The following is a 144,179-nucleotide window of genomic DNA, read 5'->3' as shown; positions in this document are numbered from 1 at the left end:
TCCTTCAAAGGTGTTCCCTGCTCCTTGCGCCGTTGGTCTTCTAAAGAAAGTTCCTACAAGAAGCAAAGGGTATGGCTTACCCTTCATCATATCCCGTTGCATGCTTGGTTTCTAGAAACCTTTAAGAGACTGGCGGCATCCTATGGTAACCTAGTTTCCATCCATTGGATCTTGCTGGAGTCCTTGCCTTTGGGCTCCATTCGCCTCTTGATCAAGGTCCTGAACACCACAAAGATTCCGAGCACGCGTTGGCTGGATGTCAACGAACTCTTCTACCCTATTTCGATCTCATGGTCCTCTGCTTCGCCTCCCTCCCCCGATTTCCGTCACCAACCTATCGGGGATTCTCTTCTGGCTACCTCTTCTCAGCAGTGGGTGGTGGTGACAAAGAAGAAACACAAACGTTTGAGACCTCGTCGGAGACCCCCAGAAATGCTGCATCAACAAACTTGGCGCCCTCGCCGGTCGAATCCTACTCAGAAAACGGCTAGGAAATCCTCTTCGATCCTGGTAAGGGATTCACAGGAAGGCCAAACTCAGTTTGACTCGCTTACCTCTCAGGAATCGGTGATGGACTAGATGGTGTCTCCGAGTCCTTTGGAAGACACGAGTGTTGTCGCCGACTTGAATCGATGCTTGGGGAAAGAGGTAATCGTGGACAACATGCCTCAAAACTGTTCGGGGTTAGGCGATCGACCCGGCCCATCGTCCCCCCTTCCCCCTCTTTTGCTTCGCAAGTCTCTGGGTTGTCCCTTCTACCCGACCCATCCTACCCCATTCCCCTCATCTCCCCTTCTCACTTTGCCTCTCTCTCCTCTCTTGAGGCTACCACGTGCCCCACTCCCGCACCTACCCCCTCACATATGTTGCATGCCTTGGAACCCATGCGGCCGCCTCAGCTGACTGCCTCCTCTCGTGTGGCATCAGATAACTCTTCGCAGCAGAGGGAGCAACCCGAGGCCATCCCCTGTCCCTGCTTCAGGCTGCCTCCTCACCCTCTCTCCCCCAGGTGTCACCTTCCGACAACTCTGACCCCTCACCTACCCCATGTCCTTTCCCCCTTGGTGGCGAGCCTCAGCCCGACCCGCCATCCCTTGTTGTACCCCTCTCTCATTCCCCAAAGAAGGGCCCGCTACCCGATGTTATTGCAATGGTCCTCTGTCGCTTGATCCCAGCCAGCTGGCCATCATCCAGCCTTTGTTCGAGAAGGCCCCGTCGAATAGTATTGACGTACCTCCTACGGAGCGTTCATCAAGAGGCTCTGTTACTCCACCAATCTCTTCCCTTATATGTCCCTCCTCTCAACCACCTCACCCTGAATCTGGGTCTGTCTCCCTTCATACCTCCATCTCATCCATTGATTCTGGGGTGGTGCAGCACGTCGAATCTAGCCTTGTTTCGCCTCAATCTGCTACTTGGTGGGTTGGTCCTCATCTTCACTCTACCTTCCTCTCTCTTTCTTTCTATCTGCTAAACCTTGACTCCCTCTCTCCCGTGCGCTCCAGACCTTCCCCCGCACAGAAGATGGACAACGATCTCTTCCCAGTTGGCATCGTCACCGCCCAATCGCTGGACCCTTCCCCTCTTGATCCTGCTTCAGTCGCAGACATCCTGGCCCCCCACGTTTCCTTTACCCCTCACCTTGTTCATATCCAAAGAACCCAGATCATCCACTATGTGTGGCCCCCAAACTCCCCTTACCCTCTGTCCTCCTACACCTCCATCCAGACTTACCAATTCCTGACTTATATTCCTGCCTTCTCCTTCCTACTGATAATGCCTTCCCCTATCTCGGCTAACCTTACTACTCCTAATGTTCAGGACCTGGAAAACACTCCGGTTGATAACTCTCCACTATACCCCATTCCGAATAGTTCCTCTGGTCAACCTCTCCATCCTTTCGCTCACGACATTGACCCTGTGCTGACCTTCTCTCCTCCCGCTCATACTAGCTCTAGCTCCCCTCCTCTTCCAACCCTACCCTCTGACCTTTACCCGTCGGCCCAGCCCTTCAACTCTTCCTCTAAAAATTTTGTTGAACCTTGGTCCCAGGGTGCCGAGGATGTAGAAGAAAATTTAGAAGACAGGTCTGACCGAGAGGAAGATAGGATGAGAACAATGTACATGATAATGGGTTTTGAGTACAATGGACCTGAAGGACCAGCACAGGTTCATCACGGCTGACGCAGAAAGCAGAATGTAGGTGAGAATCAAAGGACAAAGTGAGTTAAGCAACTTCTTTTCTTCCTTTTCCTTCCCAAGGAAAGTAACTGATTTCAGCCCTTCCCCATCCATTCTTGGTCGCCCGAGGAGGTCCCCCAAACTGTCATCCTCCCTTGCTATCACCTATCACAAATGAAACGACTAATTTGGAATATCAGAGGCCTTGGTCAGGACTCTAAGAAAGACGCCGTCAAAGCCTTAACCCTGAAACTCTCCCCAACTATTCTTGCCCTTCTAGACCCTGACCTAAAGCTTGTTCGTCTGGTCTGGGGCAGGAGACCTTGCCAATGGGTCTCTCTGCCGTCTATTGGAGCCTCAGGAGGAATATGGGTGATTTGGCATCCATCAGACCTTTCTCTCATCTAACATTTCGTTGGGAATTTTCTATGACTCTCCTCCTTTCTAATAATTCAGATGGAATCCCCTGGAAATTTTCGCCTGTCTATGGCTTAAACTCAAACACCATCAGACAAAGATTGTGGGCTGAGTTGGATCACATTGCCTCCCTTCCACATCCCATTTGGTGTGTTGGGGGAGATTTTAATGTGGTCCGCTGGTCCCACGAGAGGAACTCCTCGTCTTCAATCACCCAAGAAATGAGGGATTTCTTAGATTTTATTAACCGTAATCAGTTGATAGATATCCCTCTTCAAGGCTGCAAATACACATGGTCCAACCACAACTTAATAGGTTCTTGATTTCAGCAAATTGGGAGGAACATTTCCCTAGATCGCTATCTTTGGCCCTACCTAAACCTACTTCGAACCACTGTCCCATCCTTCTCGACACGAATCCCGTAAATAGGGGCACCCGACCTTTCAGATTCGAACTGCATTGGCTCCTAGAGAAGGACCTCCCAGCCCTTGTTAAATCTTGTTGGATTTCCTTCGATTCTCAGGTCTAGGGGAGAGCGGGATTTATCCTCCAAAGGAAAATTCAGCTTCTCAAAGGAGCTCTCAAATCTTGGAGCAAAACCATTCCTGAGAACTTCGCGCAAATATAGTCCTCTTTACTGGAAACCATCAACAACCTTGATGATATTGAAGAGATCAGACCCTTAGACGTCTCAGAACAGGATCTTAGGTCTAAGACTAAGATGGAGTATCTCGCCACCCTAAAAAAAGAAGAAATCTTTTGGTTCCAGAGATCCAAAGTTTCGTGGTTGAAAGCAAGGGATCATAACACTGACTTTTTTCATCAGATAGCCAACTGTCATCGCAGATACAACGCTATCATGACAATAAAAGTCAACCATACTTACCTTTCCCAAGCTGGTGATATTCAACAAGCCATCCTACAGTTATTTCAGAACTTATACTCAGCTCCCCCTGAACCCAGACTCAGATTCTCGACCTTAGACTTCCTTTCAGTCAATGAAGGCCAAGCAGCTTGGCTAGAGCGACCTTGTTCTGAACCTGAGATTCTTAAAGCGGTCAAAGCTCTAGCAAGTGACAAGGCCCTTGGGCCTGATGGCTTCTCGATTGCCCCCTTCAAGGAGTATTGGGACGTAGTCAGCCATGACTTCGTCAAATTTTTTGAGGATTTCTTCCATAGGGGCATTTTAAATACAGCCATGAATGCCACTTTCCTAGCCTTGGTGCCCAAAAAAGAAGGAGTTTAGGAAATTAAAGACTTTCGGCGTATCAGTCCCCTCAACTCTTCCTACAAGATCCTGGCAATGGTTTTAGCGTTTAGACGGCAACATGTTTTGCCTTCCATCATCTCTAACTCACAATCTGCCTTTATCAAAGGTAGACAAATTCTGGATGGGGCCCTTGTGGCCCACGAATGTGTCCATTCGAGACACATTTCCAAACAACTAGGTCTCATCTTCAAAATTGACTAGGAGAAGGCATATGATCATGTGGATTGGTCAGTCTTTGATGCGACTATGGCCAGAATGGGTTTTAGGGAGAGATGGAGGAAATGGATGAGGGGTTGCTATTCGAACCCTCACTTCTCCGTCTTCATCAATGGAACCCCTCTAGGCTACTTCCCCTCTTCTAGGGATCTCAGACAAGGAGACCTCCTTTCCCCCTTCCTTTTTGACATAGCTGCTGAAGTCTTTAGCCATTCCATTGCTCGAGTCTACCAAGCAGGCCTTATTATAGGTTTCAAAACTAGTAGACAAGGGCCCACTATCACTCACCTACAGTACGCGGACGACACTTTAGTCTTCCTGGAAGCTACTGCTGCTGAGGCAAAAAATCTAAAAACTTTTTTCAGCTGTTTCCAATTAGCTATTGGGTTCAAGATTAATGTGGAAAATCTTGTATGCTGGGGGTGGCTTTGTCACTTGGTGAGATTAGGGATCTCATTTCAGATTGGGAATGTAAAGTCCAAAACCTGGGAGGCTGCAGAGTTTGGAAACCTTCCTTTAGAAGGAGCCTAAACGAAGTCGAGACGGCAGATTTCCAGCGACTATTGAACTCCCTGCACTCTCTCTTCTTCATTTCTCAAGGAAGAGATGATATCATTTGGACCTTAACTCCCTCGGGCAAATTCTCTGTGGCTTCACTCTACAAAAACTTTTCCTCCTTCCCCTCCCCATCCGAACACTTCTCTAGAATTTGGTCCACTATTGCACCACCCAAAGTACAGGCCTTCAACTGGCTCGCCTTCTCACAAAAAGCTCTCTCAGTTGATCAAGTACAAAGAAGAGGGGTGCCCATTCTGAATAAGTGTGTTTTGTGTGAATGTGAGGAGGAAACAAACTCCCATTTGTTCCTGCTTTGTGCCTTCTCTTCAGACTTATGGGGCTGGGTACAACTTTTTGGCTTACAATGGGTTACCCCACCCTCGGTAAAAGGCCTCCTTACCATCAATTTTGAATCAAGCTGGCCAAAGGCAGGTAGAATCCTGTGGAAAGCGACCTTAGCTGCTACCATTTGGCTAGTATGGATGGAAAGAAACTCCAGATTTTTTCGAGGGACTAAGCTTTCAATTCCTGCCATTTTTCAAAAGGTAACCTCCCTGGTGACCTTTTGGGCATCCAACATGAAGTTCTTAGCTGGAATTCCAAGATCCTTCTTCCTTTCCCAATGGGGAAATATCCTTCATCACCAACCAGCAGGGGCAGCTAGACCAAGTCTCTGGTTACCACCGAAGGATGGGTGCTCCTTGAGGAACCCTGGCCCAGCAGGGTCAGGAGGGGTTTTAAGAGACTTTGAAGGCAATATTCTCATCACCTTCTCCGATTACCTCGGCATCAAGGACTCTCACGATGCGGAAGCCTTAGCCCTCCTCCTTGCTCTAAAAAAATTCAACTCCTCCTAAGGCTCTAGCTTGATAGTGGAAGGTGATGCCAAGAATGTCATCTCATGGGCTAGTAGGACATGTGATCCTCCATGGTACTTGATCCAAGTTTTTAACGAGGTTCAATAAATTTGCAGGGCTATGTACTTCTCATGGCAGCATACCTAGCGGATGTCCAACGACTTCGCGGATTGGTTGGCGAAGGAGGGTGCTAGAAGACAGGGTGAGGCAGTTTAAACTGGGTCCACCTTCTTTCTTGCTTTGGACCAGTAAAGCCCCTTTTTAATTTTTTGGGCCCTTTTATTTTTCCTTGTCATTGTACATCCGAAGGTGGGGTGGGGGGGGGGGGGGGGGGGGAGCAATTTTATAAAGCCCTATCCTAGCCTCTTTTTGTAAACCGCACTTATGGGGGAAATCCTATTACTGTACATGGGTTTTCGATCTTCGTTTTATCGGGTCGTCTAGAGGATTTTCCTGGAGAGAGAATATACTGTAATTCCCTTTCTCAGCAATACAAAATGTTAACATTATCAAAAAAAATAAATTTGTGGTGTGTAGGTGGTGACGTCAATGTCATAAGTTGGTATTTTGAATATAATAATGGTGGCTTACATCTAGCTGATAGGCTTCTCTTCCCATGTGTCTAAGCATAACCTCATACACCTCTAACTCAATAGTGCCTCTTCCACTTGGTCAAATTACCTCGTCAAGCACACCTTAATGAAGCTCGATCCACTTATGTTCAGCCTGGATTGGGAGGCCGCTTTCCAAAGCGTTCACACTAGAACCTTGCGCAAAACTTTATCAGACAATGCCGCAGTCATCCTAGACTCTGAACCGGTCTTCAATGGACCTTGATCTTTTCGGTTTAGAAACGATGTGGCTGGAGGACAAATGTTTTCATCAATTGATCCCCCAATGGTGGTTGTCTTTTGCGGTTGAAGATGTGCTGATTTTTGGCTTTCTAGAAAACTACAGTGGCTGAAAGAAAGACCATGAATACTTTGGTGAAGTCGATATAAAGAATGAAGCTTTGATGCTTAACATTGAGGATATAGATCTGTTGGTTTCATCATGAAACCAAAGTTCAAGAGTCGTTAGAGAGGACCAAGAGAACCATTGCCAAGCCAATATACAAAATACTAAGCAAGAAATACTTTATTGGCAACGAAGATTGAGATGCAAATTGTAGAAGCAGATACAACTCCTCTCAATCAAAGACGGGCAGAATTTATGATGACCTTTAGTAGTTATTTCTGAAAGATTTTCTCGGTAGAAGAGGTGGAGCCAATCTCCAGTTTCCGAAGAATCACTAGCAGTGATGAAGCATGGCTAGAGTGGCCATTTTTGGAGTTTGAAGTACTTAAAGCTATCACAAAGCTTGGCCAAGACAAAGCCCTGGCTTAAGGTATTCCCAATTGCCACTTTTGGGAGTCTTTGGGGCCTGATGTGATGGGGATCTTTACCCCTCTTCATCCTGATGTGATGGAGATGTTTGCCAAATTACACCAAAGAGTTATCATTTACAACGGCCCTAAACGCCAAGCTTGAAGTTGCTTGAGAAATTTAAACTTCAGACTATAAGCTTATTGAATGATTCCTACAAAAGTCTTAGCCAAGGTTGTTGCATCCGGGCTTCGCCTTCTTAACGAGGTTGTTTCTCCACCCCAAGGTACTTTTGGACAAGGTATGCAAATCTTGGATGCAGCCATCATTGCTAACAAGTGAACTGATAAAAGGCATAAGTCTGGAAGCCACCTACATTGATCTATTAATTGGGCCTTGAAAAGGCAGACGACCATGTTAACTGGGATATGTGGGACCTAGTTATGACAAATATGTTGTTTGATTATGACTGGGGAACATGGATGACTAGTTCCATATCAAGTGTTCATTTCTCATTCCTCATAAATGGATGTCCCCATGAATGTATCCCATCTGTTAGGGGCTTGAGTCAAGGTGACCAAGTGTCATTTTTCCTTCTCAATCATAACCAATGTGTTCAAGAGAGGTGAAGAAGTACAAAAATGTCTCTTAAAAGGAGAGCAATATTGGGCCAAATGTCTAATAGCCTTCGAGTTATATGTTCTCAGTGGGAGTTGTACCCTAGTCCCTATCTCTCCAACGGCTTTAGGGAAGTGGGTTGGTTTCCTCTATTTAATGGCCTAAGGGTGGTTTTGGTATTTTGATGTTTTCTATCTAAGGTTAGGGTTTGTTGGGAATTGTGGTTAATGGGTTTGGGTTAAGGTTCTGTCTCTGTGGAGGTTTCTTTCTCAAACCCCATGGAGATAGTGTCGAGGCTTCAAATATGTTCTACACGTCGAGCGCTTTCCAATGCAGTGTATTTTGTGGGCATTTTCTTGCTGAAATGTGGTTTATTTTTAGAAAGAATATGAGATTTTTTAGCATCATGCAATCTTCAAGTTTCATGATCTATGATCGGTTTTTCGGTGATTTCTCACCATTTGGGAGGAGATTTTCGATGAAATGAATCGGGATTCCACAACTGTTCTTTTCATAAATATCAAGCCACGATCAACCCAGAGATGGGAGGTGATTTTGGGGCCTATCTATGTCTAGCTTTTGGCTTGGACACCTTCAATGACCAATAACTCATCGGGTTTGGGGAGTTTTGGGGTGACTCTTGCTGCAAATCATTGCAGGATCGAGCTCTACAATTCTAGGGCAGCAGAATAAAGAAGAAGACATGTATGGAAAGTGGCACGTTGCTGATATTTTGATGTTCATCCATAAAAGACTCAAAATCCCTTCAAAGCTTGAAGTCTTTTATTCAAATTTGTTGCAAAACAATTGTTACGTGACCCTCTACAATTTGGTGGTGTCCAATCATTTGTTTGATAGTAAGTGCCTGTATGGGTATGGGTTAAACCAAGTTTTCCAAGGACAAATATAGATATTTTGGGCATTTTTATGTCAAGAAAATTGCCCTTTTTGCATCATAACGGGACAAAAAGGTGATAATTCAGCCATGTAAGGCCCATACTTTAAATAATCCATCCATGGTTCAAGGCATCTATATAAAATCCTGGTGGGGACAATGGTTGGAAGCTATTTGCATTGTTTGGACTGTTTACAACAGTTAGAAAACCATTGAAATGGGCCATTTTGCTGTATTTCCTATCTAAAAACAATAGTTGCATGAAATTAACTTTTCAATAGTTTGCTATGACACATTACCTTTAGTAAATGTGGTCAAATGGCGTCAGATTAATGTTAAATTTTAAAGTTATGGGTTTTTAGCCTCGTGCTACTATTTTCAAAAGTCTCGGGCCCGTCAGGTTCCAATTTCTGGTTGTTCTTTTGTAACTTTGCTATCTTTTGTGTGCTTCATAGGCGATGTACTATAGTCTGAGAATAGTTCTCCCTATTTCTCATCATCGAGCATCCTTTTGAGCTGATTTTTAGGGGATATCTTAGGGGTATCTTGGATTAGATTTGAGTCATGCTTTTGTCATGCTCTATTACTGACGATCTGATAATAGATCTGGGTCATAACTGACTTCATAACTCATGGCTTTTATTTGTTGGGCCTTCCATCATCCAAAATGATCCCTTGAATTTAGGCCCAATACGTTTCTGTTTGGGGCCCCCTCTACCATCTTTGGTATGTCCGGCTTTTTCTGATGCATACTATCATATTGCTATCAGACTGGACTACCATTAGTTTGTTTGCAATCTGTGGGTTGCCTTAGACTGGGAAACATCATCTACCATACTTCTCAAGGATTTTGGGTACAATGTGGCCTGGATACCCGTCCTCTGGTTTCAAACTCGCATTTTGCTACAGGTTTGCCATGTGTGGCCTACCAGGTGCTATATGGTGTAACAATAGGCTCGAACAAATGTGTGCAAGATTCATTTGATAGGAATAAGTTTCAAAGTGGAGGCTTGGAGAGTGGGCGAAACGAATGAAATAAAGGATATAGGACAATTTTTTGGAACAAATGTATTGGTCTTCACTAATGTGTAGGTAAACCCAATAAAGCTGAATGGCATTGGTTATAGGAAGGTTCCAAAGAAGGTCGGCATCATGGAAAAGCTTATTCTTATTCCTGGAAGGTTGTCTTACGCACATTAAAGCCACCCTTTAAAGCATTCCCATTTTCTACATGTCCTTGATTCATAAGCCTATGAGCATAATAAGAAAAACATGAATGACTAAAAAAACATGAATGACTGATGTGTTAGTTCCTCTGGAGCACGCCTAGAGACCTACATGAATTCCATTTGCTGAACTGGTAAAGGCTTGCTAACTCAAGGAGCCATTTGGTCAGGGGATCAGGAGGTAAAGAGTGTATCAAGCTAGGGAAATGGTGGTGGTTCACAGTGCACCTTGACCACATTTGGCTTATCCATCATCCAACCATAGTTATGCAACGGAACCTTCATGAAGGTTTCCTAGAAGACCATCTACGTCTCAGACATCAGGCTCATGGAAGGGTATCAATTTTCTTCGCCATTCCTCTACTCATACCATGTTCATTTCATTGCCAAGTCAGGTGAAGAAACCAGATTTTTGAGAGCTCGTAGCTTAACCAACGGACTTGGAGGTCCACTTTCTATGTAACCCGTGTTGCACATGGTGTGGAACAGTTTTTGTAGGGTGCTGGGGGGCGCTCTGCGGGCATGGGAGGGGGCATAACAAGTTTGAGCTCCTCTCTTTTGTCATAATTGGGATGATGAAGAGGTGAATTTGGAGGCTCTAAGAAGCCACTTCATCCCCTTTAGAGGCGGCTGAGATTATTTGGTGCCCCACCTCAGCAGGTGCCTTCTCTGTATCCTCCTCCTAAAGAGTCCTCACTTCACAGCACTGGCTCGTGAACCATTAATTGTCCGAAGAGTCTGGTCCATCCCTGCCTTGTCAAAGTTGCACGCATTAAATTGGCTTGCTGAATCCAACAATCCTTTGACCGTCTGACGCAATAAAAATAGAGGCATCCTGCTTTCAAACTGCTATATCATGTGCATACATGGAGAAACGGTCAACCACCTCTACTACGTTTCCAGTTTGCCTTACAGGTATGGTCCTTTCTTGGTATTTCCGAGTGGCAATAGGTCACCGCTGTGCCTTTAGAGGGCCTTTTCCAAAGTCGGCTATTGCCACAAGAAAAACAAACCCCTCTCCCCTAAACACAAACACACATAAAAAAAAACAAAGTAAAAAAAGCAAAGAAAAGGAGAAAATTCCTTTCTGGCCTGGGTGTTGCTAGCATGGCATTTCACTTTCCTAGGCATAATTTGCTCTTTACTGGTAGTGCATTCTGTCTTCTATTTGGTGGTCTTATTCAGGATGGAGAGGGGGAAAATCTGTAAGTTTTTCCCAAGGCCTTTGTGCATTTGTGATTGGGTTTGCAGAAGCAAAGTGCTGCTCAGAGGTTTAATGTTTAAACATTTCAGTTAGGCTTCCATTATTGAAAAGGATTGTCTTAATGTCACTAGCCAATCGTGGAGACAAAAAGAAATTCCTAGTGGTTCAAGATGGGCGGTGACCCTTTTACCTTTATGAACAACGCTTGCATTTGTTTTCCATTTTGGAATTTTGTTATAGATAAAAAAATCCAATTGAATCATTTTGTCATTTTCATAGTTTGGTCTCATTGATGCTGATGGGGGTGCTTCCATATAGCAGCAGTTTTAGGTCATGTAAATTATTTAGCATATGATAGATGTAATCCTAAAATTCCTGAGTCTATTCAGCTCTTGAGAGTGGCTAATTTGGAATTTGAGATGCGTTAGCCATGTCATACTAGATATTCGTTTTGATTGGTGCATGTATGGCTAGGTTTCTATAGTCAGAATATTGACAAAATGAAGTTTTGTCACGATGATATGTCTCGGTATTCCAGTGCTTCTCTAACACAATCTATGCTTCTCAGTGTTTGATGCATCAGATTTCTCATGTTATTTTTTTTTCGTTATGCTTAGGTCAGAAATTTCAAAGTCTTGAGTACAACACAGACATAAAACTTCTCTTGCTTTGCACTTTCCTTGCCCTTTCTAGGATGTTTATTATTCCTGCAATTTGCATTTATTTCTCTTTTGAATGAATGCCCATTATTCTCTAAAACTTTGTGTTTCTTGTAGTTACTATAGAATAAGTTTCTTTTACTTCTATAAGTGTTTTTCATTTTTCTTTTGAGGGATCAGTATGGACTGAGGCTAAAACTGGATAAGTTATTAATAACATCTTAATATGTAGTCTCTACATTATTCATTGCAGGGTTACATACTGGAAGCAGGAGACCTAGAAGTCTAGTTGCCTTATGTCTTGGAGTTCTTGGCAAACATTTGGAGGATATCATTGTTGATCTATGTGAGGTTTCTTCGATCTTTCCACCAGACATCAAGGTGAGTACTTGACTATCGAAGCCATTTGAATATCCAAGCTTAGATTTTCAAGTTGCACGTCCTTAGCTTTCATTCTTCCCATTTTAAGAGGATTCTATTGTGTGAGGTCATCATTCCTTGATAAGTGATATGTCCAATCATTTTCTTTTGTAAATAATTTATGCCTGTGCATTCTTTTTACTTTTCTTTGGTGCATGAAAATAGGAGAGAAATGATACAAATGATGATAATTCTATGTATTTCCCTAGAATCTATATTTAATAATTTAAAAATCCTTCTTGTCTCTATAAATCTTTCATTGTGTAAAATAATAGATCATATTTTTGTTGTTCAGGGTCTATTATATGTGTGATGGAAAGAGTTTAAGCTGGAAAAAATTGCATTTGTTTTTTTTGATTGACCAGATCAAGTCCTGTCACCCCATTGGCTGTTGACAGCATGGGGTCTGCATCCTGCATTTTAAAACACTGCACAAGAGTTGAGAGGAATTGCTGCTCCCATAGAAGATACTTGACCTGTCCACTTGATGTGCTTTGTGCATCATCATTCTTCTTTGGGTTGAGGAGAACTCACCCTCGACTTGGAACCTTCATCTTCATCTATCCCTAGCCCAAGATACTCAGACAAATCAGTAATGTTGAAGATATCCGAAGTCTCCATATTGAAGGCAAAACGACCTTGTATGCGTTGCTGCCCATCTTCAAACCGTAAACAACCCTATCGTGTGGTAATTCAACTTGTTGTATTTGCCTGTGGGATACCTTTCATCTGCTCAACCAACTCGTCAACAGTAGCATGACCCTTCATTATAAAAAAGAAGAAGCAGTAGCATGTCCCTTCCATTAGTCTAGATAGGAACAAAGTCAAGCTAATGGATTCAGTTCTTCCTATATACCACCTCGAGCGAAATCTTACCAGTTGACTTGCTATGAGCACTGTTATAGGCAAACTTGGCTTGAGGCAATGCTAGATCCCACTGTTTCTTCTTTTTCCTCACAATACTTCGGAGAAGATTTCCAAGATTTGCCAGTTCAGTCTGCCCATTTGTCTGTGCATGATAGGCACTACTGAACGACAATCGAGTATCCAATTTCTTCTACAAAATTCCCCCAAAATGGCTGGGAAACTTAGTATCCTCATATGAAGTTATCATTTTCAGAACATTATGCAAACTCACTATCTTTCTGAAGTATAAATTTGCAACATGTGTGGCATCCAAGGTCTTCTTGCAAGCCATAAAATGAGTCACAAATATAGAATCCATACCTTGTTGAGAACCGTGGAAGTCCTAGCATGAAATCCATGCCAACATTTTCCTAAGATGCATTGGGAATCGGAAGTGGAGAATAAAGCCCTAGCCCGCTGCCCTTTGTGTGAGAGTGATATATTTTATTGTTGCTCCTAAATGAGCTGATACGTACGACATTTTCTTGACAAACTGCATAATATCCCTCTTCAATTTTGGCAACTAATACTTGACTCCAATGCTATGGCTTCATCTTAACTAAAATGTCCGCCAATACCTCCTTCATGAAGTTCTATTGCAAGGGTCTCTCTAGGGGAACTTGCAACTATAATCCTTTAAAGAGAGATTTGTCTTAGAATAAGAAAATCCCACTAACTCTATCATGGCACCAAACGAATATCTCCTTGAAGTTAACACAGTAATAGCATCCGGCATGGTAGCCGACTAGGCCGATTTTCTACTCAAGGTGTCTGCCACTCTGTTTTGATTCCCTGCCTTATGCTGGATGACGAAAGTAAACTCCTGCATATAGGCTACCCACGGAGCATGTTATTGATTTAGTTTATGTTGCCCACTAATATATTTCAGCGCTTCATGATCTAAGAACAAACGAAGCTCCCTTTGGATCACATATTGGTACCAATGTCTTGAGGCTTGAATAATAGCATAAAACTCCACATCATATGTGGAATATCGGTGCTGGGTGTCATTGAAGAAGGCAATAGGACTCCCCTTTGAACTTAACATTGCACCAACTGAAAACTCTTCTTGGCCTTATCATTTGATGCAAACACCCCCTTCTTAAGCATTCTGTGATAATTTCTATGATTGAACTGAAGCCCCTGACGAACCTCTTGTATAAAGTAGCCAATCCATGAAAACTGCGAACATCAAGCACTGTAGTAGGCTAATCCTTGATGGCTGCTACCTTTTTCTGTTCAACTTTAATGCCCTTAACCGAGACAACATAACCAAGAAATATTAAGTTGTTTGTCATTAACTCGCACTTTTTAAGATTCGCCTACATCTGCTTTTCCCGTAACAAGTCAAATGCCAATCGCAAGTGCTCCGTATGCACTTGCTCACTTATGCTGTATACTAGAATATCATCAAAGTAGACCACCGCAAATTTACCGATTAGAGGTTTGAAGACCTTTAATCACCGTCATAAAAATACTAGAAGCGTTGGAGAGGCCAAGTGGCATCACCAACCACTTGTAAAGGCTCTCTCATGTTTTGAACACTGTCTTCCATGCATCTCCTGGACAAGTACGGTTCTGATGGTATCCACTTCTCAAATCTTCATTCGAAAGCATAGTAACACCAGCTAGCATATCCGAGATATTTTTGAGATGCGGAATTGAGGCGGTACTTGAGTGTTATCTTGTTAATAGACTTACTGTCCACATGCATGTGCCAAGTCCCATCCTCTTGAGGTGTCAATGAGGCTGGGATGGTGCATGGACTCATGCTTTCTCGAATGAACCCCTTCTATTGAAGCTTTTTGACTTGTCTACAATTTTTCATGCTCCTTTAATCTCATTCTGTATGCAGCCTTGTTCAGTAGGCTAGACCTTGTTCAAGGTCTATGTGATATTGGATGTCCCTCATAGGTTGTAATCCCTAAGGAAGCTCATTGGGGATGACATCACAAAAATCTCTCATAAATGGCTGCAACCCTTCTACTTAGACCACTGCATAAAACATCTTGGACTCCTCCAATCCATCCACATCCTCAACCAAGCCATCTTGTACGGCTTTGGGTGGTTTTCCATCTTCAATTTCAACTTTCACCATCTCCTAAGACATATTTTTTTCACAATGCCCCCTGCCAATCATGATTACAAACCTTCCCATAGGTGGTGCATCATGTGTGAAAGATAGTAGTGCGCAACCAATTTGCCTCCTCTACTTCTTGGGGTAGAATCATACTACCCTGGATCACCAAAGCTTCCCCATGATCTCTAAATGTCACTTCGAGCTCTTCTTTCTCTAGTGGCTCATCATAAACTAGGTCTCTCACAATTAATTGCTTGGTGTCCTCTTCAAGAAATTCCTCAGCATGGTTTACAAATGTTCTGTTTGGGCCTTGAGAGGAGACGTGGCTGATTCCCCAATACTTAAAAGCACTTAAATAATGTTGGTTTTTGGGCTATTTAGGCTACTAGAACTGCCCCCAACACTTGCAATATCCTAATGTTTGGATGAACTAACAGGCTGTGAGGTTTGTCGAGCTACCAAATTCCCACTCTTTTCTCTACATTCGCTTATGCTGGCAGTTGTACTGCCTAGGCCGCAGCCCACTTTAGCTGCATGGTTGTAAGCTTCATCTAAAGTCCAGTAACATTATATGACCACCACATCTTGTATAGGTGTTCTTTGCCCCTCCTACTTAATGAGCTAGGGACTGTTCCTCTTTTTCAACAATGTCACATCGAGCCATCAACTGATGAAATTCATTGTTGTACTCTTCTATACTCTTTTCTCCTTGACGAAGGTTATTCATCTTATGATAAAGGGATTGTAGATGATTTTCATGTAGGTATTTTTCCTTTAATTTCTTTTTCATCATCTCCTTGGCATTAATTTTTGGCTTTGCCATTCTTTCCCTTCTAGACCTAAGTTTTTTCCTACCATGCCAAGGCACCCTTCTTCAATTTTATAGTAACAATTTGTACTTTTTTATTTTTGAGAACTTCCTTGTAATCAAGAACCCTTCTTACAGTATTTAACCAATCTATAAACCCCTTGGGTTGAGGATTACTGTCAAAATCAGGAATATCAACCTTCATGTCGAAAACCGTAGATTGGTGCCTCCCTGTTGTCTAGGCCTTCCATTGCTGTCTGTATCACTTGACTTCACGCCAGGAGCGGGATGGTGAAAGAGATTAAATTTGGCTTCTTCGTGGGCAAATAAATCCCATCTTGCCCATGAGTGATGTCCGCACACTTCTGTGTAAGCTGCTGGACTTGCCTTTTGAGGTCTTCAATCGCCTCTTCTCTGGGGTCATGGGCAATATCTAGGAGAGCTCCCTTTCCTTAGTGCCTTCTCGCGGCTATGGGTTCACCGAAATCACAAGCCTAGATAATCAATATTATATAGCAGAAATCAACAAGTTATAGGCAAAATTTGGCAAACCTTGGGTTGAGATCAGTAAACTTTTGGATGAAATTAGCAAAACATGGCCCAAAATCAACAAAACACCCTAGACTTGGTTATAGTTCTCTGGTCTTGTTGTTGAAGAAACTTGGGCTCCCACACGAAATTGATGTGGGAAACTTTTTAGAGAACACCAATATCAGCAAATTTCAGGCCAAGCACAAGCATCAAAATAGGAGCCTAGGGTTTCTTATTAAAGCACAATTAGAGCTCCCAAAAGCCCAAGCTTTCTGTCTTTTTCATTCTGAAAAGTCACGTGAATGGCTGTCCATAGCCCCACACACCTCTTAAATATTATTACTTAATGATCAGACATTAAATGTCCATAGAATAAATGAAATAACCCAAAAGTCCTAAACTTAAGTGACTTTTAAAATAAATGACCCTGCAAATAAAATGAAAATCCCCAACTGGTCCAGAAAATAAAAGCCATTAAAATAATTTGAAAATCATCCTAAGCAATTCTTGCCCTTATTGTTCTTCGTAGTAGCCCTCCTAGGGTTTACATCCCTCAAATTATACACAAGAGTTAGGAGGAATCTGCTGCTCCCATGGAAGATACATGCCACCCTGTCCACTTGATGCACTTTGTGCATCATCACATATAATGATATGTCACCTTCTTATCATGCTTTCTATCATCTTTTGCCTACCGTTAGCATTCCATCCCATGTAACAAAGGCTCTATCACAACCTCAATTGAAGGCTGTAATGTGGGAGGTACGGCAAGTTCTTGAAAAGAGCAATACTTGGGAGATCCGTAAGCTTCATAAAGGAAAGGTGTTAGGATGCAAATGGGTGTTTACAGTGAAAAACGAGGCGGATGACATGATTGACGGATACAATGCTAGGTTGGTTGCAAAAGGTTTTACTCATGGTATAGATTACAAAGAGCTTTTTGCCCCTGTGGCAAAGTTAAATACTGTTTAGAATCATGCACTTATTGGCTGCAAAAAAATCTTGGTCCTTGCATCAGCTAGATGTGAAAAATGCCTTTTTATGTAGGGATCTTCATGAGGAAGAGTGTATGCCCATGCCTTTAGGTTTTCAACTTCAATTGGAGATAGGAAGGGTGTGCAGATTGAAAAAGGCAATATGTGGACTTAAACTATCATTGAGAGCTTGGTTTTGACAAATACAATTAAGCCTTAGTAAAAATTGTATTTAGAAGGAGTCAAGTTGATCATACACTATTTGTGAGGAGAATAATGTTGGGATTATAACACTCATATTGTAAATAATATTTTAGTGACGGGATAGCTTGGCACTCATCAAAAAACTTAAATGTTACCTAAGTGTTTGAAATAAAAGATTCGGGTCCACTGAGATATTTTCTGGATATTGAAATGTTAAGATCAACGAAGGGAATAACTATTTCCCGGAGGAAGTATGTGCTAAATCTGTTACAACAAACTGGAATGTTGGGTGCCAAATTAATGGATACACCTATGCGAACCAATCATAGACTTCATGAACAGATGGGAGAGTTACTGAAGGATTCTTGTCAATAGCAAAGGTTACTGGGCGTTACATGTCTCACAATTATGCAGCCAGATATATCTTATGCGGTTTATGTAGTTAGTATTCATGCATGCCCCTCAAAAACCTTATTTAGATGTCAACTATATCCTAAAGTATCTAAAGTCATCTACTAGTAGAGGGTTGTTGTTTATTACTCATGGTCATATGGGTGTTGCAATCTACACTGAGGCTGATTGGGCTGGTTCACAGATTGATAAAAGGCCAATTACAGGCTATTGTACCTTGTTGATAGGAATTTTGGTTTCATGGAAGAGTAAAAAAACTAAATGTGGCCAAACCAAGTGTTGAAGTTGAATATAGAGCTATAGCACATGGAACATGTGAAGTCATGCGGGTGGAAACTATCTTGGCTGATTCGGGAGTTAAAGTTCAGTTACCTGTGACCCTTTATTTTGACAATGAAGCAGTTATTCACATTGTTAAGAACCTTGTTTTTCATGATAGAACAAAGCATATTGAGGTATATTATTTTTTCACAAGGGAAAAACTTGCAGCCAGAATTATTTGTACTCATGTGAAAAATCAAGAGATCATTTGGAAGATATCTTCAACAAAATAGTTGTCTGTGACGGACTGCAAAATAGTGTTCTCAAGCTGGGCATAATTGATGTCTGTGCTCCATATTGAGGGGAAGTGTCGAAAGTACAGCAGTAAGGTAGGGACTTAAATAGAATAATTGATTCTATATGTCATGTATTCAATGTACAATTGTAAGTTAGGGACATAAATGGAATAATTGATTCAATAGGGTTATGTGTGATTTATAAAGTCACACCAAGATACTGTGTGTAATCTTTAATAATATAAACATATGGTGGATTCCAAAAAAATGGGTCATGTCATTCTCCTCTCTCTCTCTCTCACACACACCTCTGTTTCTTTCTTCCCTTCATTCCCCTTCCACCATCAAATACTTGTTGATAAGTGTAGATTTAATATTTTATATTTTTCAACTAGAGCTTTATAGCCTCATAGGGGTTTTGTTCACGAGCCAATTTGCAGGTTGGGAAGCACCCAGCTGTATAAATTTGCTAGTGTGAATGAAAGCACCATATTTGTGACTCGTTGGGCCTAGTCACTTTTTTATGTGGTAGAAATACAAAAGCCAGGTATGGTGTATGTTGCCAATTATTCTCTTATTTTTTCTGTGTAGATCTGGGCAATATGAAAGCAAAATGAAGCATGATGGCAAAGCCAATATGTAGTACTTTTTCAGGGAGATCAACAAGGTAATACCTTTAATGCTGATGAAAGAGTGTAAGTTTCTGTTGAGAAGCCAGAAAAGAAGCCAACATGTGCCTTGATTACTTGCCAGTCATTTTATGAAAACTTAAAGCTGGCCACACTGCTCCACCAGGAAGTTAAAGATGCCTATGGCATACAGACAGTTGAGCAGTAGCCCTAATTTCATCTCACTTGTGGGTAGTGGACTATCACTACGAGGCATTTATCTTTAGGTCATGACTAATTTGGACTTTTTGTGAAAAAGAAGTCGCGCTTTCTTTAATAAATATATTACATGTAGAGGCCCTCAAACTTTTATAGTAAGGTTGGCACATGAGTGGGAATTTAGTTTGAGCAGAAACACCATGTTTTTGTGTGTCAGATTGCCCTTAAACCAACATATGAGGAACAAGTAACGTGACAACGTACTCAAGATTCTGTGAAAGAAATGGAGAGATGACGTTACTCTCCAAAAAAATAGAAATGGACAGTTGAAGTTTATCCCTCATACATACAAGTTTACACCCACCCAACAGAAATAAGAAAAAGAAAGAAAAGAGGGAAAAATAGAATATTCTTCCCAATGATTTTCTGTATCTGTTGAAGATCTAGGCTATGTATGCTTCATGAGGTTCTTGCTTTGTGGGGTTTTGTTTGTCCCTGCCGTGCAATCATTGCGTATATTTGTGGGGTTTTGTTTGTCCCTGCAGTGCAATCATTGCGTATATATGGTTCCTTTATTTTCGAGAAACACTTCTGATTGTCTTGCAACTGTGGTTTATTCCTTCGATGAGTACCTTGCAGTAGGAGTTATGGCCTTGTATTTGCTCCTTTAATGAGACTTGTAACTGTGTTTTAACTGTTTGAATAGTTACTTTATGGGAGTTTTGTTGGTCACTGCAGTGCAATTATGACATATATGATTACTTTATTTTCGAGAAGCACTTTTGATTGTCTTGTACCTGTGTTTTGTTCCGTTGATGAGTATGGGCTTGTGTTTGGAGTCATAGCCTTGCGTTTTGTTCGTTTGATGAGTCATGTAACTGTGTTTTTATTGTTTGCTGGAGTCTCTTTCTATCTTGCTACTCGCTATGATTCTGGTTTATAAAATGATATATTTTTGTTTCTTGTAAACAAGTAAACATCTGGAATGTGCTTCTGGTCTTGTAAATTTATTTGTGGCTTAAAAATCACAACCTCATCTTGTTTGATGTCTCATGAACTGCAGATGGCAATATTGAGCATCTCAAGGAGAAGGAAGTTACTAGATGATTACAGCATCATTGCCCTAGCAGACACCTCATGGGAGCTATTGGATATTTCGGGGTCTGCTGTCAGCAATGTTGGCTTGGAAAGGGTCCCAGGCATCTGTCCCAATCTGAAAGCTCTTGATATAAGGTTTGGAACAGGAAACCAGATCTCAGAATAATGAGACCTTTATTTATTTTTATTTTGATAAATAAAATAATTTTTATAGATAACAGATAAAAACATGAAGAAAGAATAATGTTTACTGACAAAAAAATAAATGCAAAAATGAATTGCAAAGAGAAAATAAGCTTAGTGCTTAATCATGTAAGGAAATATTTTTTGGCCCAAATGGACTCATCAGAGTACAACACAGTCTGACTCTAAAATGGGATCAAACCTGTTGGCTGGGATTTTGTCTCCATTACTAAGTTCCTCAGATCCACAACTGAGGAGGATGCTCTAAAGACCAACCCTTCTGTTGTTTTAGCCACCCAAAGTCTTGGATCACATGATCAATGTGCTTTCTGGGTGCCCGGAAAAGGGGGAAACTGTAGGTATTCAATGTAACACTTCTAGACTAACCACCAGGAGGAGGATAGACCTACACACATGATCTATGAAAATAATTACTTGCCTCTTCCATCAAAGCACCCTAACTACTTGGCTAACCAGTGTAAGGGAACATGTTATCCCAAGTAATATAGAGTTACTGCTAGAAATCAGCAAACTGAGCAAAAGAGAAGGGGCTAAAATCAGTTATAAAAACCCAAAATCAAATTAGAAATAAAACCCTAAACCAACAGCAAACCAGCTAAACCAACCCCACCCCTGGCCCCGGCTCCCGCCCCCCCTCCCAAAAAAAATCCTAAACTAGAAAAATCAACAATAAAAGAGAAATGCCCTAAATTAAAAACACAAAATATTAATAGAGGTGAGAGAGAGAGAGAGCTTGGCAAGCGGCTCTTTTGGGGATTCATATTCCACCTTTTTTTGAGGAGGTGTGCTCTCATTTTTGGCCCCAAAATAAGGAGACGCTTCTCTCAGCAAGATGTATCTCTGCTGCATTTTTGTGAGCCAAACGTCTGAGATCGCTAATCATCTTGGAGAGGCATCTCCTGGTGCCCAAACAGACCCTTAGTTTCTTTAGTAAGGAGGTTTCTAAAGCACTCCAGAGCGATGAGAAATAAGTAGGGAAAGAGCGTGTTGTCTTGTCCTGTTCCATTCTTGCCTTTGGAAGCTCCAAATGAGTCATTGATGATAACAGAAAATCCAGGGGAGGTGAAACACATTCGTATGCAATTGTTAAAGGTTTCTCCAAAGAAAGACATCAGTTTAGTTAATTGAAGGATTTTCAATTAACTTAGTCCTTTTGAAGATCTATCTTAAAACAAAACGCATTCTCTAGTTGTTCATTGCACAGGCTGTGAACAATTTCATGGCCAACAATAGCTTGCTTGAATATGCCTCTGTTTTGGCAAAGGCTTCTTGTATTGATTGATGATCAATCTAGCTTTTGCGCTGATATTACTAATTAGCAATGATTTTGAAAATCTTCTAATGCAGATTACAAAGGTCTATCGGTTTAGAAGCAATCACAGAAATTGCACCTATTTTCTTTAGAATGAAGGTGATAAATGTTGATCTAAGAGATGTCATGATGGAGTTAAGATGGAGAGAGCTATGATGGATTGATGGTTAGCCATATTTCATCACTCCTTATATGCCACGGTTTGTGGAAAAATTGGGTTGGGAACTATTTGAGTGGGGAGATTTATTTGTGCTGAGGTTCATGAGGGTAGAGGCAATCTCCTCATTGCTGACTTACCTCCCTAATTACAATTTTCTATTTAATTATTTTGGTGTCACTAGGTGTGGGAGGTGTGAAGGAAATTGGCTGAATGGTGCCGGGCAATTCCTCGAAAAACAAAAAAAGTTAATTTCATTGATGATCTCTTGTTTTTGTGAAGTGATGGATCCATCTGAATCGTTTAAGTTTGGATATGGTTGTACTAGACTTGGGGGCCATGGTTCTGTAAAGGAAAGAACTTGGTGCAAGAATCGCCTTGCCAGTTTGGCTCTGAGGCTAGAATCCCAAAATGAAAGAGGAAATGAAGGTTGAGGATGCAAAGGGCTAGAATTCCATGAGATGGTGAGGCAAGTGTCGTGCTCCAAGGGATATGTCGGCTTCGACTTGCTTCAATGTTGGAAGACCGGCCACATATGAAAAGAAAACCGAGTTCAAACCCACAATTTAATGATGACTAGGATGTCATAAAAATGGACAAAAGATGAAAAGAAAATTAGTAGGATTTATATTTCAATCATTATCATCAATTTCTTCATAATCATTGGCTTCATTCCTGTCTCCTCCATCCGATTCCAAATCATCATTAGAATCGTCATCTTCTTCAACATAATGGTCCTCCTCAGTTTCTTGTGAATCGGCCTCCTCTTCGTCACCTCTCTTTCCTCCTCCTTTGTGTACTAGTAGTGGTGGTCATTAGCCCTCCTATGGGTGGAAGCTGGTCCTAAACTTCCTCGACCATATCCCAGGTCAACCCTCACGAAGGATCTTCAACCAACCACTCTTTTGGCATAATCCAAGTCTTTGGATGAAATGGGATCTCTCTTTGGGATCTTAAAAATGCTCATCTATAGCATCATATTATGCTTGACAAATACTAAATTATTGAGCCTCTTTTTCTCAAGCTGGTTCTTGCTTTTGTGTGGAACTGTAGTAAAATATATGAGCCACAATTCAGACTTATAAAACTAAGATAATACCCTAATAATATGAATCACTAAATCTATGATAGTCTTAAATTTTTACCATATCAAAGGAACTCCAAATTTAATATCTAAATTCATATGAAACTATGCAAAATTAATAAATACTAAGGAAATTACCTACATTTGATTTAGTCCTTGGTCTCACCACCATTTCCTTCACAAATGATTTCAAAGTACACTTATACAAAAGTAACTCGTTAGCATATATCTTATCTTGGATATCATTGTGTAGATCTAGCCTCTCAAGACATTCATTAACGGCAAAGCCTTCCATAATTGCATCCTTTTTCTCAATTCCTAAGTTTGTGCAGAAGAACTTCACGTTCAAAACCTCAAATAGTACAATTTCAGGTAATGACTGATGAAGCTGCCTAAGAAAAAGGGTCGATTGGCTAAATATGCCACTCCTGCCCTTCGAAGTTGGGTGCTGTATGGCTATCAAGACATATGGCCGACACAATTTCTGGGCTGATGAAGCTGCCTATCCCATTTTGTAATCTATTATCTCCCATATTGAGCAATACGTACTCTCATCATTGACCAAAGCCTTTGCTACCTCCATCTAGTGCATCATATTTAGAGCCCATAATGGGCTTCACGTCACCATTAACCTATTTTTAAAATTCACTGAGGGTAGAAAGACTTTAACCTAGTAGACTACCCACTTGACAAACTCTTAAACACACTGTCACATGCCCTTTCCCCTTTAGCACATCTAGGCCACTTACATCTAGATAACTCTTCTAAAGTTAACATCAAACTCAATAGCTTTCTCTTCTGCAATATTCTTTGTAAACTTAGAAAAGAAGTGGCAAATCCGGTTACCTCAGCCCTTGCTATATCGCTCTTCTAAGCGATCTTGTGCATCATGCTGAAGGCAATGGTGTGACTATATATGAACATTGTCACGACTGTAGCCTTAGGAAGTGTACTTGATACCCTAGGCAGTTCACTAATAGCCTTAAGCATGGGTCTATGCACTTTGCTAAACATGGAGTTCAAAAGTTACAAGGCCGCTTTTAGTCCAATAAATTAGGAATAACCATATTTTCTGTAGCATTATCAATTACCACTTGAATACCATTCTCTTCCCCAACCTCATTGAACTTGTCAATTAAAGTAAAAAGGAATGGTGCATCCTGTACATTATCAAATGCATCAATAAACTTTAGAATTCGTGTCCTTAAAGGACAATTCACCTTTATGTTCATTACACTTCTGTTCACATCACTCCATGTACCTGTCATAATCATGATCCTGTGATCCTGTATTGGATGCTCGCATCCTTGTGGGTTTGGGGCACTCCTTTGTGAATTGTACCTCCTTATGTTATCGTTTGAAAAAACAGCTTGCTCAGTGCCTAGGAGGCTGTCTCGCCTAGGCTTGGGCAGGCCTTCCCGAGCGGAAGTTCTTAGGCGTTCGCCCTAGCAAGCTAGGTGGGTGCTTAGGAACATTCATAAAAACGACATTTTTTTTTTGCATGTTTGGGGCCATTTTGCGCCTAGAATCTGGGCAGCCCAGTTGAATCCAAAAAGGATTCTACAGTTATATATTGTATAAAATATAAGAATTAGGTATTTGGGGCACATCAGAATTCAAAGTATAGTACAAATTAGCACACACTCCATAAGTAACCATAAGTCGGTCCATAATCCATATCCAATTAAAACTTAAAATTTACCATTCATAGTTCAATCAAAGTTCAAAGTTTAATAATTATTCAACATTCATCATTCATCATCAGAAAAATTAGGGTCAGCTGCATTGGTATCATATTCATCGGAATTGTCATCCTCGTCGACATATTGGTCGTCCTCATCTGTCTCTTCTGAATCTGCCTTTTCTTCCTCCACGCTCGTTCTCTGTGCAGAAGATCTAGTGGCCCTAGGAAGGTCAGCTGATGTCCCTGAAGCATCTATAACCATGTCCCATGTCAATCCTTCATATCCCTCGACTCATCATCATCAACTAACCGCTCCATAGCGTTGTCCATATTTTTTGATCTAATGGGGTCTCTCTTATCAAACATGTCCTTCAAGAATCGATTACACTTGACATAGACTACGTCATTAAACCTCTTTGATTCAAGCTTGTTCCTTCTCTTTGTATGAATCTAACAAAATCAAATGAAACTAATTAAAGTCTATGGTTCATGTATTATTAATACAATTATACAAATTACCTTTACGACCTTACCCCTTCAAAAGCACTCCAATTGCGCTGACAACCGGAAGAGGAAGTGGTTAGGTTTAAGATCTGAATGATCAACTTTTGTAAATTTGGAGAACTACACCCATGTTGGCTCCACCAATTGGCTGCAAAGATATAGAATAAAATCATAAATAAATAATAGAATTATAAAAGAAACTTGATTACGTGAACTTGATGAGCTTAAAAATATTATTACTTCTTGGATCAATTTTGGCCCTTAACCTCATTGCCATTGGACTCCCAAAAGACTTTAATGAGCACTTGTAATTTATCATCTCATCAGCGCATATAATATCTTGGATATTAGGATCAAGGACTAACACATCTACAGACTTATTAAATCCAATCATAATTGTATCATTTGTGTGTATATCTTTGTCAGCATAAAACAAAGCTGGGTTCAAATAATAACCAGCTGCATGCAATGGCCGATGTAGCTGCGTATCTCACTTCTCATCAATAATCTCCCAAACAAGGTTATAACAGTTCTCATCATCATCAAAATTTTGAGCTCTCTTTCTTGCATTTCTCCATGGCCTCATATATATAGCCCATATAAGGCTTGTCACTATCAACCATGCGAAGGACTTTGACAAGAGGAAAAAATACCTTAAGAGCGGTTCTTCACCTCTCGCCAAAAAGCCTTAGAAAGGATAATATTTGTCACCTTTTTCCCAACTTGATCCTTGGACCACTTGCATGCTTTCCAGTCATCCGAGGTAAACATTTTCCTTAACTGCACTCTCCTCGAATGTATGTTATCTAGGCATAAGTACCGGGTCGCAAATCTTGTGACCCCAGGCTTCACAATCTCTTTCTTCCTTGTAAATCTACGCATCATGCTGAGGGTGGGATGGTGGCCATAAATAAAATTTGTAATTGACTTTGCCTTCTTCACTGCACCTGATATCTCGGTTAAACCGCCAAGAGCCTCAAGCTTGAGGTCTATATAATGTGCTGCACATATTGTCTAAAAGATTTTAGGATAAGCTATGCGCAACAAATTAGCTGCAACAACATTAGGAGCAACATTGTCTTGACAACCTGTACAACATGATGCTCCCCAACCTCCTTCATTCCCTTCTCTAAAACTTGGAATATGTAATGAGCATCATGGTTATGATCAGTGGCATCAATAGACCTCAAAAAAACAGTCCCTAAAGGACAATTCATAAGCAAATTCTTCTCTTCTTATCACTCCAAGCATCAGTCATATTAGATACCTCATATTGAGCCCATGCATCTTTCTTAACTTCTACAGCTTCCTTCGTGACACTCACCGCCTTTTTCAAAAGCGGCTCTGAAAGCTAGGGTTGGGGGTTTCATCCCAGGCCCAAATTGGCCAATTGTCTCTACCGAGGCATAGAAGTTGCTTAAGCGAGCGGTATTGAAAGCAATGCTCGCCTCATAAAATCATGTAGCAAGATAATAAGTAGCTCTCTCTCACTCTTCCTTCGTCATTCTATTTTCAATGGTGGTTTACTTCTTTGTTTTCTCTCCTGCAACCTCAAGGTCAGACCAAGGCTAAAAACTATCCATAGGGCCCATAACCCGAGGCTTCTTACTCCCAGAACCAGAACCATAAAAAATTACGACTCCCTTTCCCTTTCCACTAAATGATTGTTCGACTTCTACCTCTTGACATTCCTCCCCAATCCCATCCTCATCACTATAATCATCATCATCATAATTGACCCAAGCCCCAGACCTAATCTCTGCTATGGAGGCAAATCTCTCATCTTTTTTTATTTTTACCATATTAAAAAAATTGGTTATTTCTTCTTTAACAACATCAGCAGTCTTTTTACATGGGGCAACATCCCCCCTGATACTAGCAAGATGTTTCTTGAACCAGTTTATGCCCCGTTTGTATCCTTCTCAAAAAAATTGCATCTTATACAATTTTTATCATTAGGATTTAGGTTGTAGCCATATTCCCAACCCGGATCGCCACTCCTATGAGATCTCGAAGAAGACATCTCAAAATAATGCAATTTATACAAGCAATAAAAAACAAATCACCTACTTTGAGTTTGATTGCTCAATCTTCAAACTTCCACCTCAAAGATGCTTCTAAGGACTCAAAATCTTCTAAAAAACCCCCCAATAGATTTATAAAACATCAAAAATTAAGTTTAATATCAATGGGTGATGTTTTGATCAATTTCTCATAACTTTGAGGAACCCTTCGATCTCAAAGAAATCACGAAAAACTAGTTTTTTGGGGGCTTTCTCTCTCTTAAATGGGCTCCAATAAGTTTTAGGTTTCAAATGGACCTAAAACCCATAAAAAAAAATGGACAAAAAATACCCCCACCGAAAGCAATTTCCGCCTCTGGGTGGGGCGCTGGACCTGAGCTCCGCCCACGTCTGGGGCCTAGGCGGCCGCCTTGGCGGTTTCCTGGGCTTGTAGGCGGGCGCCCAAGGACCATCGCTTTTTTTGGGCACCTAGGCTTGGGTGATGTGCCCAGGCTCCCAGATCCGCCTAGGCGCTGGGTGGTTCGCTTTTTGGAAAACTGAGCCGTACCATATCTTAATATGACTTTTTTGGAGATGCGATTTTTTTTGGATTTTGTTGGATATTTCTATGTTTTGGGAATGCGAAATTTTGAAATATATTATTGCAATAAATTTTAAGGTCCAAATGAAGTTCTTACAAAGATCTTTGGGGTAATTCTGAGCTTGTTAGACAATCGAAAAATTGAGCATAAGACATCGAAAATATTGAATAATTAGAGATCTCTTTCTTTTCATTTGCATGCCATTTTTTTTACAGCATCATTTTGTATTGGTATTTGGTCTCATTGGACACTTGGAGTCCATAAGCATGATTGTTTGAAATATGGACTACTGAGTATGCTGCATGGACACTAAAGGACTAGTGCATCATGTACTTGTTTTGTTTCTTCTTCTTTTTTCCACTTTTTTAATTATTTAAGCAAAAGTTTTAGTGATTTGAAAGTGTCAACATTCACACACAAATTTGCATAAAAAAGGTGGTTAGAATAGAGATAAATGTATAAATACGCATAGGCATATATGTGCATTTAGAAAGCACATATATGCATATATGTGCATGTTTCAAACCTCTGGGCACCTGAGGTTCTGGGTAGCTCGCTTGGGTGCTGGGCACTCGAGACAACCCCGCCCCCCCCCCTGCGGGGCGCCTAGGGACCGCCCAATGTTTTTCTAAACCTTGCTTATGAAGCAATGGCTTCTTAAGCTTATAAGGATTGGGCCCTTCAACCCTGGTCCAAAATTGCTTCCAATATTGTATAAAAGCTACTTAAGTGAGATGCATTAAGGGCAATACTTGCCTGATAAACAACCGATGAATGTAGTGAACTTCTGTCTTGAACCTATTTTTGATCGTAACTTGCTTTTTCTATTTCTCAACTGCATCGTTGGGATTGGGGGCCAAAGGCATCCATTGGCTCCTTCATACAAGGCTTCTTCATCTACAGGCCTCTCATTGAACTTTGAGAGGAACCCACTTTTATTTCCCCTCCGTCATCATCATCATCACTCCCATTGTCACCATAGATATTCACCCCTTCCCTCAACTCTACGATACTCTCCTCTTTTTCTTCCTTCTTCCCTTTTTCAGCATCCATATTCTCAAGAATCTCCTTCCTAACTTCTCTTAGGACCTCCTTACATGGGGCAACATCCCCCTTAGTACTAATGAAGTGTTATTTAAATTAATTACAACAAAAATTGCAATGGATTTTGTTGTCATTTTGTCCCAAGCAAAAACCATATTTCCATCTTGAATCTCCACTCCAATTAGAACCTGTTGTAGACTTTTGGAGAAATTAAGAAATATCAAATGCAGAGATAAAAACGAACCTTGTGCGATCTTCGATCTGCAATGTTTTGGATGAGTATGAACCTTTAAATCACCTTAAAATAACCCTTATTACTTTTTTGTGTTCCACAATGCTTCATATAAAAGAGACAAAGTTTGAGATGATTCAAACTTGGAAAAATTCTTTGATAAAAAAAAATCCAAAATTTATGGTTGTTTTTCTAAATTTTTTGGGTTTCAATGCCGCTAAAATTATTTTAAGGTAATATTCAAAAGAAAAAAATTACTTAAGGGAGGTTGGAAACACACCTAAGCCTCTTTTCTTCCCTTATTAAGGAGGAATTTTTGTGGAAATGCTTGACATTTTCTACCGTTGGGCAAGGGCAAAACCTAGGCGGACGCCCTGGTCTAAGCATTGGGAGCCCGCTTAGGCGACGTCCAATCTGCTTGGGGCGGCGCCAAGGCCTCCCAGGGGCACCCCACCTTGATAGATTGGCTGTTTTCTCTTTCCTTGGTTGATTGCTTCAAGAGATTTACGTTGGGGGTTTGAGATTCAGTTAAGGAAAATAAGTAAAGTTCTTAGAAGTGATGGGGGATACAAGTACACCCTTAACTGTTTGGTAAGTCCAATGCGGATCAAGGGATAGGTTCCGCAAGAAACGATATCCTATGCTCAGCATCAAAATGGTATCGCAAAAGGAAGGAATTTTTCCCTAATTTACAAGGGAGTTCCATGATGGCAGAAACACATCGTATTGACCTTTTGTTTGGGAGATGCTTTGTTGATTGTTATGTACATTTTTACTAGAATTCCTTCAAAACCTGTGCCTAAAACCTCTTATGAGTTGTGGACCAGTAGAAAACTTGGTCTATCACATCCCATATGACTAGTAATCTAGATTAAAGGTCCATGGAATGTCCTTTCATATGATATGTTACTTCAAAGGTATATCCTAATCTATGATTTTGAAATGGGTGGAATCTCATGATGTCAACTTCATTTTGTCGAAGTACTTAAGCACTGAGAGGTCGGTGGGATCTTAAATAGGGAATGGTGAAGCGATTCCTCTACTAAAGGGCTATAGTGTGAGTATTCCAATAGTCGTCAAGAATAGCGGGAATGAACCACCATTCATTCTCAAGCATCAAAGGAGTGCAAGTGACAGAGTTCCCCATAGACATTTTGAGATTGAAGGGGAATGCCTGACATGTATCTCCATTAATGAGGATGAATCAGGTCTTTATCAGGAAAGCACTGCAATTCTTTGTTGTAGCCAATTGGATTGCCACAATGTCCCAAGAGATTAGTTCCATGGCTATGGTCGCTCTAGGATATTTTTTTACGCTTGGAGTGGGAGCGCTTTTCCGGTATAATAAGAAGCAGACGTGTTTGCTATTGACTTCCTTAGGGGCGAAGGACGTTGCTTATTGTGCAGCATTTGCAGGAGGGCTGATGGCCTAGGAGGTTCTTGCAATGTTAGGGGTCGGATCAAGTGCTAGAGAGCCTGTTGCCGTGTGTTGTAACAACTCGACAACACTAGCTTCTATAAAGAATCCAAAGTATCACAATAAGTGAAAGCACTTGGAGATAAAAAATTATCTTGTGTGAAATGTTATTGAGAAGAAAGAGGTTTTCTTGACATAAATTCCCCTGCGTAGGGTGGTAATAGACTCTCTGTTGTGCGTCAACACGCTCCAATTAGCATCCCACTTGATGCATTGCTTGCGACAAGACACACGAATGTGACTTAATTGAGACATGTTTGGTGAAATCTGATATAGTATCTTGTATTATATATCGTTTACATCATGTAGTTCGACTCATAGTGTGACATGAGTCACACGTGCCGTTATTACTCATATTGAGGTGCATACGATATTCCCTGCCTCTTGTTATACCGTCGATAATTGCCCGTCACCAAGTGACCTTGAGTGCCTTCATAGATCTGGTGACTAGGTTAAGAATTGGAGACTTGATTGTGCTACTTTAGCATGTCTTCCCTATTTGTTATTTGGGGTTCTCACCCCATAGGTAGGACCTCACCACGGTGACCATTCACCACCTAGTGGCTATTCACCATGGTGGAACAAAACTCCCATATAATTGGGCCCTACAGTGGTCAATTGACCTCGATATTTAGTAAGGAGTCGCTGAGATCAAAATTAGGGGATTTGGAGGCATGAGTGAACTTGTTTTCTTTGGAGTGTTAAATGCCCCGTCTCGGTAAAATTTCGAAGCGCAACGGTTCCGACTAGTACAACTCCAGGATACAATTGAACAAATATAATATTTTTGAGTCTCTGAGTTGCACACTCAAGTCCCGTACAATATATATATATATATATATATATATATATATATATATAAATAAGGTTAGCCCACTAGCTAACAACTATAGTGTTAGCTCAACGACCCTTATTGAATCTGGGCCGATCTGACGATCACAACCTCATTCTATAATATAATTTTAATATTTTTCTACAAATCCAAATCACATAAAATTTGAGGTGTCCATTCTTTTCTGCAAGGTGCACATAATAAAAATATTAAAAAATAATTAGCAAAATATAAATTGATCAAAATACCCTTGAAAGTTTTTGGGGATATTGGTCAATTTATTTTTTGCGAATTGTTTTTTTGATGTTTTTATTTGATTCTTCTATTTTTAAAGAATAGACACTCATAATTTCAAGTGATTTGGATTCGTAGAAAAAAAATTAAAATTCAAGTAAAAAATGTAATTGGATTGTCCTAGATTCAATATGGGCCGTCGGGCTTACGCTGTAGTTTTATAATGACCCTTTTCTTTGTAATTCCAACATATTCTTAGGTCTTTCTCTTTGTTTTTGGATTTTTTATATTTAAAATTTTTATTTTTCTTACGGAATTATTTGACTTTATGTTTATGATCTTTTTTATGATCTCTAATCAGTAATTTCACCCGTAAGACATCGATTGGGCATGAAATGCCGGAATAAATTTACTTTGATCGGATCAATGGATGATACAAGAAATGATCCAATTAAATGTGTATTGATCAATGGATGATATAAGAAAGGTCTTGAACATTCCCGCACAAAATAGAGTACCAAATATGTGTATTTTTTCCTTATCTCTCTTGATTTTCTCTAATCGCCATTCTCTCTTTAAATATCAAAAGTTACATACTCAATGGAGATGGAACATTAGAGAGAGAGAAATTCCGTCAAGCCCAATGCCATAGTCTGTCTCTCCTATCCGTTCTTCTCTGCATCTTGTGCTTGTTGTATATTTCCAACAAGAGAGGTAAACGAGACAATGTCCAGAAACAAAAGAGAGTTTTTCTCATATTGTTGAGAGAGAGGGAGAGAGTAAAATAGCCCCTTTCTTAATGCCCCCATAATTAAAGAATTATAAAAAGCTTTCACCCCACTTGGGTAAGGGAGAGAAAAAGATGAGTAATAAAATAACAAATATTAAAGAGGAAATGCCACATCAAAAGAAGGTAGTGAGCATGCTCTTCTTTAATAGATGGAAGACCATTAAAGCTATTAAACCACATGAGAATAAAGACAAAGAAGTAATGTATTACATAAAGTAGAGGGGAAAACATGGCCCACATGATAAGAGGTTAAAAGGGGGGAGCTCCATTTAACAAAGGTACGAAATCACAGTGAAAGAAAAGCATGAGTGCACCAAGTGAGAGAGAAAAAGATTTATGGTCCATAAATTATCATCAGAACCTTTTCCCGACTATTTGGGGTTGGCTATACGAATCTTGGTTTGCCATTATGTTCTATCAAGGATCATACCCTTAATGAGGCCATAAGTCCCCATATCTTTTCTCACTACTTCCAACCATGCCCTTTTAGACCTATCCCTTGTCGTGTTTTAGCCTTCCACTTGAACCGACTTGCACCTCCTAACAGGTGTTGTGCTGGGTCTATGCTGTACATGGCTAGCCCACAAAGTCTACTCTCTCTTTCATCTTATCGCCTGTTGGAGTCACACGTAAGTTCTCCCTAATCGTCATCATCATAGCCTTTTCCTAATTAATTGGGGTCAGCTGCACGAATCATGTCCGCGAGTCTGCTCTATTAAAGGCCATACACTCAGTGAGGCCATAAATCCCAATATCTTTTTGGATTACTTCCAACCACGTTATTTTCGGACTACCTCTTGCCCTTTTTAGTCCTTCCACATGAGCTAGCTCACACCTCCTAACAGGTATTGTACTTGGTTAGTGCCACACTAGCCAGCCCATTTAGGTTCTCTCTAATGTATTTATCTTGAATTCTATCTCTTCTTGTCTTGCCAATTATCCATCTCAACATCCTCATCTCAGCTACATTCATCCTATGGATATGTTGTTTCTTGACCGCCAAACATTTTGTCCCATAAAGCAAAGCTGGTATCACAACTGTTCTATAGAACTATGCGGTGATCACATAAAACTCCGGTTACATATCTCCACTTTGCCCACCTAATTCTAATTTTATGTGCGGCATCTTCCTCTGAAAAAGGAATTCTATAAGATTAGGATAGTTATTTTCTGGATAGCATATTTTGAGAGAATCTTGTTTGAATTGAAAATATGAATCTAGATCTTGGATTTGGATGGATTTCTAGGTTGAAAAGATAACTATCCAGTGTAGGGAATCTTGAAAGGGGGCTTCTCTATATTAGAGAATTTAGAAAGAGAGGAGATTCTTTTTTATAGAGATCACTTACCAGCCAAAGTGGTACACCCGTCTCTAGGTCCCTCTTTCTACCGCCCCATCAAACCATCTTTTTCCCACTTTTCTCTATAGGGAAAAAGAAATTTAACCATACAATTTTGCAAGAACTCTCGGGCCATCTCCATTGAGGGCCGTGACTTGCTTTGTGAGGTAACCCTGTTGGTTATTGTAATCAAGGAGGTTGACCGGAGGTTGCGAGCATCAAACTCTCGACCCTTAAAAAGGAGTAGCCACAAGAGCAAAAAGTAAGAGGAGGTCCACAAAAGGGCGATTGGACTTCCAAAGGTATGTAATTTTATCTGATTCTCATTTTTTTTTAAATCTTTTTGTGTTTCTGCTGCGTTGGGACTTGCCCACAGTTTCCAACCAACATGGGGTAATAATACAAGTGGTAAGGCCTTAAAAGGCCGCAAGACCCAAAAGACAAGCCAACCAGCTCATTCCTCCTACAAACTCAAAAAGTATTTTATGCTAGGTTGCAGATTTTGTTTGCCTGCGAAAGATTAATGGCGGCAAAATCACATCCCATGTTCCAAGGGGGAATCTGTCTCCTTCTGGTAAACCAATCTAACATCTTCTCTGTGATTCCTAGATTTCTTGGTGCATATATTGTTGAAGGAAGCCACAATAGTCCAATTTCCCATAGATGGGTGCCAAAAACCTTCTCTTTGGCACCCATCCTAAATCTTGATGACCTTTAGTTATGCATTTGCCATCTCAATATAACATGTTAATCATTTCCAGTCCCTCCTAGAAGTGAGGCTGGAGTTGTAAACAAAATGGTGCAAAAGAAGACTGGTCTGGGAACAATATCTCATGTATTTGTTAAATGGTTGTATGTTGATTTTGCTTTTGGAAATTACCATGAACTATTATTATTCTTTGATTTTCTAATGCCAAATTTATTACAATTGGATTACAGCTTTCAGTTTATTAGGGCAGAGTTCCAGAGTCACCTTTGACTTGGGTTGTTGTTACTTTAGTTTTTTCTTTTTCATTTGTGCAGTCAATGTGACAAAATAACTGCAGATGCTGTTTCACACCTTCTGTTCCAGTGCCATAGATTGGAGATATTGCGTTGTGGGTATGTACTCTTCAAAAATTCTTTGTTATGTTACTATTATCGTTGCTCCAGGTTTCAATTCATGAGTAGCAAAATCCTTTAAGGTCCGATATGAAACTGTTGGTAACTGTCAAGTATGGAAGGCTGTTATGGGCCTTGACAAATGACAATTCTTGAATCCAGTTTCTGAGATTGAAATATCACATATTTATCTGCAAACATATTCACAGACATCTTGGTGGTGCTGATTGTTTCACTTTCTTTCATTTTCTTAATTTCTAATGGTAGGTTGTAGCTCATTCAATTAACTTAGTAAACCTTACTGTGAGAATTGCAGAGGCAGTCACAGAAGTGATTTTACAGCATGGAGATGCTTGAAGTTTTTAAAGCCAAGTTTGGAGGTTGTAGAGGAGGAATCATGGGAAGAACTGGATAGCAGTGTTCTAGCCAAAGGTGCCCAGTCTCTACGCTGGTTGATATGGGTATGAGCTTATCATTTCTTTCACATTAGATTCCATTTTTCATATCAGTCATCTGCAAGCATAGAAGATAATCGTTCATTCCCCCTCATTAATCATTAGTTACCTATTCTGATCTCATGGCAGATTGCCATATTATGACTGCTTGTTTATCCTAAGAAATTAAATAATATGTCAGATTTTTATGATTAATTGTATTTCCAATGGAATATGTAAATTCCGGTAACCATGAAGGCACCTGATCGTGATTCCATCAAGCTTAACTTTGACGGTTGCTCCTTAGGCAACCTGGGTCCAGCGGGAATAAGCGGTCTGTTCAGGAACCATGAAGGCACTATCCTTGCCTCCTTCTCTAAACCTATTGGTGACTTTGACTTCCACTCGGATGAGGCCCAGGCCCTCCTAAAAGGCCTCAAACTCTTCGATCGCAATTGGTCTTCAACCTTTGTAATCGAAGGTGACTCAAAGAATGTAATTTGCTGGGCCTTTGGCACTGCTGCGTACCCTTGGTCCCTAGCGCTCAATTTTGAAGAAATCTCTTGCCAATGTTTGGGTCTCATTGTGTCATGGCGACATGTTTGGTGTGAATGCAACTCTCAGGCAGACTCCTTCGCTAAACAAGGAGCTACAAATTTAGGGGACTAAGTGATTTTTTGTAGCATTGGTCCTTCCGTGCTGCGAGTGGATCACCCCTCTTCTCTCTACCCGTCTGGTCTTTATACACCGTCCCTTTAGGGGAGCCTTATTTTTTGTTGTATATAGCTCCTAATCTCTTGGGTTGCAATTTTGTACTTTTTTCGTTCTTCAATACAGAGTAAACATTTAAAAGAAAAATATGTAAGTTCTATAGGACAATTGTGAGACCAGCTTTGCTCAATGGAGCGGAATGTTGGGCGGTCAAAAACAATATACCCATAGAATGAGCGTAGTAGGGATGAAGATGTTGAGATGGATGAGTGGGAAGACAAGAAGGTATTGAATTCGAAATATATACATTGAGAAAATTTAGGTGTGACACCAATAATCGATAAGATGAGATAGAGTAGACTTAAGTTGTTTGGTCATGTGTGGTGCAGATCCAGTACAACACCTATTAGGAAGTTGAAGTTAGTTAAAGTGGAAGGCTCAAAAAGGGCAAGGGATAGGCCTAAAAGGATATGGTTAGAAGTAATGAGAAAAAATATTGGGATTTATAGCCCCACAGAGGGTATGACACTTAATAGAGTAGAATGGTGTATCAGGATTCGTGTAGCCCCGACCCCAATTGGTTGGAAAAAGACTTTGACGACGATGATGATGATGATGGTCGTCATGTATTTAGGAAGGAGGTAGATTTGGCCATTGCCTTTTCAATGATCCACCCAATGATCTGCTCATTGTTATTTTAATTTGTCATCCAAAAAGATGGGTAAAAATACCGATAATCTAGATCTCCTGCGATCACCATTATAATGTTCGATAGATTATTTAAACCTGTAGTTGACTAAGAATAAAGCTTGGAATTTTTCTCTGAGGTACCATGGCACAAGTGCTTTCAAAATCTAATTAAAGGCCTTGGATTGATGTGATGTGTAATGTGGTAGTTTTAAATGCAAGGGCCACTTCAACAATTCTTAAATCATGCTATTTGTGGTATTCAACTGGGTAGTTTGATCTATAGTTGCTAGTGTTTAGGTGGTTTTTGTACTCCTCTAAACATTATTTGTAAGGGACTGCTTCATTATTAAATTTTGTCAAATTGAATTTTTCAGTTTGTAACTGACCAAATGTCAATTTGGTCAATTATCTGTTTGCTCTATCATCGTCATCATCATCATCATTATCCAAGCCTTATCCCAACTATTTAGAGTCAGCTATTATGAAAAGGTGTAGCAAAGTTTTATGTTGGCTGCCTTACCTAACACAACCACTTTCCTTTATCTGGGCTTAGGACTGGAATGACCAGCTTGGGACCTCTTTTATCCTTTAATTTTAAAATTGGAATGACAAATAGTTTTTATGTGGTTTGATAGTGGTGGTGGTGATAGTGATGGTGTGATGGCAGCTGTATAGTGTGGCAGTGATGATGGTGGAGATGCAATGGTGGTGGTGGTTGTGTTGGGGTGTGTAGTAGTGGTGGTGGTGGTGGTGTCCCCTGGTAAGCATTGGAGTGGTGGTAGTGGAGTGACAGTGGTGTTGGTGGTGGCGGTAGATGGATGGTGGTGGAGTGATGGTGGTGTTGTGGTTATGGTGGTGGCAGGTAGGCAGTGGTAGTGGAGGTATAATGATGGGGTGGTAGTGTGGTGGTGGCAATGGTGATGTTGGTGGTGGGCGGAGAGCTTATGATGATGGGTTGGTAGTGTGGTGCTGGCAAAGGTGATGGTGGTGGTGAGAGTGACAAAGTGAGGGAGAGAGAGAGAGAACCAAGTTGAATTTTGTTGCAAAACAAAAGTTGGTTTTGCAAAAAATTCAATGTGGGGTTTAATTGCAATTGGTAATCAATTCAAATTCGCAAATCATACATTCTTTGAGGCCAAATTGTTGGGAGAAATTTTCAAATAGGCCCAAATTGCAATTTGTCTACGAAATAAGATGGTGCCCAATTGTGTTTCATGTACATGTTGTAGATATGTCATGAGAGATGAGTTTCTGTAACAAAAAGTCATCATATTATGGCATTGCAAATGCTACATGTGCAAATACGATGTGCATGTTTCCCAATGTTATCGGAACTTGCTCGTACAATGCATATGTTACGAATTGAGATCCTTGAAGTTTTGGGCTCTCAATCCCACCTTTTGGGGATGTCCATACTGCCTTTTGGGATCTCAATCTCAACTTTATAGGGGATCTTGCTCTTGAGCTTAAAATAGAATTTTTTTATTTATAGCCAGTAAGCAATGCATAGATATTAAAAGCATAATTGCAATGCTAGTTGGCTATAAATAAAACAAATAATCACTTCGGAGATTGGGTTCCCTAATAATGGGGATCGAGATTCCAAAATTTAAAAATTGAGATCCCATTAAGATTCCTTTCCCAGAGCACCGGAGCAATATTCCGGAGCAAGATCACGACTTGGGTTGGAAGATCCCAACAACTATGGCTTGGAGTAGCCACAATTGCCCATGAGAAAATGTTCGCATTATGCCGATGCCTTAAGTGGTTAGTGTCTAACATGACTCATGGTTCTGACAAATAGCCTATCTCTAAAATAGCATATGCCCAATATGGCTCATGTCTTTCATAGATCACTAACATTTTATGAACTGTTCTATCTTGTGACTATCATGATTGCATCCATGGCACACTCTACAAGGCCTATGGGAAACAGCTTATGAGTGTACATGGAAAACTCTCGTCCATATACTGTGACACTGACCTAAATGAGATATCAAGTCAATGATTTGATGCTACCTAAAGGCAACATCACGTCAGCGACTTAACGCTTCATCAAGTCAGCTCCTGCCAGTATCCAAAGGTAGCTAGGTTAAAAAAAGGAAAATAGGGGAGAGATAAAATAGGAAAGTCCGTTGTTTATCTTATTTCTTAATTTTTTTTAGTATATTTGGAGGGAGATAAAAAAAGTTCATTGTAAAAAAGTTAATGAGTTAATAAATTTTGATATCGTGTAGATTCTCTTATAGACTTTAAGATAGGGTATATTATCTCAACCATTCTTTTTATTTTTATTTTTATTTATTTTTTCCTACATCACCCTCTATTTAAAGAAGAGAGAGAGTGTCATGGGAGAAGTAGAGGCTATAGAGAGAATCAGAAAGAGAAGATGGAGAAGAGACAACCAGCTGAAAACCTGCGTAACAATTGTACGTCCATTATCTTCTACAGCAATAATATAAGTATCCTTCATAATTATTGGAACGTATTTACAGTTAGCCATTGTAAAAAAAATCAATCACTCCAATGGCCGGATGTTACAAATTGAGACAAAGTCAAAGCCCATTATAGTATAATCCCTAAACCCTCTATAGCATGAACCCTGGATATGTGGGTTATGCAGAGGCGACGCCCTCTGCAAATCCAGGAAACATGGTGCTTGTAAATCATGTTAATAGAAATCCCTTAACAACTGGTACCAATCTCTCTTAAAACTCAAACCAACAACCTCAGGCGCACAACGCCAGGTACTCATTGTAAACCCGCCTGTCATAAACCCGAATTTGCTTGCCTATCGAATTTCAGGCCATCACCAAGACAATCAATGGAGGAAATAGGGCAATGAACCCACCCTTCTCCAAGCAACTGATCAATCTAAGGCCTATATTAATCCTCCCCAAATAGTAAATATGAACAGTTCAGCCTCAATCTCTCATTTCCAACCTGATTAGGAAATCACGATTTCTCATTTGGGTATTTGAATAGCACCCATGGCGTCTGATCAAACATAACAAGGGGTTCACTCTTTGAGTCTTTTTTCCCAATAACCATCGCATGGCATTCGAATGGCCGTGGATTATCTCATAGAATGAAACAGGGGACTGTGGACTCTGTTTCATCAAATTTACAGGGGGTTCCGATGGGTTAAAAATATTTAAAGGCGACTCAAGAGCTTCTTGATGAGGTTGATAGTGTAGGGAAGGGCATTAAGACTTAAAAGGAAGAGTTGGGGAGATTGACAGGGTAGAGAGAAACACGCGAAGTGGACTTACAAGGAGCAGTTGGGGAGATTCACGGGGTTGGGAGAAACACGCGAAGTGAAGAGAGAGAAGGGATTTAGAAGAAAAAAAAAAAAAAAATTTTTTTTTTTTTTAAAATAAAATTTGAGCTATGAAAGATAGGAGGAAAGTGGGTAAAGTTCATCTAAGTGGTTAAAAGATAGGTGCAGTTGGCATACGGATCCATCCGTATCTAAGTGGTTAAAAGATAGGGTGCAGGTGGCATACGGATCCATCCGTATTTGTAGAGGTAAGGTGCGCTTTCTAATTTTATCATGGTATATAATTTTGATGTAAAATGTTTTTAGGATTATCTCAAAATTTATTTTTATATTTAATTATAAAATTTTAAATTTTAAAAATAGTTAAAATCAAGTGGATCTATAAACAAATGAGAATCTTAAAAGTGGACGGTGTAGATAATATGATATAAAATGCACTATTTTTTAGATTGAAAATCTTTTTATTTTTCATAGTCATACATCTCGATGTCGAGATGATCAATCAAACAATTTTTCAACATTAAAACTACATTTTCCGATGGATTTTTGAAGTGCATCCGAAGCTCTACATTATAAAGTTGCATCCTTATATAAACTCTTTCCTAAAAGATCGGATCTCTATGTTTCGAAATACATTTTGAAATCTTTATTAGATAAATGAAAATTAAAAATAGTCTACAAAAATATTTTCTCAAAAAAAAATATGCATCTTACAAGGGAATTTATTTGTAAAATTCCCTTTCTTGTTTTTACTTTGGCTCGTTTCCATGTCAAGCGGATTCACTGTGGTTAAAAAGTAATTAATGGCCAAGCATTCACACTAGTAAAGTAAAGGATCATCGCAAAACCATATCAAAAAGAAAAATTTTGGTACAAAGAAAAATCGTCTAATCAAACATTTAGACCTCGGCAATTATAGATCTGGAAAAAAAAAATTAAGCCTTAAATATATGTATTGTAACATACTATTTGGGTCAATCCTTTTTCACATGTTCAAATCTATACCTTTTTGGAACTTCAAGAGTTTGAAAAATCAGGGGCAAAAATAAATTTTAGTTCCAATCCAACGCAGAAACAACATTTTTTTGGCAAAGTTTGGAGTTACAGCTTTAGATAAAACTTTTTCATCGTGCTAACCAACAATATCGGGAAGAAATATACTAGTCAACAAATCTCAATTACAAAAGAAACAATCAATTTCAAAAGATAACAAACCTCCAACGACCATCTCAAACTCATATAAGATATTAAAATTTTTAGTTTTGAAAAATACCGTATAGTATTTCAAAATAATATACATTCTAGGGGAATGATTGTTGGGTTTATGTGGTCATTAAAGATCTTATGAGAGCTTGTAAAAGTATTTTATATAGTGAAACATAAACTTAGTGGGAGTGTGGTCTTCATGTGGACCATACTATGTAAATGCTATTTGTCGATATTCAGACTAGGCTCGATGTTTTAGACCAGCTGAGTTTGGACAAACCAAAGTATCTGGGTATAGAGATATCACTGAGAAAGGTTTGCTTGGTTAGCCCTTGATGAGGTTGGAGTCTGCCTAGATGAGAGCCGAGAGAATGTGTGACCTTTGTATGATGAATAGCTTTAGAGATAAGGCTAAAACCTTATCATTATATTATCACACGACATGTACATAGATAGACGTATTGAGATTTATCATTGAGGGTGAAGCATGTACAAGTACGAGAGATTACCCTTATGCACCATTGAGTCGTAATTGCATCATGGTCTGAGGAACCATGGTTTTATCTCTAGGGAAGAACTTGAAATCTATAGACTGGGATTGCGTCCCCTAGTCTATTGGCTAACTTTGGTTGTCCAATCATGAGCCCTTGCAGTGGACTGTGGATCATGAAAACTGCTGGATCCGATTGAGAAAAGTAGGTTAATCGTGGTCCGCAGTTGAAAGTGGAGTGCTCATGTGCATTGATAAATTCTTAGATCGGATCTGATTCCCATTAAAATTAATTAATTTTATATTATATAATTTTTGAAATGTTTATTTGAATTTTTGTGAATTTTTTGATATTTTATTTTTGTCATTTGAATTTATAAATTAAAAAAAATCATTTTCCAATGTTTTTAATAAGGGAAAGTATATAATGAGACCATTTACCTTTGGTACAAGATGGGCACAATAAATCTGACCACTGCATGTGAATTTGGGTGGCTGCATTATTTCATTGACCAACTCAAAGTTCAAAAGAGTTTTTCTTGAACTTTGTGACATCCAAGCTATCAGATTTTACATCAGTTGTCTGTAGGTAATTGTGGTCTCTTTATTCCAAAGGTAAATGGTCTCATTGTATATAATCCCTTTAAATAAACTATGAGATTTAAAATTTTAAAATACAAATTTTATATTTTCTAAATTTATGTGGGGCCCTCCATAAAATATGGGGACCCATTTACACATGTGCTAATTGGGTTGGGTACATGAGAGGCCACCACGCGATGGCACACCCCACACATAGGGATTACTTGATCACCAAATAAGGTGATAGTTGTCTCATGTAAGTTGGCTTTCTAATTTTAGATGAAGTCAACATAATTAAATCAAATATTTGAAATATTTAGTAAGTTTTGTTTATGAAGATTGCTTGATTCAATAAATAAGAAATTGATATATATTAAAATAGAAAGTAAGAGACATATTTTCCTTATTTAAAGATTTCACGAGAATATGTTTAGAAAAGAAAAGATAATATTTTAACACCTTCATTTGAATCTTGATAGTGGATCAAAAGTATGGATGACTTACATCTCTCACCCTACAAGTCTCCTTAGATCGACGGTCAAGATTTAATCCTACTAATTATGACAAACTCAAAAGCATATAAAATATATAAATAGAGGTTCTCTCACTGCATAAATCTCTACACTTCTTTTATCCTCTCTCTAAGAATTATCAATCTGTCCAAGATCTATCTAAAAAGGGTACACCCCAACCTAGAGCATCATCTCTCTCTCTAAGTTTTTTAAGGGGCATGCCCCAACATAGCTGATCTCTCTTGGGTTTGAAAAGGAGCATGACCCTCTTTCTTGGATCGATTGTTTGCAGGTAGCAAAGGGGAGAATCCCCTAGCTAGTAGATCTCTCCCTCTCTCTCTCTCTCTCTTTGATGTTTATCTTTTATTTCTCTAAAGATCAATCCAAGGGGCTTGAGCAACGCTAAGACATTGAGGCCTTCGGTAGTTAATTCTAGATCGAGATCCATATGCTATTAAGAAGGTGTTGCCACAAGTAAGAGAAGCAAGAGATTGATCATTGATCCCGAGCACCATTAGAAGGAGGTGACTCAGCATGGGGTGTACTAAGCCCAATTGAGGTAATCGTCGACAATTTTACTTCTTCAAATTTTATTTTTTGTTGGGCTCTTTTATTCCCATAAAGCAATGAATCAATGTTTTGATTTAAGAAATTGTATTCAATAGTGGTAGCAAGTGAGAACTGTATCTTTCTTTTTTTATTTATTCATTGATTTCAAGAGTTATTTGTTTGTAAATGGACATTGTGAGTGGTCTTGCCGATGTAAGAATAAGAAAAATTTTATTTTCTATACACCGTGCTTGATTACATAGTCCAACTTTCAATTATTGGCATGTTCAATCATCGAAAAGACAGTCTGCAGAATGAGGTATTTTGTGTTGTTTTGAAGCAATGATATGAAGAGGATAATAAGGTATTTATTTGATACATACTTCAATGATATTATGTATTTTTGAGAGGAGGACCTCCAATTTCAATGGGAGATCCTGGGGGAATTGAGAGTTATGGACTCATCAATTAATGGTGTTAGTTCTGACCATATAAAATTCAGGAACTGTCCATTGAGTTCCGTGAAACACCAACCATATGACTTTATTTTTAGTTAAAATTTGACTGTAACTCATCAAATTGAGTCTACTTTCAAACAAAAATAGTTTCATGAAGCTCCTTGTGGTTTGAAAGATATAGTAATTTTATTCAAATGTGTGCAAGTGTTATTTTCTGTAATGAAAATCGTTTTAATGATTTAGAAGTCAAGATTTTATTTCTATTATTAACAGAATATTTTAAGGCTCACACCAAGTTTTTAAACTGTCATTTTGAGTCTAATTTCTAATATAAATTATTTGATAGAGACATATCCATTGGAAATAAAAAATAGAAATTTTGGATTGGAGAGAGGTCATCTTGAATTTTTTATAGTTTGGTGTATTTTCATTGAGATGTAAATATTTAAATTTATTAAGCCTACTTAACATAGTGATATGAGGCCTGCAAAGATATATTTGTTATTATTATGTGTCTACTTTTAAACAAAATAGGTTTGAAAGGGAAACTCCATGAAGGTGAAGAGGAAAGGCAATTTTACTAAATAGTGTTCATTCTGGAATTCTGCAGTATGATATATTTTATGATGTGAATGTCATTTATTTATTTATTTGAAAAAAATATTACTTGGGATTTATACCATGATGTTATGCTTTGGTTTGAGTCTAGTTTTCAACAACAAAACATTTCAGGAAGAAATCATTTATGTATCAAGATAAACAATTATTTTATTGAGAGGTGCACAACTTGATTTTCTACTATGAAAATTGTATTGTGATGTGAATGTCATTAAATCGAAGACCCACTAAATGGTGTGATTTAGGGATGGAGCAGAGCACTATTTTGTAATGCATGTAAAAACATCTTGGTTTCTTCACAATGAAGGGATATGTAGAGAGACTAGGTGACAGCACAAACTTTAAAACTCAGTGGGAGAATTAAATTTGTGAGATATGATGAAGAAGAGTATTTCTTTATATATGTATAGGAGAATCCAAAAGCCGAAGAGGTGGATGCTTCATCAACGTGTAAAAGATGATGACCAAGTGTTTTTTCATCAGTTGTGTGCTCTTTCAAGTTCATAAAAGTTCGTCAGTACGTAAAAGCAAAGAATCAAGAAAGTCTAAGTATCACACTACATGGTTTTGAGGTATGAAATCTATTTCACATTACATGGTAAGGTCATATGGGGAAAGATGATTAAATAACATTTTATTTTTTGCTTTATATACTTCTTTGATTATATTTTGGCTATTTTTTTATGAATATGTATGAAGTGTATGACATTAGGAAATAACTAAGAAGTTTGAAAGAGCCAGTTTTTTTTAATACCTTGTCTTTCAGTACCTACTTGTGCTTTTAAGAACTACATAAGGTAGTGATACACATAGAGATGTGGTTTGATCAAGGACTATAAGCTTAAGTATGAAAGACGAGAGATGAGTGTGACTCATTCAAATATGTAAGCACAAAGAGAGTGTTCCGATGGAATCCGGTCTTAATGACCATCCCCCCAATAATGTCTAATAATATGATGTGTTGCATGTGATGATGATCTCATGATAAAATCTTCATATTTGCCAATAAGAAGTGTTTTGTCAGGTTTTGATAATCATTCTTTAGTCATGCTTTATTTTGGATAAAATTATAAGATGGACTTTATGATTTGTTTTACGGCTATAAACATGACTTAGTAAGTAATTGAAGGTGAATGCTGTCAAAATGATTTATGAAGACTAAGCATATATTTAAAATTAATTTGGATCATTTGTGAAAAACCTAAGTTTTATTGTGAAAATATACCATGTCAAGAGTTTTAATATATATAAAAAAAAAAACATTGGGCCTTGAAAGTATTTATGTACATATGAAAAGGTATCATTAATCTATGCACTATTTTGAAATACCTGCATGTCTTAACTCATGTTTTTATAGTATCGATTATGTGACCTGGTTTTGAGTTTTTTAGAATTCTCGATTACCTAAAATTATGAACCGTAGGGTATATCATAGGATGACCATCTTGCTAGGTCTCTTTGATATGTGCTGTGTGGATTAGATAACTTGGTTTGTATGGGTATACTACCAAGAAGACTAGTTTGTTATTCAATAAGGTTTTTCATACTGTGAAACCAAAGGAGCATTGAGTTACTATTTGGTATGAGACTTGCGATACTAACTCATGACATAAGCATGAGAATGTTGAGATAACATTTCTTATGTGTTATGTTTGAAGTGGGAGATGTTAACAATCCTATGATTATCTTTAGCTACTTGGATATTCAAATATACAAGTATCCTATTATGAAAGATCCAGATGAACTCAATATTCCAATGAGAGAGCCTGCTTGTGTTTGATGGTTCAGCTGGAACAATATACTATTGTTCACCTATGGAACCAGGATGCATGACGCTAGTTGTATAGCCGCAGAAGAGAGCAGCTTAATTGAAGAATTGCTTTAAGCTCCCGAAGATACGACCCCATGCGATGAGGGTATGTGATGATCTTCTGCGACAACAAGTCTGTGATTCGCAATGAGACATGAAAGATGGACTATGACCACGTTTGAGATGAGATTCTAGCAGCAAAGAGATATGGGCGTTGCTTCCATAAATGCTTTGTGAAAGGATTGATGGAAAAAATCATGATTAATATAATAAGAGAGAATAAGTGAAACATGCTTGAGAGATAGATTGTAATTAAGGGGATGAGAAAGTGAGAAAGAGATATTCTAAGGTCTTCAAAGCCCAAGCGGGAGATGTTGGGTTTATGTGCCCATTAAAGGCCTTACGAGAGTTTGTAAAAACATTTTATATAGTGGAACGTAAACTCAGTGGGAGTATGTTCTTGTGTGAACCATAATAGGCAAATGCTATTTGCTGATACTCAGACTAGGCTCGACGTACTAGGCCAGGCGAGTTTGAAAAACCCAAGGTACCTAGGCATAGGGATGTAATTGAAAAGAGTTTAGTGAGTTAGCCTTTGGTAATGTCGGAATATGTATGGATGAGAGCTAAGGGATAGTATGAACCTTGTATATGATGAATAACCTCTAGAGATAGGGCTAAAACCTCATCGTTATATCTTCACATGATATATACATAGATAGTTGTATTGAGATTCACCATTGAGAGTGAAGGGTGTACATGTGCGAGAGATGACCCCTATGCACAATTGAGTCGTGGTTGCATCATGGTCTAATGGACCATGATTTTGTCTTTAGGGGAGAAACTAAAATCCATAGGCTGAGATTGCATCCTTTAGTCTATTGGCTGACTTTGATGGTCCAATCATAAGCTTCTGCAATGGACTGTAGATTATGGGAACTGCTGGGTCAATTTAAGAAATCTAGGTTGATCGTGATACGCAGTTGAAGGTGGAGTGCTTTTTTGCATTGATAAATTCTTAGGCCTGGACAGATCCGATTCCCATCAAAATTAATTAATTTTAATTAATTTAGGTTATATGATTTCTAGAATGTTTATTTAAATTTTTGTGAATCTCTTGATATTTCATTTTTTTTCATCTGAATTTATGAATTAAGACAGTAATTTTCCAATGTTTTAAATATACATATGAGATTTAAAATTGTAAAATTCAAATTTTGTATTTTCTATAATTATGTGGGACCCTCTATAAAATATGGGATCCCATTTTACACATGTGGTAATTGAGTGGGGCCCATGAGAGGCCACCAAGGGGTGGCACACCCCACAAGTAAGGATTACTTGATCACCAAATAAGGTGATAATTATCTCATGCAAGTTGGCTTTTTAATTTTGGGTGACGTTAGCCTAATAAAATGAAATATTTGAAATATTTGAAATATTTAGTAAGTCTCATGAATCAAGATTGTTTGATTCAAGAAATAAAAAATGGATATAAATAGAAAGTAAGAAATATATTTTCATTATTTAAAAATTTGACGGGAATAGGTTTAAGAAAGGGAAGATAAGGTTCTAGCACCTTTTTTTGAATCTTGATGGTAACTTTCATTTGAATTTTGATGGTGGATCAAAGGAATGGATGTCTCACATCTCTCACCCTACAAGTCTCATGAGATCGACAAACAAGATTTGATCATGCTAATTATGGCAAATCCTAAGGCATATAAAATCTATAAATAGAGGTTCTCCCACCTCATAAATCTCTACACATCTTTATCTAAAAATTGTCTCTCTCCAAGATTTTTCTAAAGGAGGCACGCCTCAACTTAGAGCATCATCTCGCTCTCTCTAAGTCTTTTAAGGGTTGCACCTCAACCTAGTTGATCTCTCTTGGGTTTGAAAAGGGGCGTAGCCTTAACTTCTTGATTCTATTGTTTGTGAGTAGCAAAGGGGAGGATCCTCTAGTTAGTAGATATCTCCCTCTCTCTTTGATTTCTATATCTCATCTCTCTAAAGGTTAAGCCAAAGGGGCTTGAGCAAGACTAAAATCAAGATCCATATGCCATTGAGAGAATTTTACTACAAGTAAAAGAATCAAGAGACCAATCATTGATCCCGAGCACCATTGGAAAGAGGAGAATATGTGTGGGGTACGGTTGAAGTTATCTCTAGCAATTTTACTTCTTTAAATTTTATTTTGTATTAGGCTCTTTTATTCCCAATTTTGTGTTGGGCTCTTTTATTCCCTTAAAGTAATGAGTCAAGGTTTTGACTCAAGAAATTGTATTCAATAGATATAGTAAGTGAGAATCGTATTTCTCTTCTTTTGTTTATTTGTTTGAAGAGTTATTTATTTGTAATTGGACATTGTGAGGGGTTTTATTGGTGTAAGAATAAAAAAAAAGAAAAATTTTAATTTATATATACCGTGCTTGATCACATAGTCCAACTTTCAATGATATCATGCAACGTTTGTATAGCATTATAATGCAACAGGCTTCAAAAACAATGCTAGTTCCATTTGTTTGATCCCAAAGTTTAAATACATACTATTTTCATTCCATTGAACAATAACAAACAAATAAAATTTGAAAATGCATCATAGAAAGTGTTATTTTAGCCCAATCAACATAAGCTGTCCATTTTGTTAAGGTGCCTAGATCTAGGCCATGGAATGATTTTTCTCTTTTCAAAATTTTTAGACAGCTTTGTTATCATTAGATAAACAATGTTGAAAAAGATAAAAAATAGTTTTGAGTTCGTAAAGGCGTAGATCTTAAAGTTCATAAAATGGATGGTCTAGATTCAACGTTGGAGGGGACTCATTTTAACTATATCTATTATACAAATTGAATTTTTTTTTTTTTTAAATTGACTATTAGGATGAAGAGAAGGCATGTACAATTTTTGGTGTAATACAAATGCTACAAACATGGTTGTCTAGAAGTGTGGTTGCATTATATTACTATACAACTGTTGCATGAAATTATTCCCCGAAACTATCAACCTCAACGCCATTTTTTTTGCAACCGTACCTAAAGTAAAAATAGTAATTTTTTTAGATCAAAATATCATTCATTTTAACCCGTGATTCCAAAATGTGATGTCAATATGTGTTGGTCTGGCACAAAAATGTGTTAGACCGGCGCAAGCCGAACCGGCACTACTTGAGTACAGGGCCGACCCAACCCAAAAACAACTTTCTTAGAGAGGGTGAAAAGCGTGGCTTAAAAAGAAAATGATTTAGTCCTAGAAAAACTTACTTTTTGACATTGACGGGTGGGTGAAAATGAAATCAGGAGTGTGATTTACGATCTATTGGAGGGCCATGCCTAGAAAAGAAAGGTTAAAGAGACATTTATAATTTTCCTTTTTTTTTTCGACTGTATTTTGTTGTGTAGCTTCACTAAATTCCATAATGCCGTGTCCTCCTAAAATTTGACCCTAAGAGTTAAAGATGATCGAGCCTCTGTGCGTGTCGTGTGGATTGGGTATTTGACCAGGAACTCGTGGAGTGAATGCAAGCACGCCAGCATAATCCCTCCACCCCAGCCACACTGCATCCCTATCAATGGATTTTTTATGTACGTGGAGCAAGCTTACCCACTCGTTAAAACTTTTCTTTATACCACAAGTATAGAGATTTTATATATGCCACCTCTCTCTCAACCGAATGAATGGCTAAGATAGCCCCATCAAAATATCACGCCTAAAAACTATTTTATTTTTAGTTTATTCTTACAAATCATATCATATCTACACCAAAGTTTGGACATGCCATACTCTCATAGAGTCACTTAAAAATACTTTTGAAAAGATAAACGAATCAAAGTACCCAAAAAATTTCAGGGGTAATTTGGTCTTTTTTATTTTTTTATAAATATTTTTTAAATATTTTTTGTAGACGCCCCCCATTGAGATGTTGACCCACCAAATTTCAGGTTCATATGAAAATTTTGAAAGTCCAATTTTCATGCCCACATCTTCTCTTTTTCTTTCTTTTTTTTTTTAAAAAAAAATTAAAATAAAAATTTCATGTTGGGGGTAATATAGAAAGAAAAAAGAAATTCAAAAAACAAAAATAACACCTCATCATAATGCAGCCAAAATATGGACCATGGGATAACATCAAATTTTTTCTGCGATGTATTTTGGGTCATTATGATCGGGTTCTACTTTTTTTAATATTTCTTTTCTCATTTTTCCCCATTCAAAGCCTTAAACTTTTCAACCACCCACCAAAAAAACGGGTGTATTTAGACAATTCGAACTTCTAACTTCCAAACTACCCGAGCACATTAATTATCTTGTATTTTGGTTGGTTAAAAAATTTGAGCTTAGAATCAATCACTAAAACATATGTTTCGGGCAATTCAAAAGTCTTAATTTTAGAACAGTTCAAATACATCAATTTTTTGTATTTAGAGCAGTAGACTTTCATTCTAAATAAGTGAAAATAACTCAAAAAATAAAAAAATGTTATCATAAATATATCTTAATTTTAGCTTAATTGGAAAAAAAAAACTCAAACTTTCGTAAACTTTGTTTACACTATTTTTTCTTATTTTCGGTTTTTTTTTGTTTTTACCAAAATAACATTCACGGTAGTCGTATTACCCTGAAGAACATTACGGTACTTTAAGTACCGTAATATTTAGCGCATTTTATACGGTACTTTACGTATCGTAACAGTTGCATTTTATATGTTATTTTAACTACCGTAATGTTTGATGCATTTTATACGGCACTTTTAATACCATAATATCTCCACTTTTATAGATCGTTTGGATACTTGGAAATATATTGCTTGCGTAATACATTACCAAATGAATTGTTACCATTTGGGTAGTATTTAGATGCAACCAGGTAAATACATTGCTACTATTTGGCTATGTCTGGAAGAGATATGGGAAATTCATTATCAATATTTTACGAGCAATTACTTATAAACTATCATTTCTTTTTTTTTGTCACAAAATTCTACTGAAATACGGAATTAAAGTCATCATCACATCATTCCAAAAAGACTTTTTAATAATAACATCATCACTACTCTGAATAGATTTTTTAATAATAACTTGTACCATTCTAAAGTCATCATCACATCATTTCCTACTTATTTTGCATGTTTTTGGCACTTACATGGAATCACATTTCCTACTTATTTTGCATGTCTTTGGCACTTACATGGAATCACATGTTTTCTAACATGATTAAACTTTGGTTTCAACATGATAAGTCATTGGAATAATATGATTGGAGTAACATGTTTTTATTGTGATAAGCCTTATTTTTATTTATTTTTTATATAAATATTTCAAATCTCTTTATATAATTTCAAATAAGCAATAAATTTTGATACCAAATTCAAAAAATTTATGGTACAAGTTAAAAATTAAGAAGAAGTTTAATTAGTAAATGTTGGTAATTGTAGTAAAAAAATTTGAGGCATTGGCGGAGAGTAAAGAGGTATTCAATTGAGCTTTTACTAATCTCTTATGATGATTATATTATGTGAAATTTTTTATTACCATTGTGTTATGTAATTTCTCATTTGATTACCAATTATTATTCTTATTATTTTTGTTTTTATATGAGAGCTGATGGCTAGGACCCAAATTGTTACAAAGGTAGGTAGAAATGGATATGCACCGTAGAGTGTAGAATGACAGGAGAATGGATGTGCAGGTGAGAAAGAGAATGGAGGGAGATAGATGATTTTTTTGTGTGTAGAATGACAAGAGAATGGATGTATAGGTGAGAAAGAGAATGGCGGGAGATAGATGATTTTTTTGTAAGTGGTGGGTAAGGAGAGAAAGAGAATGGCAGGAGATAGATGATTTTTTTTTGGTAAAAGATGAGCATAGTTAGATTACCTGTTAAGTGGAGTTAAGAGAAAAAGTAGATGTACATAGATGTACATAGGAGAGAGGGAGTATTTTGGGGAAATCTTATATAATTTAAACAGTTATAGGTGGAGTTAAGAGAGAAAGTAGATGTACATAAGAGAGCTTATAGGTGGAGTTAAAGAAAGAAAGTAGATGTACATAGGAGAGAGGGAGCATTTTGGGGAAATTTTATATAATTTAAGCACTTATCGGTTATAAGTGGAGTTGAGAGAGAAAGTAGAAATGGATATGCTCAAGAAGGAAGGAAAATGAGAGGAGAATGGATGTGCATAGGAGAGCAAATGGCAAGAGATAGTGGATTTATTTTAGGCAAGTGACGTGCTTAAATTACCCACACGTAATGGATTTCACAGCCATTTTGCTCGTAATAGATTTCACATATTCCCTTAAAGAGTGTGAACTCTTTACACAGCTTTTTACAATGGCGAACTCTCACACTCTGATGCATTTGGTGAATTGAGTTCGCAGAATTTGATGAGCCAAAAGTATTTTCAGAATTACATGACCTGCTAGAACTACCACCCTCTTTGTTCCTCTTCAGAATGCTTGCTGCTACTCTCAAGCTTCTCAACCAACCTTTCTTTCGCTTCAAACCCTCTATAGAAATGCGAGACTCAACAAGATCTCGTCGCATGAAATGTTGCACAAATGGAAAGCGCCCAATGTCTCTCTAAAATTCGTTGATGGTGACCAAACGATCAGAGCCTACTCTTCTCAGCCTGCTTAAAACTCGATTGTCACTTGGGTTATTGATGACGAATTCAATGCCATTATCCAAGTTTCTTATTCTGCAAACCATATTTTCTCTATCATCATCAACTGAATTTATCTCTTCCAAACCCCTACTCATGAGTGAAGATCTACTCAACGAGAAATTGATTTCAAAATTGGAGCTCATTAGATCTGCCCCACTGTTCTCTTTTAACCTTTCAACGCTTGGTAGTTTGAGTACAGTAATTAGAGATATTACGGTAATAAACGTGTCATATAAAATGCGTTAAACATTACGGTAGTTAAAGTACTATATAAAATGTAAACATTACAGTACTTAAAGTACCGTATAAAATGCGCTAAACATTACGGTACTTGAAGTACCGTATAAAATGGGCTAAACATTACGGTACTTAAAATACCGTTATATTTTTCACGATAATACGACTACCATGAAGGTCATTTTGATAATAAAAAAAAACCAAAAAAAAAAAGAAAAAAGAAGTGTAGACGAGATTTACGAAAGTTGGGAGTTTTTTTCCAATTAAACTATAATTAAATTATATTTCTGATAATTTTCCAAAAATAAATTAGACCTCGATAATGTTTAAAGAGGTAGACCGGTTCATTCTACCACTAACCCACTGGATCTGATTCCACTTGCCCGACTCAGTGCGGTGAATGAGCAAGCTGGCAAAACTTTCAGCATCATGCAAGTGAGAAAGCTTCACCTTCACTAGGGTTTGCATACACCAAGTTCCTCTCCCATAAAAATTCCGCCTCTCCTAAAGCACTCAACTTCCCCCCATCAAACTTCACATTCTCTAGGGTTTAGCATCTTCCAAGGCCTAGGACAAAAACCACATCCATTGAAAGGCCTCAGTGAGAGTAGAGCGAACATTTAAATAATGTCTAGAACGGCGGTTTCAATATTGGAAATTTTTGTTTTTAAAATATGTTTTCATCTTTAATTATAAAATTTAAAGCTTAAAAAAGAATATAGATCGAGCAGATCTATGAAAACTTGAAAATTGACGGTCCAAAAATGCATTACAAGACGAGCTATTTTCAAAACTTGAAATCCATTTTTTTCTCATGTCTATGTATCTGATGTCGAGATAATCAATTTGAGTATATTTGGTCATCAAAACAATATCTTCTAGTGAAATATTTGATGTGCGCTCTAATTTCATTGTTTAGAGCCTCAACTCTATATAAACTTTTTTCACATTTATATATATATATATATATATATATATATATATATATATATATATATATATATATATATATATATATCGAAAATACTACGCAACGCCGATAAGTGAAAATGAACAGTGATTTCGCCTATCCCCATCACCGTCCAAAATTCATCACGCGATCACGATTATCCGGTAATGTTTTCTTTTTAAGTTTTTTTTCTGCTAATCATAATGAACTGAAATTTGGAGCGTATATTTATCAAATATAGGGGAATCTTTGAAAATTTTAAAAAAAATATTTTACAAGAAAAAACTTAGACCAAAATACCCCCAAAGCGTTTATTGGGTATTTTGGTCAATTTTGTTTTCGTGGATAATGTTTTTTATATTTTTATTAGAAGAGCCTCAGTAAGATGTACATACCCTCCAAATTTCAGGTCATTGCGATCTGTATAAAAAAAATAAAAAATAAAACACTACCAGACAATCGTGACCGAGTGATAAAATTTGGACGGTGATGAGAGTAGGTGAAATCGCTCTTCATTTTTGCCTATAGGCGTTGAAAAGGCTTTTCCATATATATATATATATATATATATATATATATATATATATATATATATATATATATATATATATATATAGAGGGCAATGATTTCATGCGACGGTTGTATAATAGTATAATGCAACGACATTGCTAGAAAACCATGTTTGTGGTATTTGTATGACCCAAAATTTTGCACACACATTCTCTTTATCTCAATAATCAATCTAAAAAAAAAAAAGTTCAATTTGAATCCAAGATTTGGTAAAAAAGAATCCCCTCCAACAACGAATCTAGACCATTCATTTGGTGAATTTTAAGATCTTAGCCTTACTAATTGAAAATCATTTTTATCTTTTTTAATATCATTCATCTAATCATAATAAAGCCATCTAAAAGATTTGGTAAAGAAAAAAATCCTTCTAAGGCCTATATCTAAGTATCTCACCAAAATGGATGGCCTATATTAATTGGGCTAAAAAAATATTTTCTAGGTTATGTATTCAAATTCTTCTTTTTTGTGATTGTTCATTAGAAAGAAAATAGTGTATATTTCAAAATTTAGATCAAACAGATAGCCCTAACATGATTTTTGAAGGTTGTTGCAACTGTAGCATGAAAATCATTGCCTATATATATATATATATATATATATATATATATATAAAGAGAGAGAGAGAGAGAGAGAGCAATGATCCAATGCAACAGTTATATCATAGTACAATGCGATGACACTTTTCGAAAAGCATGTTTGTGGTATTTGTATGACCTCAAATTTTGCACACACAGTCTCTTTATCTCAATAATCAATCCCCTTAAAAAACAAACTTCAATTTGAATCCTAGATATGATCAAAATGAGTCCCTTCTAAAAACTAATCTAGACCATTCATTTTGTGACTTTCAAGATCTTAGCATTTATAAACTCAAAATCACTTTTTTGTTTTTTAATATTGTTCATCTAATGATAATAAAGCCATCCAAAAAATTTGGAAATGAAAAAATCCTTCTAAAGTCTAGATCTAAATATCTCACCAAAATGAACAGCTTATGTTAATTGGGTTAAAAAAAATACTTTATAGGTTGTGTTGTTATTTTTTTGTGATTGTTCATTAGAATGAAAAGAGAGTATATTTCAAAATTTGGATCAAACAAATAGTCATAAGATAGTTTTTTAATGTTGTTGCATTGTATTACAATACAATATATATATATATAGTACTACAAAACACCTATAGGCGAAAATGAACAGTGATTTCGCCTACCCTCATCAATAGCCAAACTTCATCGCACGGTCACAGTTGTCCGGTAATGTTTTAATTATTTTTTTTCCCTTATCGAAATGATCTGAAATTTGGAGCGTGTGTACATCTTAGTGAGGCGCACCTAATAAAAATATGAAAAAAATAATTCACAAAGTATAAATTGATCAAAATACCCCTATAACTTTTTGGGGGTATTTTGATCAATTTATATTTTACGAATTAGTTTTTTCATATTTTTATTAGGTACACCTCACTAAGATGTACACATGCTCCAATTTCAAGTAATTTAGATTTGTAGAGAAAAAAAATAAAAATAAAAATACTACAAGACAACTGTGACTGTGTAAAATTTGGATGTTGATGAGGGTAAACAAAATTACTCTTCATTTTCGTCAATAGGCGTTGGGAAGAGTTTTCCTACGAGCTAGATCCACATGACTACATATGCTGTCCACAAATTGTAAAGCATCCATCTTTAAGAAGGATGCAAGTAGGTGCTCCATCTAAAATAATGAAAATTAATGGTCCAAATATTTTCTAACTACAATTATTATTTTTAGTTTTTAAAATTTACTTATTTTTTCATATTCATCTCCTGTCCTTAAAACTTTAGTCTAAAAATCCATCTCAAAAATGAATAGTATATAAGGTAAACCTTACAACAGCTATCGAGCTATAATGAATAGTATATAGGTAGAATGTGAACCGTCAGATCTTCATCATACGGTTCAGAATACATATTACTATTTTACTTTTAAGATTTTTTTATATAAATCTGATTAAAATGAAATTTTGGGTATATATACCTAACATTATTGCGCACCATATAAAAATATTTAAAAAAATTATTTTCAATAATTCAAATGACCAAAATGCCCCTGTTACTTTTCAGGGGTATTTCCATCATTTTATATTCTTAGAAATATTTTTTATATATTTTTTATTTGTGGACCTTATTTTTTGGTGCACATGTCCGAAATTTATTATGATCTGATTAATAAAAAAATAATTAAAATTAAAATAGTGATATGCATTCTGAACCGTATGATGAAAATCTTACGATTCCCATTTCACCTATAACAGTATTCATTATAGCTGGCCAGCTATTGTTATCTTTTTTCATATATATATATATATATATATATATATATATATATATATATGTATATATATATATATATGAAAACACTACGCAACACCTATAGGCGAAAATGAATAGTGATTTCGCCTACTCCAATCACCGTTCAAAGTTCATCGCGCGGTCACGATTGTCAGGTAGTGTTTCATTTTTCATTTGTTTTCTAAAAATTAGAATAGCTTGAAATTTGGAGTGTGTATTTATAAAAAATAGGGGAATCTTCGAAAATTATATAAAAAAATACTTTACATAAAAATAATTAACCAAAATACCCTCGAAAGGTTTCGAGGGTATTTTGGTCAATTTAGTTTTTTTCAATAATTTGTTTTATATTTTTATTAGATGCGCATCAATAATATGTACATACTCGCCAAATTTCAGGTCATTCCGATTTCTAAAAAAAAATAAAAAATAAAATACTACCGGACAATCGTGACCGCGCGATGAAATTTGGACGGTGATGAGGGTAGGCAAAATCACTATTTATTTTCATCAAGAGAGCCACTCACCGTTTGATCTTAGATCCGACGTCACAAAGTATTTTATTTTTAAGTTTTTTTATACAAATTTTATGAATATGAAATTAGGTATGTGTCAACTTCTCAAATGGGGTGCACTTATAAAAAGTATTAAAAATAAATTTTAGATAAAATATAATGACCAAAATACCCCTTAAAAATTTCAGGGGTTATTGGGTCATTTTATTTTATTAAAAATATTTTTTTTATATCTTTCGCTAGTGCGAGTTTAATAGAGGATTGAAGGCTCAAAATTTGGTGTCAAAATAGTGTAAGAACGTGACATTGTGATTGGGGCAATCTTAGCCCTCCATTCATAATGGAGGGTTGGATAAGGGGAAGGATATAAGTTTTATATTGTAGGGGAAGCATAGAAAGCTTGCCCCATATATATATATATATATATATATATATATATACATATATATATATATAAGTTACTACAAAATGCTACAAAACGCCTATAGGCGAAAATGAAAAGTGATTTCGCTTACCCTCATCACTATCCAAACTTCAACATACGGTCATAGGTTTCCCGTAGTACTTCAATTTTCATATTTTTTTTTACTAATCGGAATAATCTGAAATTTGAAACGTATATACACATTATTAAATCGAACCTAATAAAAATATGAAAAAACTAATTCGTAAAATATAAATTGACTAAAATAACATCGAAGCTCCAAATTTCAAGTAATTTGGATTTGTAGAAAAAAAATGAAAATTGAAATACTACCAGGCAATTGTGACCGTGCAATGAAGTTTTGACGATGATGAGGGTAGGTGAAATCACTGTTCATTTTTGCCTATAGGCGTTGCATGGTGTTTTCCTACATATATATAGGCAAAAATGAACAGTGATTTTGCCTATGCTCATCACCGTCCAAAGTTCATCGCACTATCACAGCTGTTTGGTAGTGTTTCATTTTTTATTTTTTTATAAATCGAAATGATTTGAATTTTGGAGTTTGTATTCATCAAAAATAGGAGAATCTAATAAAAATATCAAAAGAATAACACGAAAAATATAAATTGAAAAAATACCCCTGAAAATTTATGGGGGTATTTTGTTCAATTTATATTTTAAATAATATTTTTCATATTTTTATTAAATGCGCCTCACTAAGATATATACACGCTCTAAATTTCAGATCATTCCAATTTATAAAACAAAAAAATGAAACATTATTGGACAATCGTAGTCGTGCAATGAACTTTGAACACCGATGAGCGAGACGAAATCACTGTTCATTTTCGCATATATATATATATATATATATATGAGATAAGATTCTATGCTTCCTCTACAGCATAGAAGTTCTATCCTCCCCCTACTATCTAACCGTCCAATTTTGATCAAAAGAGCCACTCACCGTTTGATCCTATATCCGACGACTCAAGATATTTTTTTTTTTTAATACAGATTGTATGAATATGAAATTTGGTATGTGCCATCTTCTCATTGGGTTGCACCTATAAAAAATACTAAAAATAAATTTTCAATAAAAAATAGTGATCAAAATACCCCTTGAAGCTTTCAGGGGTATTTGGTTATTTTATTTTATTGAAGATATTTTTTTATATTTTTTGCTAGTGCGAGTTTAATAGAGTATTGAACGCTCAAAATTTGGTGTGAAAATAGTTTATAGGAAAAAATCAAAAATAAAATAGTATAGAGACGTGACATTGTGGTTGGGACAATCTTAGCCCTCCAGTCAAAATGGAGGGTTGGATAAGGGGAATATAAGTTTTATGTTGTAGAGTTTTATGTTATAGAGAAAGCATAGAAAGCTTGCCCATATATATATATATATTACAAAAAAGCTTATAGGCAAAAATGAACAGTGATTTTACCTACCCTCATCACCATCCAAACTTCATCGGACGGTCACAGTTGTCCAGTACTAATCGAAATAAATTGAAATTTAGAACATGTGTACATCTTAATAAAACACACCTAATAAAAATATGAAAAAAATAATTCGAAAAATATAAATTGACCAAGATAACCCCATAGTACTAAATTTCATGTAATTTGGATTTGTAGAGAAAAAATGAAAATTGAAATACTACCGGATAATTGTGACCGTACGATGAAATTTGGAAGATAATGGTGGTAAACAAAATCACTGTTTATTTTCGCCTATAAGCGTTGAGTGGTATTTTTCAATATATATATATATATATATAAGCAAAAATGAACAGTGATTTTGCCTATGCTCATCTGCTCATCACCGTCCAAAGTTCATGGCATTATCACGGTTGTCTGGTAGTGTATCATTTTTAATTTTTTTTTTACAAATCGAAATGATTTGAAATTTGGAGCTTGTGTTCATCAAAAAAACAAGAATCTAAAAAAAATATAAATAAAATAATTTGAAAAATATAAATTGACAAAATACCCCTGAAATTTATAAGGGTATTTTGATCAATTTATATTTTACCAAATATTTTTCATATTTTTATTAGATGCGCCTCACTAATGCTCCAATATTCAGATCATTCCAATTTATAGAAAAAATGAAAAATGAAACACTATCGGACATTCGTGACCGTGCGATGAACTTTAGACAGTGATGAGCATAGGCAAAATCACTATTCATTTTTGCCTATAGGCGTTGGGAAGACTTATATATATATATATATATATATATATATATATATATATATATATATATATATATATGAGAAAGGTTTCTATGCTTTCCATACAACATAGAAGTTCTATCCTCCCCCTACTATCCAGCCGTCCAATTTTGATCAAGAGAGCCACTCACCGTTTGATCTTAGATCCGATGTCTCAAGGTATTTTATTTTTAGTTTTTTTAATACAAATTGTATGTATATGAAATTTGATATGTGCTAACTTCTCATTGAGGCGCACTTATAAAAATATTAAAACTAATTTTTTGATAAAAAATAATGACCAAAATACCCCTTTGAACTTTCAGGGGTATTTGGCCATTTTATTTTATTTAAATTATTTTTTTATATTTATTATTTTTTTATGAAATCTTGCCTATATATATATATATATATATAAAACAGATTTTACAAAACGCTTATAGGCAAAAATGAACAGTGATTTTGTCTACCTTATCATCATCCAAACTTCATCGTACAGTCACAGTTGTCCAGTAGTGTTTCAATTTGCATATTTTTTTTACTAATCGAAATAATCTGAAATTTGGAACGTGTGTACATCTTAATAAAACGTGCTTAATAAAAATATTAAAAAAATAATTCGTAAAATATAAATTGACCAAAATAACCCCAAAGCTGCAAATTTTAAATAATTTGGATTTGTAAAAAAAAAAAAGAAAATTGAAATACTGCCGGATAATTGTGACCGTGCGCTGAAGTTTGGATGATGATGAGGGCAAACGAAATCACTTTTCATTGTCTCCTATAAGCGTTGCGTGGTGTTTTCTTATATATATGTAGACAAAAATGAACAATGATTTTACCTATTCTCATCATCGTGTAAAGTTCTTCACACTATCACAGTTGTCGGACAGTGTTTCATTTTTTATTTTTTTTTATAAATCAAAATAATTTGAAATTTGGAGCTTGTATTCATAAAAAATAAAAAAATCTAAAAAAAATATATAAAAAAAATAAATCAAAAAATATTAATTTGACAAAATACCCTTGAAAATTTATGGGGGTATTTTGGTTAATTTATATTTTACGAAATATCTTTCATATTTTTATTAGATGCACTTCAATAAGATATACACATGTTCCAAATTTCATATCATTCCAAGTTACAGAAAAAAAATGAAAAATGACACAATATTGAACAATCGTGACCATACGATAAACTTTGGACGGTTATTATGAGCATAGGCGAAGTCATTGTTCATTTTCCCCTATAAGCGTTAGGAAGATATATATATATATATATATATATGTGTGTGTGTGGGAAATGTTTTTATGCTTCCCCTAAAACATAGAAGTTCTATCCTCCCCCTATTATCCAACCGTCCAATTTTGATCAAGAGAGCCACTCACCGTTTGAGCTTAGATCCAATGTCTCAAGGTATTTTATTTTTCATTTTTTTAATACAAATTGTATGAATATGAAATTTGGTATGTGCCATCTTCTCATTGGAGGGCACCTATAAAAAGTACTAAATATAATTTTTGGAATAAAAAATAATGATCAAAATACCCCTTGAAAATTTCAAGGGTATTTGGTCATTTTATTTTATTGAAAATATTTTTTTTTATATTTTTTGTTAGTACGATTTTAATAGAGGAATGGACGTCCAAAATTTGGTGTCAAAATAGTTTATAAAAAGACTTTTAAAAATAAAACAGTGTACAGACGTGACATTGTAATTGAGGCAATCTTAGCCCTCCATTCAGAATGGATGGCTGGATAAAAGGAAGGATAGAACTTCTATGCTGTAGGAGAAGCATAGAAAGCATGCCCCACATACACACACACACACACACATATATATATATATATATATATTTCTGCTCTATTATTTACTCGTAGAGTATTATTACTAAAACTACCAAAAAGCTGCTCTATTCGATAGTGTTCTAAACAAATTTGCCATTTTATCTTAGTGTTCTTTCCTTGAGTCAACCAGAAATAGTCCCTGCACCTTATGGCTTTCCAGGATCGCGATGGTTTTTGGGTCACAACGACTTTAGGTATGTTAACCAGATAAATGTACAAATTAGTTCAGTTTTCTACTGAATAAACTCGGCTCTGATACCATAAATAGCGGAAGCATAAACATAAATAAGAAAGAGTAACATTCATAAGAATATTCATAAAGAAGAAATAGCAACATTCATAAGAGTAACATTCATATATAATAACCATGAACAAAAGTATAAAACCATAACAGAGATAGGCACTTACATGAAAGCTCGAAGTAGAGGTAAGTGGCAGAAAACAAAAAAAAAGCTCAAAATAGGGGTGAGAGGCAGAAAACAAACTTGAAGTACTCCTAGTAAGTACTCAGGCTTACAACAATCACTCAAAAATTATAATCACTCAAATTTACAACAATCACTCAGAATACTAAAACCCTAGCTATGATATTCAGAAGGAAATCCCGAGGTGTCTTCCTTCTGAGGCATGATCCTCCTTTTATAAAATAGAATGCATGTATTAGTGTATACATACACATTATATATGCACTTATCTACGCGTAAAGGTACATGTGCGTGCGCTTATTAATGTATATATACATCGATAATTGCATATAACTGATAGCAAGCAACTGTATACATATACGTAAAAAGATATGCATATACATATCGTAAATATACACACATCAGTCCATACACACCACGCATGTATAATATACATATTTGTGAGTGTCAGTGTTAGTGTTAGTGTTTGTGTGAGTGTGAGTGTGAGTTGTGAGTGTGTCTAGGTGAGGGTGAGTGTGAGTGTGACTGGGAGTGGGAGTGTGAGTGTGAGTGTGAGTGTGTGAGTGTATGTGAGAGTGTGTGAGTGTGAGTGTGTGAGTGTATGTGAGAGTGTGAGTATGCCAACGAGTGTGAGTGTGTGTGTGTGAATGTGTGAGTGTGTCAGTCTGTGTGAGTGTGATTGTGTGAGTGAGTGTTAGTGTGAGTGTGAGTGTTAGTGTGAGTGTGTGTGCGTGTATGAGTGTGAGTGTGAGTATGAGTGTGTGTGTGAGAGAGTGTGGGTGGGAGTATGATTGTGCATGAGCGTGAGTGTGTGTGTAGTATATAAATCAATGTACATTTACACTAATAACTGTATAAACTGATAAATAGTGTATATATCGTCATATATATCAATGTAAATAGAAATGAATATACTAATGCACTATATGTATACAGTTATGCACTGTACACATACACACATATCAGTATATACACAACATATATATACAGACATCACACACACATAATAATTATATATACAGCAGATAACTAATGTATTGTATGGTTATATGCATCAGAAAATATAAATACACTGAAAACAATGGTATATATTGCTATACATCAATACGTACACAAATTGAGCTAATAAATGTATATATCTCGATAATAAGTATATACATGATCTTATACATTAGTGTATATATAAACCCTTTATATATATGCATATTCGTGTATGTATATACATTTCAATATACATATACACTACTAACTGTATAAACTGATAATAAGTATCTATATGGACATACACGTCAGTGTATATAGAAATTTATATATGCATTATCAATGCATAAGGGTGCATGTGCAAGCGCATATCAGTGTGAGTGTGAGTGTGAATGTATATGTATGTGTGCGAGTGTGAGTGTGAGTGCAAGTGTAAGTGCGTGTATATGTTTGTAGTATATAAATCAGTGTATATATACATTAATAAATGTATAAACTGATAATAAGTGTATATATAGTCATGTACATCAATGTATATAGAAATGCATATAATAATGCACTGAAAATATACAGTTGTACACTTTATACATACACAAATCCGTACACATACATCGTATATATACAGACATCACACACACACATATCAATGAATTTTTACACACTAGTAACTGTATATATAGTTGATAACAATTTATTGTATGGTTATATGCATCAGTATATATATAAACTCTGAAAACACTGATATACGTTGCTATACATCAATACATACACAAATTGAGCTAATAACTGCATATATCACTGATAATAGGTATATACTTAGTCTTATACAGTAATGTATATACAAACCCATTCTTATACATTAGTGAGTGTGAGTGTGAGTGTATGTGTGGTGTGTGTGTGTGTTAAGAAAACGTTACTTAATAAAATTGCAAACCGCAACTAAAGCTCCAAAAAATTCACTCCATATTTACATGAAAGAAGCAAGAGTTTGTGTGTTAAGAAAAAGTTACTTAATAAAATTGCAAACCACAACTAAAGCTCCAGAAAATTCACTCCGTAAAAGAAGAAAGAACAGTACTATACATGAGAAGAAAGAACCATTAAGCAAATCAAGCTTGCAAGATCAAGATCTCAAATATCAAATAACGTAAAGAAATCCACCTTGATGTTAAGTTGCTTTCTTGCTTGTTGATTTAAAAGAAAACTCGATGAAGATGAAGCTCATCAATATTAATAAAAACAAGTACAAATAAGAAAAAAATTTAAATGGTCTATCACAATTGGGTATTTAGCATAGCCAATTCATCAAGAGAAGATACCCATTTTTATGCCTAATTTTATACAGAGTAATAATGAATTTTTCCTAGGCTTATCAGATTAGAGGTGATAGTATATATATATATGTGAGTGTGAGTGTGAGTGTGAGTGTGAGTGTGTGTGAGTTTGAGTGTGAGTGTGAGTGTGAGTGCGAGTGCGAGTGCGAGTGCGAGTGCGAGTGCGAGTGTGAGTATGTGTGTGTGAGTGCGTGTGTATATGTGAGTGTGCGTGTGAGTGTGAGTGCGTGTGAGTGTGAGTGCGTGTGCGTGTGAATGCGTGTGCGTAAATGTGAGTGTGAGTGCGTGTGTGTAGTATATAAATCAGTGTACATATACGTTAATAAATGTATAAACTGATAATAAATTTATATATGATCATATACATCAATATATATATAAATGTATATATTAATGCACTGTATATAAACAATTATGCACTTTACACATACACACAAATCCGCACATACACATCGTATATATACAAACGTCACACACACACATGCACATATCAATGTATTTTTACACATTAGTAACTGTATATATATTGAATAACTAATGTATTGTATGGCTATATGCATCAGTATACATACGCAAATTGAGCTAATAACGGTATATATCGTTGATAATAAGTATATACATGGTCATATACCTTAGTGTGAGTGTGAGTATGTGTGTGTGTTTGGTATGCATATGTGTGTGTGTTAAGAAAAAGTTACATAATAAAATTGCAAACCACAAGTAAACCATCAGAAAATTCACACCATATTTGCATGAAAGAAGTAAGAGCAGTAATACTGTACTAGAAAAGAAAGAACCATTAAGCAAATCAAGCTAGCAAGATGAAGATATCAAATATCGAATAACGTAAGGAGATCCGCCTTAATGATAAGTTGCACCAAGCTTGTTAATTTACAAGAAAACTCGATGAAGATGAAGCTCATCAATAATAATAAAAACAAGTACAAATAAGATAAAAAATTAACAAGAATTATCACAATTGCGTATTTAGCATACCCAATTCATCAAGAGAAAAAACCCATTCTTATGCTTAATTCTATACAAAGTAATATGGAATTTCGCCGAGGCATATCAGATTAGAGGTGAGTTTGAGTGTGAGTGTGAGTGTGAGCGTGAGCGTGAATATGAGTGTGAGTGTGAGCGTGAGCATGAGTGTGTGTGTGAGTGCGAGGAGTGTGAGTGTGAGTGCGAGTGCAAGTGCGAGTGTGTGTGTGTAGGTATGAGTGTGAGTGTGAGTGTGAGTGTGAGTGTGAGTATGAGAGCGTGTGTGTGTGTAATATATAAATCAACGTACGTATACGTTAATAAAGGTATAAACTAATAATAAGTGTATAGATGGTCATATACATCAATGTATATAGAAATGTATATACTAATGCATTCTATATATACAGTTATGCACTTTATACATACACAGAAATCCGTATATACACATCGTATATATATAGACATCACACACACACACATATCAATGTATTTTTACACCCTAGAAATTGTATATATAGCAATTAAGTAATGTATTATATAGTTATATACATCAGTACATATATATATATACTTTGAAAACAATGGTACGTTTTGCTATACATCAATACATATACAAATTGAGCTAACAACTGTATATATCACTGATAATAAGTATACACATGGTCTAATACATTAGTGTAAATATTAACCCTTTATACATATGCATATGAGTGTATGTATATACATTTCAATATACACATACACTAATAACTGTATAAACTGATAATAAGTATCTATATGGTCATACATATCAGTGTATATAAAAATGTATATATGCACTATCAATGCGTAAGGGTGCATGTATGTACGATATCAGTGTGAGTGTGAGTGTGTGTGTACGTATATGTGAGTGTGAGTGTAAGTGTGAGTGTAAGTGTGAGTGTGAGTGTGTGTGTGAGTATGAATGCATGTGTGTGTGTGTATGTGTATAGTATATAAATCAGTGTACATTATACATTAATAAATGTATAAACTGATAATAAGTGTATACATCAATATATATAGAAATGTATATAGTAATGCACTGAAAATTTACCGTTATGCACTTTACACATACACACAAATACGTGTATACACATCGTATATATACAGACATCACACACACACATATCAATGTATTTTTACACACTAGTAACTGTATATATAGCGAATAACTAATGCGCTGTATGGTTATATGCATCAGTATATATATATACCCTGAAAACAATGGTATGTACTGCTATATATCGATACATACACAAATTGAGCTAATAACTGTATATATAACTGATGATAGGTATATACATGGTCTTATACAGAAGCGTATATACAAACCCATTCTTATACATTAGTGGGAGTGTGAGTGTGAGTCTGTGTGTGTGTGCAGGCTGTGTATCTTAAGAAAAAGTAAATAAAATTGCAAACCACAAGTAAAGCTCCAAAAAATTCACTCCATAGTTGAATGAAAGAAGCAAGAGATTGTGTGCGTTAAGAAAACATTACTTAATAAAATTGCAAACCACAAGTAAAGCTCTATAAAATTCATTCCGTATTTGCATGAAAGACGAAAGAGCAATACCATACTAGAGAAGAAAGAACCATTAAGGAAATCAAGGGTGCAAGATCAAGATCAAGATCTTAAATATCGAATAACGGAAAGAGATCCGCCTCGATGATATGTTGCTTTCATGCTTCTTAATTTACAAGAAAACTTGATCAAGATGAAGCTCATCAATATTAATAAAAACAAGTACAAATAAGAAAAAAAATTTACATGGACTATCACAATTGGGAAAGAAGAAATTGTATATATCACTGATAATAGATATATATACATGGTCTTATACAGTAGTGTATATACAAAACCATACTTATATATTTGTGCGAGTGCGAGTGCGAGTGTGAGTGTGTATATCAGTGTATATATACATTGATAATTATATATATATGATAGCAAGCAATTGTATACATAAACGCATAAACATATAAGTATATACATATCGTATATACACACACATCAATCCATACACAACACGCATATGTGTAGCATATATCTATGAGTGCGAGTGTAAGTTGTGAGTATGAGTGTGTGTGTGTGAGTGTGTGTTAGTGTGTATGAATGTGTGTGTGTGTAACTGTGAAAGTGTGTGTGCGAGTGTGAGTGTGTATGTGTGAGCGTGTGTGAGTGTGTGTGAGTGTGAGTGTGAGTGTGGTGTGAGTGTGAGTGTGAGTATGAGTGTGAACGTGTGTGTGTGTGTGTGAGTTTGTGAGTGTGCGTGTGAATGTGAGTGAGTGTGAGTGAGAGTGTGAGTGTGAGTGTGAGTTGTGTGTGTGAGTGTGAGTGTGAGTTGTGAGTGTGTGTGTGTGTGTGAGTGTGAGTTGTGAGTGTGAGTGTGAGTGTGTGTGTGTGTGCACGTGAGTGTGTGTGAATGTGTGAGTGCAAGGGTGTGTATGACTCTGATAGTGAATGTGATCGTGACTGTGACTGTGTGAGAGTGTGAGTGTGTGTAAGTGTGCGTGTGAGTGTGAGTGTGAGTGTGAGTGTGAGTGTGAGTGTGAGTGTGAGTGTGAGTGTGAGTGAGTGTGTCTGCGCGTGTGAGTGTGTGTGTGTGTAAGTGTGAGTGTGAGTGTGAATGTGAGTGTGTGTGTGTGTGCGTGTGTTAAGAAAAAGTTACTTAATGAAATTGGAAACAAGTAAAGCTCCCTAAAATTCACTCCATATTTGCATAAAAGAAGCAAAAGTGTGTGTGTTAAGAAAAGTTACATAATAAAATTGCAAACCACAAGTAAAGCTCCAGAAAATTCACTTCTTATTTGCATGAAAGAAGAAGTACTATATTAAAGAAGAAAGAACCATTAAGCAAATCAAGTTTTCAAGATCAAGATCGCAAAAACAGGCATAAACATATTAGTATTTACATATCGTATATATACACACATCAGTCCATACACAACATGCATATATGTGTAATATATATATCTGTGAGTGTGAGTGAGTGTGAGTGTGAATGTGAGTGTGAGTGTGAGTGTGAGTGTGAGTGAGTGTGAGTGTGAGTGTCAGTGTCAGTGTCAGTGTCAGTGTCAGTGTCAGTGTCAGTGTCAGTGTCAGTGTCAGTGTCAGTGTCAGTGTCAGTGTCGATGTGAGTATGAGTGTGAGTGTGAGTGTGAGTGTGAGTGTGAGTGTGAGTGTGTCAGTGTGAGTGTCAGTGTTAGTGTCAGTGTGAGTGTGAGTGTGAGTGTGAGTGTGAGTGTCAATGTATGTATTAGTGTATACATACACAATATATATGAACTTATCAACGTGTAAGGGTACATGTGCGTGTGTATATCAGTGTATATATACATTGATAACTATATATAATTGATAGCAAACAAATATATACATAAACGTATAAACATAAATGTATATACATATCGTATATATACACACATCAGTCCATACACAACACACATATGTGTGGCATATATCTGTGAGTGTGAGTGTAAGTTGTGAGTGTGAGTCTGTGTGAGTGTGTGTTAGTGTGTATGAGTGTGTAAGTGTGAAAGTGTGTGTGTGTGAGTGCGAGTGAGTGTAAGTGTGTGAGCGTGTGTGAGTGTGTGTGAGTGTGAATGTGAGTGTGAGTGTGAGCGAGTGTGAGCGTGAGTGAGTGTGAGCGAGTGAGTGTGTGAGTTTGTGAGTGTACGTGTGAATGTGAGTGTATGTGTGTGAGTGTGAGTTGTGAGTGTGAGTGTGTGTGTGTGTGTGAATGTGTGAGTGTGCGAGTTTGTGTGACTCTGACTGTGACCGTGACTGTGACAGTGTGTGAGTGAGTGTGAGTGTGTGTGAGTGTGAGCGTGAGTGTGTGTGTGTAAGTGTGTGTGTGCGCGTGTGAGTGTGTGTGAGTGTGAGAGTGAGTGTGGGTGTGTGTGTGTGCGTGTGTTAAGAAAAAGTTACTTAATGAAATTGGAAACAACAAGTAAAGCTCCAAAAAATTCACTCCATATTTGCATAAAAGAAGCAAGAGTGTGTGTGTCAAGAAAAGTTACATAATAAACTTGCAAACCACAAGTAAAGCTCCAGAAAATTCACTTCTTATTTGCATGAAAGAAGAAGTATTATATTAAAGAAGAAAGAACCATTAAGCAAATCAAGTTTTCAAGATCAAGATCGCAAAAATATGCATAAACATATTCGTATATACATATCGTATATATACACACATCAGTCCATACACAACATGCATATATGTGTAATATATATATCTGTGAGTGTGAGTGTGAGTGAGTGTGAGTGTGAGTGAGTGTGAGTGTGAGTGTGAGTGTGAGTGTGAGTGTGAGTGTGAGTGTGAGTGTGAGTGTGAGTGTGAGTGTGAGTGTGAGTGTCAGTGTGAGTGTGAGTGCGAGTGAGTGTGAGTGAGTGTCAGTGTCAGTGTGAGTGTGAGTGTGTGTGTGTGTGTGTATGTGAGTGAGTGTGTGTGAGAGTGTGTGCGTGTGTATGTGAGTGAGTGTGTGAGTATAAGTGTAAGGGAGAGTGTGAGTGTGAGTGTGTGTGTAGCATATAAATCAGTATACATATACGTTAATAATAGTATAAACTGAAAAGTAATGTATATATCGTCATATATGTCAATGTATACAAAAATGTATATATTGATGCATTGTATATATACAGTTATGCACTTTGTACATACACATACACACATATCAGTATATTCACATCGTATATATACAGACATCACACATACATATCAATGTATTTTTTACAAACTAATAACTGTATATAAAGCAAATAGCTAATGTTTTGTTTGGTTATATGCATCAATATAAATATATGTACATTGAACATAATGGTATATATTGTTATAAATCAATACGTAGACAAATTGAGCTCAATACTGTATATATCACTGATAATAAGTACATACATGGGTCTTATACATTAGTGTATATATCAACCTTTTATAGATATGCATATGAGTGTGCGTATATATATTTCAGTGTACATATACACTAATAACTGTATAAGCTGATAATAAGTGTCTATAAGGTCATTTATATCAGTGTATATAGAAATGTATATATGCACTGTCAATACGTAAGGGTGCATGTGTGTGCGCATATCAGTGTGTACATGACTGATAGCAAATTTATACATACACGCATAAACATATCGAAAATAATCGTTTTTATTTTGAAAATCAGATGAAAAAATTGGATAAAAAATACGGATTGGTAAAAATACTTCATATAAAGATATCGCTAATATATCGGATTAGGCTAAAAAAATCAGAGTAAAAAAATCGGATAAATTTATCATATTAGAAATTTTGAAATTCTAAAAAATAAAAATTTTGTCAAAGCCATCAATTACTAATTCATCTATAAAAACTTTACTAAACTAATATAATTATATCAATTAATTTAGATGTCTTGTGACTCTCATCCAATATTAAATACATAATTAATTAATATATACCAAAAAAAGTACCATATAAATCTACCAATTAAATACTTTAAGAAACATCACACTTATTACATACAAAAACAAATAAATATACTATAAATTAATTTATTAAATACTTAAACATAACTCCTACTTAGCAGGTACCAAAAAATAAACACACGATTTTTGTTTTGTCACGACAGTTATTTAATTATGGTATGGTGTCTATGGTCACTCCATAACTATGGTTAAAGTTTTATAAATTTCTTTAGTTGGAAGAAGTTCATATAAATTTGGGATTTACATCTATGTTTACTGTGTAAAGAGAAGAAGAAGAACGACGAAGGAAAGGAAGAGAAGAAAATATGGCTAGGCTCATAGCCATTAGAGTTTATAGCAAGAAGAAAGAAGAAGAAAATAGTTTTCACAAACCCTAATAAAAGGGGTCGCCCTAAGTGATTTTTAGAGAGAGAAAAGAAAGAACCCTAATGGAAGAGGCCTTAACTGATTTTTAAAGAGAGAAAAGGAAGATCGGATGCTGATTTAGGAAGATGAAAAGCTGATTTGGGATAGTTTGAAAAGGGTTTTTCTCTCTGATTTGGGATAGTTTGAAGAGGGCTTTTCATTTTCTTGAGGAAACAGAGCTGAAGGATTAAGTTTGGGAAACTAATCCTATATGTACAATTGCTTGCTCCTGTAAGTTTACAGTTTACACAATCAACAATAAAATATTGATTACTTGGTCCTGTAGTCACACTCTCTGCTTCTTATTTATCAGTAAAAAATTATGCTTTGAGCTTTAATTTGTGCCATTAACAGTATTTTCATAAAAGTAAATATTAATACACTGTATATATACAGTTATGTACTTTACACATACACAAACATCACACACACATCAATGTATTTTTCACACACTAGTAATTGTATATATAGCCGATAACTAATGTATTCTATGCTTATATACATCAATACATAAACATATAGAGCTGATAACTGTATATATCACTGATAATAAGTATATACATGGCCTTATACATTAGTGTATATATAAACCCATTCCTATACATTAGTGTGAGTGTGAGTGTGAGAGTGAGTGTGAGTGTGAGTGTGTGTGTGTGTGTGGTGCATGTGTGTGTAAAGAAAAAGTTCCTTAATAAAATTGCAAAAACACAAGTAAAGCTCCAGAAAATTAACTCCATATTTGCATGAAAGAAGCAAGAGTGTGTGTGTTAAGAAAAAGTTACTTAATAAAATTGCAAGCCACAAGTAAAGCTCTAGAAAATTCACACTATATTTGCATGAAAGAAGCAAGAGCAATACTATAATAGAGAAAAAAGAACCATCAAGCAAATCAAGCTTGCAATATCAAGATCTCAAATATCGAATAACGTAAAGAGATCCGCCTCTATGATAAGTTGCTTTCGCGCTTGTTGATTTACAAGAAAACTCAATGAAGATGAAGCTCATCAATAATAATAAAAAACAAGCACAAATAAGATAAAAAATTTACATGGACTATCACAATAGGGTATTCAACATACCCAATTCATCAAGAGAAGAAACCCATTCTTATGCCTAATTTTTTACAAAGTAATAAGGAATTTTGCAATTGCATATTTGATTACAAGTGATAGTATATATATTTGTGAGTGTGAGTGTGAGTGTGAGTGTGTGTAAGTGTCAATGTCAGTGTGAGTGCGAGTGAGAGTGAGAGTGCTGGTGCGAGTGTAAGTGTGTGTAAGTGTGTGTGTGTATGTATGAGTGAGTGAGTGTGAGTGTGAGTGTGAGGGTGAGAATGAGAGTGAGTATGACAGTGAGTGTGTGTAGTATATAAATCAGTGTACATATACGTTAATAAAGGTATATAGTAATAATAAGTGTATATATGGTCATATACATCAACGTATATATTAATGTATTGTATATATATAGTTATGCACTTTACACATACACACAAATCCGTATATACACATCATATAAATACAGACATCACACACACATATCAATGTATTTTTACATACTAATAATTGTATATATAGCTTGTAACTAATGTATTATATGGTTATATGCATCAGTATTTATATATATACTCTGAAAAGAATGGTATATATTGATATACATCAATACCTACATAAATTGAGCTAATAATTATATATATCACTGATAATAAGTACACATATGGTCTTATATATTAGTGTATATATAAACCCAATACAGATATGCACATGAGTGAGTATATACATATCAGTGTACATAAACACCAATAACTGTATAAACTGATAAGAAGTGTTCATAGGGTCATACATATCAGTGTATATAGGAATGTACGTATGCCCTATCAATGCGTAAGGGTGCATGTGTGGGCGCATATCAGTGTATATATAACTGATAGGAAGTTTATACATACACGCAAAAACATATCAGTATATACATATCGTAACTAGATATATATATGTAAAGTGCTAATAAATGTCTATATGGTCATATATATCTGTATATAGTATGCATGTATTAGTGCAAACATATACCGTACATACGCACTTATCAATGCGTAAGGGTGCATGTGCGTGCACGTATCATTATATACATACATTCATAATTGTATATAACTGATAGCAAACAACTGTATATATAAACTTATAAACATATCATAGCATATATACACACATCAGTCCATACACAACATGTGTATAAGTGTACTATATATCTGAGTGTGAATGTGAGCATGAACGTGAATGTGTGAGAGTGAGCGTGTGTGAGTGTATGAGTACGCGTGTGTGTGAGTGTGAGTGTGAGTGTGAGTGTGTGTGTTCGTGTGAATATGAGTGTGAGTGTGTGTGAGTGTGAGTGTGTGTGTTTGTGTCTGAGTGTGAGAGTGAGTGTGAGTGTGAGTGTGAGGGTGAGAGAGAGTGAGAGTGAGTGTGAGTGTGAATGTGAGTGTGAGTGTGTGTGTGTGTGTATGTGGTGTGTGTGTTAAGAAAAAGTTACTTAATACAATTGCAAACCACAAGTAATACTCTTGAAAATTCACTCCATATTTGCATGAAAGAAGATAGAGTGTGTGTGTGTTAAGAAAAAGTTACTTAATAAAGAGTGTGTGTGTGTTAAGAGTGTGTGTGTATTAAGAAAAAATTACTTAATAAAATTGCAAACCACAAGTAAAGTTTCAGAAAATTCACTCCATTTTTGCATGAAAGAAGCAAGATAAGTACGATACTAGAGAAGAAAGAACCATTAATCAAATCAAGCTTGCAAGATCAAGATCACAAATATCGAATAATGTAAAGAGATCCATCTCGATGATAAGTTGCTTTAATGCTTGTTGCTTTACAAGAAAACTCGATGAAAATGAAGCTCATCAATAATAATAAAAACAAATACAAATAAGACAAAATTTAGATGGACTATCACAATTGGGTATTTAGCATACCCAATTCACCAAGAGAAGAAACCCATTTTTATGCCTAATTCTATACAAATTAATATAGAATTTCACCTAAGCTTATCTGATTAGAGGTGATAGCTATTACAAATAATTCTTTAAGGTCTGAATTTATCACAGTTTGGAAAATTGTATAAGGAAAAATCATTCAAATGGAAGATAATGATTCGAATGGAAAGAATTGAGAGGAAAATAATCAAAAAGGAGGGGTGGGGGGATATGTCCATTTACCTTATTGGCTGCAATAGCCACCTGTGCATTCATATACACAGTAATGTACGTGTACGCTAATAACAGTAGAAACTGATAATAAGTGTATATATGTTCATATATATCAGTGTACATAAAAATGTATATATGCGCTATCAATGCTTAAAGGTGCATATGTGTGCGCATTTCAGTGTATATATAACTGATAGCTAGTTTAAACATACACGTATAAACATATCAGTATATATATAGACACACTGTTTATATATATTTATATATAAACTGTTAATATATGTTTATATGATCATATATTTCAGTGTATAAAGAAGGCATGTATAAGTGTATGCATGCATAATATACGCACTTATCAACGCGTATGGGTGCATGTGTGTGCACATATCAGTATATATATATATATATATATATATATATATATTGATAATTGTATACTACTGATAGCAAGCAACTGTATATATACACGCATAAACATATCAATATATGTATCTCGTATATATACACACAACAGTCCATACACAACACGCATAAATGTCTAGTATATATCAGTGAGTGTGAGTGTAACTATGACAGTGATTGTGACTGTGAGTGTGAGTTATGAGTGTCAGTGTGTAAGTGAGTGTGTGTGTGAGTGTGAGTGAGTGTGAGTGTGTGAATGTGTGAGTGTGAGTTATGAGTGTCAGTGTGTAAGTGAGTGTGTGTGTGAGTGTGAGTGTGAGTGTGAGTGTGTGAATGTGTGAGTGTGTAAGTCTATGTGAGTGTGAGTGTGAGTGTGAGTGGGAGTGTGAGTGTGAGTATGAGTGTGTGTGTGTGAGAATGAGTGTGTGTGAGTGTGAGTGTGAGTGTGAGTGTGTGAGCGTGATTGTGAGTGTGTGAGTGTGAGTGAGTGTGAGTATGAGTGTGAGTGTGAGTATGAGTGTGAGTGTGTGAGCTTGTGTGTGAACGAGTGTGATTGTGAGTGTGTGCGTGAGTGTGAGTGTGAGTGTGAGTGAGTGAAAGTGAGAGTGAGAGTGACAGTGAGTGTGTGTGTGTGCATGAGTATGAGTGTGAATGTGAGTGGGTGTATGAGTGTGTGTGAGTGTGGGTGTGTGTGAGTGCAAGTGTGAATGTGAGTGTGTGTGAGTGTGAGTGTGTGTGTGTGTGTAAGTGTGGATGTGTGAGTGTGTATGTGGGTATGGGTGTGAGTGTGAGTGTGAGTGTGAGTGTAAGTGTGAGTGTGTGTGCGAGTGTGAGTGGGAGTGTGAGTGTGTGTGCGAGAGTGTGTGTGAGTGTGTGTGCCTATGTGAGTGTGTGTGTGTGTGCGTATAGAAATGTATATACACAATCAATGCGCAAAGGTGCATGTGCGTGCGCATATCAGTGTATATATAACCCATAGCAAGTTTAAACATACATGCATAAACATATCAACATATGCATATAGTATATATGAACACCATATATAAATATAAATTGCAAATAAGTATCTATAAGGTCATATACATCTATGTTTATAGAATGTATGTATTAATGTATACATACACAGTATATATGAACCTATCAACGTGTAAGGGTGCATGTGCGTGTGTACATCAGTGTATATATACATTGATAACTATATATAATTAATAGCAAGCAATTGTATACATAAACGCATAAACATATAAGTATATACATATCGTATATATACACACATCAGTCCATACACAACACATATATGTGTAACATATATCTGTGAGTGTGAGTGTAAGTTGTGAGTGTGAGTGCGTATGAGTGTGAGTGTGAGTTTGTGTGAGTGTGTGTTAGTGTGTATGAGTGTGTGTATGTAAGTGTGAAAGTGTGTGTGTGTGAGTGCGAGTGTGAGTGTGAGTGTGTGAGTATGTGTGAGCATGTGTGAGTGTGTGTGAGTGAGTGAGTGTGAGTGAGTGAGTGTGAGTGAGTGTGAGCGTGAGTGTGTGTGTGAGTGTGAGTGTGTGAGTTTGTGAGTGTGTGTGTGAATGTGAGTGTGTGAGTGTGAGTTGTGAGTGCGAGTGCGTGTGTGAGTGTGTATGCCTGTGTGTGAATGTGTGAGTGTGCGAGTGTGTGTATGACTCTGATAGTGACTGTGACCGTGACTGTGACTGTGTGTGAGTGAGTGTGAGCATGTGTGAGTGAGTGTGAGTGTGAGTGTGAGTGTGAGCGTGTGTGTGAGTGTGTGTGTGCACGTGTGAGTGTGAGTGTGAGTGTGAGTGTGAGTGTGAGTGTGAGTGTGAGTGTGAATGTGTATGTGTGCGTGTGTGTTAAAAAAAAGTTACATAATGAAATTGGAAACAACAATTAAAGCTCCAAAAAATTCACTCCATATTTGCATAAAAGAAGCAAGAGTGTGTGTGTTAAGAAAAGTTACATAACAAACTTGCAAACCACAAGTAAAACTCCAGAAAATTCACTTCTTATTTGCATGAAAGAAGAAGTACTATATTAAAGAAGAAAGAACCATTAAGCAAATCAAGTTTTCAAGATCAAGATCGCAAAAACAGGCATAAACATATTAGTATATACATATCGTATATATACACACATCAGTCCATACACAACATGCATATATGTATAATATACATATCTGTGAGTGTAAGTGTATGTGAGTGTGAGTCAATGTGAGTGTGAGTGTGAGTGTGAATGTGAGTGTGAGTGTGAGTGTGAGTGTGAGTGTGAGTGTGAGTGTGAGTGTGAGTGTCAGTGTCAATGTCAGTGTCAGTGTGACTGTGACTGTGAGTGTGCGTGTCAATGTCAGTGTCAGTGTCAGTGTCAGTGTCAGTGTCAGTGTTAGTGTCAGTGTCAGTGAGTGTGTGAGTGTGTGTGCGTGTGTATGTGAGTGAGTGTGTGAGTGTAAGTGTAAGGGAGAATGTGAGTGTGAGTGTGTGTGTAGCATATAAATCAATATACATATACGTTAAAAACAGTATAAACTGATAAGTAATGTGTATATCGTCATATATGCCATTGTATATAGAAATATATATATTGATGCATTGTATATATACAGTTATGCACTTTGCACATACACATACACATACACACATATCAGTATATTCACATCGTATATATACAGACATCACACATACATATCAATGTATTTTTTACAAACTAATAACTGTATATAAAGCAAATAGCTAATGTTTCGTTTGGTTATATGCATCAGTATAAATATATGTACATCGAACATAATGGTATATATTGTTATAAATCAATACGTAGACAAATTGAGCTCAATACTGTATATATCACTGATAATAAGTACATACATGGGTCTTATACATTAGTGTATATATCAACCTTTTTATAGATATGCATATGAGTGTGCGTATATATATTTCAGTGTACATATACACTAATAACTGTATAAGCTGATAATAAGTGTCTATAAGGTCATTTATATCAGTGTATATAGAAATGTATATATGCACTGTCAATACGTAAGGGTGCATGTGTGTGCGCATATCAGTGTGTACATGACTGATAGCAGGTTTATACATACACGCATAAACATATCAGTATATACATATCGGAAATAGATCGTTTTTATTTTGAAAATCAGATGAAAAAATTGGATAAAAAATAAGGATTGGTAAAAATACTTCATATAAAGATATCGCTACTATATCGGATTAGGCTAAAAAAATCAGAGTAAAAAAATCGAATAAATTCATCATATTAGAAATTTTGAAATTCTAAAAAATAAAAATTTTGTCAAAGCCATCAATTACTAATTCATCTATAAAAACTTTACTAAACTAATATAATTAAGTCGATTAATTTAGATGTCTTGTGACTCTCATCCAATATTAAATACATAATTAATTAGTATATACCAAAAAAAGTACCATATAAATCTACCAATTAAATACTTTGAGAAACATCACACTTACTTATTACATACAAAAACAAATAAATATACTATAAATTTATTTATCAAATACTTAAACATAACTCCTACTTAGCAGGTACCAAAAAGTAAACACATGATTTTTGTTTTGTCACGACAGTTATTTAATTATGGTATGGTGTCTATGGTCACTCCATAACTATGGTTAAAGTTTCATAAATTTCTTTAGTTGGAAGAAGTTCATATAAATTTGGGATTTACATCTATGTTTACTGTGTAAAGAGAAGAAGAAGAACGACGAAGGAAAGGAAGAGAAGAAAATATGGCTCGGCTCATAGCCATTAGGGTTTATAGCAAGAAGAAAGAAGTAGAAAATAGTTTTCACAAACCCTAATGGAAGGGGCTGCCCTAAGTGATTTTTAGAGAGAGAAAAGAAAGAACTCTAATGGAAGAGGCCTTAACTGATTTTTAGAGAGAGAAAAGGAAGATGGGATGTTGATTTAGGAAGATGAAAAACTGATTTGGGATAGTTTGAAAAGGGTTTTTCTCTCTGATTTGGGATAGTTTGAAGAGGGCTTTTCATTTTCTTGAGGAAACAGAGCTGAAGGATTAAGTTTGGGGAACTAATCCTATATGTACAATTGCTTGCTCCTGTAAGTTTACAGTTTACACAATCAACAATAAAATATTGATTACTTGGTCCGGTAGTCACACTCTCTGCTTCTTATTTATCAGTAAAAAATTATGCTTTGAGCTTTAATTTGTGCCATTAATAGTATTTTCATAAAAGTAAATATTAATACACTGTATATATACAGTTATGTACTTTACACATACACAAACATCACACACACATCAATGTATTTTTCACACACTAGTAATTGTCTATATTGCCGATAACTAATGTATTCTATGCTTATATACATCAATACATAAACATAAAGAGCTGCTAACTGTATATATCACTGATAATAAGTATATACATGGCCTTATACATTAGTGTATATATAAACCCATTCCTATACATTAGTGTGAGTGTTAGTGTGAGAGTGAGTATGAGTGTGAGTGTGTGTGTGTGTGTGGTGCATGTGTGTGTAAAAAAAAAGTTCCTTAATAAAATTGCAAAAACACAAGTAAAGCTCCAAAAAATTAACTCCATATTTGCATGAAAGAAGCAAGAGTGTGTGTGTGTTAAGAAAAAGTTACTTAATAAAATTGCAAGCCACAAGTAAAGCTCTAGAAAATTCACACTATATTTGCATGAAAGAAGCAAGAGCAATACTATAATAGAGAAGAAAGAACCATCAAGCAAATCAAGCTTGCAATATCAAGATCTCAAATATCGAAAAATGTAAAGAGATCCGCCTCAATGATAAGTTGCTTTCGTGCTTGTTGATTTACAAGAAAACTCAATGAAGATGAAGCTCATCAATAATAATAAAAAACAAGTACAAATAAGATAAAAAATTTACATGGACTATCACAATAGGGTATTCAACATACCCAATTCATCAAGAGAAGAAACCCATTCTTATACCTAATTTTATACAAAGTAATAAGGAATTTCGCAATTGTATATCTGATTACAAGCGATAGTATATATATTTGTGAGTGTGAGTGTGAGTGTGAGTGTGAGTGTGAGTGTGAGTGTTTATAAGTGTCAGTGTCAGTGTCAGTGTGAATGCGAGTGAGAGTGAGAGTGACAGTGAGACTGAGAGTGAGAGTGAGAGTGCGAGTGCGAGTGTGAGTGTGAGCGTGTGATTGTATGTGTGTATGAGTGAGGGAGTGTGAGTGTGAGTGTGAGTGTGAAGGTGAGGGTGAGAGTGATTGTGCTTGTGAGTGTGTGTAGTATATAAATCTGTATACATATACGTTAATAAAGGTATATAGTACTAATAAGTGTATATATGGTCATATACATCAAGGTATATATTAATGTATTGTATATATATAGTTATGCACTTTACACATACATACAAATCCGTATATACACATCATATACATATAGACATCACACACACACATATCAATGTATTTTTACATTCTAATAATTGTATATATAGCTTATAACTAATGTATTATATGGTTATATGTATCAGTATATATATATATACTCTGAAAAGAATGGTATCTATTGATATACATCAATACGTACACAAATTGAGCTAATAATTATATATATCATTGATAATAAGTACACATATAGTCTTATATATTAGTGTATATATACACCCAATACAGATATGCACATGAGTGTGAGTATATACATATCAGTGTACATAAACACCAATAACTGTATAAACAGATAAGAAATGTCCATAAGGTCATACATATAAGTGAATATAGAAATGTACGTATGCCCTATCAATGCGCAAGGGTGCATGTGCAGGCGCATATCAATGTATATATAACTGATAGGAAGTTTATACATACACGTAAAAACATATCACTATATGCATATCGTATATATGCACACTATGTATATATATATGTAAAGTGCTAATAAATGTCTATATGGTCATATATATCTGTAATAGTATGCATGTATTAGTGTAAACATTTACAGTACATACGCACTTATCAATGCATAAGGGTGCATGTGCGTGCACGTATCATTATATACATACATTGATAATTGTATAAACTGAAAGCAAACAACTGTATACATACATGCAGAAACACATCATAGTATATATACCCACATCAGTCCATACACAACATGCGTATAAGTGTACTATATATCTGAGTGTGAATGTGAGCATGAGCGTGAATGTGTGAGAGTGAGCGTGTGCGAGTGTATGAGTATGTGTGTGTGAGTGTGAGTGTGAGTGGGAGTGTGAATGTGAGTGTGTGTTCGTGTGCGTGTGAGTGTGTGTGTGAGTGTATATGTGTGTGTCTGAGTGTGAGAGTGAGTGTGAGTGTGAGTGTGAGTGTGAGAGTGAGAGTGAGTGTGAATGTGAATGTGAGTGTGAGTGTGTGTGTGTATATGTGGTGAGTGTTAAGAAAAAGTTACTTAATACAATTGCAAACCACAAGTAATACTCTAGAAAATTCACTCCATATTTGCATGAAAGAAGAAAGTGTGTGTGTTAAGAAAAAGTTACTTAATAAAGACTGTGTGTGTTAAGAGTGTGTATGTATTAAGAAAAAGTTTCTTAATAAAATTGCAAACCACAAGTAAAGTTTCAGAAAATTCACTCCATTTTTGCATGAAAGAAGCAAGATAAGTACTATACTTGAGAAGGGTGCATGTGCATGCGCATATTAATCTATATATAACTGATAGTTAGTTTATACATACACGTATAAACATATCAGTATATACATATAATATATAGACACACTGTATATATATATTTATATATAAACTGTTAATATATGTTTATATGGTCATATATTTCAGTGTATATAGAATGCATGTATAAGTGTATGCATACACAATATATACGCACTTATCAACACGTATGGGTGCATGTATGAGCACATATCAGTATATATATATATATATATATATATATATATATATATATATATATATATCGATAATTGTATACAACTGATAGCAAGCAACTGTATACATACACGCATAAACTTAACAATATATGTATCTCGTATATATACACACAACAGTCCATATACGACACGCATATATGTGTAGTATATATCTGAGTGTGAGTGTAACTGTGACTGTGACTGTGAGTGTGAGTTGAGTGTGAGTGTGTGCATGAGTGTGAGGGTGCGTGAGTGTGTGTGTGAGTGTGAGTGTGTGAATGTGGGAGTGTGAGTCTATGTGAGTGTGAGTGTGAGTGTGAGTATGAGTGTGTGTGTGTGTATGAGTATGAGTGTGTGTGTGTGTGTGAGTGTGAGTGTGTGTGTGTGTGTCATTGTGAGTGTGAGTGTGAGTGCGAGTATGAGTATGAGTGTGAGTGTGTGAGCTTGTGTGTGAACGAGTGTGATTGTGAGTGTGTGCGTGAGTGTGAGTGTGAGTGAGTGAAAGTGAGAGTGAGAGTGACAGTGAGTGTGTGTGTGTGTATGAGTATGAGTGTGAGTGTGAGTGTGTGTATGGTGTGTGAGTGTGGGTGTGTGTGAGTGCGAGTGTGAATGTGAGTATGAGTGTGAGTGTGTGAGTGTGTGTGTGAGTGTGGGTGTGTGAGTGTGTATGTGGGTGTGGGTGTGAGTGTGAGTGTGAGTGTGAGTGCGAGTGTATGAGTGAGAGTGTGAGTGTGTGTGTGCGAGAGTGTGTGTGTGTGTGTGTGCTTATGTGTGTGTGTGTGTGTGCGTATGTGAGTGTGTTTGTGAGTGTGTGTGGTGTGTGTGTGTGCCTGTGTTAAGAAAAAGTTACCTAATAAAATTGGAAACCAATAGTAATGCTCCAAAAAATTCACTCCATAGTTGCATGAAAGAAGCAAGAGTATGTTTGTGTTAAGAACAAGTAACTTAATAAAATTGCAAACCACAAGTAAAGCTCCAGAAAATTCACTTCATATTTGCATCAAAGAAGGAGTTTGTGTGTGTTAAGAAAAAGTTAATAAAATTGCAAACCACAAGAAAAGCTCCTGAAATTTTACTCCATATTTGCATGAAAGAAGAAAGAGCGGTAGTCTACTAGAGAAAAAAGAACCATTAAGCAAATCAAGATTGCAGGATCAAGATCTCGTATATTGAATAACGTAAAGAGATCCACCTCTATGATAACTTGCTTTCATGGTTGTTGATTTATGAGAAAACTCGATGAAAAAAAATTTACATGGACTATCACAATTGGGTATTTAGCATACCCGATTCATCAACAGAAGAAACTCATTCTTATGCCTAATTCTATACAAAGTAATATGGAATTTCGCGAGGCATATCAGATTAGAGGTGATAGTATATATATTTGTGAGTATCAGTGTGATTGTGAGTGAGTGTGAGTGTGAGTGTGAGTGTGAGTGCGTGTGTGTAGTATAAAAATCAGTGTACGTATACGTCAATAAAGGCATAAACTGTATAAACTGATAACATTTGCTAATAACTGTATGAACTGATAATGAGTGTTTATAAAGTTATATATATCAGTATATATAGAAATGTATGTACGCATTATCAATGCGTAAGTGTACATGTGTGTGCGCATATCAGTGTTTATAAATAGCAAGTGTATACATACATAAACATATCAGTATATACATATCTTATATAGACACACTATATATATATATATATATATATATAAGTGTCTCTATGATCATATATATTAATGTATATAGAATGCATGTAATAGCATACACATACACAATATATATGCACTTATTAACACATAACGGTGCATGTGTGTGTGCATATATGTGTATATATACATTGCTAATTGTATATAATTGATGGCAAGCAACTGTATATATACTCGCATAAACATATCAGTATAAACACATCGTATATATTCACATATCAGTCCATACACAACACAAACATGTATAGTATATATATCTGTGACTGTGTGTGAGTGTGAGTGTGTGTATGTCTGTAGTATATATATCTGTGAGTGTGAGTGTGTATGAGTGTGAGTGTGAGTGTGAGTATGTGTAAGTGTGAGTGTGAGTGTGTGAGTGTGAGTGTGAGTGTGAGTGTGTATGTGTCTGTGTGTGTATGAGTGTGAGTGGTGAGTGTGAGTGTAAGTGTGAGTGAGTGTGTGTGTAGTATATAAATTAATGTCGATATACGTTAATAACTGTATGAACTAATACATCAATATATATAGAAATATATATATTAGCGCATTGTATAGATACAGTTATGCACTTTACACATACACACATATCAGTATACACACATCGAATATATACAAACATCACGCACACACACACATATCAATGTATTCTTTACACACTAATAGTTGTATATACACTGAAAACAATGATATATATTGCTATACATCAATACGAACACAAATTGCTCTACTAATTGTGTATATCACTAAGAATAATACATGGTCTTATACATTAGTGTATATATAAACCCTTTATACATGTACATATGAGTGTGCATATATAAATATCAGTGAACATATATCAGTTTATACAAAAACTGCAAGCAACAGTATACATACATGCATAAACATATCAGTATATACATATCGTATATATGCACACATCAATCCATACACAACACGAGTATGAGTGTGTGTGTGTGTGAGTGAGTGAGAGCGTGTGTGTGAGTGAGTGAGAGTGAGAGTGTGTGTGTGTAGTATATAAATCAGTGTACATAAAGAGATCCGCTTCGATGATAAGTTGCATTCATGCTTGTTGAATTACAAGCAAACTCAATGAAGATGAAGCTCATCAACAATAATAAAAACAAGTACAAATATATGATAAAAAATTTAGATGGACTATCACAATTGGGTATTTTAGCATATACCCAATCCATCAAGAGAAGAAACTCATTCTTATGCCTAATTCTATACAAAGTAATATGGAATTTCGCTTAAGCTTATCTGATTAGACGTGATAGCCAGAAGAAATAATCTCCTTCTTTAATACCTGATTTTATCACAATTTGGAAATTGTATATGGTAGGAAAAATCATTTACAGAGAAGATAATGATTCGAATGGTACGAATTGAGAGGAAAACTAATCAAAAAGGAGGGGGCAAGGGATCTGTCCCTTTACCTTGTTGGCTGCAACTGCCACCTGTGCATTCATATACATATCAATGTACATCTACGCTAATAACTGTATAAACTGATAAAAAGTGTATGTATGGTCATAAACATCGGTGTACATAAAAATATATATATGCAATATTAATACGTAAAGGTGCATGTGCGTACGCATACCATGGTTATATATAACAGACAAGTTTATACATGCACGCATAAACATATCAATATATACATATCGTATATATACACACTGTATATATATAAATTGCTAATATATGTCCTTATGGTCATATATATAGGTGTATAAAGAATGCATGTATTAGTGTATACAGTATATATACACTTATCAACGCGTAAAGGTGCATGTGCATGCGCATATCAGTGCATACATATATTGATAATTGTATACATATACATAACAATATCAGTATATACATATCGTATTATACATACACACATCAGTCGATACACACCACGCATATATATGTAGTATATATATTTGTGAGTGAGTGTGAGTGTGGCTGTGAGTGTAAGTGTGCCTGTGAGTGTGTGAATGTGTGAGTGTGTCAGTCTGTGTGAGTGTGAGTGTGTGAGTGAGTGTTAGTGTGAGTGTGAGTGTTAGTGTGAGTATGAGTGTGTGTGTGTGAGTGTGAGTGTGAGTGAGTGTGAGTGTGAGTGTGTGTGTGTGAGAGAGTGTGGGTGGGAGTATGATTGTGCGTGAGTGTGTGAGTGTGAGTGTGTGTAGTATACAAATCAATGTACATTTATACTAATAACTGTATAAACTGATAAACAGTGTATATATCGTTATATATATCAATGTAAATAGAAATGAATATACTAATGCACTGTATATATACAGTTATGCACTTTACACATACACACATATCAGTATGTACACATCGTATATATACAGACATCACACACACACACACATAATAATTATATATACAGCAGATAACTAATGTATTGTATGGTTATATGCATTAGTAAATATAATACACTGAAAACAATGGTATATATTGTTATACATCAATACGTACACAAATTGAGCTAATAACTGTATATATCATCGATAACAAGTATATACATGGTCTTATACATTAATGTATATATAAACCCTTTATATATATGCATATTAGTGTATGTATATACATTTCAATATACATATACACTACTAACTGTATAAATTAATAATAAGTGTCTATATGGTCATACATATCAGTGTATATAGAAATTTATGTATGCACTATCAATGCATAAGTGTGCATGTGCAAGCGCATATCAGTGTGAGTGTGAGTGTGAGTGTGAGTGTGAGTGTGAGTGTGAGTGTGGGTATGAGTACAAATGTGAGTGCGTGTATATGTGTGTAATATATAAATCAGTATATAAACTGATAATAAGTGTATATATAATCATGTACATCAATGTATATAGAAATGCATATAATAATGCACTGAAAATATACAGTTATGCACTTTACACGTACACACAAATCTGTATATATACATCGTATATATACAGACATCACACACACATCAATGTAACTGTATATATAGTTGATAACAATTTATTGTATGGTTATATGCATCAGTATATATATAAACTCTGAAACTACTGGTATACGTTGCTATACATCAATACATACACAAATTGAGCTAATAACTGCATATATAACTGATAATAGGTATATACTTAGTCTTATACAGTAGTGCATATACAAACCCATTCTTATACATTAGTGCGAGTGTGAGTGTGAGTGTGAGTGTGAGTGTGTGTGTGGTGTGTATGTGTGTTAAGAAAAAGTTACTTAATAAAATTGCAAACCACAACTAAAGCTCCAAAAAATTCACTCCATATTTACATGAAAGAAGCAAGAGTTTGTGTGTTAAGAAAAAGATACTTAATAAAATTGCAAACCACAACTAAAGCTGCAGAAAATTCACTCCGTATTTGCATAAAAGAAGAAAGAGAAGTACGATACATGAAAAGAAAGAACCATTAAGCAAATCAAGATCAAGATCTCAAATATCGAATAACGTAAAGAGATTCACCTTGATGTTAAGTTGCTTTCTTGCTCGTTGATTTAACAGAAAACTCGATGCAGATGAAGCTCTTCAATATTAATAAAAACAAGTACAAATAAGAAAAAAATTTAAATGGTCTATCACAATTGGATATTTAGCATACCCAATTCATCAAGAGAAGATACCCATTCTTATGCCTAATTCTATACAAAGTAATATGGAATTTTTCCTAAGCATATCAGATTAGAGGTGATAATATATATATATTTGTGAGTGTGAGTGTGAGTGTGAGTGTGAGTGTGTGTGAGTTTGAGTGTGAGTGTGAGTGCGAGTGCGAGTGCGAGTGTGTGTGAGTGCGAGTGTGTGTGTGAGTACGTGTGTATATGTGTGAGTGTGCGTGTGAGTGTGAGTGCGTGTGCGTGAGTGTGAGTGTTTGTACGTGTGTGTAGTATATAAATCAGTGTACATATACGTTAATAAATGTATAAACTGATAATAACTTTATATATGATCATATACATCAATATATATAGAAATGTATATATTAATGCACTGTATATACACAAACACACAAATCCGTACATACACGTCGTATATATACAAACGTCACACACACACACACATATCAATGTATTTTTACACATTAGTAACTGTATATATATTGAATAACTAATGTATTGTATAGTTATATGCATCAGTATATATATATATACACTTTGAAAACAATGGTATATATTGTTATACATCAATACATACGCAAATTGAGCTAATAACGTTATATATCGCTGATAATAGGTATATACATGGTCATATACCTAAGTGTGAGTGTGAGTATGTGTGTGTGTTTGGTGTGCATATGTGTGTGTTAAAAAAAAGTTACATAATAAAATTGCAAACCACAAGTAAACCATCAGAAAATTCGCACAATATTTGCATGAAAGAAGCAAGAGCAGTACTATACTAGAGAAGAAAGAACCATTAAGTAAATCAAGCTAGCAAGATGAAGATATCAAATATCGAATAACGTAAGGAGATCCGCCTTGATGATAAGTTGCATCAGGCTTGTTGATTTCGATGAAGATGAAGCTCATCAATAATAATAATAACAAGTACAAATAAGATAAAAAATTAACATGAATTATCACAATTGCGTATTTAGCATACCCAATTCATCAAGAGACAAAACCCATTCTTATGCTTAATTCTATACAAAGTAATATGGAATTTCGCCGAGGCATATCAAATTAGAGGTGATAGTATATATATTTCTGAGTGTCAGTGTGATTATGCATGAGTGTGAGCTAATAAGTATATACATATTCAAATTGAGCTAATAACTGTATATATCACTGATAATAAGTATACAAATGGTCTAATACATTAGTGTAAATATAAACCCTTTATACATATGCATATGAGTGTATGTATATACATTTCAATGTACATATATACTAATAACTATATAAACTGATAATAAGTATCTATATGGACATACATATCAGTGTATATAGAAATGTATGTATGCACTATCAATACGTAAGGGTGCATGTGCGTACGATATCAGTGTGACTGAGAGTGTGTGTGTACGTGGGTGTGAGTGTGAGTGTAAGTGTGAGTGTGAGTGTGAGTATGAATGCATGTGTGTGTGTGTATAGTATATAAATCAGTGTACATTATACATTAATAAATGTTTAAACTGATAATAAGTGTATACATCAATGCATATAGAAATGTATATAGTAATGCACTGAAAATTTACTATTATGCACTTTACACACAAATACGTGTATACACATCGTATATATACAGACATCACAAACACACACATACCAATGTATTTTTACACACTAGTAACTGTATATATAGCTAATAACTAATGTATTGTATGGTTATATGCATCAATATATATATATACTCTGAAAACGATGGTATGTACATACACAAATTGAGCTAATAACTGTATATATCACTGATAATAGGTATATACATGGTCTTATACAGAAGCGTATATACAAACCCATTCTTATACATTAGTGGGAGTGTGAGTGTGAGTGTGTGTGCGGGCTGTGTGTCTTAAGAAAAAGTAAATAAAATTGCAAACCACAAGTAAAGCTCCAAAAAATTCACTCCATAGTTGAATGAAAGAAGCAAGAGATTGCGTGTGTTAAGAAAACATTACTTAATAAAATTGCAAACCACAAGTAAAGCTCTATAAAATTCATTCCGTATTTGCAAGAAAGAAGAAAGAACGATTAAGGAAATCAAGCGTGCAAGATCAAGATCAAGATCTTAAATATCGAATAACGTAAAGAGATCCGCCTCGATGATAAGTTGCTTTCATGCTTGTTAATTTACAAGAAAACTTGATGAAGATGAAGCTCATCAATATTAATAAAAACAAGTACAAATAAGAAAAAAAATTTACGTTGACTATCACAATTGGGAGAGAAGAAATTGTATATATCACTGATAATAGGTATATATACATGGTCTTATACAGTAGTGTATATACAAACCCATACTTATACGTTAGTGCGAGTGTGAGTGTGAGTGTATGTGTGTGGTGTGTGTGTGTGTGTGTGTGTGTTAAGAAAAAGTTAAAAAAGAAGAGAGAGTTGTATGCTAAGAAAAAGTTACTTAATAAAAATGCAAACCACAAGTAAAGCTCTAGAAAATTCATTCCGTATTTGCATGAAAGAAGAAAGAGCAGCACTGTACTAGAAAAGAAAGAACTATTAAGAAAATCAAGCTTGCTAGATCAAGATCTCAAATATCGAATAACGTTAAGAGATCTGCCTCGATGATAAGTTGCTTTCATGCTTGTTGATTTACAAGAAAACTCGATGAAGATGAAGCTCATCAATATTAATAGGAACAAGTACAAATAAGAAAAAAAATTAACATCGACTATCACAATTGGGAATTTAGCATACCCATTCTTATGTCTAATTCTATACAAAGTAATATGGAATTTTGCATAGGATTATCAGATTAGAGGTGATACTATATATAACTGAGAGTGTGAGTGTGAGTGTGAGTGTGTGTATGTGTGCGTATATGTGCGTGTGAGTGTGAGTGTGAGTGTGAGTATGATGTGAGTATGATGTGAGTATGTGAGTGTGAGTGTGAGTGTGAGTGTGTGAGTGTGAGTGTGAGTGTGAGTGTGAGTGTGAGTGTGAATGCGTGAGTGTGAGTGTGAGTGTGAGTGCATGTGTGTCTGTGTAGTACATAAATCAATGGACAATGCGTTAATCAATGTATAAACCGATAATAAGTGTACATATAGTCATATACATCAATGTATATAGAAATGTATATATTAATGCACTGTATATATACAATTATGTACTTTACATATACACATCCGTATATACACATCGTATAATCATCACACACACACACGCACATATAAATGTATTTTTACACACTATTTGTATATATAACGGATAACAAATGTATTGTATGGTTATATGCATCAGTATATATATATACACTCGAAAAACGGTGGTATATATTGCTATACATAAATACGTACAGAAATTGAGCTAATAATTGTATATATCAGTGAGAATAAGTATATACATGGTCTTATACATTAGTGTATATATAAACCCATCCTTATGCATTAGCGTGAGTGTGTGTGTTTGGTGTGCATGTGTGTGTGTGTGTTAAGAAAAAGTTGCATGATATTGCAAACCACAAGTAAAGCTTCAAAAAATTCACTCCATATTTGCATGAAAGAAGCAAGAGTGTGTGTGTTAAAAAAAAGTTAATAAAATCGCAAACCACAAGTAAAGCTCTAGAAAAATCACTCCATATTTGCATGAAAGAAGCAAGAGTGTGTGTGTTAAGAAAAAGTTAATTAATAAAACCGTAAACCACAAGTAAAGCTCCAGAAAATTCACTCATATTTGCATGAAAGAAGCGAGAGTGTGTGTGTTAAGAAAACGTTACTTAATAAAATTGCAAACCACAAGTAAAGCGCCAGCAAATTCACTCCATATTTGCATGAAAGAAGCAAGAGCAGAAATAAACTAGAGAAGAAAGAACCGTTAAGCAAATCAAGCTTGCAAGATCAAGATCTCAAATATCAAATAACAAAAAGAGATCCGGCTCGATGATAAGTTGCTTTCATGCTTGTTGATTTATAAGAAAACTCGATGAAAATGAAGCTCATCAATATTAATAAAAACAAGTACAAATAAGAAAAAAAATTACATGGACTATCACAGTTGGGTATTTAGCATACCCAAACTCATCAAGAGACGAAACACAATCTTGTGCCTAATTCTATACATAGTAATATGGAATTTTGTCTAGACTTATCAGATTAGAGGTGATAGCTTATATATCTGTGAGTGTGAGTATGTGTGAATGTGAGTGTGAGTGCGAGTATGTGTGTGTGAGCGTGTGTGTGTGTGTGTGTGTGACTGTGACAAACATCAATGATCGGTCAGATTCTTAACCCAATATATGAGAAATGTAAGGTCAGACTTTCGACTTAAGCCATGACAGGCTTCGGTAGTTGGTCAGAGCCTTAGACCAATATGAATGATATGCAGATAAGTTCCGATTAAATGAAACTCTTTTCTCCTATTTTAGATGTCATGTGTCCCAAGAAATTCTTGAAGGAGTAGAGGATTGGTGGGAAAAGTGCACCGGGGTTGAATTAGCTCGTCATAGACCCGTATGCCAAGCTAACGGCAATGTTAATGAATATCTAAGATGGCCCCTTTCTATCAATTATTTGATCGAGCCTCTTGGCCTTGGCAAGTTTAGCAAGGATTATCATCGGGGTCTTCCTCCATAAAGCCTCCTTCTCCATTATGAGTATAAAATTGTCGTTGGAAATAGAATATTTCCTATACTCGCACATCAAATTGCCAAGCGTACTGCCTGACAGGATCCCTCAAGTTTAGATGTGAGGAAGAGAGCAGCTTCTAAAATGATCTCATAAGCACAGAACTCTTAGGCGCCTGCGAATGTTTGACCTGGCCATATGATTGTTATACTAACGTGGTGAGGGCATACTTGGAGACCTAGTGTTGAGCGAAAAACACCAACTTCTTTGACCATGGGGAGGCCGTCATGTCTCTCTTGGATCTTCATTTCATTGACGATCTTTCCCTTCTTGGAGATCGTTATGAGGAGTTTATCCCAGATAATGACATCATACTTGAGGATAAAGTTTATCCCGGCCTTCGAAAGCCGACAGCCTTGAGAAGGCCATTCAAGGAATTTTGGAAGTTGGCTTCTCTTTAAGGAGGCCCTAAAGTGTGGATCACCCATTTCTTCGATTCAGACAGGGCTATAGGGGAACTAGGCAACCCTATTCTAACTTCAAGTAACAAGCCCCCTGTCCTTAAGGTTGAGATGCCTACCCGTCCCACAGACCTAATTGATACCATCTACTTGACGTCCTATATTGGGTCCTGAAATTAGGACCGAGTACCTTTATATGGCTTGTGATTTGGCCAAGGCCAAAAGCCCAACCCATCTTATGCAGTATCTATAATGGGCTCAATGTGGCGACTAACGCTTCAAAGAGTTTGGGACATGCTCGCATGGGTTTTCCCTCTCCATTATGTTTATAGGTGGCTGGGTGCCTACTTCCAAGCACCTACCATCTAGCAAGCGACATCGATTGCAGTACCTTCCAAATTTTACTGCACTGGTTGGGACACAAGGTTGTTTTTCAATCCGATAATATTGCGAGGAAGCTTTTCCAAGGTGATAAACTTTTTTTCAGGGCAAGTCATTTCCCATTGGGGGCCCAACTAACCGTCTTTTCAAAGATGAGTATGGATCTCAAGTTGACAATGACCCAACCAGCAATCGAGAGATAATGTATCTCCTAAGTGTTCATGGTGCCATACTCCCACCGAGTTGGCATCAAGAAGATGATCGAATTATACAGTCCTCACCAATGCATATGGCAGCACGGGATGAACTAACACTGCCCCTTATCATTTACAAGCAAATTGGCACTAGAATAGTGTGAAGACTGTGGGATTCTTGCACCACGATTAACCATGTGTGTAAGTTCATTGTTCCCCATTATGGAAAATATTGGTACCACGGGTCACAAAGAGGCCATTATGTTCAGTCGATGCAGAACATGCCTATGTTTCGGCTTGATGGGAAGATAGTAACCAATTTTAAGAGTCACATCGCTGATGGCTCTAGCTACTGGACAGTGGAATGAGTTTTCCTTTTGACTGGAACACCCTCAGTGTTGAACATCCTATGGACATTGAGTTCATAGTGGAACAAATGGATGAAGGCAGGGATTCCTTCTATCATCACCTAGCCAAATTGTTTGCCAACTAGCTAGGGGTTCAAGACAGATTTCACACCCTCTCGTTTGAAACATCAAAATGGTGATTGACCCCAGGCATGCCAAATCCATTAAAAGAAAAGCTAGGACTCCGTCTCCTTTAAGAAAGAGAGCCGAAGAACCTAGCCATAAGTTTTGCACATTCAGAGACTGAGCCACCGGCTAAGGGGAAAGGAAGGCTCAAAGTCCTTCAGCTTCAAAGGTTCCTTGCAAGGAATCAAATGCTCCATTTATCAAATCGGAACAACATGAAGCCGATCCAAAGGGTAAGGGGAAAAGAAAATTAAGTAGCATCTCGCCTTCAGAGTCATCTCTCAAACAACCAGCTACCAAATTGGTTTCTGAGGGTAGAACACGGTGCTCTCAATTAACGAACATCTCAAAGGCTCACGTTCATGCAGTCAGTGATCCAATGTCCATTCCTCCGAAGAGGAGTGAGAAGCATATACCTCCTAAGAAGTTGAGTCCTTCTCCTTTCCTATACTGAAAAAGCATAACTAAGAAGAAGAGGATTGAGACGATTGAGCTGGACACCCGTTCTCCATCTCCTATGGCACCATCTTCTCCAGTTCATGGGACAGAACCACAAGGAGAAGTATTTTTTTTGTCTGTGATGAACCAAGCAAGCAACTTCTTTTGATAGTGACGAAGAGCTAATAGATGCGCTAAAAGGTATTCCTGGCTTGCCCAAGCCTCCCACTAAGGAGTAGTTAAGGAAAATCAGGCGAATGGCCCCTACGGTTGAGGATATCCCCATGCCTTATGATCATGATGTAGTGGTGTTTCTCCCCAGCGATATAGAGAAGGCTTGTCTCAGGTTGAGGTGTCTGTCAGTATTGTGGCAATAACAAATATTTTGCTTTCATCCAACCTCCACAACCTGAGCTCTTGTTCTTATGTAAGTCTGCCATTCCCTATTTATATACGTCGCATGGACGAAGCCAACTCCTCAGGCATTTGATTGAACCATCGTGCTGCAATACTTCTTTACATGACTATTTTCATTTCTAACTTTTAGGCTTTCTACAAGGACTTCTTTGCTCATTCCCCCGGAGGATACTCCTGAGCCCATGCTTACCAGCATTGGTGCCGAGACACCATCTACTATTTCTGCTGAGATTATTATCACTGAAGCAGAAGTCTTGGTTGCTACTCCTCCCTTTACTGAGCCAAGTGAAGTCAATGCCCAACCTCTTTTATTAGCTGAGGCCAACATTTCCACAGCCAATGCTCCCGATTCCAATGAGATTGATGTTGTTCCTCCTCCATTGGTCGAGGTCAATGTTCCTGAGGTGCAGGCCATTAACCCTGAAACGGATTTGGTCATTGTCCCTGCTCTTCCAGAGGCCTTGGTTCAATTCACGATGAAGTATTCGACAAACCTAGGGGAAGGGCAGAAGAAGATGGGTCAGGAAGTGGTGAAGTCCGTTTTAGATCTTTGGGCAACTATTTATTGGCAGACCTGAGGACAACTTCAACTTCTATGTCCCAACTGATATCAGTTGCAGGTTCATGGGGGGCTAACAAAGAGAAGCTTCGTGAACCGGTGAACAAGATTGTTCAAGATGCCTAAGGAAGTTGCTTTCGCTCAAGAGGCTTTGGTTACTGTGTTCCCTGACGTCATCTCCTCAGGGGAATTGGCAGTTGAAAATCATCGAAGTGATATCCTAGAAGCTGATTAAGACTTTTAAGTAGTTAAAGCTAGGGTTGAAGAACTTAAGGCTCAATCTGTAACGGCGCAGGTTCACCAACAGATTATGTTGGAGAACATTGCATGGGCAAAAATCTTTCTTGAGGCTCAGAAGAGGGAGCTCCATGAGCAGGAGGCTTACATGGTTAATCTTAATGACTCACAGTTGTGCAGCGTGCGAATAATGTCGCCAAAAATTTCGAGGAATCCTTAAATAGTCTTAACGAAGCAAAGGAAAACCATGGGACTTCTAGGAAGCAAATGGAGGAGAAGGTGCTGGCATAGGTGCTTTAGGGGTGCTTGATGCACTTTTCCTCTACTTTTTATTTTCTTTTTCTTTTGAGAAGACAAACGGCTTTGTGGTTTTGTGTATATATTTTAACTCTTGGTGGCATGTATAAACTTGCTTATGCTTTTCTTTCCTTTGGCATCGAAAATACACATATATATTTTTTTTTCAAGCATCCTATCTCTTGGTTTGGTAGCGTCCATTGCCCTATGAAATTCAAAGGTATTTTCGCAGCGTCCTCATATTTAAACAAACTACACCCCAATTAGTGCTCTGAAAAGGAATAGGGAGGGAGTTGTGTTGAAGCCTTCCCTACGACAAAAGAGTTAGTCGATGCTTAGTGTCGTAAGACACTAAGACTTTCTATAGTTTATAGGGATATAGAAAGGACTGTATATAAAAGCCTTCCACACCCTTATAAAAGGTATGGGTAGCTAATGCTTGGTCATAAGACTCTAAGGAGTACTGTCGTTTATAGTCATACAAGAAGGACTATATAAAACCCTTCCACACCCTTAAAATGCGTACGGTGGACAATACTTGGAGTCATAAGACTCTAAGGAGTACTGTAGTTTATAGTCATACATGAAGTATGTGATGATGCTTTAGGTCATATGTTGTGGACCTAGTTATAGACATTTTAGAGTCATGCATCACGGACCATATAATAAATAGTTTAGAGTCATATATCATAGACAGTTGAAGCCCTATAAAGTTGTGCATTAGGCATATATATATATATATATATATATATATATATATATATATATATATATATATATATATATATATATATAAAATAAGTGTCTATATGGTCACATATTTCAGTGTATATAGAATGCATGTACTAGTGTATATATATACAGTATATATGCACTTATCAAGGAGGTAGGGGTGCATGTGCATGAGCATAGCAGTGTATATATACATTCATAATTGTATATAACTGATAACAAGCAACTATATACATACACGTATAAACATATCAGTTTATACATATCGTATAAATACTCACATTAGTCCATATATAACATGCACATATGTGTATTATATATATCTGGGAGTGTGAGTGTTAGTGTGAGTGTGTGTGTGTGTGACGTGTGTGTGTGTGTGTGTGAATGTGTGTGTGTGAGTGTAAGTGAGTGTGAGTGTGAGTGTGAGTGTGTGTGTGTGAGTGAGTGTGTATATGTATGTTCTTGTTTGTGAGAGTATGAGTGTGTGAGAGTGTAGTATATAAATCAGTGTACATATACGTTCATAACTGTATAAACTGATAATAAGTGTATATATGGTCATACACATCAATGTATATAAAAATATATATATTAGTGCACTGTATATAAACAGTTATGCACTTTACGTATACACACATATCAGTATATACACATCGTATATACACAGATATCACACACACACACATATCAAAGTATTTTATACATACTAATAACTAATGTATTGTATGGTTATATGCATATGTATATATATATATATACACTGAAAATAACGGTTTATATTGATATACATTAATACATAAACAAACTGTGCTAATAACTGTATGTAAACACTTGCCGTCATTAACATATATAGTGTTTATATATACGATATGTATATATTGAAATATTTATGCATGTATGTATACACTTGCTATCTGCTACATATACAATGATATGCACACGCATATGCATCCTTATGCATTGATAAGTTCATACATATATTACGTATACACTGATATATATGAGCATATAGATACTTATTATCAGTTTATCGGTTATTAACTTATATGTACACTGATATATATATATATATATATGCACACTCAAAATGCATATGTATAATGTATAAGACCATGTATATACTTATTATCAATGATACATACAATTATTAAAATAATTTGTATACATATATATATATAGCAATACATATCATTGTTTTCAATGTATATAGTGTGTGTGACTGAGTGCGTCAGTGTGAGTGAGTGTGTGTGTGTGTGTGTGTGTGTGACTGTGCGTGTGACTGAGTGTGTGGTACATAATTGAGTATACATATATGTTAATAATAGTATAAATTGATAGTAAGTGTATATATAGTCATATACATTAATGTATATAGAAATGTATATATTAGTGCATTGTATATATACAATTATGCACTTTACATACACACAAATCAATATATTCACATCACATATATATAGACAGAACACTCACACACTCACTTATAATATTTTTAAAACACTAATAACTGTATATAAAGTTGATAACTAATGTTATGTAACGATAATTGCATCAGTAAATAAATATACACTGAAAATAAGGGTATACATTGCTATACATCAATACGTACACAAATTGTGCTAATAACTATATATAGCACTGATAATAAATGTTTACATGGTTTTATACATTAGCGTATATATAAATCGTTTATACATATCCATATGAGTGTACGTATTTACATATCAGTATACATATACGTTAATAAATGTATAAACTGATAATAAGAGTCTACATGGTCATATATATCAATGTAAATAAAAATATATGTGTGCACTATCAACACTAAAGGGTGCATGTGCGTACGCATAACAATGTATATATAACTGATAACAAGTTTATACATACACGAATAAACATATCAGTATATACATATTGTATACATATACACACTGTATATATAATCTAAACAGCTAATGAGTGTTTATATGGCAATACATATCAGTGTAAATAAAATGCACGTATTAGTATATACATATACAGTTATGAACTTATCAACGCGTAAAGGTGCATGTACGTGCACATACAAGTGTACATATACATTTATAATTGTACTTAACAGATACAAAACAACTGTATACATGCATGCATATACGTATAGAATATATATCTAAGTGTGAGTGGAATGTAAGTGTGAGTGTGTGTCTGCATGTGTGTGAGTGAGTGTGACCGTGTGTCAGTGAGTATGAGTGTGAGTGTGAGTGTGTGAGTGAGTGAGTTTAGTATATAAATCGATGTACATAAACGTTAATAATTGTATAAACTGATAATAAATATATATGGTCATATACATCAATATATATAGAAATCTACATATTAGTACACTATATATATACAGTTTACACATGCACACATATCAAAATATACACATCGTATATATATAGACATCACGCACGCACACACACATATCAACGTATTTTTTACACGCTAATAACTGTATATATAGCTGATAATTAACGTATTGTACGGTTATATGCATCAGTATATATATATATACACTGAAATTAATAGTATATGCTACTATACATCAATACATACACAAATTGTGCTAATAATTTTATGTACCACTGATAATAAAGTATATACATGATCTTATACATTGGTGTACACAAACCGTTTATACATATGCACATGAGTGTGCGAATAAACATATCACTGTATATATACGTTAATAACTGTATAAACTGATAAGGGTGTGTATATATAAATGTTTGTATGCACTATCAATGCGTAATGGTGCATGTGTATATGCATATCAGTGTATATATAACTGATAGCAAGTTTATACATACATGCATAAACACTTCAGTATATACATGTCGTATATATACACACTGTATATATATACAAACTGATAATAAAGGTCTATATGGTCATATATATCAATCTATATTATAAACATACACAGCATACATGCACTTATCAACACGTACGAGTGCATGTGCGTGGGAATATCATGTGTATACAAACATTGATAATTGTATATAACTGCTAACAATCAACTGTATAAAATGAAGCTTGTAAGATCAAGATCTCAAATATGAATAACATAAAGAGATCTGCCTCGATGAAAAGCTGCTTTCATTGTTGTTGATTTACAAGAAAACTTGATGAAGATGAAACTCAACAATAAGAAAAACAAGTATAAATAAGAAAAAAAATTTAGATAGTCTATCATAATTGGGTATTTAGCGTACCCAATTCATCAAGAGAAGAAGCCCATTCTTATGCCTAATTCTATGCAAAGAAATACGAAATTTTGCCTCGGCTTATTTGATTGGAGGTGATAGCCAGTGTCTGTGTATGTGCGAGTGTGCGTATGTGTGAGTGTGAGTGTGAGTGTGAATGTGAGTGTGAGTGTGAATGTGAGTATGTGGGTGTGTAGTACATAAATCAGTGTACATATACTATAGAAACTAATAATAAAATGAACCTTGCAAGATCAAGATCTCAAATACGAATAACATAAAGAGACCTGCCTCGATGATAAGCTGCTTTCATTCTTCTTGATTTACAAGCAAACTTGATGAAGATGAAACTCATCAACAATAAGAAAAACTAGTATAAATAAGAAAAAAAAATTAGATGGTCTATCATAATTGGGTATTTAACGTACCCAATTCATCAAGAGAAGAAGCCCATTCTTATGCTTAATTCTATGCAAAGAAATATGAAAATTTGCTTCGTCTTATTACTATATAAACTAATAATAAATGTATATACTATATAAACTAATAATAAGTGTATATCTGGTCATATATATCAATGTATAAAGAAATGTATATATTAACGAACTATATACATACAGTAATGAACTTTATACATACACATCAGTATATATATATCGTATATATACAGATATCACACACAAATATCAATGTATTTTTTACAAACTAATAACTGTATATATAGTTGATAACTAATGTATTGTACTATGCATCAGTATATATATATACACTGAAAACAATGGTATATATTGTTATACGTCAATACGTACACAAAAATTGCTCCTAACTGTATACATCACTGATAAAAAGTATATACATAGTCTTATACATTAGTGTATATATAAACTATTTATATATAGACATATGAGTGTGCATTTACATATCAATGTACATATACGCTAATAACTGCACAAAGTGATAATACGTGTCTATATGGTCATATATATCAGTGTCTATAGAAATGTATCTGTGAACTATCAACACGAAAGGGTGTATCTGCATGCGTATATCAGTGTACATATCAGTATATACGCATAAACACGCATAAACATATCAGTATATACATATCGTATATATACACACTGTATATATTATATATAAACTGCTCATAAGTATCTATAAGGTAAAGAGATCCGCTTCAATGATAAGTTGCTTTCATGCTTGTTGATTACAAGCAAACTCGATAAAGATGAAGCTCATCAATAATAATAAGAACAAATACAAATAAGATAAAAAATTTCGATGGATTATCACAATTGGGTATTTAGCATACCCAACTCATCAAGAGAAGAAACCATTCTTATGCTTAATTCTATACATAGTAATATGGAATTTCGCCTCAGCATATCTGATTATAGGTGATAGCCAGAAGCAGTGATTCAAAAAGCGGACCGCTTAGCGCCTAAGCAGGCACCCAACGCCCAACCCAAGGCCTGCTCCCCACTTAGGCGGTATGGAACCCACCTAGGCGCTCGCCCAAAGGTGGAAATTCCTTTTTTTTTTAAGTCGACAAAAATTGATCAAGACATCACCCATTGATATTAGATTTAAGTTTTGATGTTTTATAAATCTATTGGGAGGTTTTTCAGAAAATTTTGAGTCCTTAAAAGCATCTTTGACTAGGCCGCCTAGGTTCTGAGCGCCCCCTCCTAGGCGCTGGGCGTCCTGGACCTCCCAGGCCGCCTAGGACCCACCTAACGCTTTCTGAAACACTAGCCAGATGAAATAATCTCCAGCTTTAATACCCAATTTTATCACAGTTTGAAAAATTGTATATGCAACGAAAAGTCATTCAAAGGGAAGATAATGATTCGAATAGAAAGAATTGAGAGGAAAATAATAAAAATTAGCAGGGGGGATAGGTTAATTCTCCTTTCTGGCTGCAACAGCCACCGGTGAATTCATATACATATCAATGTACATATACGCTAATAACTGTAAAAACTGAGAAAAAAAGTGTCTATATGCACTATCAATGCGTAAGGGTGCATGTACGTGAGCATATTAGTGTATATGTTTGTGACTGTGTTTGTGTTTATGTTTGTGAGTGAGTGTAGTGTGAGTGTGAGTGTAAGTGCGTGTGTAGTATATAAATTAGTGTACATATACATTAATACATGTATAAATTGAAAATAAGTGTTTATATGATCATTTACATAAATATATATATATCAGTGTACATATACATTAATACATGTATAAATTGAAAATAAGTGTACATATGGCCATTTACATCAATGTATATAGATCAGTGTACATATACGTTAGTACATGTATAAATTGAAAATAAGTGTATATATGGCCATTATACCTAATAAAATTGTAAACCACAAGTAAAGCTTCAGAAAATTCAATCCATATTTGCATGAAAGAAGCAAGAGTGTGTGTGTTAAGAAAAAATTATATAATAAAATTGCAAACCACAAGTAAAGCTCTAAAAAATACACTCCTTATTTGCATGAAAGAAGTAAGAGCAGTACTATACTAGAGAAGAAAGAACCATTAAGCAAATCAAGCTAGCAAGATCAAGATCTCAAATATCGAATGACACAAGGAGATCCGCCTAGATGATAAGTTGCTTTCAGGCTTGTTGATTAATAAGAAAACTCAATGAAGATGAATCTCAACAATAATAATAAAAACAAGCACAAATAAAATAAAAAATTAACATGGATTATCACAATTGGGTATTTAACATACCCAATTCATCAAGAGAAGAATTCCATTCTTATGCCTAATTCTATACAAAGTACTATGGAATTTCGCGAGGCATATCAGATTAGAGGTGATAGTATATATATTTGTGAGTATCAGTGTGATAGTGAGTGAGTGTGAGTGTGAGTGTGAGTGTGAGTGTGTGTGAGTGCGAATGTGTGTATGTGTGAATGTGAGTATGAGTGTGAGTGTGAGTGTGAGTGTGAGTGTGAGTGTGAGTGTGAGTGTGAGTGTGAGTGCGTGTGTGTAGTATAAAAATATACACTGATTTTTATACTACACACACACACTCACACTCAGTGTACATATACGCCAATAAAGGCATAAACTGATAATATTCGTTAATAACTGTATAAACTGATAATAAGTGTCTATAATAGATGCACCCTTACGCGTTGATTAGTAAATATATATTGTGTATGTAAGTATGTATATACATGCATTTTATATACACTGATATATATAATAATATACACTTATTAGCCGTTCATATGTATATATATACAGTGTTTAATATACTATATATATATATACTGATACATTCATGCGTGTATGTAAACACTTATCGTCATTAACATATATAGTATTTATATATACGATATGTATATACTGATATATTTATGCGTGTATGTATACACTTGTTATCTGTTACATATACCTTGATATGCACACGCATATGCATCCTTATGCATTGATAAATTCATACATATATTACGTATACATTGATATATATGAGCATATAGACACTTATTATCAGTTTATCAGTTATTAACTTATATGTACACTGATATATATATACGCACACTCAAACGCATATGTATAATGTATAAGATAGTCTATCATAATTGGGTATTTAGCGTACCCAATTCATCAAGAGAAGAAGCCCATTCTTATGCTGAATTCTATGTAAAGAAATATGAAATTTTGCCTCGACTTGTTACTATATAAACTAATAATAAGTGTATATACTATATAAACTAATAATAAGTGCATATCTGGTCATATACATCAATGTATAAAGAAATGTATATATTAATGCACTATATACATACAGTAATGAACTTTATACATACACATCAGTACATACAAATCGTATATATACAGATATCACACACATATCTATGTATTTTTTACAAACTAATAACTGTATACATAGCTGATAACTAATGTATAGTACTATGCATCAGTATATATATATACACTGAAAACAATGGTACATATTGTTATACATCAATACGTATACAAAAATTGCTCCTAACTGTATATATTACAGATAAAAAGTATATACATGGTCTTATACATTAGTGTATATCTAACCTATTTATATATAGACATATGCGTGTGCATATACATATCAGTGTACATATACACTAATAACTGCATAAAGTGATAATACGTGTCTATCAACACGAAAAGGTGTATCTGCGTGTGTATATCAGTGTACATATAACTGCTAGAAAGTTTATATATACACGCATAAACATATCAGTATATACATATCGTATATATACACACTGTATATATTATATATAAACTGCTAATAAGTATCTACAAGGTAAAGAGATCCACGTCGATGATAAGTTTCTTTCATGCTTGTTGATTACAAGCAAACTCGATGAAGATGAAGCTCATCAATAATAATAAGAACAAGTACAAATAAGATAAAAAAATTTAGATGGATTATCACAATTGGGTATTTAGCATACCCAACTCATCAAGAGAAGAAACCATTCTTATGCCTAATTCTATATATAGTAATATGGAATTTCGCCTCAGCATATCTAATTATAGGTGATAGCCAGAAGCAGTGATTCAAAAAGCGGACCGCTTAGCGTAGGCAGGCAACCAACGCCCAGCCCAAGGCCTGCTCCCCACTTAGGCGATAGGGAACCCACCTAGCCGGGTGCCCGCCCAGAGGTGAAAATTGATCAAAACATCACCCATTGATATTAGATTTAAGTTTTGATGTTTTATAAATCTATTGGGAGGTTTTTAGAAAATTTTGAGTCCTTAAAAGCATCTTTGACTGGGCATCCTTGTTGGATTTGACTGGGCCGCCTAGGTTCTGGGCGCCCCCTCCTAGACGCTGAGCGTTCTGGACCCCCCAGGCCGCCTAGGACCCACCTAGCGCTTTTTGAAACACTGGCCAGACGAAATAATCTCTAGCTTTAATGCCTAATTTTATCACAATTTGAAAAATTGTATATGCAAGGAAAAGTCATTCAAAGGGAAGATAATGATTCGAATAGAAAGAATTGAGAGAAAAATAATAAACAATTAGCAGGGGGGCTAGGTTAATTCACCTTTCTGGCTGCAACAACCACCTGTGCATTCATATACATATCGATGTACATATACGCTAATAACTGTAAAAAATGAGAAAAAGTGTCTATATGCGCTATCAATGCGTAAGGGTGCATATACGAGAGCATATAAGTGTATATATTTGTGACTGTGTTTGTGTTTATGTTTGTGAGTATGAGTGTGAGTGTAAGTGTGTGTGTAGTATATAAATTAATGTACATATACGTTAATACATGTATAAATCGAAAATAAGTGTTTATATAGTCATTTAAATCAATGTATATAGATCAATGTATATATACGTTAATACATGTATAAATTGAAAATAAGTGTATATATGGCTATTTACATCAATGTATATAGATCAGTGTACATATACGTTAGTACATGTATAAATTGAAAATAAGTGTATATATGGCCATTTTTATATATAATAAAATTGTAAACCACAAGTAAAGCTTCAGAAAATTCAATCCAAATTTGCATGAAAGAAACAAGAGTGTGTGTGTTAAGAAAAAATTATATAATAAAATTGCAAACCACAAGTAAAGCTCTAAAAAATACACTCCTTATTTGCATGAAAGAAGCAAGAGCAGTACTATATTAAAGAAGAAAGAACCATTAAGCAAATCAAGCTAGCAAGATCAAGATCTCAAATATCGCTTGACGTAAGGAGATCCGCCTAGATGATAAGTTGCTTTCAGGCTTGTTGATTAACAAGAAAACTTGATGAAGATGAATCTCAACAATAATAATAAAAAATAGCACAAATAAGATAAAAAATTAACATGGATTATCACAATTAGGTATTTAGCGTACCCAATTCATCAAGAGAAGAAACGCATTCTTATGCCTAATTCTATACAAAGTAATATGGAATTTCGCGAGGCATATCAGATTAAAGGTGATAGTATAATTATTTGTGAGTGTCAGTGTGATTGCGAGTGTGAGTGTGAGTGTGAGTGTGAGTGTATGTGTGAGTGCGAATGTGAGCGTGAGCGTGAGCGTGAGTGTGAGTGCGTGTGTGTGTAGTATAAAAATCAGTGTACGTATACGCCAATAAAGGCATAAACTGTATAAACTGATAATATTCGCTAATAACTGTATAAACTGATAATAAGTGTCTATATAGTAATATATATCAATACCTATAGAAATGTATGTATGCACTATCAATGCGTAAGGGTGCATGTACATGTACATATCAGTGTTTATAGATAACAAGTGCATACATAATAAACATATCAGTATATGCATATCTTATATAGACAGACTGTATATATATATATATATAAACTATTAATAATATATATAGAATGCATGTATTAGTATACACATACACAATATATATGCACTTATCAACGCAAAACGGTGCATGGGCGTGTGCATATTTGTGTATATATACATTGATAATTGTATATAACTGATAGCAAGCAATTGTATATATACTCGCATAAACATATCAATATAAACACATCGTATATATGCACATACAGTCCATACACAATACGTAAACATGTGTAGTATATATATTTGTGTGTATGAGTGAGTGTGAGTGTGAGTGTATGTGTGTGAGTGTGTATGAGTGTGAGTGGTGAGTGTGAGTGTGAGTGTAAGTGTGAGTGAGTATATGTGTAGTATATAAATTAATGTACATATACGTTAATAACTGCATGAACTGATACATCAATATATATAGAAATATATATTTTAGCGCATTGTGTAGATACAGTTATGCACTTTACACATACACACATATCAGTATACACACATCGAATATATACAAACATCACACACACACATATCAATGTATTTTTTACACATAAATAGCTGTATATACACCGAAAATAATGATATATATTGCTATACATCCATACGTACACAAATTGTTCTAATAATTGTATATATCACTAATAATAATAATACATGGTCTTATACATTAATGTATATATAAACCCTTTATACACGTACATATGAGTGTGCATATATATATATCAATGTACTTATATCAGTTTATACAAAAACTGCAAGCAAAAGTATACATACACGCATAAACATATCAGTATATACATATCATATATATGCACACATCAATCCATACACAATACGGATATATGTGTAGTATATATATCTGCGAGTGTGAGTGTGAGTGCGACTGTGAGTGCGAGTGCGAGTGCGAGTGCGAGTGCGAGTGCGAGTGCGAGTGCGAGTGCGAGTGTGAGTGTATGTGAGTGAGTGAGTGAGTGAGAGTGAGAGTGTGTGAGTGTGTGTATGTGAGTGTGTGTGTGTGTGAATGTGAGTTTGAGTCTGAGTGTGTGTGTAGTATATAAATCAGTGTACATATACGTTAGTAACTGTATAAAATAATAATAAGTGTATATATAGCCATATACATAAATGTCTATAAAAATGTATATATTAGTGCACTGTATATAAACAATTATGCACTTTATATATACATATCAGTATATACACATCGTATATAAACAGACATCACACACACATCAATGTATTTTTTACACACTAATAACCCTCTATATATAGCAGATAACTAATGTCTTGTATGTGTACACTGATACATGCATTCTATCTATATTAATATATATGACCATAGAGACATTTATTAGCAGTTTATATAGATATATACAGCATGTATATATAAGATACATATATACTGATATGTTTATGTATGTATGTATAAACTTACTATCAGTTACATATACACTGATATGCACACACATGCACCCTTACGCATTGGTAATGCATACATACATTTCTATATAAACTAATTGATAAATACGACCATATAGACACTTTTTATCCGCTATATATACAGTTATTAGTGTTTAAAAAATACATTCATGTGTGTATGTGCAAAGTGCATAACTGTATCTCTATAATGCACTAATATATACATTTATATATACATTGACATATATGACCATATATAGATACACTAATGATGTTTATACAGCTATTAATGTGTATATGTACACTGATTTATGTACAATGATGTTTATACGTGTGTTTACACTTGCTATCAATTATATATACGTCGACATGCGTACACATGTGCATCCTTACGCAATGATAAGTTCATACATACATTTTTAGATAAGTTTATACAGTTATTAATATATATGTACATATTTATACAGTTATTAGCGTAGATGTACATATCAACGCACAGTCATATGCATTTATATAAAGTGTTTATACAAACACTAAATTATAAGATTATGTCTATACTTATTTTAAGTGATATATACAGTTATTAGAACAAACATATCATATATATACACACATCAGTCCATATACAACACGCATATATGTGTAGTATATATATATATATATCTGTATGTAGTACATATATATATATATATATATATCTATGTGTGTGTGTGTATTATATATATATGGATGTGTATATATATGTGTGTGAACGTAGTATATATATATATATTTATATATATTTATATATATATATTTAAATACATTTATAAATATATATATATATATATATATATATATATATACGTGTGTGTAGTATATAAATCAGTGTACATATAAGCTAAGAACTGTATAAACTGATAAATGTATATATGGTCATATACATCAATGTATATAGAAATATATATATCAGTGTACATATACGCTAATAACTGTATAACCAGCTAATAAATGTATATATGGTCATCTACATCAACGAAGATACAAATACATATATTAGTGCACTATATATATATATTGTTATGCAGTTTACGCATACATCAGTACATACACATCATATATATACAGACATCACGCACACACATATCGATATATTTTTTACACACAAATAACTGTATATATAGTTGTTAGCTAATGTAATGTACGTTATATGCATCAATATATATATATATATACATTGACAACAATGGTATATATTGCTATACATCAATACGTACATAAAATGTGCTAACTCTATATATCACTGATAATAAGTCATGCTCTTATACATTAGTGTATATATAAACACTTTATATAAATACATATGAATGTACGTATATACATATCAATGTACATATACGTTAATAACTGTATAAATTGATAATAAGTGTCTATTTGGTAATATATATCACTGCATATAGAAATGTGTATATGAAGTTATCAATGCGTAAAGGTGCATGTGTGTGCGCATATATAACTGATAGCAAGTGCATATACATTGATGTATATGACCATCAATACACTTATGACCAGTCTATACAGGTTTTTGCATATATGTACACATATTTACATACACACACAGATATATATATATATATATATACATACTACACATATATACACATTGTGTATGGACTGATATGTATATATACGATATTTTATGCGTGTATGTATACATTTGCTTGCGATCAGTTATATACATTTATCAATGTATATATATATACACTCATATACGCACGTAGATAAACCCTTATGCGTTGATAAGTGTGCAAATAATATGTATGTATGTATCTATACAGTAATACATGCATTCTATGTACACTGATATATATGACTATAAAGACACTTATTAACAATTTACATATAATACAGTGTTTATATATACGATATATATATACTGATATGTTTATGCGTATATGTATACACTTGCTATCAGTTATATATATCCTGATAAGCGCACGCACATGCACGCTTATACATTGATAAGTTCATACATACATTTCCATATAACTGATATATATGACCATATAGACTCTTATTATCAGTATATGTACACTAATATGTATATACACACACTCATAAGCATATGTATAATGTGTTTATAAATACACTAATCTATAAGACTATGTATATACTTATTATCAGTGATATATACAGTTATTAAAATAATTTACGTACATATTGATGAATAGCAATACACACCATTGTTTTCAGTGTATATATATACATTGATGCATATAATCATACAATAAATTAGTTATAAGCTAAATATACACGTGTAAAAAATACAATGATGTGTATGTGATGTCTGCATATATACGATATATATATATTGATATGTGTGCATATGTAAAGTTCATAACTGCATATACACAGTGCACTAATATATATATTTCTATAAATTGATGTATATGATCAATATAAATACTTATTATCAATTTATACAGTTATTAACGTATATGTACACTAATTTATATACTAAACACACCCACTCACACACACTTACATATATATATTTATATAAACTACACATATATACGTGTTGTGTATTGACTGTTGTATGTATATTTATGATATGAATATACTGATATGTTTATGCATGTATACATACAATTGCTTTCTGTCAGTTATATACGATAATTAATGTACATATATATTGAGCACGCACATGCACCCTTACACGTTGATAAGTGCATATAAATTGTATAGGTCCATACTAATACATGCAGTCTATATATACTGATATATATGACCATAAAGACACTTATTAGCAGTTTTTATAAGTATATACAGTGTGTAATATCTAAGATATGTATAAACTAATATGTTTATGTGTGTAAGTATATACCTGCTATCTGTTATACATACATTGATATGCACACGCATATGCACCCTTATGCATTGCTAGTGCATAATACATTTCAATATACACTAAATGATATATACGATTATATAAGCACCTATTATCAGTTTATACAGTTATTAGCGTATATCTACACAACTGACATGTAGGCACACTGATATGTACATGTATATATGTAAACTAATGTATAAGACCATGTAATATACTTATTATCAGTGGTATATATAGTTATTAGGACTATTTGTATATGTATTGATTTATAAAAACATATACTATTGTTTTCGATGAATATTTATATATATATATATATATATATATATATATATATATATATATATATATAAATTCTGATGCATATAACCATACAATACTTTAGTTATCGACTATATACACACTTGTTAGTGTGTAAAAAATACATTGATATGTGTGTGTGATGTTTGTATATATATATGAAGTGTATATACTGAAATTGGTATATGTATAAAGTGCATAACTGTATAAATATAGAGCAAATTACATACATTCATATACACATTCATGTATATGACCATACATACACTTACTATCAGCTTATACACACACATAACATATATATATTACACATAAATGTGTGTTATTAATGTATATATGCACAGGATATATGCATACAGATGCACCCTCACGCGTTGTTAAGTGCATATATATTGTGCATGTAGTATACCAATGCATACATTCTATATACACTAATATATATGACCATATAGATACTTATTAGCAGTATATATATAGTGTGTATATATATAAGACATGTATGTACTGATATGTTTGTATGTGTATATATACACTTGCTATCAGTTATATATACGTTGATATGTGGCAAATGCACCCTTATGCATTGCTAAGTTCAAACATACATTTTTACATGCACTGATATATATGACCATATAGACACTTATTATCAGTTTATCATTTATTATCAGTTTATATAATTATAAATATATGTATACACTGATATGTATATATGCAAACTCATATGGATATGTATAAAGTGTTTATACATACACTATTGTAAAAGACCATTTATGTATATAGAATGCATGTATTAATGTATACACAATATATATATATATATATATATATACACACATCAACGCGTAATAGTGCATGTACGTGCGTATATCAGTGTATATATACACACATCAACGCGTAATGGTGCATGTACGTGCGTATCAGTGTATATAAGAGATTGCAAGCAACTGTATACGTACATGCAAAACATATCAGTATATACTTATCATATATATACTCACATTAGTCCATACACAACATGCACATATGTGTAGTATATGTATATATTTATATATATTTGTGTGTAAATCAATGAATATATACGTTAATAACTGTATAAATTGATAATAAGTGTATATATGGCCATATACATCAATGTATATAGAAATGTTTATATAAGTGCACTTTATATATGTAGTTATGCACTTTACATACACGTATCAGTATATACACGTCGTACATATATACAAACATCACATACACATACACATCAATGTATTTTTTACACAATAATTGTATATATATCTGATATTAATATATAAAATGGTTATTTGCATCAGTATATACACTGAAAATAATGATATATATTGCTATACATCAATATGTATACAAATTGTACTAATAACTATATATATCACAGAGACTAAGTAAGCCATGAGCTTATACATTAGTGTATAAATAAACACTTTATATATATGTATATAAGTATGCGTATATATATGTCAGTGTACACATACGTTAATAACTGTATAAAATGATAACGAATGTGTATAAGGTCATATATATCAGTGTATATAAAAATGTATGTATAAGCTTATCAATGCATAAGGGTGCATGTGTGTACACATATTAGCGCATAAATCACTGCTTATCAGTTTATACAATTAATATCATATATGTACATAGATTTATATACAACACAGACATAAACATGCATATTGTGTATGGATTAATGTATACGATATGTTTATGTTTGTATATATACACTTGCTTGCTATCAATTATATGCAATTGTCAATGTATATGATCATTAAAATACTACATATATACAGTGCACAACACTACACATATATACAGTGCACAACACTACACATATATACGTGGTGTTTGGACTGATGTGTACATATATACGATATGTATATAATGATGTGTTTATGCGTGTATATATATAGTTTTTTACTATCAGTTATATACAATAATCTATATATATATATATATATATATTGATATGCATACATGCATGCACCCTCACATCTTGATAAGTGCATATATACAGTGTATGTGTAACTAATACATACATTTTATATACACTGGTATATATGACCATAAAGACACTTATATATATATATATACACTTGCTATCAGTTATACACACTGATATGCTCATGCACATACGCCCCTACGCATTTGTACATACATTTATAAAGTGTTTCTAAATACACTAATGTATAAGACCATGTATATACTTATTATACACGGTCTTAGCACAGTTATTAGCATAATTTGTGTACGTATTGATTTATAGAAATATATGTCATTATATTAAGTGAATATATATATATACTGATGCATATAACCATACACTACATTAATTATCAGTTATATATACAATTATTATAGTGTAAAAGATACATTTATATGTGTGTGAAGTCAGTATATATACGCTAATAACTGTATAAACTGATATAAATGTCTATATGGTCATAGATATCAGTGTATATAGAAATATATGTATGCACTACCAATGCGTAAGCGTGCATGTACGCGCACATATCAGTGTTTATAAAAACCTGGACAATTGTATATAACTGATAACAAGCAACTATATACATACTCTTATAAACATATTAGTATATACATATCGTATATACACACATATCAGTCCATATATAACATGCAAATATCTGTAGTATATAAATCTGAGTGTGAGTGTGTGTGGTGTAAGTGTTAGTGTCAGAGCGTGTGTGAGTGTGAGTGTGTGAGTGTGTAAGTGTGTGTGGTGTAAGTGTTAGTGTCAGTGTGTGTGAGTGTGAGTGTGTAAGTGTGAGTCTGAATGAACGTGAGTGTGTGTAGTATATAAATAAGTGTACCTATACGTTAATAACTGTATAAACTGATAATAAGTATATATATGATCATATACATCAATGTGTATACACACATAACAGTATGTACACATCGTATATAGACAGACGTCACACACATCAACAAACGTGTTACACACTAATAACTGTAAAAAAAGCTAATAACTAAGGTATTATATAGTTATATGCATCAATATATAAAAATACTGAAAACAATGGAATATAATGTTATATATTAATACATACACAAATTGTGCTAATAAATATATATATCACTATAATAAGTATATTCATGGTCTTATATATTAGTGTATATATAAATTATTTATACATATGCAAATGAGTGTACATATATACATATCAATGTACATATACACTAATAACAATATAAACTATCATGAATTTATAGAAGGGATTAAATATATCATTCATTATTTTTTGGAATTCAGATGGAGCATTTTATATACTACACACACACATATATATATATATATATAAACTACGCATATATGTGTTGCGTTTGGACTGTTGAGTGTATGCACATACGAGATGTATATACTGATATGTTTATGTGTATTTATACAGTTGCTTACTATCAGTTATACACAATAATCATTTAATATATACACTGATACACGATCATATACATCAATGTATATAGAAATATATATATTAGTGTTATATATACAGTTATAAATCAATCTACATATACGCTAATAACTATATATACTGATAATAGGTATACATATGGTCATCTACATCAATGTATATAGAAATATATATATACAGTTATGCAGTTCACATACTGTTCGTACATAGACATCGTATATATACGAACATCACACACACACATACACACATCGATGTACTTTTTATACACAAATAACTGTATATATAGCTGATAACTAGTATATAGTAATGACATCAATATATATATACATTAAAAACAATAGTTTATATTGCTTTACAACAATACCGACATAAAATGTGCCAATAACTGTATATATCACTGATAGATATTATATATTAGTGCTTATATACATATCAATGTACATATACGTAAATAACTGTATAAACTGATAACAAGTGTCCATATGAGAATATAACTCACTGTATATATAAATGTATATATGAACTTATCAATGCATAAGGGTGCATATGCGTGTATATATTAGGGCATATATAACTGATAGTAAGTATATATACATTAATGTACAAGACCATATATATACTTATAATCAGCTTGTATAGTTTTTAGCGTATATGTATACTGATTTATATACAACACACACATATATATACTACATACATATATGTGCTGAGTATGGACTGATGTGTATATATACGATATGTTTATGCATGTATGCATACACTTGTTAGATATACATTGTATATACACACTAATATGTGTACATAGATGCACCCTTACGTATTGATAAATGTATATATACTGTGTATGTCTGTATCTATACACTAACACATGCATTCTATGTGTACTGATATATATCACTATGTAGATACTTATTAACAATTTACAATATATATACAATGTTTATATATACGATATGCATATACTGATATGTTTACGTACCTTGATATGGGACATACATGCACTCTTATGTATTGAAAAATTCATACGTACATTTATATATACACTGATATATATGATCATATAAACACTTATTATCAGTTTATACAGTTATTAAAGTATATGTACACTGATATGTATATACGCACACTCATATGCATATGTATAATGTGTTTACATATATACTAATATATAAGACCATGTGCATACTTATTATCAGTGATAGATACAGTTATTAAAACAATTTATGTACATAATGATGTATAACATATACCATAGTTTTAAGTGTATACCATAGTTTTAAGTGTATATATATAAATTACTTATATATTTATTTGTGTAAAAAATACATTGATATGTGTATGTGATGTTTGTATATATACGATGTGTATATACTAATATGTGTGTATGTATAAAGTTCATAACTGCATATATACAGTGCACTAATATATATTTCTATATCCATTGATGTAACATGATCATATAACTACGTATTATCAATTTATACAGTTACTAACGTATATGTACACTGATTTATATATTACACATACACGCACATACATATATGTTTATATAAAAAAACTACACAGATATGCGTGTTGTGTATAGACTATTGTGCGTATATATACGATATGAATATACTGATATGTTTATGCGTGTAAGCATAAACTTGCTTGTTATCAATTATATATACTAGTCAATGTTATATACACTGATATGTGCTGACACATGCACGCTTACGAGTTGATAAGTGTATATATAACGTGTATCTGTACACTAATATCATGTATTCTATATACACTGATATATATAACCATAGAGAAACTAATTAGCAATTTATATATATATATATATATATATATATATATATATATATATATATATACAGTGTGTAATATCTAAGATATGTATATACTGATATATTTATGTGTATATGTACATACCTGCTATTTGTTATTATACATGATCTTATACATTAGTGTACATATAAACCATTTATATATATGCATATGAGTGTGTGTACAAACACAGCAACGCACATATACGTTAATAACAGTATAAACTGATAACGGTGTATATAGAAATGTATGTCAACGCCATCAATGTGTAAGGGTGCAGGTGCATACACATATCAGCGTATATATAACTGCGAGCAATTTTATACATATACACAAACATATCGGTATGTACATATCGTATATATAGACACATAAACTGCTAATAAAGGTCTATATGATCATATATATCAGTGTATATAGAATTCATGTATTAATGTATACATACACAGTATATATGCATTTATCAACGCGTAAAGGTGCATGTTCATGCGCATATAAATGTATATATACATTGATAATTGTATATAACGGATAGCAAGCAACTGTATATATACATGTATAAAAATATCAGTATATACATATCGTATATATATACACATCAGTCCATACACCACGCATATGTGTTGTATATATATCTATGAGTGTGAATGTGAGTGTGAGTGTGAGTGTGAGTGTGAATGTGAGTGTGAGTATGAGTGTAGTATTTAAATCAGTGTCCATATAAGTTAACAACTATATAAACTGATAATAAGTGTATACATGGTCATATACATCAATGTATATAGAAACGTTTATATTAGTGCATTGTATATAAACAGTTATGCACTTTACATACAAACATATCAGTATATATGCTCATCGAATATATATATAGAAAACACACACACACACATACATCAAGGTTTATTTTACACACTAATAATTGTAAATATAACAGATAACTAATATGTTGTAAGGTTATATGCATTAGTATATATATACACTAAAAACAATGCTATATATAGCAATATATAAATACAAATACAAATTGTGCTAATAAATGTATATATCACAGATAATAACGATATACATGGTCTTATATATTAGTATATAAAAAAACCTTTTATACATATGCTTATGAGTGTGCATTTATATAAACATATACGCTAATAACATTATAAATTGATAATAAGTGTTTATATGGTCATATATATCAGTGTATATAGAAATATATGTATGCACTATCAATATGAAAATGTGCATGTACGTACGCATAACAGTCTATATATCAGTGATAGCAAATTTATACATACATGCATAAACATATCAGTATATACATATCGTATGTACATACACATTGTATATATATATATAACCAGCTAATAAGTGTTTATATGTTTATATATATATTAGTGTATCTAAACTGCAAGTATTAGTGTAAACATACAAAATATATAGGCACTTATCAATGTACAAAACTAATAGCAAGCAACTATATACATACTCGATTCATCAAGGGAAAAAACCCATTTTTATGCCTAATTCATACAAAGTAATATGGAAATTCGCGTAGGCTTGTCAGATTAGAGGTGATATCTAAACAAATAATCTCTAAAATAATCAAAAAGGAGGGGAGGGGAGGGGAGGGGGGGGATCTGTACATTTACCTTCTTGGCTGCAACAGCCACCTATGCATTCATATACATATCAATGTGAATGTTAGTTTGAGAGTGTGTGTGGGTATGAGTGTGTCAGTGTGTGCGTGTGTCAGTGTGTGCGTGTGTCAGTGTGTCAATGTGTATGTGTGTGTGTGTGTGTGTGTGTGTCTATGTGAGTGTGTGTGAATGTGAGTGTGAGTGAGTGTGAGTGTGTGTATGTGTGTGTTACGAAAAAGTTAATAAAATTGCAAACCACAAATAAAGCTCAAGAAAATTCACTCCCTATTTGCATGAAAGAAGAAAGAGTGTGTGTTAAGAAAAAGTTACTTAATAAAGATGCAAACCACAAGTAAATCTCCAGAAAATTCACTCTAAAAGAAAAATTCACTCCATATTTGCATGAAAGAAACAAGAGCAATACTTTACTAGAGATATGTTCATTTACCTTATGAGCTGCAATAGCCACCTGTGCATTCATATACATATCAATGTGCATATACGCTAATAATTGTATAAACTGATAAAAAGTGTCAATATGGTCATATATATCAGTGTATATAAAAATGTATAAACTGATTAAAAGTGTCAATAGGGTCATATATATCAGTGTATATAAAAATGTATATATGCACTATTAATGCGTAAGGGTATAAGTGCGTACACATATCAGTGTATATATAACAGACAACAAGTTTATACATACACGCATAAACATATCAGTATATACATATCGTATATATACACACTGTATATATATGAACTGCTAATATATGTCAATGTGGTTAAAAATATCAATGTATATAGAATGCATCATAGACAGTATATATACACTTATCAACGCATAGGGGTATACAATGATTATTGTATATAATTGATAGCAAGAAACTGTATATATACACCCATAAATATATCAATATATACATATCGTATATATATAGACATCAATCCATATACAACACGCAAACATGTGTAACATATATCAATGAGTGTGAATGTGAGTGTCAGTGTGTGAGTGAGTGTGAGTGTAAGTGTGAGTGTGAGTGTGAGTGAGTGTATGTATGTGAGTGTGAATGTGAGTGTCAGTGTGTGTGTGAGTGTCAGTGTATAAGTGAGTGTGTGTGTGTGTGTGAGTGTGAGTGTGAGTGTGAGTGTGAGTGTGAGTGTGGGTGTGCGTATGTTAAAAAAAAGTCAATAAAATTACAAACCACAAGTAAAGCTCCAAAAAATTCACTCTATATTTGCATGAAAGAAGCAAGAGTGTGTGTGTGTCAAGAAAAAGTTACTTGATAAAATTACAAACCACAAGTAAAGCTCCTGAAAATTCACTCCATATTTGCATGAAAGAAGCAAGAGCAGTAAGTATTATACCAGAGAAGAAAGAACCATTAAGCAAATCAAGCTTGCAAGATCAAGATCTCAAATATCGAATAACGTAAAGAGATCCGCCTTGATGATAGGTTACTTTCATATTTGCCGATTTACACGTAAACTCGATAGAGATGAAGCACATCAATGATAATAAAAACAAGTACAAATAAGAAAAAAAAAATAGATGGACTACTACAATTGGGTATTTTAGCCTACCCAATTCATCAAGAGAAGAAACCCATTCTTGCGCTTAATTCTATACAAATTAATATGGAATTTCGCCTAGGTTTATCTGATTAGAGGTGATAGCCAGAAGAATTAATCTCCATCTTTAATGCCTGATTTTATCATAGTTTAGAAAATTACATAGGGAAGGAAAAATCATACACAGGGACGATAATGATTCGAAGGGTAAGAATTGAGAGGAAAATAATAAAAAAGGGCGAAGGGGGAACGGAGGGGGATCAGTTTATTTACCTTATTGGCTTCAACATCCATTTGTGCATTCATAAACATATCAACATACATCTATATTAAAAACTGTATAAACTAGTAAAAAGTATCAATATAGCCACATATATCAGTGTATTTAAAAAATGTAAATGTATGTCTGCAATATCAATGCTTAAGAGTGCATGTACGTACACATATCAGTATATATATAATTGATAGCAAGTTTATGCATACATGCAGAAACATATCAGTATATACAAATCGTATATATACACACTGTATACATACACAGTATATATCCACTTATCAACGCGTAAGGGTGCACGTGAGTGCGCATATCAATGTATATAACAGATAGCAAGCAACTGTATCCATACACAACATGCACACATGTGTAGTATATATATATGTGAGTGTGAGTGTGAGTGTGAGTGTGTGTGTAGTATATAAATCAGTGTATATATGCGTTAATAGCTGCATAAACTGATAATAAGCGTATATATGATCATATATATCAATGTATAAAAAAATTTATACATTAATGTACTGTATATAAAACTTTATGCACTTTACACATACACACATATCAAATATATACACATCGTAAATATACAGACATCACACACACATATCAATGTATTTTTTACACACTAATAACTGTATATATTACAGATAACTAATGTATTGTATGCTTTATACACATCAATATATATGCACTGAAAATAATGATATATATTGCTATACATATATATACACAAATTGAGCTAATAACTGTATACATCACAGATAATAAGTACATACATGATCTTATACATTAGTGCATATATAAACCCTTTATAAATATGCAGATGAGTGTGCGTATATACATTTCAGTGTACATATACACTCATTACTGTATAAACAAATAATAAATTTCTATATGGCCATATATATCAGTGTATATAGAAATGTATGTATGCACTATCAATGCGTAAAGGTGCATATGCGTCGCATATCAGTGTACATATAACTAATAGCAAGTTTATATATACATGTATAAACATATCAATATATACATATCCTTTATATGCACATATCCTTTATATGCACACTGCATATATCAGTATATACATGTCGTTTATATGTACATTGTGAGTGTGAGAGCGAGTGTGAGTGTGAAAGTGTGTGTGAGTGTGTGTGAGTGAGTGTGAGTTTTAGTTTGTGTGTGTGAGTGTATATGTGTGTGTGTGTGTGTGTGTGTGAGTGTGAGTGTGTGGTGTGTTGTGTGTGTGTATGTGTACGTGTTAAGAAAAAGTGACTTAATAAAATTGTAAACCACAAGTAAGGCTCAAGAAAATTTACTCCGTATTTGCATGACAGAGGCAAGAGCAGTACTATACTACAAAAGAAAGAACCATTAAGCAAATCAAGCTTTCAAGTTCAAGATCTCAAATATCAAAAAACGTAAAGAGATCCGCCTCGATGATAAGTTTCATTCATGCTTGTTGAATTACAAGCAAACTCAATGAAGATGAAGCTCATCAACAATAATAAAAACAAGTACAGATATATGATAAAAACTTTAGATGGACTATCACAATTGGGTATTTTAGCATACCTAATACATCAAGAGAAGAAACCCATTCTTATGCCTAATTCTATACAAAGTAATATGGAATTCGCCTAGGCTTATTTGATTAGAGGTGATAACCAGAAGAAATAATCTCCTTCTTTAATACCTGATTTTATCACAATTTGGAAATTGTATATGGTAGGAAAAATCATTCACAGAGAAGATAATGATTCGAATGGTAAGAATTGAGAGGAAAATAATCAAAAAGGAGGGGGCAGGGGGATCTGTCCCTTTACCTTGTTGGCTGCAACTACCACCTGTGCTTTCATATACATATCAATGTACATCTACGCTAATAACTGTATAAACTGATAAAAAGTGTATATATGGTCATAAACATCGATGTATATAAAAATGTATATATGCACTATTAATGCGTAAGGGTGCATGTGCGTACGCATATCAATGTATATATAACAGACAACAAGTTTATACATACACGCATAAACATATCAGTATATACATATCGTATATATACACACTGTGTATATATAAACTGTCATTATATGTCCTTATGGTCATATATATCAGTGTATAAAAGAATGCATGTAATAGTGTATACATACACAGTATATATGCACTTATCAATGCGTAAAGGAGCATGTGCGTGCATATATTAGTGCATACATATATTGATAATTGTATATAACTGATAACCAGCAATTGTGTAAATACACATAACAATATCAATATATACATATCGTATTATATATACACACATCAGTCCATACACACCACGCATATGTGTAGTATATATATCTGTGAGTGTGAGTGTGAGTGTGAGTGTGAGTGTGTGTGTGTGGGTGAGTGTGAGTGCGAGTGTGTGTAGTATACATATATGTTAATAACTGTATAAACTGATAAATACCGTATATATCGTCATATATACTAATGTATATATTAATGTATTGTATATATACAGTTACGCATTTTAAACATACACACATATCAATATATACACAGCGTATATATACAGACATCACACGCATACATACACACATATTAATGTATTTTTTACACACTAATAACTATATATGTAGCAGATAACTAATGTATTGTATGGTTATATGCATCAGTATGTATATATATACTGAAAACAATAGTCTATATTGCTATACATCAATTCGTACAAATTGAGCGAATAACTGTATATATCACTGATAATAAGTATATACATGGTCTTTTACATAAGTGTACATATAAACCCTTTATTTATATGCATATGAATGTGCGTATCTACATTTCATTGTACATATACACTAATAACTGTATAAACTGATAATAAATGTCATATATGGTCATATATATCAGTGTATATAGAAATGAATGTATGCACTATCAATACGTGAGGGTGCCCATGTGTGTCGCATATTAGTGCATATATAACTGATAGCAAGGTTATACATATACATAAACATATCAATAAATACATATCATTTAACGCACACCGTATATACATATAAACTACTAATAATAGTCAATATAGTCAAATATATCAGTGTATATAGAATGCATGTATTAGTGTATACATACTCATTATATATGCACTTATCCACGCGTTAAGGTACATGTGCGTACGCACAACAGTGCATATATACATCGATAATTGTATATAACTGATAGCAAGCAACTGTATACATATACGCAAAAACATATGCATATACATATCGTAAATATACACACATCAATCCATACACACCACGCATATGTGTAGTATACATATCTGTGAGTGTCAGTGTCAGTGTTAGTGTCTGTGTGAGTGTGAGTGTGCGTGTGTGAGTGTGTACGTGTGTTTGTGTATATATGTGTGGGTGTAGTATATAAATCAATGAACATATAGGTTACTAACCGTATAAACTGATAATAAGTATATATATGGTCAAATACATCAATGTATATAGAAATGTATATATTTTAACACACTAATAAATGCATATATACAATTATGCAGTTTACACAGTATGCACTATACACACAAACATATCAATATATACTCATCGCATCTATACAGCATCGCACACACACATCAATATTATTTTTACACACTAATAACTATATATATAGTTGATAACAAATGTGCGAGTGTGTGTGAGTGTGAGTGTGAGAGTGTGTGTGTAGTATATAAATCAGTGTACATATACGTTACTAAATTTATAAACAAATAATAAGTGCATATATGGTCATATACATCAATGTATATAGAAATATAAACATTAAATGCATTGTATATATACAGTTATTTACACTGTATAAAACAGTGTACATATACGTTAATAAATTTCTAAACTAATAATAAATGTATATATGGTCACATACATCAATGTATATAGAAATATAAACATTAAATGCATTGTATATATACAGTTATTTATACATACACAGAAATCCGTACATACACTTCGTATATATACAGACATCACACACACATATCAATGTACTTTTACACACTAGTAACTGTACATATAACCGATAACTAATGTATTCTATGCTTATATACATCAATACGTAAACATATAGAGCTAATAACTATATATATCACTGATAATAAGTATATACATGGTCTTATACATTAGTGTGAGTGTGAGTGTGAGTGTGAGAGTAGTATGTGTGTGTGGTGTGTGTGTGTGAAAAGAAAAAGTTAATAAAATTGCAAACCACAAGTCAAGCTCCAGAAAATTCACTCCATATTTGCATGGATGAAGCAAAAGTGTGTGTTAAGAAAAAGTTAATAAAATTGCAAACCACAAGTAAAGCTCCAAAAATTTCACTCCATATTTGCATGAAAGAAGCAAAAGCCGACTATAATAGAGAAGAAATAACCATCAAGACGATCAAGCTTGCAATATCAAGACCTCAAATATTGAATAACGTCAAGAGATCCACCTCTATGATAAGTTACTTTCATGCTTGTTGATTTACAAAAAAACTCAATGAAGATGAAGCTCATCAATAATAATGAAAACAAGTACAAATAAGATAAAAAATTTACATGGACTATCACAATAGGGTATTTAGCATACCCAATTCACCAAGAGAAGAAACCCATTCTTATGCCTAATTCTACACAAAGTAAAAAGGAATTGCGCTAAGGCTAATCAAATTACAGGTGATAGTATATATATCTGTCAGTGTGAGTGTGAGTGTGAGTGTGAGTGTGAAAGAAGCAAGAGCAGTAATATATCACTCCATAGTTGCATAAAAGAAGCAAGAGCAGTGCTATACTACAGAAAAAGAACCATTAAGCAAATCAAGCTTGCAAGATCAAGATCGCAAATATCGAATAACGTAAAGAGATCCGCCTTTATGATAAATTGCTTTCATGCTTGTTGATTTACAAGAAAACTCAATGAAGATGAAGCTCATCAATAATAATAAAAACAAGTACAAATAAGATAAAAAATTTACATGGAGTATCACAATAGGGTATTTAGCATACCCAATTCATCAAGAGAAGAAACCCATTCTTATGCTTAATTCTATACAAAGTAATAAGGAATTTCGCCAAGGCTAATCAAATTACAGGTGATAGTATATATATTTGTCAGTGTGAGGGTGAGGGTGAGGGTGAGGGTGAGTGTGAGTGTGAGTGTGAGTGTGAGTGTGAGTGTGAGTGTGAGTGTGAGTGTGAGTGTGAGTGTGAGTGTCAGTGTCAGTGTCAGTGTCAGTGTCAGTGTCAGTGTCAGCATATACATATCGTATATATGCACACTATATATATAAATATATATATATATATATAAACTGCTAATGAGTGTTCATATGGTAATATATATCAGTGCATATAGAATGCATGTATTGGTATATACATACACAGTATATACATTGATAATTGTTTATAAAAGATAGCAACCAACTGTATACATACACGCACCAACATATCAGTATATACATATCGTATATATACACACATCAGCCAATTCACAACACGTATATATGTGTAATATAAATATCTGTGAGTGTGAGTGTGAGTGTGAGTGTGAGCGTGAGTGTGAGTGTGAGTGTGAGTGAGTGTGAGTGTGAGTGTGAGTGAGTGTGAGTGTGAGTGTGAGTTGAGTGTGAGTGTGAGCGTGAGCGTGAGTGTGTGAGCGTAAGTGTGTGAGTGTGTGTGCATGTGAGTGTGAGTGTGAGTGTGAGTGTGAGTGTGAGTGTGAGTGTGAGTGTGAGTGTGAGTGTGAGTGTGAGTGTGAGTGTGAGTGTGAGTGTGAGTGTGAGTGTGAGTGTGAGTGTGGGTGTGAGTGTGTGAGTCCATGAGTGTGAGTGTGAGTGTGAGTGTGAGTGTGAGTGAGTGAGTGTGTGTCAGTGTGTGTGAGAGTGAGAGTGTGAGTGTGAGTGTGAGTGTGAGTGTGAGTGTGAGTGTGAGTATGAGTGTGAGTGTGAGTGAGTGTGTGTGAGTGAGTGTGAGTGTGAGTGTGAGTGTGAGTGTGTGTGAGTGTGAGTGTGAGTGTGAATGTGAGTATGAGTGTGTATGTGTGTGAGTGTGAGTGTGAGTGTGAATGTGAGTGTGTGTGTGCATGTGTATGGGTGTGTGTGTGCATGTGTATGGGTGTGTGTGTGTGTGTGTGTGTGAGTGTGTGTGCATGTGTATGGGTATGTGTATGCATGTGTATGGGTGTGTGTGTGTGTGTGTGAGTGTGTGTGCATGTGTATGAGTGTGAGTGTGAGTGTGAGTGTGAGTGTGAGTGTGAGTGTGAGTGTGAGTGTGAGTGTGAGTGTGAGTGTGAGTGTGAGTTTGAGTTTGAGCGTGTAGCGTATGGTGTGTGTGTGTGTTATGAAAAAGTTACTTAAAAAAATTGCAAACCACAAGTAAACCTCCAGAAAATTCACTCCATTTGCATGAAAGAAGCAAGAGTGTGTGTATGTTAAGAAAAAGTTACTTGATAAAATTGCAAACCACAAGTAAAGCTCCAGAAAATTCACTCTATAATTGCATGAAAGAAGCAAGAGCAGTACTATACTAGAGAAGAAAGAACCATTAAACAAATCAAGCTTGCAAGATCAAGATCTCAAATATCGAATAACGTAAAGAGATCCACCTCGATGATAAGTTGCTTTCATGCTTGTTGATTTAGAAGCAAACTCGATGAAGATGAAGCTCATCAAAACTGATAAAAACAAGTACAAATAAGATAAAAAATTTTGATGAACTATCACAATTGGGTATTTAGCATACCCTTCATCAAGAGAAGAAAGTCATTCTTATGCCTAATTCTATACAAAATAATATGGAATTTTGCCTAGGCTTATCTGATTAGAGTGATAGCCAGAAGAAATAATCTCCTTCTTTAATGCCTAATTTTATTACTGTTTGGAAATTTGTATATAGAAGGAAAAATCATTCACAGGGAACTTAATGATTCGAATGGTAAGAATTGAGAGGAAAATAATCAAAAAGGTTGGGGGGCATCTGTTCATTTACCTTATTGGCTACAACAGCCACCTGTGCATTGGCCAGTGAGAGGAAAATAATCAAAAAGGAAGGGAGGGGGGGGAATCTATTCATTTACCTTATTCGCTGTAACAGCCACCTGTACATTGGCCAAATGCTCCAAAACTCTTGAAAACCAAAAGAAAAATGCAATTTGAGATTTCAAGAGAGAGAGAGAGAGAGAGAATCCAATTCTTAAGGAAAGGGGGAAGAGAGGTGATTCTACAAGAAATAAATATGAATGGGTTCTTAACTGACCTTGTAACTAGCCAGTAGATCAGAGGGAGAGGTTTCTTGTTACAAAAGAATTCTAGTCAAAAACAGGAATTGGAGTGTTAAAAAAGCTTCGTGAGAAAGAGATAGGGAATGCAAAAATTAGGCCGAGACAAAAGAACAATTGGCTGTGGAAGAACCCTTGAGACCACAAAATAAAAAAACTGAGCCAGTGAAATCCTAAAACTATATCTGGAAGTCTTTCTCCAGAGCACAACCAGATAAAGAAAAAGGGCATCTAAGAATAGTGGTTGTGAGCTCAAAAATATGAAAAACACTTGAACCCATTTTAGGTTAGAACAAGTTTTAGAAGAAGAAAGTAACCCTTACGTACAGAATAAAAAATAAATCCTAATAGTCATGCCTCTGTTACTAGGCCATGGAACATAGATTCTTTAAAAATACGGAAAAACAAAGAATAAATGGCCATGGAAGAAATCGTGAGGCCACAAAATAAAACAACTGAGCCAATGAAAACCTAAAACTGATTAAGGAAATTTTCCTGAAAATACATCAGACAGAGAAGAAAATAACACGAAGTATTTCTAAGATTTCTAACAGAATATTTTAAGAGAAACTGATCATTAATCAATTTTGTGAAAATTTCACAGAATCAGTTGCAATGAACCTCTGAGTCAAAAACTCAAATTTCAGAGAATTCACAATAGAATATAAAAATTTCCTGTGCGTCAAACAAATTTCCTTCCTGATGAAAAAACAAACTAGATTCTACATGAGCAAGCAGCTAATATTTCAGAGAATTCACCATAAAATAAAGGAACCGTAAATCGATCTATTACCTCTGATCAGGGGCACTACATTCCCGGTTGTTGCCATCTCCTCTTCCAACCTTTGCCAAAAAACAACAGCTCCAAACCTCAAATTTCAGAGAATTCACACTAGAATATAAAAATTTCCTGTAAGTCCAAAAAAATTCCTTCCTGATGAAAAAAACAAACTAGATTCTACAAGAGCAAGCAGCTAAAATTTCAGATAATTCACCACAAAATAAATAAACCCTAAAACGATCTATTACCTCTGATTAGGGGCACTACATTCCTGGTTGTTGCCATCTCCTCTTCCAAATTTTGCCAAAAAACGACAGCTCCAAGACCGGATATAACAGAAGAAAATAAAAAAAGGACATGGATTCAAAAATTAGGGTTTCTGCTACTGTGAGAAGAGTGAACTAAGAGGAGAGCAAGGAAAAACCAGTCCTATCTCTCCCTCAACCACTAACCCTTCTTCTCTCTATTATTCTGCCTCCTATCTTCTTCGTCTCTCTTCTTCTCTCTATTCTTCTGCCTCTTCTCTTTTATTTCTCTCTCTTCTTCTCTTTTTCTCTCTCTAAACTCGTTAAGTTTGGTTTTCAAATGGCATTGTTCTCGTCTGGTCGAGATATATAAAGGCACCGCTATCAACGGTCATTTGTTTGTGACGGTTGGATTCGTTTTTTCCATTGGTTGGGACATTGGATTCTGCCGAAACACATCCAACGGTTGGCAACTTCTTGCAAAATTCTCTCTCTCGCCCTCCCTCTCTCTAGGTAACATTGGCTGGCATATATAGTAAGACCCAGTTTCTACGCGGCAAATAGAAATACGGGCCTGTTGATGAATCTATTTTTCAGATGGATTTTAAGACTTAAATAAATAAATTTTAAAAATTAAAATTAATAAATCTAATAAGAAAATATTTAGACCGTTAGTTTGTATTATTTTATATTTATCTTTAAAATGGATGCTTTACACGTTCTGAACCGCATATGTAGAAATGTTGTCCAATCCATATGAAACAATTTTCCACATGTTATTTATGGAGACGTAGTAATTAGAAAGGGAAAGGGTTTCTACGAGTCATGGGACTCATAGGGACTCATATATAGAGATGAGTCATCTCTTAAAAATTCATTTTTGAGATAAATTTTAGACCTAATTTTTAAGGAATATATAACCTTTAACATGGATATCATGAATTTATTAGAAAAACAAATTTTAAAAGCTGAAACAGATAATTTTACGAATGAAATATTTAGACCATTGGTTATAACTTTTTTCGAGAGAAACTACCCATATGAATCCATCTTTAAGATAGATGTTTTATGCCTCTGGGAATACAAATTTAAGAATTTGTCCCCTGGTGCATACAACAAGTTTCCAATCTGAAGATGGTGATACCTCAAACAAAAATAAATTTGAGAAAAAGAAAAAAGAATTGAAATCTGGAAACGATGCGGTCCCTTCCACATACACATAGAAGGGACCTACAACGGTACCCCTGTAGGTGTACAACATACTTGAATTTCCTGGAGTACAAGACTGATTTATTTGATATAAATTTCAGGAGAAAAAAAATGAGTTCCTTCGCCTAAATTTCACAATCAAAAGTGAATTAAGTTGAAAGTTCATTTCTTTGATATAAATTTCAAGAGAAAAAAATGAGTTCCTTCGCCTAGATTTCACAATCAAAAGTGGACTAAGTTAAAAGCTTAAATTATATCTTAGCTCGTTTTCCCTTAAGAGTCAAACTATTTTTTTTGTTAATTCAGATGTAGAGTGGTTCTCATACTTCTAAGCATATTGCTTTATTGTTGGTTGGTCCTTTTTGTTCCCCGTCTAATGACCTTTTTGATTTGAGCAACTAGGTTGGTAGAGCATGATAGCTTTCTTATGATCCACCGGTTAAGAAGTTTGGATTTATCTTTTGTCATAATGATGAGTTAGAAGTTAAAAGAGTTCTTAAGCAAAGTCATTGGAGAGTAATCCATTTTTTCACCTACAAAAAAGTGTTTGCTTAAGTTTAATAGTAATTTTTTGTAACTACATCTCTGAGGGAAGAAGACGCAATCCGTTTGGCTAAGTGTTTGCGTAAGTTTAATAGTAATTTTTTGTGGACATTTTCTAGCTTCTTGAATACCATGGCACCGAAAAAACTCCTACCATTTAGACTGGTTGTTAAGAAGGGAACCCTTCAACAGAGCAGTAGAGACCGCCTCTTATTAATCTTGATCATGAAGAAGAAATGCAAACAGAGAATCCTAGTAATGCTATTGTGGACCCTCAACAAGTTCAAACTATGGTGGCGATGGATGGTTCTATTGAGGAAGCATTGATGATTCCCCCGTTAAATGTTTTCCCAGCTGAGAACCTAGAATTGATTTCTTTTAAGGATGACAAGTTTTCTCATCTGATGGTGATGAACATGAGGATTTTGAAAGTATCCTTGGGGACATGGGAGTGACTTTCATTGCTCTAAATAGACAGGTTGCAGATACTTTATGAGGAAAGGTCTAGAGGGCCAAGGAGGAAGAAGAAGTAAGGTGGGAGACAGGTCATCGAGACTCCTGCTGAGAAGACAAAAGCTGGGGGGAAAAGGGATTGCCAAGATTGTTGCCAAGCCTACAAGATCATCACCTAGCCTTGCACCTCGAAAAATGGATCAAGGTGGTGGTGGTTTGATCATTCTAAGTGATGACAGTGTAATGGAACCCGTAGAATCATGTACGTCCATATCCGCTGGGAAGGTGAGGAGCTTGTCGAAAATGGAGCTACTTATGCACCAAAATGAAGCTAATAAGTTGGAATGTTCGGGGCCTCGGTGAGTTGAGTCATAAGAAGGAGGTAAAGCTTCTTGTCCATAAATATAAGTTGATGTTTTGTTATTGCATGAAACTAAATTACCAAATCCGTCTCTTTTTATTGTTAAGGAGATTTGGATTTTGGGTTTGTTATTTTTTGTGGGGTGGATTATGTCGGTGCCTGTGGGGGTTTATGGATTGTGTGGGATCCTAATGTTTCATGTTGTCCTAACATCATTACAAATACTTGTTTGTGGGAGTTATTTTATAAGGTCATTTTTCTTCTTATATGCGGTTGTTGATCAATGCTTTTAGAAGTGTGAGGGTCGCCTCTAAGTCACTGATATACTTAGACTATATGCCTCATGTGATTATGTGTTGGATAGGGTTAAGAGAACTAAAAGGAAATAAGAACTCCAATATCTAAGTATAATAACCCTACATGGGAAGGTCATGACTCATAGGGAATGAGTCCATACTCTGATACGAGAACAACTTGTGGCATGTGCACTCACAATTGCGCAAGAAGCCACTCTTCTAAGTGTAATTATCCAACTAGGAAGAGCTAGTACACATGTGCAACGACCCTATATATTATTGTTTCTATGTCCCCAGGAGCGCACCTGTAATTCACTCACACCTAAAAGTATTGGAAAATTGATTGGGATGACATTGATAAACCATATTATGCGTCCTTACCAAAGCCTTTGGATTATAGGCTTGTTACGTCATTCCAAGTGAATGGACCATCATCCTGAACTAGCGCAGTGCAGTACTCTGATACTAAAATTTCAACCCATAGATCTCCTTTACCTCTTGTCCAATTTTGTTTTGATATCAAAATAAGTACTTTTTTTATATGAAAAATGATTTTGAGATTTTTAAGAAATTTTGGCAATTTTAAAAAAAATTTTGGAGCAAGAAAATGAGGTTTTTTAATTTATTTGGGGTATATTTCAATCAAGGAAAGCTAGTGGAGGCCACATGTACTATCCAAGTGGCTATAGGGTGACACAAGGCACCTCATGGGACCGACATGCCTCTAACATAAAACCCCCTTAGGTGTCTTTCCTTGGAATTTGTGTGTTTTATAATAAGGAGTTTTATATAGTTTAAATGAAAAATAGTTCTATTACTTAAGTGAGTAATTTTGTCACACGCTTTAGATGGCACTCATGTAGTTTTTTTTCACATGTGTCTAGGGTTGAGGATACATCATGAAATTTTGGCTTAGGCCCTAAGTCTTGGATGATAATCATAGTATAAATCACATTTTGGTGTGGCATCATCTATTGGCTAAGGTCAGGTGAAATTTTTGAAATGGCTTCATTTCCTTTTGAGCAAATATAGATATGGCCATTTGAGTTCTTTACGGTGTCTAGCCCACTTGATGCTCCATACTTAAGGTGATCCCCATAGCCTCTACTCTTTTATTTTAAGAGTATTTCTTCTGTCTTTTTATTACTGTAAATTTGTGATTACAATAAAAATTTTCTCCTTTTATGTTCGAGTGTTCGTGATCTTTGATTACCTTGTAAAACTATGCATCCACACCACGTAATGTGCATAGTCTAGTTTTCAATCTTGAATTTAGACACCACTTTCTCTACCATTTTGTTAATCTAATTTCTCTGAGAATTATATGAGATATTTCATGAATACTAGCAAGCATTTAGTGATTCTTTGAATGCCCCATCATAGTCATTTGATCCTAAAGCATTTCCCTTGTGAATCAATACTTGTTTTCTCTTGTCTATGGTCATATACTCCCATACATCATAAGATGTCTATGCTCATTGTTTTTATAAACATTATCATCAAAAGTACATTTATGTCTCTCATTTTGAAGCTAATAAAGTGGTTAATAATTGAGCATAAGCTTGCCGTCACATAAGTGAGACAAGCCCTTTGTATCACAGTCGTACGTGCTGTCATACATGGGACAAAATTAAGACCCTAAAAGGTTCGCTTATGTGATCTTGGCACAAAGGGTTTGACAATTGGCTTCCCCTTGATACTTTTCACTTATTTGTTGTAATTTTGATTTTTTAAATGTTTTGTGGTATGGAGAGTTGATCATGTAATGTTTGGAGTTGGTTTATATTGTTTAGAAAATTATATGTGCACAATGTTGTCAGATTCTCTTCGGAGTCGTCTTCGATTTGGTGAGAAAATGAAGCAATTCGGTGCTTTAGCCGATCGGGGGAAAACTTCAAATATTTTTAATTTAATAAATAAATTAGATATATATCTAAAATAAATAAAAATAATGAAAAAATAAAAATTTAAAAAAAATGAAAAAAGAAAAAATATTTTTATATAGATATTTCTTTGCTTAGGCCGAAGAGGCCAAGCTTCAGCAAAATCGGCTTGAATCATACCCAAATTTGATTGAAGCGGCCCAAATCTAACTGAAACGACAGTACCAAGCTTCGCTTCACTTCGGTCTGGTCGCTCTGAAAAATGTGCAACATTAATTTCAAATGTTTAAAAAAAACATCATGACTCCTAATGAACTACCAGAGAGCAAACACATTCGGGGTCAAATTCACCCATGTATTCCATATCATAGAAATACAGGCTTTACCTATCATATTGAGAGCGGAAGAGTTCCATAGGGAACCTATGTTACAATTTACATCAGCCTGAAAGCTAGATTCGGGCCTTGAAGTCTATACATATGATTCTAGGAAAGGAAAATATACAAACACACATCAAATAAATCAATACCAAGGCCATCATGAGCCTATATACCTGACTTTATGCAGGGGTATTATATGGATGGTCTGCTCCTTTGATATCAAGCTTATCGTGAGTCTAAATTTAATAGCTTCTCTCTCTCTCTATCAGATTATTGCAATGTAGCAGCAACAACAGTAGTATCAATGGGCTGATCCTTAACTTACTGAAAAATACAATCACTCTCTTCTATCTCTCTCAATCGTGCAAATATCATCAAAGAGTGTTTATGTCTCAGTCTCTCACTGAGCTGAACTGATCCAATCCTGTCAATCCAATGAAATTGAAGTCCTTTCCTCATCAAGAATTGAGGTTTATATAATCCTTCAATCGTTGATAAGCATAAAAGCTTATCATGTTTATCCATTCGTTTATCACATGCCTTTATCTTTTATAATTGAGCCATAGACGATAACCATGTATCTTTGTTTGAATGTGAATGCTCTCATAAATGGCTTTGTTGATAACTACATGCTTGGTCAATGTTCATCTTATTTGACATTTGAATTCGAATTCGAAGCTCTAAGATTTCAGCAGGAACACCGTGTAAGAAAAATAAGGGATTTTGTTATTTGTATCCATCGTCGATTAAGTTGTTGCAGCCAAGTTCTACCATGTCTGCATATTTCTTCTACCGCTTCTTGGTGATGAACCTTTTGGTCATGAAATTTGGAGAGATTGTAGAGAACCCAGAGACGAACCCAATGATCCAAGTTTCACTTCAAATAGATTATATATGAGAGAGATATTGTTCAACAAAGTGGACCCTTTGCTGCTAGAAATTACGCCAGTAGGATTAGTGATTTGCGGGCTCAACCGCTCCTACCTCAAGAATTAATATAATGTTGCACCTTTTAATGGTGATACAGCATTAAGTCAGGAATCTAATGGTCATGGGTCAGCATTAATTCAAGAATCTAATGGTCTTGGACCCATGACAAAACTCCTCGTATATAGAGAGAAACCTCAATTTTGATGACCGGAGGTCATCCTGGCTTTGACAGACAGCGTATAAGGCCCTTGATTGTCAATGAATACAGATGAGGAGTTAAACCATTTCTGAATACTGTGAAACTTTACGGTGAGTGATATAATGCCTCAATTATGAATCCTTGAAAGTCTCGACTTCATCCCAAACATAAAATTTGGGGTGTCGGTCAAGGCATATCTTGACCACTAAATGAATACGGGTGCTAGGATTAAGTCAACTCCGAATGATGCCCATTTTGTATAATTCTTGGACTTAAAGGCATATGAAACCTCATGAATCACATTTGCAAGGATGCACCTCATTGTGATATCATATGATGAGGCTTTCCTTAGGCTCCATCCATCAAACACTTTATCCTTGGCCAACGATGGATTCAAAGAGACTTATCGCATCTCACCAAACTCCTCCAGTATCATTCAGAGAGGTGTATATGGGCCATTGGATTGTATATGTATCTCATAATTTGTCTCAAATTGATATGATTTCATGGTCTCTTATCATCGATCATTAGTCACGATGCACATGTGTGACTGATGATGGATTAGGAAGCTTATCATTCTGTATCAAATTTATCATTCTGTATCGAATTATTTCACCTATCATATGGAGAGGCATATATGGGCCTTAGGAGCATATATATCTTAAAACTCTTCTCACGTTTGAGATGGTAAAGGTATCTTCTATCATCAATTGTTAGTCAAGGAGAACACTAGACCAACGTCAGATTGGATAGTGTCATACCACATCAAATTCCTTTAATATCTTATGAACACACATGTATGAACCTTAGGAGTATGTGTATCCTAGAATTTGTCTCACATTGATATGGTTTGACTCCTCTCGTTATCATTAGTCATAAGTCATGATATATATGAGTTGACTGATGAACAATACTGTAAAGGCATCTTGGAGCCTTCATATGATGAGTCTTGGGAATATCATATCTTCATATCGTTGTATCATATCAGGGTTGTATCTTTGGAAATATCTTCACAGATCACGCTCAATATCTTATCGACTGTCCGTCAAGACATCTATCTGGCACCAGTTAAGCACTTGTTTTACAATTACACCTTCAATTCATTATGCGTCTAGTTAAAATGTACTTATTTTGTATGGTGATTAAAAACACAGCCAACAAAACCGCCCCAAATGTTACATGTGTGGGAGAATCCCAAAAGGTGTGTGACATCAGGTGATTTGGTGGTTTACCGACATCGATTATCCCTTTCATCATGGTCATGCATACATGCCTCGTTTTCCTCAAGAATTTCTTTAATCTAGGAGTCTTGAATTAATGGCGGAACATACTCATCAAATCGTCATTTCTCAACACATTATCATCAGTATCCCTTATTTCCAAGAGATCACTCCTTCGGCTTCCATGTGAGTGCCTATAAATATCGGTTAGCCATGAGAACTCTACTCACATCACATCATAAGTTCTCCAAACCCAAACTTCCCTCGTCAGCTATCCATCTCTCTAAATCCCGACCTTATTGCTGCTATTAAGGGTAGTAGGGATCATATAATAGACATTCCCCTAGCCGTTATGGCAGCAAAGGGTAATCGCAGCCAATCTTCCCACTTTGGGGTTGTTGGCATATCCTCATCTTCTTCAGAAGACTTTGAAGAAGGGGCCCATGAGGCAGCCTCAAAGGGAAGGCTTAAAAAAAACCCAACCCAAATCAAGCAACTCGCCTACAAGAGCTAGTGAAAAAGCTTTGACCTGTGACTAAACTCATATCATGAGCACTGATTGTCAGACAAAGCCTTAACATTAGTTGTCTGTCAAAGCTTTAGGATGAATATATTTGGAATAAGTCCAAGGTTGGACTTATGACCTAAGCCATATCATAAGCATTAGTCGTTGGTCAAAAACCTCTGACAAATATATCTGGAATCAATCCGAGGTTTAGACCTATGACTTGAGCCATACAAGGGGTATTAGTCGTCAATCAAAGCCAAAGACAATATATATATCTATATATATATATATATAAGAAATGAGTCTAAGGTCGGATCTTCGACTTAAGCCATATGGTGAGCAATTGTCATTGGTCATACTCTTAGACCAATATGAGAAGTGAGTCTAAGGTCGAACCTTCAACATCAACTATAACAGGCATCAGGCATTGGTCAGAGTCTTAGACCAATATATGAGAAATGGATCTAAGGTTGAACCTTAGAATTAAGCCATGACAAACATCAATCATCCATCAAAACCTTAGGTAATATATGAGATATGAGCCTAAGGTCGAACCTTTGACTTAAACCATAATAGGCATGAGCCGTCGATTAGAGTTTTAGACCAATATATGAGAAATTGATCTAAGATCAAACCTTCGAATTAAGCCATGATAAGCACCAATCACTTGTCAGAGTCTTAGCCTAATAAATGAGAAATGCACCTAAGGTCGGACTTTCTACTTAAGCCATGACATGCATGAACTATCGGTCAATGAGTCTAAGGTCAAACCTTTGACTTAAGCCTTAACATGCATGAACTATCGGTCAAAATCTCAGACCAATATATGATAAATAAAACTAAGGTTGAGCCTTCAGCTTAAGCCATGACAGGCATCAGTCGTCAGTCGGAACCTTGGTAATATATGAGATACGAGTCTAAGGTCGAACCTTCAACTTAAGCCATAACAGGCATGAGCCATCGATTAGAGTCTTAGACCAACATATGAGAAATGGATATAAGATCGAACCTTCAACTTAAGCCATGACAAACATCAATGATCTGTCAGAGTCTTAACCCAATATATGAGAAATGTAAGGTCAGACTTTCGACTTAAAGTCATGATAGGCATCAGTAGTTGGTCAGAGCCTTAGACCAATATGAATGATATGCAGATGAGTTCCGATTAATTGAAACTCTTTTATCCTATTTTAGATGTCATGTGTCCCAAGAAATTCCTGAAGGAAGGAGATGATTGGTGGGAAAAGTGCACCAGAGTTGAATTAGCTCGTCATAGACCCGTATACCAAGCTGACGGCAATGTCAATGAATATCTAAGATGGCCCCTTTCTATCAATTATTTGATCGAACCTCTTGGCCTTGGCAAGTTTAGCAAGGATTATCATCCGGGTCTTCCTCCATAAAGCCTCCTTCTCCATTATGCGCATAAAATTGTCGTTGGAAATAGAATATTTCCTATATTTGCACATCTAACAAGGATAAGTTATATATATATATATATATATATATATATATATATATATATATATATATATATATATATATATGTGTGTGTGTGTGTGTGTGTGTGTGTGTGTGTGTGTGTGTGTGTGTGTGTAATATATACATATATATAATACACATATCCAACGATATATATATATATATATATATATATATGTGTGTGTGTGTGTGTGTGTGTGTGTGTGTGTGTGTGTGTGCATGTGTAATATATATATGTTTTAGATATATATGTGTAATATATGTATATATATGTGTAATATATATATGATTAATATATATATCGTTGGAGATGTGATATCTAAAACAAGGAAATTAATACCAAAGAAAAGAAAAAAAAAAAAAAAAAATATCTCCTTATCCCCTATTTTTAACTTTCATATCTCATGAGATCCAAGAAATGAAAATATTGCTTGTTAGCAAAATGCCTTCATCTTTTCTATTTTACAATCCCCTGGACCCCTTTAACCATAAAATTTTGACCCAAACAAACACTAAAATGACGCCCTATTTAAACTACATCACTCTCTCTCTAAAACTCAATCTCTCTCTCTTCGCTTCTCGGCGAGTTTACCAGTCAAGGGGTTTAGCTTGAGCTCGAACACGAGCATACTTCTTATGTGTGAAAGAGAGATGGAGTTTGGGTTTTAGAGAGATGGAGTTTTAGAGAGAGAAAGGTGAAGTTTGAGTTTTAGGAAGAGAGATAGAGTTTTGAGAGTGAGAGAGAGAGACAGAGTTTGGGTTTTAGAGAGAAATGAAGTTTTGAGAGAGAGAGTCGATGATTTAAGCGAGAGATGGAGTTTTAGAGAGAGAAAGAGATAGAATCCTTTCATAAGTTATTGAGGCCAATAACACATGGTCAAAAGGGTTTAGGAGGTTGGAAGATAAAAAAGATGAAGTCATTTTGCTTACAAGTAATATTTTCAATTCTTGGGTCTAATGAGATATAAAAGTTAAAAATAGAAAATTAGAGGATATTATCCCCAAAAAAAAAAATACACTCTCTATGTGCCTAAAAAGAATAGAATCCCAAGATTGCACTGGAACCATCCAATTTTTGGAGGATATGATCTAGATGTTAAAGAACTCAAAATCTACAATTTTTTTATTTGAAAATAATTATAATTTGAAAATAATCATCTAATTATAATTAGATGGAATGCAAAATTTCAAATCAAATGCAAAAAAAATTCTTTAAAATAAATGTTTCACCCGATGGAGTAAATGTATAGTATGCTCCTGAACATACACAATGCAAGGAGAGAGAGAGAGAGAGAGAGAGTGTGTTGGCATGTGGGCCTTTAAAGAGTAGTTACTACATTACATTATTAGAAATAATCATCAACATTTAACCTCTATCGATGCAGAAAAAGCACTGGTTATAGTTGTGAAAATTAGATTTGCACAAAAATCAAGGGAAAAATGATTGGAGTTCGTTATGTCATGATAGTCAAGGCCCGTCAGTGAGATGTCTAGGGCTAGCAATGGATCGGGCCAGCCCATTGCCAGCCCAGCCCGGCATTGCCAAGACTGGGTCAAAGGGATATTGGCTCAAGCTAAGCTGGGTCACATAGACTATTTAAAAAAAAAAAAGAAGTCTTTAAGGAGAAACATCAAGCCTGGCATGGTCTGGACCCGGTAGACTCGGCCCTTGAGCCACAGTGACCTGGTCCTCAGGCCATATTTTGTGGCTCGCAGCCTACATCTTTTGGAATCAGGCCGGACTGTGTGACCCATTGCCAACCCTCTTAGTTAACCGCTCGCCACAAAGAACCTTTAAGAATAGGGATTCTATACTATGAAACCATTAAACTTTAGTATACTGAGGTCACAATTACTTATAACCATCCGATGTAAAACTTAATAGCTTGAGGGTGTCACAAAGTTCGAAAAAATTTATGAACCTAGAGCTCGATCAATGAAATAAATATACCACCGAATTTTACATCTAATGGTCAAGATTATTTGTGACCACCATGTACCAAAGGTAAATGGTCTCATTGTATACTTTCCCTTGAAAATATAGTAGTTTTGCAAGTACATTCATTAAGAAGCCTTTGGTTACCAAAAACGCTAGATTTACGGTAGGAAAAGTGTTTCGTGCATCAGGGGACTCATGTCATATGCGCCCCCTTGATGCATCAAACATCCATCTCAAAAATATCATATTTTATTTTTAAAATTTATTCTTTTTTTAGATTCATATTCACCGTGATGGAGATTCTCAACTGCTAAACTTTTGGATCTAGAATCCATCTCGAAGATGAGATGGATTTTGGAGGGAGGACTTATATAAATAGATGAGTCGGGGGACCGTCATTTATGGTTTCACATACATACAGTTACTAAAATTCAATCCCCAAATGCCCATCACATTCCAAGAACCTGTTGAAAAGCTAAAAAACTTCTTGTCCTTAGACAAGTTTCAGTAGGGAATACCTTCTTTCAAGTATCATGCAATGGGTGTGGAATATTTTCCTTTGAGTATTGTACAATTGCTCCATCTTTAAAGTGAGATCAGAAAATAAATTCAGAAAAATGAATTCAGAAAATAATTATCAGATTAAATTATAATATACAATGTCATGGCTGATTCATGAAGAGACAAATAAATAGATGGAAATGGACAGATGGATGGATTGATAGACATACAAATAGATAGATAGATAGATAGAGGGAGAAAAAGGGAGTATTGCAAATTAATTGTTATACACAGCAACTTCAAGTGAAGATCAGAGCAAATATTGAATGAATCTACAATCTCTTTTGGTTCTATTTCTTTCCTCCTACCTCTGCAACTCATAAGGCAATGAAAGGTCGGTTCTTCTTCTTTTACACCAATCTCCTATTGGAATTCGACTTTTGATCCTTCAAGCTGATAATACATAGGCAAATTTATAGTGTTAACTAGTGCAAATGAAAACCTTTAATCAGGTAAACAAAGGAAAAATGACATTGTTGAGATGGATTTGCTAGAGAGAGAGAGAGAGAGAGAGAGAGAGAGAGAGAGATGTTTAGGACTCCTCAGATTAAACCACAAGAGAGCATTAAGTTTGATGATGCATATGATATTAGACACCGACAAGGTGGGGGGGTGGGGAGAGATATTTAAAACTTCAGAATAATACCGGCAGGGGGGAGGGGGGGGGGGGGTGTTGGGGGTGGGGATAGATATAAAACTTCAGATTAATATGGTGGGGGGAGGTGGGGGGGTGGGGGAAAGCGACCATCCCTTGTTCTTCAGTGCTCTCAACTGGATTAGCATTTGAAAGTGATCTAGTTAGGATAGCTCCCTATCATGTCTAGATCACATCTTTCAAATGCCTTTTCCATTTCTCCATTGCTCAGACATTGCATCAGCTAGAGTTAGCACAACCATTGAAAAGTTCTTCAAGTTCAAAACAATTGGGATATTGGCATTGCTCACCCAAGTTGAAGAGCAAGATCCAACTTTATTTGAAGCTGAGTAAAGAGATCATGAAATCCAAGGCTGTAAAATAACTATTAGAACCCCTTTCCCATGTGTGTGCATGAAAGGTAACATGTAGATTTGTTGATTTTGCTTTTTTCTTCAGAGATGAGATTGGGTTCATTTGATCATTTAATTTTTTTAGTTATCTTTGGTAAATAAGTCTTTTTATGTTATAGAGAACTAAGGGATAGAGTTGGAATTTAATTTGAGAAGATGAAGGGCTAAGATTTAAGAGTGACTAGGGTTTCTTATGGGGAAAGTGACTTAAGGTTACTTTTATAAATATGTAAGAAGGAAAACAAAACTAGAAGTATTGAATTTTGGGTCTCATAAAAGATTTTTTTATGTTTTATTTTCCTTCTCTGATTTTCCTAAATCATGTTGTAATATGCAATGCACTCTCATGACTCATGTTATAAAAAAATCATACAATCTTCGAAGGAATATTCATCATGGGAAAACAATGGTATATACATGGTCAAGGGAAATTATGACATAACCCAATACATTGTAGAAATCCCCATTTACCCTCCACTAAAGCCATGGATAATGATGGAGGAACAGTGGCAACCACCCTCACGTGAGTGGCTCCATGTCAATCTCTATCACTGTCCATCACTTCAATGTATAAGGAAGATCCAACATGACCGGGGTTTTACCATACTGCAGTGGATTAGAATATACTTTGCCCATGGTAAAACAAATCTAACTAACTACATATTTATCAATCCATATAAACCCCAGAATGGGTCCTTTCACAACTTTATAGTGATTCAACTTAGCAACATATTTTAACAGGAATGTTCAACAAACCCCTTTTCTGCTCACCTCGTTATTTTCCGCTTGACCCTTCAGTGGCTGACAATGTAAGCTCTTGCGGAAATTGTCATGAACAGTATCAATGATCACAAAAGAGGAATGCTTTGCACGACGTAAGGTATCAAACTGTAAATGATTATCTACACAGAAGCCTAAGAAGGCTTGTGGTGTATAAAATATTTCACTTTGGAAAATACCATCATTGTCCTTGGTACTTGAAGGAGGATCATTCATCTCAACCTGCAAGGAGTTAATATGTGGTGTTAATATAGCCAAAAGCATAGCGATCAAAAAGCTAAATGAAGCTGTAAATAGAATTTAGTAATAAAATGAAAATGGGTAAAGCAATGTCGATTGGATCATCAACCTCCATTGATGGGATGGAGAGTGATGGAGAGAAGTAAGGTTTCCATGTCAGTTCAAGTGAACCCAACACACACTCCATCATGGCCCATCTTTCAAAGTGGTCTGCAATGACCCAATGGACCATGATTTTTATATAGTCCACCATACTATACAGTCACATTTAAGAAATCTATAAAATATTAAAAGTTGAAATGCACATAAGATAATCCATGTATGATGAAATTTAGATGAGACTTCATGTCCAATTTCTCTACTTACAGGAGAAAAGGAATGCCTTCCCCTTCTGTTACAGGGAATTCGATTCTTGCAATCAACATTTTGTTCGGCTTCATAACAACTTCAAGATAAACAAAAAATTAGTTAACATTTCATCATTTAAAAGTTAAAAACTGCTTTTGATTCAAATAGATATTGCATCGCATACTGACCGAATTAAAAGGTGAAATTATAAGTTCTTTAAAATATCCACTTTAGTGCATTTTTGCAATTAAATTCTATGGCATTCATTCAGTTTACGAAAGCTTTTCTTTTTTGTTCTTAATAAAACATAGATGATATGATTTTCTAGAATCATGCGAGTTTATCTTAAGACCAACATTTGAAAGACATAAGTCACTTAGAAGGGTAAATTGTAAAAATTCATTCACTATATCAAAATAAGCACTTACTTCTCACAAAGATAAAAATTTTCACACAACATACAAACCCGGAGCTTCCTAGATAATTCAAATTCACCACAGTAATTGCATGCATGCTGCATGTGAACCACAATAAAATCCTCCCTCTTCTTACGAATGGAATCTCCAAGCTGGCAAAGGAAATACAGTGTAAATTAGCATTACATTCAATAAGATGAACAAACTAACAAAGAAAGAACCACACAAACCCTTAAAAGGTGGAAAGAATGTTAAAGATCTCAAGAAAATGGCAAGTTAACTAATTAATGATGTTATCTTTGTAAAAAAGTGGCATCTGAGGACAAATGTGGTTTTTTGATAAGTGGTCAAGAATGTTTAATATATAACAGTTCAAGTAGCAAAAAAAAAAAAGAATGGTTTTGAAAGATATAGCTAAAAGAAAATTGGTCCGTACTTTCTGTGTCAAGAGTGCTTCCTTTGCAGTATCATTTGCAACAATAGCTTGGGTTGAATATTTTGTAGCCACTTTTGAATGTGGTCTTTTTCCACTCTTTTGTCATTTTTCACCATCTTCTTTATCAATATTAGCAATAATACAATCTGCCCTTCTAGAAAAGTAATCCCCATCAAAATATGGCACAAAAGTCAAGGTCACCTTTGCCTTCTTTTCACTAGTACACACAAAGAATTGATCATACATAAGTATGCTCCACTACAATATCTTCATCTGTAGCCTTTTGTATCGTATCAAGATACCTAAGAAACAAACAACTAGTTATACTCCAGCTCATTATAAGTTCCCCTCTAAGACAAAGTACTTTAAACCTCAAAAATTGGCATTTCTTGTTAGCAAATTGGCATTTATAGTAATGATTGGATGCAGAAGAAAATAAGAATATACGGGCTCACACACGCACACATGCACCCATTGCAAGAAAGAGAGAGCTCACCACTGACGTAGTCTATCCAACTTTGGATATATTATATTTCCACACAGTCACACACACCCTCACACTCACACTCACACTCACACTCACACTCATAGATATATATTTTACACATATACGTGTGTTGTGTCCCCCAAAATGTTTCAGCGGTACTTTGGTTAATTTTTGTTTCACGAATTATTATTTTTATATTTTTATTAGGTGGGCTCACTAAGATGTACACATGCTCCAATTTTCAGAGCATTCTGATTTGTAGAAAAAAAATGAAAAATGAAATACTACCAAACAATCGTGACTGTGCAATTAACTTTGGACGGTGATGAGGGTAGGCGAAATCACTGTTCATTTTCACCTATAAGCATTCAGAAAATTTTTTCTCATATCAATATATATATATATATGTGTGTGTGTGTGTGTGTGTGTGTGGTATAAAAATTAGTGTACATATATGCTAATAATTGTATAAATATATAATAAGTGTTTACACGATCATGTACATCAATGTATATATATTAGTGCATTATATAAATGCAGTTATAAACTTTACTCGTACACACATATCAGTATATATACATCGTATATACATAGCCTTCACATACACATGGATATATTTTTTACACACTTATAATTGTATATATAGCTTATAACTAATTTATTGTATGGTTATATGCATCAGTCTATATATATACACTGAAAGCAATGGTATGTATTGCTATACATCAATATATACAAAAATTGTTTTAATAACTGTATGTACATTAATATATATGGCCATATATACAATTATTATCAGTTTATACAGTACCCAGATTTGTATACTACATACACATACACACACACACACACACACACACACAC

At 34.9% G+C, this 144,179-nt stretch overlaps 1 protein-coding gene, 1 long non-coding RNA gene and 1 other non-coding gene across 14 annotated transcripts in view; 2 read left to right on the top strand and 1 right to left on the bottom strand.

The window, feature by feature from the left end:
* The window catches only part of LOC148779118 (uncharacterized), a 49,867-nt gene extending 4,946 nt beyond the window's left edge, over positions 1-44,921 (top strand). The window contains exons 2-7 of one of the 7 annotated variants that reach the window (XR_016047680.1): positions 11,699-11,847; positions 20,248-20,417; positions 34,805-34,882; positions 35,199-35,343; positions 43,080-43,346; positions 44,823-44,909. Coding sequence is in view for 6 of the 7 variants with exons in the window: in XM_088855986.1 (XP_088712112.1) it covers positions 11,720-11,847; positions 20,248-20,417; positions 34,805-34,882; positions 35,199-35,343; positions 35,575-35,985 (932 nt within the window). In the remaining variant the exon portion in view is untranslated. Of the gene's footprint in view, positions 1-11,698; positions 11,848-20,247; positions 20,418-34,804; positions 34,883-35,198; positions 35,344-35,574; positions 36,733-43,079; positions 43,744-44,822 lie in introns of those variants that run through there. The other 6 variants (XM_088855988.1, XM_088855989.1, XM_088855986.1 and 3 more) reach the window with 6 other exon arrangements.
* LOC148779119 (U11 spliceosomal RNA) lies at positions 23,437-23,564 on the top strand. Its single transcript, XR_016048692.1, has one exon. It is a non-coding gene; the product is annotated as a U11 spliceosomal RNA (small nuclear RNA).
* A 17,401-nt stretch (positions 44,922-62,322) lies between the features above and the next one.
* On the bottom strand, positions 62,323-128,103 carry LOC148779117 (uncharacterized). Of its 6 annotated transcripts, XR_016047678.1 has the most exons (7): positions 127,601-127,940; positions 127,365-127,414; positions 126,550-126,601; positions 126,371-126,419; positions 125,900-125,968; positions 87,359-87,419; positions 62,323-62,618 (listed from the first exon to the last, which is right to left on the bottom strand). It is a non-coding gene; the product is annotated as an uncharacterized LOC148779117 (long non-coding RNA). The 6 variants fall into 6 exon arrangements; XR_016047679.1 differs by lacking the exon at positions 87,359-87,419; XR_016047677.1 differs by lacking the exons at positions 126,371-126,419; positions 126,550-126,601.
* Between the last annotated feature and the right edge of the window lie 16,076 nt (positions 128,104-144,179).

The sequence above is a fragment of the Amborella trichopoda genome, chromosome 13 (assembly GCF_054954075.1).
Source record: "Amborella trichopoda isolate Santa Cruz 75 chromosome 13, AtrichopodaSantaCruz75HAP2 v2.0, whole genome shotgun sequence".
NCBI lineage: Eukaryota > Viridiplantae > Streptophyta > Magnoliopsida > Amborellales > Amborellaceae > Amborella > Amborella trichopoda.
Note: the sequence above shows the minus strand (reverse complement) of the source record. Positions and strands in the feature narration are given on the sequence as shown.